At 40.8% G+C, this 144,179-nt stretch overlaps 1 protein-coding gene and 1 pseudogene across 2 annotated transcripts; one reads left to right on the forward strand and one right to left on the reverse strand.

The window, feature by feature from the left end:
* Nucleotides 1-8,025: 8,025 nt before the first annotated feature.
* On the reverse strand, nucleotides 8,026-95,778 carry BEND7 (BEN domain containing 7). Of its 2 annotated transcripts, XM_054593695.1 has the most exons (10): nucleotides 95,499-95,778; nucleotides 93,152-93,235; nucleotides 66,950-67,249; nucleotides 63,690-63,812; nucleotides 60,005-60,270; nucleotides 49,210-49,435; nucleotides 27,539-27,658; nucleotides 20,591-20,644; nucleotides 13,574-13,631; nucleotides 8,026-8,144 (listed from the first exon to the last, which is right to left on the reverse strand). In XM_054593695.1, the coding sequence occupies exons 3-10, from the start codon at nucleotides 67,236-67,238 to the stop codon at nucleotides 8,084-8,086; spliced, it is 1,197 nt and encodes a 398-aa protein (XP_054449670.1). In that variant the 5' UTR covers nucleotides 67,239-67,249; nucleotides 93,152-93,235; nucleotides 95,499-95,778; the 3' UTR covers nucleotides 8,026-8,083. The 2 variants fall into 2 exon arrangements, with proteins under 2 accessions (XP_054449670.1, XP_054449664.1); XM_054593689.1 differs by lacking the exons at nucleotides 8,026-8,144; nucleotides 13,574-13,631 and adding an exon at nucleotides 17,497-18,957 and having other exon boundaries at nucleotides 95,489-95,666.
* Nucleotides 95,779-143,851: 48,073 nt separating this feature from the next.
* Nucleotides 143,852-144,179, forward strand: part of LOC129084799 (pre-mRNA-splicing factor 18-like) — an 8,765-nt pseudogene continuing 8,437 nt past the window's right edge.

Consider the following 144,179-nt stretch of genomic DNA (forward strand, 5'->3'; position numbering starts at 1 on the left):
TTTGCATTGTTAATATTATAGAGAATATTTGTGTGTTTATACTTTATCTGTAGGGGGAAAAATCATAAAGAGGATTAAATTTGTTGAGAAAGAAAAAGTAAGTCTTGGGCCCCCTTCACACACGTGCTCTCTGTTCTAAGAAAGGATGTTAACAAGTTAGTGAGTATTAGAGAACACGCGGAGAAACCAGAACCCTCGTACGGTATTGGTGGGAATGTAAAATAGTGCTGACCTTTCGAAAAACTGCTTGGTGGTTCCTAAACAGAGAGTTACTATACAGCCCAGAAATTCACTCCTAGGTATATACCTGACAGAACTGGAAATGTGCATCCATACAAAACCTTGTACACAGATGTTCACTGCAGCATTATTCACAGTTGCCAAAAGATGGAAACAACTCATGTCTGTCAACTGACGAAAGTATAAATAAAACGTGGCGTATCCATGAAGTGAATTGTGACTTGGCAACAAGTGGCAATGAAGTGCTGATATGTGCTACAATGTGGATAAACCTTGTATACATTAGGCTAAGTGAAAGAAACCAGTGACAAAGGCCACACATGTATGATTCTGTGTATATAAAATGCCCAGAACAGACAAATCTGTCAGGACAGAAGGGAAGTTGTAGTTGCCTGGAGCTGGGAGTGGGAGCGGTAATGGGGAGCAGCTGCTGATGGACTCAGGGTTCTTTCTGGAATGATGAAAATTTCCTGGAATTAATGATGATGGTTGCACAGCTTTGTGAATATCCTAACAACCACTGAATGGTACACTTTAAGTGGTGAATTTTATGGTACATGAATTATATCTGGAAAAAAATCAGTAAATGCTTAATGCGGAGAATAAGAAGGCAACAAAATTGCATTTGTAGCATCGAGAGGTAAGCACTGCAAATGTCTTGATGTAGATCCCTCCAGACTCTTATGCAAATACATACATCTTTAAAAAATAAAATGGGATCATATAGAACATACTGTTTAGTGCAAGCTTTGTTTTATAGTACTCTGACTTTTACTTTCTATATTAAGAAATTGCCTCTCTACACATTGGTGACATCCAACTCTAAGTCTTCTCAAATGTCTTGCCTTTCCACATTTCTCTGCCAAGCTCTGTTCCTTCTCTTTCCAAAGATCTTCTCAGGAGGACTTTCATCTTAGATCACCAGAGGACTTTCGGTGCCTCCTGTCACAACTTGCCCTACGTTATATTTCATTCACAGTATGATTTCAATGGAATGATTCCTCAGTCTCTATCTTTACCTTAACTTCTATCCCATAGACTAGTCCTGGATCACCAAATGCCTCCTGGAAATTTTCACTTGGATATTCATCACTGACATTATCCTATGACTAAAACCAAACTCATACTTTTCAATGCCACAGAGGAGGGTGTGCAGAATTTTGAATCTTGAGATGGGAGTTCATGCCCACACTTACTTGGCCTTAGCCTTTCTGATTCAAGTCAAGCTCCTTGAAAAATCTCAGAGAGCTACTCAGGCTAACTGAGACAGAAAAGGCAGTGGCTCATGGAGTAGCTCACGTGAGTAGCTCAGCTCACACAGCAAGCAGGAAGGAAGGCTGGGGAACAAGATTCGGAAGAGGAGCCGTGCGTGTGGCAGTCTAGGGGCGACGCAGGGATTTCCACAGCCTGACCCGAGTGCAGGCTGGGCAGGATCTGCTGCTGCCTGAGGTGCTGGTGCCGCTCTTTGGAAGGAGATGGGCACTGTCCCACTAGCAATCCCCAAGCGTGAAAAGAGGAGTTGGCTATGGGGTAACACCAAAGAAAAACAGCACCTGTCCACTCCTCTGAGCCCTGGTATCCTTAAATCGAGAAAACAGTGATGGTAATTTTCTGACGCACTTTACGGGATTGCAAGGAAGACAGCTGGTATTTTGGATGATTCTTTGTAAATCATGAGCTGTTCCACAAGTGTATGTTATTTCTATTATAAAATAAGGTTTTTCTTTTCACCTCTGTTCTGTTCTTAACCATTTGTATCTCTGTTCCCCTCAGCACCCCCATATCACTTTAGTGCCCCCATGTCTCCTCAGTGCTTCGATATCCAAGCCAAACAGTCTTGTTCATTTTTCTTGAAACTTTTCCTACCAATGTTCCCTTCCCATCCCCACTGGCACCTTAGAAGTCAGCTCCAACAATGGAAACCAATCATTCTCAACCTTGATTACACAGTGGACTCACCTGGGCTGTACTGGGCTTCAGAAGGCATATAATACCTCTTGGAAGCTGTATTCTCACCAGGCTACTGAGGAGACCACAACAGTACGTGACCTACCAACTGGAACCTACAAAGAGTTCATTACCTGGAGTAAAAGCCTGGAAAAGGGGTTTTGTTTTTAAATAAGTTTGGAAAACATGGTATATAACATCTGCCACTTGGAGATTCACAGTTCAAGAGTTCCTGCAGGAAAGAGACCTGCGAAACCAGCCAACCAAAAATGTCTAAGACCTTGTGATATTGTGATTTATAATAAGAAATACAGGCATACCTTGTTTTATTGTGCTTTGCTTTATTGCACTTTGCATATATTGTGTTTTTACAAATTGACAGTAAGACCCTCCACCAGCAAAAAGGTTACGACTTGCTGAAAGCTCAGGTGATGGTTAGCACTTTTTAGCAACAAAATATTTTTGTAGAGCTTGATGAATTTTTACGTATGTTATATATTTTTAATTAAGGTATGTACTTAAACTTTTTTAAAAGATTTTATTTATTTATTTTTAGAGAGAAAGAAAGGGAGGGAGGAAGAGAGGGAGAGAAACATCAATGTATGAGAGATATATTGATTGGTTGCCTCTCTCACATTCCCAACTGGAGACCGAGCCTGCAACCCAGGTTTGAGGATTCAAAGGGAGCCTGCTAAGAATACAGCTTCCAAGAGGTATTATATGCCTTCTGAAGCCCAGAACAGCCCAGGTGAGTCCACTGTGTAATCAAGGTTGAGAATGATTGGTTTCCATTGTTGGAGCTGACTTCTAAGGTGCCAGTGGGGATGGGAAGGGAACATGTGTTCTGACCCAGGACTAAGGTATGTACTTTTTAAAGACATAGTGTTATTGCACACTTAATAGACTACAGTATAGTATAAATAATTTTCAAATGCACTGGGAAACCAAAAAATTCCTGTGACTTGCTTTATTGTGATATTCAATTTATTGCAGTCTTCTGAAACCAAACCCACAATCTCTCTGGGGTATGCCCATGTATATATTTGGTTTTTGTTCAGTTTCTGGCTCAGAACTCCCCAAACCCTTTGGAATTTCCCAAGTGTTGGGAATAACAAACCTGTTGTTTGTTATGTTAACGAGTTGGATTTTGGAAAGCACTTAAGGATGGGAGCCGGTAGCCAGGAGAATCAAACACTTGACTAGAGTGTTGGAACTTTCAGTCCCACCCCCTGACCTCTTAGGGGCCTGGAGAAGGCTGGGACTCCAGATACAGGCCGTTTTCCTTGCTCCTTATGACTGTTGGCCAGGCAGCCACCTGTTCTCTGAGATGGAGGGGCCGTATCTTGAGCTACGCCATACTCCCTAAGCCACATCATCAGTCTGTCACTCCCCTCCTCAAGTCCTTCTCAACATCCGTGTGCCCCTGGACCTTCCTTTGCTTCGTTGCCCCAGCGGTCTTGACCAGCAGCGCACCCTCCAGAATGGCCCTGAGTCCCGTGACCCTTATGCTCCAGGAGGTCAGGCTGCACCAGTTGAAAAAATCAAGACCACAAGATCCAAAAGACATTAAACAAATCAACAACTGTTTATGGGGCAGCTACTGTGCAGAAGGACTTGCACCAGGACTGAAAGAACCTACACATTGTCACTGTTTTCAAAGGGTCATTGAGGAGACAAGGTGAAAACCCTGACCTCTTAGGGGAGGGGAGAGGTTCTGGAGCTTAACTCAATCACCAATGGCCAATGATTTAATCATCGTGCCTATGTAAGGAAGACTCCACAAAACCCCAAAAGGACTGGGTTTGAAGAGTGAGCTGCTGGGCTGAGGAACCTGTGAAGATCGGGGAAGGTGGTGCACCTGGAGAGAAAATGGAAGCTCCTCATCCCTTCCCCATACCTTGCCCTAGGGCATCTCTTTTTTTGGGCTGTTTCTGATTTATAATCGGTAATCTAGTAAGTAGAACATTCCTCTGAGGTCTGTGAGCCACTCTAGCACATTAATTCAACTCACGGGAGGGTTGTGGGGGTGGGGTTTGGGGAATCTCTGACTTAGAACTGGTCAGTCAGAAGCACAGATGACAGCCTGGGCTTGCGATTGAGGTGAGGAGCGGGGGCCAGTCTTGTAGGACTGAGCCCTCCATCAGTGGAATCCGATGCTGTCTCCAGGTAGCCAGTGTTGCAATGGAGTTGAATGGTAGGAGACCCAGTCGGTGTCTGAGAATTGCTTGTTGGTTTGGGGAAACCCCTTCCCTGTGTTGGAATTGGTACCAAGCCCCATTTAGCCCCACAATATCTATTAACATTCTACCAAGAGAATATTCTGAGAAATATACTTACGCTTTGGGAAACCCTGGTCTATAGAATAAATTTCAGAATCTCATACTCCAATTTTCAAGGTTTTGACCATTTGGCTCCAAGCTTCACTTCATCTCCTCTCACATCTCTACACAGACCTACAACTTCGCCAAACTTCTGCCCTTTGAGATAGCAGACTTCTGAGATCTGCGTAGGTTGCCCATTCTCACGCTTAGCCTTCTCATACTGCCCGCTTGGCTGGAGTGACTGCTACCCCTCTTCTCTATCTGTGCATGTTCTCTTTATCCTCTAAGACTCAGCTTAAGTCCCTCCTCCTCCACAAAGCCTTCCAATGCAAGTCCATCCTCTGAACTCCTAATTTTGTTGCTTGTCTGGTTCATGTTTTTGGCCAGATGCCATGTGGCACCTTGTGCCCTCCTGTTGTGCAGAGGTCCCGGAGCCTGTGGTGCTGCCGTAACTGGTGGGTTTTCACCTTGTCTCCTCAATGACCCTTTGAAAACAGTGACAATGTGTAGGTTCTTTCAGTCCTGGTGCAAGTCCTTCTGCACAGTAGCTGCCCCATAAACAGTTGTTGATTTGTTTAATGTCTTTTGGATCTTGTGGTCTTGATTTTTTCAACTGGTGCAGCCTGACCTCCTGGAGCATAAGGGTCACGGGACTCAGGGCCATTCTGGAGGGTGCGCTGCTGGTCAAGACCGCTGGGGCAACGAAGCAAAGGAAGGTCCAGGGGCACACGGATGTTGAGAAGGACTTGAGGAGGGGAGTGACAGACTGATGATGTGGCTTAGGGAGTATGGCGTAGCTCAAGATACGGCCCCTCCACCTCAGAGAACAGGTGGCTACCTGGCCAACAGTCATAAGGAGCAAGGAAAACGGCCTGTATCTGGAGTCCCAGCCTTCTCCAGGCCCCTGTGTTTATCACAGCCCTGTAATGTTTCACACGCTACTGTGGCTCCCCCCCCACTGCCACTGCCACTACCCCCTGCCTAACCCTGTAGGTAGCACCAGGGCTGGAGGCTGCACGGTCGCTCTCGCACCGATCCACCACCATCGGTGCGCTCCCCTGCCATGTGAGTAAGGAACGTCATGTCCAGAGCACGTTCACTGTGTTGGTCCTCCAGGTGGTTTTTTTCGGAATATCGTGAACACAAGCGCAGTATAGTTCCCTGGTGTGGAGCTCCTGAGTTACAGTGTGTGAGAAAATTTGTGTCTGTCTCTGCCTCTGATTCCTCTCTGCCCTCTAGGGGCCTCATCCCAGCAGTCAAAAAAGAGGGGGCTGGGTCTCAACTTTTCCCCACAGCCAGCACCGACTGTCCATGTTTCCACACTTGCCCAGCTTCCACGAGTCACATCACCCAGTCCTTTCCACTCAGAATGTAAGGTGGAAGGGATGTTATCACAGGCAAAGCTTTGAGTCTGCTCTGATTCACTAAGGGAGAAAAATCACACATTTTTCTCATGAGTCATAAGTAACTCAGAATCCACTTCGGGGACCTGAGGTTGGGGCCCTGCCATGTCTCTCAAGTGTTCAAGGATTGTGGGTCTCAACCTTCACTGTGCATCGGGATGACAAGCAGAGCTTAAAAGACCTCCATCCCACCTCAGAGCTTAGGGGTCAGCAGGTCCAGGGCGGGGCAAAGTGTTTTGCATCTCTAATGAATTCCCAGGTGATGCTGATGTTGCCATTCTGGGGACCAGTGGTTTTGGCATCACCTCCTTTCAGCTCTTCAGCCCTGCTCCGCGCAGCAAATACTGCCCCACTGAAGGGGCAGGGTGGTTCTCCCTGAGTTCAGTGGTTTTCATCATTCTGGGGATAGTTTGACTTTATTTCAGTCTGCTTTAATTCTTTTTGTGGACTGATAGACAATGGAAAGTGAGAGGAAACCAGGGCTAAGATACCTGAGCTAAGTATATCTATCATTTAGAGCCAGTATTTAAACTCTGGTCATTCGGGTTGCAAAACTCCATCTTTTACACTCTGCTATGTTCTCTTGGAAACCTTTTAATAAAAACCTATTGTCAGGTGGAAGATACCAGCTACTTCCCAGCCTCTCTCTGGCAGTGATTGGGAATATTTCAAATGAGATGATTCAAATAAAACACTGACAAGGCCTGACATAGAACAAACACCCCACGCATTCACATGGAAGGACATCCCGTTGCACAGAGATTGGAGGAACAGGTTCTAGGTCAGGGTATCTGGGTTTGAGTCCTGGATCTGCCACTCATTAGCTACGTGACTCTGGGCAAGTTCATTAAACTCTGTGACTCAGTCTCCTCATCTGTCAAGTGGGGCTGATCATTGTACTTCCAGGCTTATAATGGGGTTCAACTGAGTCACTATCTGTACCATACCTATGACAGTCCCTGGCTCATAAGAGACGCTCAATAAATATGTGCTAGGCTTCCTGGCTCAACGCTTTTGTGCAAACTAAGTAGAAACAGCCTTGTAAGGTGAAGCCCTCATTGGGTTATTGTTCATGCTTCTCTCCACTAAATGTGAGAGCTGGGGTCACACTTCCTGAGTTCTACTCTTGCCTAAAAACTCCTCCTCAGTTATGTGAGCTGGAACAAGTTGCCTCCTTTTTTTGCATCTGTTAAATGGGGGCTACCTCTTAGGGTATTTTGAAGATTATATGAATTAAACTGTATGTTCAGGTATTGGACTATGCCTGGCACGCATGCATCCCACATGCATTAATGGGTATTCTCAGAGAGGTGGCGCGGCGGCACGTAGGCCGGACGACCGCAGACGTGTTTTTCGGAAGCACGTCACCTGGGAGGGCAGTGCAGCAATGCACCGGTGAGCACGCCTGTGAGGGAACGCACTGCCGTGGCCTGGCTGCTTCGGTTCTTGCACTCATTTGTTACAGCAACCCGCCCTGTGTTTTATGTTTCTTAGGCAGCCATTCTCTCCCTGTCCCAGAGGCCTGACAGAATTGTGTTTTGAACTGATGTGTCAAATACACTGATACCTCAGATGGGTTTCTTCTTGTCTTGCAAGTAATACATTTTTTATAAAGCAGCATCTCCAGTTTCCTTTCAGGCTACAAGGAGGATATCCTTTTTCTGTCAAGCTTCAGAATGATTTTTTTTTTTTTTTTGCTTCAAAGGAAAGCATTAATCTCCGGAGTACTGTAAATAGGTTCAAGGTGTATATTATTGGAGTAACAAGGATGTTTACATATTAGTGAAGTAACAAGGAGTTACATATTATTGGAGTAACAAGCTAAAGTTTTCACTGGCACTTAAGAAATATTTCAGAAGCCTGTATCAAAGAGTTTACATCGATATTTCAAGTATTCCTAACAGCATCCAAGTGGCGAGCATTACATGTATGCAAATGTGTAGACCACTGAGCTTTTTTCTTCCTTTACATTTATTTATTTTGAAAATTATGTTTATTTTAGAAAACTTACATGAATACTCTTTTAAAATCACATGTGTCCTGGCCAGGTGACTCAGTTGGTTGGAGCGTTGTCGCATACACCAAAAGTTTGTGAGTTTCATCCCTGGTCAGGGCACATACCTAAAGTTGTGGGTTCCATACCCAGTTGGGGAATGCTTGGGAGGCAATTGATCAGTGTTTCTTTCTTGCACTGATGTTTCCTCTTTCTCTCTCTCCCTTCCTTCCTCTCTCTCTAGAATCAATAAAAATATCCTTGGGTGGGGATTAAAAAAAATCACATGTAATTCATGCAATTCTACCATTCGGAGATAAAACAACATCTGTCTATTCTTTTTTTCTATGAATGCATATAAATATTTCTAAATATTGATAAGGCTGATGGTTAACACTCATTTATACCTTTTTAAAGCTGTTGGTGTCCGTTGGTATACATTTTTTGGACATGCTATTTGTTGGTGTTTGTAGTTACTCACAATTACAATTAAATCTAGCCTTATAAAAATAAATGTGTTTCTGAAATAAAAAAAATCTGATTGGGTTGAACATACTATTTAACAGTAAATATATCATGAACATTTCTCCATATCATTAAATATTTTTCTACATTATTAAAAATTTAAAAATAACTTCCTCATTACAAAAGCAGTAGCTGTTCATTACAGAAAAATTAATTTGGGTAAATAACAGGAACAAAATTTCACAGTACCCAGAAGTAGCTGACTCTCCAGAAGTAGCTATCATCAAAGATTTTGGTGTGTGTTCTCTTAGACTTTTTTCTATGAGTTTGTGTATTACAAAAAAGAAGATCCTGTAGTACTTACTATTCTGTGACCTGTTTTTTCCAATTAATTGACCGTGGATCTCTATGTACACCAATTAAAATACCTGCAGAGTTTTCCATTTCAAGGATGTATTTATATTTCCATTAAAAATATTATTGGATGTACACATTAATTTTTAAAAACAGTTTAATCTATGTTGTGACGGACATCCTATAGCTTAATCTTTGGGCAAATCTTTATTTCTTTCAGATAAATTCCTTCAAATAGAATTGCTGGGTCAAAGGTGTTAAATTTCATTTGTTTTGCCAACCTGCCCTCAGAAATATCGTTCTTTATCATGTCTATCAGTACTGTTCATCACAAGAAACCCTGCTACTACCTTTCTTTCAATTTTTGCCAACAACCAAAATATTTCATACTACTTTCAATGTTTATTGATTTGAGAGAGAGAGAGAGGAAGGGGAGAGAGAGAAACATTGGTTGGTTGCCTCTTACACACACCCTGGCTGGGGACCAAACCCACAACCCCGGCATGTTCCCTGATCAGGAATTGAACCCATGACCTTTTGGTTCATGGCATGATGCTCCAACCAACTGAGCCACACTGGCCAGGCCTAATACTGCTTTTTAACTTAGCATTTTGGTTTAATTTTAGCATTTTAATGTTTATTGGCCATTTGATTTATGAGTTGGATATGTACTAAGGCATATAGTTTCTTACAAACCATTTTTTCTACAAATATTTTTCTCATTTTGTCATTTGCTATTGAATTTTGTAAAATTTTTGAAGTAAAATGTAAAATTTTTAGTTAATAAAATGAATTTTTACTTGGTAATTTCTTCCAATGGCATTATATTTGGGAAATCCTTTATCTCTCAAACTTATTATAAATGTGAATTTAAACATTTCTAGTATTTTTATGACTTGTTTCACTTAAATCCTTTAAACATCTGGAATTAATTGCCACATATAGAGTAAGGTAGTAGGGTCTAACTATTATTTGTTAATAAACACATTATTGAGATATAATTCACATACTATATACCCTTTTAAACTGTACAATTCAGTGGATGTTAATAATATAGTCACAGAGTTGTGCAGCCATCACCACTATCTAATTTTAGGACATTTCATCATTTCAAAGAGAAACCATTAGCAGTCACTCCCCGTTGCTGCTTCCCTTCTCAGCCCTACGCAACTATATTATTACCTTCTTCTCCAGAGATTTGCCTATTCCAGACATTTCATATAAATTGGTTCATAGACTATGTGAACTTTGTGTCTAGTTTCTTTCATTTAGCATGTTTTCAAGGTTCATCCATGTTAGCATGTATCAGTATTTCATCCCTTTCTATTGCTGAATAATATTCTATTGCATGGCTGCACCACATGTGTTTACCCCTTCATCAGCTGATGGGTATTAAAGTTGTTTCTACTTTTTGGCTATTGTGAATAATGCTGCTCTGAACACTTGTGTACAAGTTTTTGTGTACAGATGCGTTTTCAATGCTCTTGGAGTGTAATTGCTGGGTCATACTGTAACTCTGTGTTTAACTTTTCAAGGAGCCATCAATCTTCTCCGAAGAGCCTGGGCCATAGTGCGTTCCCCCCAGCAATACTTCAGGCTCCAGTTTCTCCATGGCCTCACCAGTGCCCCTTATTGTCTCTCATTTTGACTATAGCCATCTTTATGGGTTTGAAATGATACCTCATTGTGATTTTGATTTGCATTTCTCTAATGACATATGATGTTGAGTATATTTTCATATGTTTATTAGCCTATTGGCCATTTTTATATCTTTGGAGAAAAGGCTGTTCCCATTTTTTGCTCATTTTTAAGTTGGGTTATTTGTTTGAGTTGCAAAAGTTCTTTAAATATTCTGGCTTTTCTCCTGCAATCAGTTTTTCAAATAAATCCAAACTAATTTTATCAATTTCTACTACCTCCTCCTTTTCACCTCCTAAATTGCTGGGCATTTCCCTACTGAAGTCATTTGTTGGGCCCCGGACAGTGTGGCTCGGTTGGTTGGAGCATCGTCTTATAGACCGAAAGGCTGCAGGTTATGTTCCCAGTCAGTGCACATACTTCGCTGTGGGTCCAGCCACTGGTCAGGGCATGTACGGGAGGCAACTAATCAATGTTTCCTCTCTCCCTTTCTTTCTCTCTCTAGAAGCAATGATAAAAAACCCCAAAAACCAAAAAACACCACCAGGTGAGGATAAAAAAATACAATAAAAAATGTCGCTTCTTGGTCTTTAAGAGTTTTGTTCATTTTCTAAAGAAGTGTGTTATAATGCAAGACTAGGCATGATCAAGGTGCATTTTGGCTCCTGTTTCTTTGCATGGTCAGTAGCCAGTGTCCGGGAGTCGGTCTGATATTTAAAATTCGTGCACTCTGCCAAAATTCATGCACTCACCCGGCGGTGAGCCAGTCCCACTGGGACAAAGTCAGGGGAAGACCGGCTGTGGTTATCACTCCCAGGGACCCCCAACATGGAGGCGGGTGGGACAGACACACTTGAATAGTTCATGACACAAACCATAGAAATAAACACAATTTCAATGAGGGCCCAGGCCATCCACAGCTGGAGGTCCATGTTACAGGGGGCATCGGGGACAGGTAGGAGGAGAAGGTGGCATTGCTTCTTTCACACCAGTGAAACATTTCTCCTAGGGCCAGTGCACTGTTACCGTGTTCATCACAAGATGGCGATGGGGTTAGCATGGGGGCTGTTAATGGAGTCACTTCTGATTTTCCCTGTCCAGTGGTTAGAAGTACATCACTTTTGGAGGATGCTTAATTCAGTAATATACAGAGTAGGTGCCATGTATTGTGATGTATTCTCTTTCTCCCTCCATTGCCAGAGTACAGCAGAAAGTAGTTTTTCTACCAGAATATGCAATTGGTCCTCCACTTCATTGAACCAATTTAGGATGCTCAATTTCCTTTGTAAAATTGATTTTTCTCTCCTTATTCACATTAAGGGCCCTCCACATTTTCAATCTGCTATGGCATCGTGGTGGAGAGTAGGCACAACTGAAAGTCAAGAGAGCTGGTTTTGGACCTGCTCCCCCATTTAAAACGCTCGCATCAGCTTCATTTTTGGAAAGTATTTTACAGGAATTATCTAAACTCAGTTTCAAAGGTTAGGTTTAAAATATCCCCCAACTCCTCAGCATTAACAGATTAAAAATGGTACCGCCCGTGCCCCCGCCCCCCATTTAAAAAGGCCCTTGAATATCCAGACTGTCTGGAACACCAGTATGTGTAAAACATATCACACTGTGGGTTTTCCTACCCGGCTCCATTTCTAAATCAATCTTTGGCTTTTTCATCGACTCTTTACATTCTTTTAATGTCACTGATAACAAAAATGGACATAAATAAATAATAAGCAAGTACACACATATATCTACATATTATATATATTTTAGGAGGGATGATCAGTTTTGTGATCTTGAGGTTACAAAATATAGAATTGATTTGTGTCAATTCAAAGTGTTACTCTAAATTATTAGTTATCAAATTATCATGGAGTACACCCAACACCTCTTTGGTGGGTTTACTGTCACAATTTTACCACCGTTCATGAAGAGTGGCGATACAGGGATGAAGGAAGTGCTCGTGATCGAAGGCTACAGGACAGGGAAGAAGGGACAGTGTGTAGTTACCCACACTCCCCATCTGTCCCAGTCCACTCTTGCTGGGGAAGAGGGAGAGTCCTGAAAATGGGTTTTCACCAGGGCCTGAAATCTTACTGGCCTTACAGCTAAGATCCCTGACATCATGAGGCTTAGATCCCAGAGGAAAGTGATGATAAAAAACATATAAATAAGCAAGACAATTTCAGAGAATGGCAAGGGACACTGTGGCTTGATGGTAGAGACTTGCAGTTACCTGTGAGCTGAGAGTCACACATTCCTCTATGAGGAAATTTCGTTGAGGCTTGAATTATGCAGAATGAGTAGTGCTTCAAATCTCGGTTGCCTCTAGTCTGGGACTGGGACAAAGCTCCCACGTTTAAGTGCCTATCTCTACTTCATGACACAATGTACCTTATACGATGGTGTTTCTTCAGGTTACATGGTGTGAATGGTCGTCAGAACAAGCTCTAGGATGGCTGTACCCAGCCCTTGGCACAGTGCCCGGCCTACCCTACGTGTTCAGCAAACACTTGTTGAGTGACTGAATGGAATGGCATCTGAACCCGAACTCAGGTGTCATCCTGCAAACCGCTCCTCCCAGTGTTCCCAGTCTTGGTGAGCCAAGTAAGACCCCTGTGATTCTCCAGGCAGAGACCAACCCTTCTGACACTTCCTGCCCCTTCCCTAAAGCTACATTCCTCTCCTTCACCTAAGATGGCCTGTCACCATGTCCTATTTGTTCTTTCTTTTGCTTGGACATTTGGGGTTTTGTCTTCTTGGGTCCTCTTGATCTCTTTCTAGCTATTCTAATAGCTTTTTTTAAAAAAAGATTTTTATTTATTTATTTTTAGAGAGAGGGGAAGGAAGGGAGAAACATCAATGTGTGGTTGCCTCTCATGCACCCCCCACTGGGGACCTGGCCCACAACCCAAGCATGTGCCCTAACTGGGAATTGAACCAGTGACCCTTTGGTTTGCAGGCCAGCACTCAATCCACTGAGTCACACCAGCCAAGGCTCCAATAGCTTCTTAATGGGGCTCCTTGCTTAAGCTTGCCCCTCTCCAGCTAATGTTCCACACTTTGGCCAGATGGAGCAATATAGCCTATGCAATCAAACCTCTTACTTAGGGTGTTCCCACGGTCCCCCATGACTTCCCAGCTTCTTGGGATGGTCCACAAGGCCTGGTGTGGTTGGGACCAGGCTAGCCTCCCCAGCCGTGGCTGGCTCTTACCGCTTTCTCTTGCATCCAAACCCCGGTAAGGACTGGAACCTCACTCGTAGGGCTGGGCCTGTAGGAGGGGAGATGAATGAGGCAGGTGTATGAGCTTTTACTCTAGGAGAAACGCTTCTGGCGGAGCGTCCTGTGGTGGAACTGGGTCCCCTCACACTGCATTGGAAAGCCCTTTAGGGCTGTTAGCCAGGCGACATGTAAAGTACAGATCCTCACCAGTGTGTGGGGACAAAGGCATCCCAGGGGCCTTGGGCCAAATAATGTGATGTGGGCCCCTTATGGATAATTTCATGGCACACAGGGCCACACGAAGCCTGAGGGGCACTGTGGCAGGAGAGGCAGGCTGGTGCCAGGCTCCCACCTTCCAACAGGTGCAGGTATGTGAAAGATTGGCTGTGGTTTTCATTTTCTTTCTTTGTAAGGAAGTCACCCTGTTGCCTTCTCTCCCGCAATCCGGCTGCTCTCTTACGAAGCTGTTACTCCCACCACCCCACGCCTCCCACCCCTCACAGCTATGAAATAGCTCAGCGCCTTCTGAAATGAGAGCCGTGGAACTAGACCCTGAGCAGCAGCCCCGGCGGAGCTGACCGCCTGGGGGTGCTGTGGGCTGGGAAAGCCTGTTGGATGGAGGAGGGGGCGGGGACCCAGTGAGGAGCAGGGTCCTCCTGTGTTCAGAGAGGAGAAGAAAGCAATTATGTTCTGGCAGGCATTCTGCCTTAGAGAAGATTGATCTGTCCTTCTGATGTGTTGTTTCCATAGAAGCAGGGCTTAACCTTTTAAGTGAAGATTATAAAGCTACCTAATTCATGTAAAATTAGGCTTCAAGCATATCAGTGCTTAATGCTTAAGTGTTTCTGGGGGACTTGCTGTGGCCATTGATTTGACTGCCAGGCAGAGCCAGTGACTTTCTACCACTGAAGATGCTCTTACTGGTTGCAATCGAGCTTATTTATTTTAAAAAATTTATTTCCTTCATAACGAGATAAAACTTCTTGGGTAAGATCACCAGTGTATTAATAAATACCTTTTAATTAATGACTAGCATGGACTCCTCTTCATAAACAAGGGAGGACTGGCACACAGGCATGAAACAGGCACTTTCAATTAAAGTAATTTATTGTATTCTTCCAGAATGGACAGAAAGAGCATCTTGGGGATTGATATCACAACACAATGTCATACACCATTTTCACAACTAGCCTTGTGTTGAATTTTTTTAAAGAACATAGTAATTTTAAAAAATCTAAATATTTACATATTAATAAAACATATATACAGAAGATTGAGACATTATTCATAGACATGGAATAATTTGTTTTTGCTAAGAAAGCCTATAGAAAGGATTTCTGAATAAAGTCTGAACAGTAGTCACAGGAAGTAAACACAAATACAATTTTCATTTGATTTCACAAAATACGACTTCCCTCTTACAGTTTTATGATATGTGTTTCCAATTTGGGGATCCAGTGCACATCCCTGCGGGGTGGACGGTCCCCACCCCTCCTCAAGTGGTGAGAGCTCCAAGCTGTCGCCCAGGCTTGGAAGGACGTGCTTTGAGCATTCGTGCTTTATGTTTAACAGATATCACAGTGGGAAGGTGAGGGTTTCTACCTTTATTAGCAACATATTCATTTTATTGTAACAGAGTTGAAAGGTCACTAATTAATCTGTTCAATTCCCTTGAGACATATTTTCTTCTGAGAGGCAGCAGACAAGTTTCAAAACGTAGGTTGCGGAAAAACAAAAACCCTGGTTCATAGTATCTCACCAGGCCCTCCATGAGCAGAGGGACTGGTTTCAGGGGAGGGATCACTAGCTGGCCTCAAATGTAAAAGGCCAACTAAGGGGTGATGGAAACAATCACTTTGAACCTCCCCGGGAGCTTCAAAAAGAAGATAAATAAAAGACACATGTATATGAGATGTAGCTGTCTAGCAGCTGCGTGGATTCCATAAGCCACACCTAGCACCAGCTTCCTGTCACCACTGGTTGATGAGCTGGTCTTCAGTGGAAAACTGATTCATCCCAGAGCTCCCTTCCTCCCTCAGGCTTAGCTGTTCAGTGTTCTGGGGCACAAGTACCTTGGACAGGGGAGTAAGGCATTTAGGCGCTGGGCCTGGCCTGGCCAGGCCACTGATGGATACCTAGCCCTGGGCAACCCTGAGCCTCACTCCTCAGCTGCCTCCTTTGCAAAATGAGTGGGTGGGACTAAGGGACATCTACCATAATTCTGAGCTCTAACGTTCTCTGATGCCGTAAGATAAGTGCTAGGGAAATGCATTAAACAGAAGCACAGAAATTTCCCCCCCTGGGGTTTGGTGTTTCTAGCTCAGGTTTCTTTCAAGCCAAATTTTGGCCTTTGGGTCAAGTGCCAAAGGTTCAAGGTATTTTGCTTTATGCAATAAATGGGGTATAAATGCAATGTTTCTAAATAAAATGGTATTTTCAAGTCATCGTCTTACTAGAGAAAGGAATCCAGACACAAATATTTCTGTAAAACAAATATCCACATGGCATATCTCTTTAAATGAATCCAGATTTTCATTTGTTGGTTTTATATAAAGTGGAATGTATGTGTACTAGGAACCAAATAAAATATATAACATTAATCAAATACATTTGTGTCTGGTTGTCACACAATGCCAAAACACAACCACTCACTCAGTTAAAACCGTCTGTCAAATAGTTGTTAGGTATCACATAGGTAACGGCTTACTTTGAGCGCCTCACCTTTCACTGGGTTATTTTGTCACTGTGTCAACACAACCTACATGAAAAGTTTTTCTCTCCTAAGAATTCATATATCATTTGCCAAAACATCTCAAAACATCTCCCAAAACGTCTTTAAAAAAATTTCATTGATTGATTTTAGAGAGAGAGAAAACCATCACTTTGTTGTTCCACTTATTTATGTACTCATTGTCTGATTCTTGTATGTACCCTGACTGGGGATCAAACCTGCATCCTTGGCAGATCAGGATGGTGCTCCAATCAATTGAGCTACCCAGCCAGGGCCTCTTTTTCATCTTTTAAGCTGATGAAGTTCTAATTAATTTTGGCCTTAACAACTGCTCCCTCAGTACTGGAAAGTGCCGTTCTCCTTTATGCTATATGCTTTATTGCTTATATCTAAGCAATTTATGTTAAAATAAATATGCTTCCAAACTCCATATATTCACATTGAAGTTATGGAAAAAAACAAAAGACAAAAAACAAACCAGAAAGAGAGCTGCTTCTTTTTAATGGACAATGAACTAACTGGATCAGATGTTGGACTTCAATGGTGATGAATCAAGTCTAAGAATGATTTTTTAAGATCTTATACCAAATGGGAGCCTGGCTTATCACAGATGACAAAGATAGTACATGAAAACTATTCAAAGAGGACAGGTAAACTGCACACACAGAACACTCCCACTTTGCAGTAAACTGAAATGCTAATGTGGATCTTTGAGGAAATTCAAAGGGAAGAGGTGCATATGCTAGTGAACACTGTCACTAAATGAAAGTCTAGGCAGTGAAATCTGGCTCTGTGTCTTCCGTGTTTTCTCTCCTGGTGTCAAATATATTACCTACAACAGAGATAAGAAAATGAAGGGCGGCCACTTCTCTAAAGGAGAGTTGTACACTTTCCTATGACATGGCTAGCGGTCGTTGGGATGCTTAACGTTGTTGGTGAGGGGCCTATGTTTCATGTTTAAATCGTGAATTTTTTAGCGAAGGCTTTAGTTTTGCTAAATGAACAATTTTAGCCATTAGAAATCTGTAATGATTATTTTTGCAAGAGAGCCCTCGAATGTGTGTCACTATTAGAGTATGTTTATATGCTGTCCAGTAACAGAAAATGGCTAAATATGATTTACCCGTAAAACAGAATATCATGCAGCTATTAAAATAATGTGCATGAAAATTTGTAATAAACTGGAAAATGCTTGTTAGGTTAAAAAAAAACAACTCAGGAAAACAAAATTTTATGTATTTGATCTCTGTTGGATAAATCAAATAAATATAGAGAAAAGTCTGGGGAAAGAAAACCCCAATGATTTTAATGATTGTCTCTGGGTGGTAAAATTAATTTACATTTTCTTCCTTATACTTTTCTTTATTAATTTTTATAATATGTAAAAGAATGCCACTTTACAACAAAGATTGCTAAGCCCAGATGAGCTCTGTACTCCTCTATTTCAAGTTCAGAAGCCTCTTTATGAAATTTCAGAAAGCACTGTTATGACTTCACCTTCCGCCACCACAAGTTGTTCCCAAATCCTGGATGTTTTTTGTCAGTATCAGAGCGCTCTGGCTTCTGCCTGTCTCACTGGCCATCGCTGTCTGGGGGTGGGCGTTTGTTCACTAGAACCTACCACGGTGCTGGTTCCTGGGAGCTGCTCGAAAATGCTCACTGACAGGGTCAAGGACAAGGAAATTAAGAAAATGTTTTCTCACCATAAAATCTGTATCCAATTTTGTTAAGACTAGACACAGAAGTTTGCTTAAATGTAATGGATTGAGACAAATGTCATTTGACTGCCAGACTCTACCTCTGACCTGCCTGATTCTGGTTCATAGAAACACTAAGGGTTTACCCCTCTCCCCGACCCTACTCAATACACATGAATTTGGAAGGGAAAAAGACCTAAAGTTAATCAAGGCATTGTTAAATCTTTCGAGAGGACCAACTGGTGCCAGCTCAGATACATGTGATACAGAAGGTCTGGCCTGTGAGTCTCCAACGCCAGGATGAAGCTCCTTGCACGAGAAAGGTGGAGTTAACCTCCCACACAGTCTCCTTGCAGTGCGCGCAAGGAGGGAGGGATCAGTAGTAGCCTTGAGTTCAGAGAAGCGACCAGATTGGGGTTTTACTTTGGTGACAATCAAGAGACAGGATACTCTAATCGAGATTTAATTTCATTCCTGCAAATTTGGGGCATGAATCTGGAAATTCTTTTCCCCTTTTCTAAATGATAAATGGTATTATTGATTACCCCGTTTAGTAATTTGTGTCAAATATCTATCAAGAGTCTAGTGAAAAGACCTGCAGGGCCATTCTACTCCTGTCTCCGTTATGGCCTCACAGCCTTGGGCCAACATTCGAGAAAGAATTCCATGAGTTTGAAACCGCAGTGGACTTCATGGGGACTTATGACGGACATTCTAGTTGTGGAGACTGTGAGACTGTGAGCTGGGATCCTAAAGGGATTAGTACATCCATCAACTCTTGGGATCTTTAAGGAACATGCAGAGAAAAGCTGGCTTTGGCTTAGGTGTAAGAAAGCTACGCGGTGTAAGGACCAGGAGTCGAGGGGCCTGGCCTCTTGGCAGGCCACCCACCAGCTGTGAGACCTTCAGAAAGTCATTTAGTGTTTCTGGGCCTCAGGCTTTTTTACCTGTAAAATAAAAGGACTGGATAAAAAGAAGGTTATGGGACTAGATGATCTCTAACGTTCCTTCATACTCAGATTCCTTGAAATCCTTTTCAGTTCCCTGAGGTTGTTCTACCATCCCATGTTCAACTTTCTCATCCTGAAACATCTCTTTGCCTCCACACACAGGTAGGAAAATGCAAAGGGCAATGCTTTTCCAGTAATAATTTTTAAAAGCCCACTGTGTCAGATGACAGCGAGGCCAGGCAGTGCAAATGCACTGGGGCAACAGGCTGGAGAGCAGTAACCCTGGAAAGCACAGCCAGAGCAGCATGGTATTCCTCCCAGGGGCCTCCTGAAGGGCACAATTTCATGATTATTAGTTGTACTTCATCTTTCTATTGGGAATGGGCTGGGGTGATAAGCACACAGCTAGTATGAGTTGTCCTGATATTCAGAGGACAGAATGGAAACAGCAGACATCATGCATTTCAAGTATGTGGACACACAGCCAAACGAGAAGAGAAATCCCTTTTATATCATGACTATATACCGTACACTTGATATAAGCAGATTCTTTTCTCGCTTGTCCATCAGTCTGTTGCTCAGCCACTCAATGACAGAAAGCACTGTATCATTTACATGGCTGAGCTTTCTTGCTGCTCTGAAGTTCACTAACATACATCTGTCCTACACCACAGAACTGTGTGTTGTTTGTCATCTCGGAGTAAGTGCCATCAGTGAACACACGACCCAGTAGCGTTCCTACACAGACTAGCTGCTCCATTTATATTTGCTGACTTCCATTTACAACTTAGCAGCCCAAATCTAGAGGAGAAAACACTGAGTTGAGCTTTTTCACCTAGCGGGTTTTTCGGGCATCTGGGTTTTGTGGGCAGAAAAATCTTCAGGTATTCTTGTTAGGGTAGTCAATAAAGAGTCCCGAGGCCAACTGAGGGAATGAACTGTTGGCCACATGGCTCAGTGATCAGAAACCTGCCCTTCTGGCTCTCAGGCACAAACCGATGCAGAGGCAGGAGGCGAGAGTCAGAAACATATCACTTGAGAGTAAAATAACATGAAATCGGACTGATTCTATGGCTTAACATTGTGGCAGATGCTTCAATGAAATGCTGCATTTGGGGGATCTGGTTCTAACATTAGTAATGTGCCACCCATGCCAGATGGCTTGGCTTAGTCAGTCACTCAGTTAAAACACAATATTCACTGGGTGCCCACCGTACGAAGGGGGATGGCTGACCACCTCTCAAAGCCCTGTGCGGCTGGCGGGAGAGGACAATGGACATGAATTTCATCATAGAATTGACAATCCCTGTTCTAAAAAGAAATGTCATATCATGTTAAAATATGTTTTAACGTACAAAGGTTTGGGGAGGCAAAATCTTGCGGCACTAAATTCTTAGGACTTGCTATTCTGAAGTTTATAAGAATATGAAACAGTGTGAGAAAAATGTAGCTTTTCACATTCAATGTGAAAAATATGTCTGAACAGAGGGCACTGAGCAGCTCTGATGACTAGAGTCTGTTACAGAAGCATTTGCTCAAGCATCTGCATCTCTAATGCTAACATTTTCAATGCAAATATTTTCCTGTGCTGCGTTTTCCAGCCAGTGATGAAAATGTAAATGTGTTTTACCTGTTGGTGGTAGAGAGATGCCGTCCAGTCTTTCATCACCGTCAGCTACCTCTGCTGGTTACAAACATAAAACACAAATCTCATTAATTTCAGGGAGCCCATCCATTTTACTGACTACAGTCGTACAATTAAAAAAACCCAGTGTATGTAAGAGTTTTCATCTTTCTCTTCCCTTTTCAGTCCAAGTCGGTTCACATTACAGATTTTAGTACCAATATTTAAATAAAATATTTTAAAGACGATGTAAAATCAATTTTCCTGTATTAAAATTTTTTATGTCTTATGGAAGTTGTTCTATCAATCATTGATGATTGCAGCGCATTTTGCTTATTTACATAGGCTTAAATATTCACCCAGAACTTGGGGTGAATTGTTTAAATCATGAAGGCATGGAAGTCGGTGAATTCCTGTAGTGGAATTTTGCTTGTCACCTCCAGAACCACTCCCAAGGGGTGGGCTTAGGACACCTTGAGAATAAATCTTTGGAGATGACTGGAAATTCAGATCCTTGCGCTGCCAGTGTAAGTTGACATCAATTCAGTCATAAAAAAAAAAATCAGAGGGAATAAGCATTTCTTTCAAAGATCTGTTACTTCTATGTTTTAAAATGTAATCCTTTGCTCATCTCTGATATGTTTCCATCAGGAACCTTCCGAGTTTTCCAAAGGTAGATCCTTCTGTCAAAGAAAACCTTCCACTAAATGCAGAAGAGAAGGTGCCTGCATGGCTCCTGAGAATAGGCCAGGTCAAAACATTTCATTATGGCCATCTGGGTAATCTCAGTGGTACTCTTGTCTCCCAGAGCTGGTGGCCCCACAGGCAGTTTCCTGCCCGAAGCTGCCACTTGGTCCTGCGTGTGGGCACGTGAGGCCAGTCAAATGAGGGCTGCCATTTGTATCACATGGTGATGCTAAGCTGGTGGGAAGCAATCAAAAACTATGTTCTTGTTTATATTGCTGTTGCTTTAAACACAATCAGGGCTCAAAGATTTCCATTTTAATTCACACTCTCACATCTTGTCCTCAGCCTTCTATATATACACTGACATCAGTGAGAGGCTCATTCTCTGCTGACCTGCTCAATCCACCACCGAGAGAAAACACTGAGAAGAGACAGTACAGTCAAGACCACTTTGGGTTGGAAAAGAACATAAACCACTAAAAATGATGTTGTAGATGAATATTTAGCAACAGAAACATTCAACTCAAGCAATAAGACAAATGGTAAGAATACAATTTTGCATATAGACTTATAGACAAAATACAGGACAAACTAAAATGTTAACAGTGTTTCTCTGGATGAAAGGCTTATAGGTATTTACATTTTTTTCTTGGGGTTTTAAAAATTATTCTGTATATTTAAAAAATAACACACGTGTTATTTTTATATTTAAAAGACAGTATTTTCTCCATATTGGTTTGAGTGGATTTGAATAGGTAGCTGAGCTACATGGTAATTCTTTCATTGTCTAGGATTTAAAAAATTCTACAGCAATGATAATAATAGCAATCCCACCGCCATTTATTAGATGCTTTCAATTTACTGGGCACTTCACATGCATTGTATCACCTAACTCTTAGAAAACCCCCCAAAGGCAGGTCTGTTATTATGTCCATTTTAACAACTGAGGAAACTTGAGACAGAGAAGCTAAGAAATTTACTTAAGTTGATACAGCTAGTAAAAGAGATTGCCAAGGGTTTGACTCAGGTTTACGCCTGGGCTCTTACCCTCTTAGCTATTAATCGGGTGAACATATATCACATTTGTCATGTACAATTGCTCTTCATTTAGTTATGGCAAAAATCGGTCCTGGATATAAGTTGATCTTGTTTGTAATTAAGTTACCCTCTCTTTAAAAAAGCAGGCCTAGGCAATTATGTGATTTTCAGTAAGAACAGAACATACGTAAACAAAAAGGTATATGAGTTGGTATATGCTCGCTGCACGAACAGGGTGCGGTGTCATGGAGGAGGAACATGACTGTTAGTTCAATTTCATTAAAATGTTGGTCTGTAATAATGAGGTCGCCATCTTTCTTCCCTGGTGACAGTCAACGTGTAAAATTTGGAAAAGATTGAGCAAGTCCAATAAAAATTTAATAGCAGTGACAGCTTTACTCTTAGATCTAACGCACACACAAAATTGTGATTTCAGCTCTGAGGAAATAATCTAATGAAAATGGTAGAAATCCACACCAGGAAAGGAATCATTCCAGTTATAGAAAAAAATTTTTTACATGTAATGAGAGCCCCAAATGAATTTCTATTTGGATTTGTACAGCCTTTCAGATCTGTGCGGGGCACTTCCTTTTCCTAGAGACAGTGCGGGCTTCCTTAAGCAATGAGTCATTAGTTTGCCCAAGTCGAGTCTGTATCTAACTCCAGGATGTGAGCCAAATATGATAAATAAGGTTGAAGTTGTGGAATATCTATGAGACATTGTTTGGGTTATTATTTAGAACCAAAAAGCAGGAGAGCACGCAGTGTTAATGGAGAGGCCTCCGTTCCTATCAGCATGACAATGGAAATGCAAGTGACTCTAGTTTCAATTTGCTGGGGCCCCGCTTTTGTGTTGCTTAGGGAGAATGAAATATAATGGAGGTGTGACAAAACTGGGAGACAAAACCTAAGAGGCAGGCCACTGCTGATGCGCTGTCATTCTGGTCTGGTCTGTATGTCAGGGTTGGTTTTGTAGGTGCCTTCCATTTTTCAGACACCAACAGAACCTGCTAGAAGGGCAGAAAAGTGCCGTGGTGCCGATCTCAAATATCTAGGCAGATAATCTAAACCCAGTCAAGGTTATAATACCCCAAACCAAACACAATAATAACTACGGAACAGGGCACACAATGTTCTGAGCACTTGAGAGGCGCCCACCGGAAGAGAAGGGTGTGCGAGCGGCCTACAGTTTGGGTCCCATTCTGTAGAAACAGGCATGGGTGTGTGGAAATGAGCATGTGCCCTGTGATTCACTAATGCACACTCTGAGTTGGTTAAGAGATGTGTTCACTGGCCAGTCTGTTTGTGGGAAAGAAACAGGAATGTGGAATAAGAGTCTCCACTGTATGCATGTGTGTCTGCTGGGGGCAAGTGGGGAAGGGAATGGGACCAGAACTCATTATAATTGGTCTTAGCATCTGAAATAGAAAAATAAAGGGTATGTTTATGGCTAAAGATTTAATATGTAGTATGGGGGAACAGAATTTAAACTGAACTTCCTATTTCAGTTACCTGGGCCATTGCCAGAAAGGCTGTTTCTGTATCTGAGAAGAGTCCTTTCCAACACACTCAGTAGGCACTGAACATTCTCCCCACCCTTTGTCTTCAATGCTGCAGGTCCTTTAGGGACTCAATCACCTCCAGCTAGAGACACATGTTCTGTGACACTGACTTCCCCACCTACATCAGTAATATCAGCGTTCTGGATTTATAGGTCTTTCCCGCCAAGCTCCCAAGGAGCTCCAAGTATTTCTCACATTTCCCATTTACTTCTACCAGCCCCTGTGGAACAGGAAGGGACTGGCATGCTTCTGTGGATTCTGAAGAGAGGAATTTGCTAGAAGTTGATGGCCCAGTTGGGACACTGTGTGAAGAACCAAAGGGTGGCTGCTTTTTGGGTTACTTTGGCCCTGGCTTTTCCTTTCGGCTGAGTATTAAATTTAGGTCTCTTTACTATGACAAACTTTAGATGCCTCTTAAACCTGAATATTTAGCATCCTTTTTATGGAGGGGGGGATCAACAATTTTCCCTTTCAAATCAATAGGTAAATGGAAGAACCTTGCCTGCCATACTGGGGAGCAGGTGTAAGTAGAAGGGATTTCACTTTGGGAGTGACAGAAAGTTAGCAGAAGTATTTCGCTCGCGTGGGAAAGGCCAGGTTTCATTAGCTGAGTTACGGAGAAGGGAAGTCTAGGGTCCCGGGCCATGGCCACGGCTCACCTGACAGCCACTGATGATGGGACAGTCCAAGTCAGGAGTGAGCATTTAGAATGAGAACAGTTCCAAGGATGGAAACTTGGGAACACTGAATGTAGGGCACAGGTGGAGAGAGAAGGGCAGCGAAGGGGGCTGAAGGCATTGCCAGAAAATTTGGAGGAGAAACAAAGAGAATGAAGTCAGAGAACCCACGGGAAGAGAGTTTCAAGGAGGATGAGATTCCACAGTAAAAAATCAACATGAAGTTCAAGTAGGAGTGTTAATATAAACAGAAAGCGAAATCTGATCTTTGGGATGTGAATGCAGCAAGAGCTCACATAGAGGGGTGAGGTCAGAGGGCAAAGTGCAATGGAGTTTAAAGTGAATGGGGATGAGGGAGGCACATAGGGATGCAAACCCTTTTGGAAGAATTTTGACCAACAATGTTAAGAGAAAGAGAAGGTAGTGATTTTAAGAAATGGCAAGGATAAAGGAGTTCTCTTGCATTCAGTTGGCAAAGGGGAGGAGGACAAGGTCATGGACATTTTTTGAGCATCATTATATGTCAGTCTCTGTTAGTGGCAATACTTACATTGTCTAATTCTAACTCTGAAAACACCCCTGAGGTAGCTGTTAGCCTCCTAATAAATGAAGAGTGCAAGGCTCAGAGACATTGAATGATTTGTCCAGAAGTCCCAGAAATTTGCAAATGACAACAAGCTAGGAATTCAGACCGGTTCTTTCCGCTATATCATGCTGTGTTTGTTTGTGATGATTTGTAACAAAGGAGAAGAAGGCAGTGAACACTGAGAGACCTGGGAGGGTGACCAGATCATTTATCCAAGCCTAAAATCCTTCACGAGTGAAAGGGGCATTATTAATTACTCTGGGAAATGGGGAAAACAGGCCTGCCCAGGCAGAGCAGGCTGGTGTTCCCCTGGCCTAGAATAGAGGTGCCCACAAGGTCATGACTTCCTCAGTGACCCCCAGTTCTGCCAGGCACAGCTGTGTATGATTCAGACATTCTCAGAGAGCATACATTAGCTTCATCTATAAAAACATCTGTGTCCAACATGTGTCTGGAGCCTCATAACAACTCTGAGGCAGGCTCTATTTTTATGTCCACTTCATGAGAAGGTCACTGAGGATTAGAAAGATGGGGTGATGTGCCCAAGGTCAAGAGCTGGTAAAGAATAGACATAACACTTGAAAACCAGATCTTCTGACTCCACTGTAATTTATTACCTGATGTGATAATACATTTTTTTACTACTTAAAAATATTATTAAAAGAGCATCAATTATGTATAAAAGAAAGCAAAAGGTCAAAAAAGATGAAGGCAAGATTTTTAACAAACAAAATCATCTGCAGCTAAATATTTTATTTTATTTGAACATGACCTTGGGACCAAGAGCTTTGTATAGGACTTCTATAATCTGTCATTGTTAGGTCAGAGGACGCTCAGGTAGAGCCTACAGAGATGACCCTACAGCTGAGTGTTTCAGTTAAGAGTCCTGATGGCCACTTTTAGAGAACAGAGCTGTAAGGTTTTCCACACTGCAAACCACTTGGGCCTTGGTGCCCATGAGTCTCGCTGTGGCAACAAGGGCATCCCCGGCCCGTGCCAGGGGGCCTCTCCCAGGCTGCCCTCTGTGCTCCTCCCCAGGCTCAGGCACAGTGACTACTGTGCACTCTGGGTTCCCATTAAGGGACCTGTTGGTGAAACAGCCTCAAGCTTCCATATGGCTGTTCTCATGGACCCCCCCATGACATCGACGCCTGGAACATTTCAGCAGCTAAGGTCAGTTTCCCAGACTCTCACCTCCAGCCACAGAAGCACAGAAGGCTCTGAGTCTGAGGCCAGGCATCCTAAGTCTGATCAGGATTAAAAAAAAAAAACCAAAAAACTAAAGGTTTCTGACCTCCTAGAGGTGACTATTTTATTATTTATCATTTTTTAATTTTAATTTTTTAAAAATCCTCACCCGAGGATATGTTTATCGATATTTAGAGAGAGAGGAAAGGCGGGGGGAGGGAGAGAGAGAGAGGCATCAATCAGTTGCTTCCTCTATGCTCCCTGACCGGGGATCAAACCCATAACCTAGGTATGGGCTCAGACTGGGGATCAAACTGGCAACCTATGGGTGCACTGGATAATGCTCCCACTGAGCCACCTGGCCAGGGCTGTTTAAATTTTGTATTTATTGATTTATATAGAGAGAGGAAGGGGCAGAGAGAGAGAAAAAAGAAACATTGATTTGTTCTTCCACTTATTTATGCCTTCATTGGTTGATTCTTTTATGTCCACTGACTAGGGATCAAAACTGGAACCTTGAAGTATCCGGATGATGCTCTAACCAACTGAGCTGCTTGGCCAGGGCTGAGATGATTATTTTACATGATGACAGGAAACTAACTCAAAGGGATTCCTCACTGATAAGTTGGCCCACTGTCATTTTGGGGAGCTTGAGACTTCAAATGACTAAATAGTCACAATTCAACTAGTGTTCATTTTTCCTGGAAGAAATCCCAGAATCACCAAGCCCTGATTAAAAGAACAATTTAAATCAATTTAAATAAATAAATATTTGACTTAAAATTTCTTTCTATTTCATGTGGTGTTTCAGGTAGGATGATTATTGTTATTTTTTTACACCTTAAACAAACAGTACTTTTTGTAAAGTCAGGCAGATGTAAACAAACAAAAAACAACAGGCAATGGAAGGAAATCACAAAAGAGAGACCTGCTTTCATCCCTAAGACATGTAAGCCTGCAGATGTGGTTAGCAATCTTTTTCCTTTGTACTATTCAAAGGAAATGGCCTGACATATTTTTACTATTTAATCTTCAGGTGAATTTCAGAATTCATTTGAAAAGAACTTTAAAATACAAAACCATAGCACGTTATATAGAGCATATCCTTCAGAAGACACGAGACAATGGAGCACCTTAGAGCAAAGCATTGTACTTTGCAGTGTCTGAGGATTCAATAAAGGGCTTCTGCAATTATTTTCCTGTCGCTTATTCATACCTGAGCCTCTTTTTAACCTTCTTCTGGCCAGCTTAATTTGATCCTGTAGAATCTGTACCCAGTCTCTCGGGCCAGGAAGTTTATCCACATGATTAGCAGTACAGTACTTTTCTGTGAAGACTGAAAGAAAATAGGAAATATTGTTAAATGCTTTAACAAATAGGCAGATGTGAAATAGGAATATATCCCAAGGAGAAAAAAAATATATTGCTAAAAGACAATGGTTCTGCAGTAGATATTTTCAATATCCATATTACATTCCTTTGGTGAAGGTGGAGCTTGGCATGGCCCTGACTATATAAAATGTACTGTGCTTCAATGAAGCCAGCTATAAATTTTTAGCAATTTCTGTGGGAGGTGCCCTTCCTACTTGCTCCATGTCCATGTCTATATGTCTTATTAGCACAGAAAAAGATGCTTCCTTTGGGTCCATGGGCCTCCTGACAAAATTCAGCAACTGTATTAAAATACTTCACTTTGTTATTAATTCAAAATCTAATGCAAAATTACACAAAAAGATGATGTTCTCTTGGTGACTCCTACTAATTCAATCAGTTTTCAAAATAAATCAAGATAGTTTTATCTTAATGGAAATTCCCATTCCATGTTGAGTAAACTTCTTGCAATACTCCATTGGCTTCTAGCAAAGAGCTACCTATTAAGCACAAAAGAAAGTATGGAGAGTCATAGAACAGGACAACAGGAAGGCCAAGCAATTATGTTACTAAAGCCACACAGTGTGTGACTGCACATACAGGTGCTGACGTTGACATTTCTGCTTCACATGCCACTCCTGATCGCTTTTCAACTTGCTCTTCATAAGGCCAAGACTAAGCATGTACTCACTTCGTACTGCCTTCTTGGTGTTTAAAAATATCTTTGGATTGGTAATCTTACTCCTAGAAATTTATCCTAGAGAAATAGTTTGAAAGAAGGAAAAACCCCACAAATGTAGAGAATCCAGTCATCTGAGTTAAGGCCATGTTGGTGAAGACGGAAGGGTGACTGGATCTGTATCTAGAATGGGCATTTCTGCTGAATCACATGACCTGGTAACTACAGAAGAAAGGGAAGGTGTGTGAGGGGAAAGGTGGATGTATTCAGCTTGGCTTGGGACATGCCAAGTTTGGCGTGTCTGTGGAGCACCCATATGGAAATGGCTAGCAGATATTTCCATATAGGAGCCTGCAGTTCAGAGAAGGGTCTGGGCTGATACCAGTTTGAGAGGCACAAACATATAACTGGTAGTTAAAATGACAGGGAAAGAAAAAAAAAGAAAAACAAGCAGGGAGAACAGAGTGTTGGGCCAAACACAGAGCCAGAGAGAACTCCAGTGGCTGAGTGGAGATTAAGGCACAGGAATCCATGAAGGAGCCCAGGACAGGCTACGGAGTGCGGAGATCCGCTGGCGCCTTGTGAAGGCCAGTGAGTGGTGCTGATAGCGGAGGGACCTGCAGTCTAAGTGCAGAAGAAGGGCCAGGAAAGGAGGTTTGGAAAGGGTTTACTGAAGGTCATCAAGGAGTGGTGGGGGTGGCCACAGATGACACTCTCAAAAAACTGGGTTCAGTGGGGAAAGGAAGAGAAGGACTGGGAGGGGAGGAGGGCTGAGGGACGGGAGACCTGAACGTGTTTACTGCCTGAGAAAAGCAGCCCTGTTGTGGGGAAGACAGGGTCCAGGAAAAAGGAGACAACCAAAGGAACCATCCCAGAAGAACTGCAAGGTGATGGGTCAGGATAGACATGGAGGGTTGCCCTCAAACAGGATGAACTTCTTCCTTCTGACCCCAGAGGCTGGTAAGACTGGGGCAGATCGAGAAGTGGTTCTAGGCTGGAGTAACCACTCCTGAGACCTCACTGAACTTAAGGTGAGGGGAATGGAGTGTATGGGAAAGTCTGGAATTGCCTCTGAGAAGAACGGAAGTAGGAAAGCCGCAGACTGAGGATGTGAGGACAGCCGACAGGAGCGTGGTACTGGCAACGATCTGCAGGGGCAGGCTGTTTTCTCCCATGGCACCCTGCAGCCCTTCCTGGGAGTGGAGACCCTGAATGGTAGGGCTGGTCTTGGGTTAGAATTTTTCTGGACACTTTTGACAGAGGGACAGGGATATGAAGTACTTGAAGATGTTGATGACGCCACCTGGAATGAATTACTTCAATTTTCCTCACTCCCCCTTCCCACCCAAATCTGAAAAGGAAGTGAAGCCAGGAAAAGGCTCATAAACTTGGAAATATACAGAGATCAGGGAATGGAATTATCAGCAGTGGCAAGGAGGTGCTGCAGAGTAAGTGCAGTTGAGAGTATAAACGCTGGAGTATAGATGGTGGCAGCGCTGCAGTTCTGGAAGGAAATGCTAAGGTGTGGTCAGGGGTGGGGCTGAAAAGTAGCTGAGGCCAATGTCACTGTGTTTGAGGTCCGGGTACTGTGTGGCTGAGGGGTCGGATGGATCTTTCATGTGGACAGTGAAGTTATCCAGGATGACTGCGCAATGAGGGAAGAGGAAGACGCGTAGCTGTAGTAAGAGCCTTAGTGGAAAGGACCCTTCCCAGCCCAACTGAGTAGAGGAGTGGTGGTTAGGAAGCAGAATTAAGGATCAGGGAAAATATCAACGATGTTGCCCAGTATATGACGTGGGCCGGGCGAATAAGGAGTCTCCACTTGGGAGACATGCAGAGGGAACAAGACCACCGGGGGTTGGGTGTGCTTTTGAATTCCCCACATTAGGCTTTAGACGCCTCAGGGTCTTCATTTATTTTGTCTCCCTCAAAGCACCTACAACAGTACTTCAAACTGATTGAGTTCTTAATAAACACTTGATGAATAAACAAACACACTTTCTAGTTTTGTTTCTAATGGAAGCAAATACAACAGCTCACAAATGTAGACTAATTCGGTGAGGAAAGCCTATCTGAATTAGTAGGAAGTCTTAATTAATAGAATATATGTAAGGAAACAAGGTTTTATTACATACGAATGCCCACAGTAACGTTTACTTATCAGAGAATTGCCAAGATCCTCAAAGTCCTGTTTTAATGAATATTTAAAAAACCCTATTAGTTTATATGAAAATGTGGGCCACCAAAAGGATTAACTATACCATCTTAGCAGGTAAACAGCTCCCTCCTTGTAATATTATTTATAAAATGAATTTCCATAGCAACCCTTCTTTTCTTAAGACTGTGAAATGCAGGTGTCCAAATTGGGACCCATTAGAAAGTAGTGTTTCCAAATTAACAAAGCGTATTTGGGCTATGCCCACATCAAAATGACTCCCAGCCACGAAAACCAGAGGGCAGGTTCTGGAATGTTTCTCCCACTCTGTGAAGAGCTTCTAAGCAGATCTCTCAAATACCATCTGAAGCTCAGGTATTCTGTCACTCACTAAAAAGGCAACAATTTCTGGTTATTTTTTTTCAGGTAAAACCTATCTAGTTTCAATAAAAAGAAGCCAGGGAAGTCTCTGTCTCCTGGGCCTCTCAGACCACTGAAGGCACAGTATTAAGCTTCTCAAAAAATATCGATACAAACAAATATTTCCACTGGGTCTATTCTGACTTTCTATTTCATGGACCACCTCCACACTCAAAAACAACTTTTACCTAGCTGTACCTACTGAAGATGAAATCTTATTCTGTTGCACACACAGATGAGACCTTAGGCCAAAATATTGTGATTGTATTGACCTGAAAACACTCAATATGCTGTGTGAATAGAGGTATCGCGTAAGCAGAATATATTTTTCCTCTCTGAATCTATGGCTAAAGGTCAAGCTATTATCCTGGTAACAGTTCCATTAGGAGTAATGATGTGAAAAGAGGTATTGCATTAATGCACTGGTTTCCTACTATGTTAATAGTGGGTCATTAAGAATCATAGTAGAACAATTTGCATTCATCCTTAGAATGTAATAGGTTTAAAAAGAAATTTTCTTCCTCTTCTATTTTACATATTAAGGGGAAGCAAGGGCTAATGTTAAGCAAGTCCTAGTAATCTAAACAAGTGGATCAAGGCCAACAATTAAACTAAATAAATGAGTTAAAAGTATCCACACTGCTTAACATAATTTGAAGTCCCAAAGCACAGAGTATGTTAAGCCACTGGAGAAGTGACAAATGTTCAATTTGATCTGTACATGAATAATCACTTTTTTTAGATGCTTGCATTCATTTGAGCCATGCCCTTTAATTGTATATAAATAATGAATAAGCTAGTGGTGGCTGAGCAGATCCTTCCTTCCCTAGGAATGTGGCATTTAAAATCATCATCAATGAACACAGCAGCGTGTGGCGGGCCTGAATGCAACATGCTGAGAATGGAGCAGATTGGCCAGGTTCCCCAAAGAGCTGTGTGTTCACACAGTAGTTCCAAGAGGACTCTTCATTTAGATTTTTCTGGCTCTCTAAGCTGGGAAAAGCAGAATGTGGTATGGATTTTTAAAGGGAGTCATTGGACCACACAGACACTTGAAGGGGCAGAAGTGGATAGCAGAACTTTGATTTCACTGTGAAATGCTCTAAGGTGGCGAAAACTCTGGCCAGCAGTGAGTGCCCATTTCTGATCTGATGCCTCAGTTCTAACTTTTGGTCAAACAGACAAATGAAAGTTGGGTCTATCAAGCAGAACTGAAATCTGCGTCCTCATTAGATTTGCCAAACTCCCAGAGCTTGAGGGGGCCAGGGAGGAGGGTGGGAAAGAGCCATCTGCAGTATGACTTGAGGCTGGCGGTGTGCAAAGGAGAGGGAGCCCTGGGACCGGCCCACAGGTGGAGGCCAGGTTCCTGCAGGCCGCTTCAATGATTCCATCTCCTCACACCTGAGGGCGCGGAAAGCCAGCACCCCTCCTACATCTCCCTCTTTCCTTTTAGTCTTTCAAAGCTGTTATTTGAAACTTACCATGAGCCAAGCACTTTATATCTATCTCATTTAAGCTTTGCAGTAATCTGATGAAGGAGGTATTGTGATCCCATGTGACAGATGACAAAATCAAAGTATGAGCAGGGTATATAACTGGGCAAGATGGCACAGCGAGTAGGGGTTATCTTCCATATAAATGAATTTTTAACCTTGAGTTGTAAATGAGCACACACTGATTTGGTAAAAGAAAAGTGGTTGAATTTTAAATATAAACAAGTCAATAGCTAAGGTAATACTTGCATGTGAAAGAGAGTTGTGAACGTTGGTCTTTCAACTACATGCAAACAGAAGCATGCAGGAGCGGAGAGCAGACGGCCATGTCCTGTGAGGTCACCCTTCCCCGCCTGGTAAGGGGTCTAGGCAGGATGGTATATAGGTAGTTTCGGCTTGAGAATGATGACTGTGGTCCACTTTCTTTTCCTTTTTTTTTTTTTAGAAAATTTATTTTTCCAAATACATTTTCCAATTTCTATATGGTTCTAAAACAGTAAATATTTCCTTTGATGATATCATGGTGCTTCCTACCCTAATTTCATGGAAAGAGCTGAAAATGATAAACTGTAGGCTTGATATCCACTCTAATCATTTATTAAAATGATCATAAACCTGGCCCTTAGGGCACTTGGAGAGAAAGGAAAAGAGCTAGAATAAGTCTGGTTACGATACAAGGCCTTAAGGTACTCCAGAGCTTGGTGCAATTGATACTGATCTAGAGACTGGTTCTCAGCTGTGCAGGTTCAGAAATCTGGTTTTATCAGACAACCAGGGGCTCAGGCCTAGAAACCAGCTCACAATAACTACCCCGACAAGAGACTGATAAACTGACAATGAATTAATGTGTAATGGGGTGACTATCTTTCTAGCATCTGAAACATGTGATGTCATCGCGCAGTATACCCACTTTTTGGAATCAACGGGCTGGAATGAAGAACTTAATAGAAAGTTGCTTGGTGAGAACCAGAGGTCGCAAATGGTGTGGGGCTGGCCAAGCTTGGGGATACCTATGGGAAACTGTCCTTCCTGTCCCCTGCTGCCACTGTGGGCAGGAACATGTCACACCAGTGACCTGCAAGCCACAGCTTGAGTGGGGCAAAGACAGGTAATTGAGCTAAGGAAAGCCAAGCCACAGGCTGCCCAAAAGGATTAGCAGGACCGTCTGGCATCCTCCTCAAAATAGCAAGCAGTGAGGGGATGAGCAAAGCTGTGGCACGATCACGTGAGCAGGCCCAGCACCTTGTGCAAACCAGGACTGCGAGGGGGCAGAGGCAAAAAGGAGGAGGCCTGCTGGCGAGGAGAGGAGCGTGAGGCAGATGTGCAGAGAGTAGTAGAGAGCCAGAGAGGCAGAGAGTGGCTGGTGAGGAGGCGATGGGAGCACAGGCAGGCTTGAGAGCAGCCTCCTTTGCTACTGTTCCACATGCAGCCTCACGGTACACATGTTTACTAAGGGAACAAGAGCATTTTACAGAGGTTGAGTACGGCCTGATTCTTTATCCACCAACAATGGTCTATCGGTGACCAACACACTCTAATGCCCTTGACCTCTAGTCCTGAACGGGTACCAACAAGTCCCTGTGCTTTCCTGTCGCCAGCCTCTGTGTACAAAGGTCTTCAGGGCACATGCTGAGACACGCAGTCACAAGTGATCTTTGGAGGTGCAATTATTTCAGTATATGCTTTATTTCACCTGTTTGTGTTGATTCTTATTAAAGCAATGACAGTGGATGTTTTCTGATCTCATACAGAAACAGGGGTGCTTCACACCTAGCACCTGAACCCTACTTTTTTATTATAAAAATAACAAGTATTCATTCAAGAAATATTTACCAAGCACCCAGAAGACTATGCTAGGTGCCAGTGAGCTGATGGTCCCTTGTCCTCAAAAGTCTTTGAGTGAAATAGAAGAAGGCAAATGAAGTCAAGAGGAGCACAGAGAGAAGTTGCTATTATGCAAGTGGGTTAGAGATGCCCGGAGGAGGAGCACTGAGCCCACTCCTGGTGGGGGTGGTATCTGGAAAAGCTGTTGGATAAAGTGGTGGCCAAACTGAAACCCAAGAAAGAGTAGAGGTTAGATGAAGAGTAAGGGAAGGAGGAGAGCGTTCCAGAGATGTGCATTTGCTCTAAGGAGAGGGTAGAGAGGCGGTCTCAATAACTGGGAAGCTCAGGTTTCTACGCCTGTAAAGGAAATGAGGAGGCCCTGGCCCTGTCCGGGGGAGGGGGCGGGGGTTTGAACCAAAGCCTCTGTATGAGGCTGAGAGCCTAGAGGGACTGCCCCTTAGTGCAAAGGGAACTTTCTATCCACTAGGGCAAGGAGCTCTGTCTAATCTTTGGAGGGGGGAAAAGAGTTTTCTTGGAAAATTCTAATACTTGGCCTGGACCTCTCATAGGCTTGGAATTCGAAATTATATTACCTGGATAAATGGGCATAAGCATTGCTGTAGATACCCCTGGCCTACAAACAAAAGGAAATGCAGAATTACTTCTACAATTTGGGCCCCAACAGATTCTCATGGTGAACAAAACAAACACAGGCCCACCACAGAGGGGCTCATGTGTGAAAATAGTGCAACCGGTAAGGAAAAAAATCCCCTGTAGCAAGACTCAGCTGACCCAAGAAGCACAGGATTAAATGACCAATAACTTAAGGCAATGGAGCTACAAAGTGCATATGTTTAAAATGATGAAAGATATTAAAGGACTTAAATCATTACGAAAACAATGAGGCTGATTTCAAAAATAACTTATTGAAATTAAAAATATGATAACTTATATTTAAAAATTCAAACGACAGGATAGTCAATAAACTAATATCACTGAATAGAAAAGAGAGCGAGCTGGATCTTGATACCCAGAATGTGGTACCAAGAGATGAAGACATGGAAAATACAACAAATAAAGAGACATGAAGAACAGCATATAAGTGTCCAGTTAACACTAACAGATGTTTGAGAGGGAGAGAAAGAATGAAGGAAAGGCAAAATTTGAAGAGACAATAGCTGAAAAATCACCAGAACTGGTAAGTCATGAACCCTTGGTTCCAAGAAGCACAACAGCCAAGCAGATTACTAAAAATAAAGTAATGGCTAAATTTAAATAAACTGGAGAATGACAGAGGCAGAAAGATCTTAAAGGCAACCAGATAGAAAAGACAGATGATCTACAAAAAGAACAAGAGACATAGCAGATTCACAACAGCAACGAAATCTAGAAGATAGTGTAATATTTTCAAATTGCTCTGAAAAAATTCCTCAGTCTAGAATAAATTACCCAACTAAACTCTACATCATTCAATAGTGAGGGTGAAAAAAAGAAATTTCCAGTACAAAAATGGAAAGAATATACCACAGAGACCCTCATTGAAAGAATTACTAAAAGTTGTATTGACAAAGAAAATACAAATCCTTGTATTTTCTTATTTGTCAGAAAAAGTGGGGGCCGAAGAGAGGAAGACATGACCTTAGATATTAAGAATTATTAGTGCCAAATTCATGAAAACTGTGTAGTATTGGCTTAGAGGGCGATAACAAGTGTCAACGTGTGAAACGGGAGCTCAATATGTGACAGAAGTGAAATTACAATTCATGTTAAAAAAAAAAAAAAAAAGGGATGTTGTTGTACAATGAGTGACCCCCATAGAGACATATAAATTAAATCTCTCCTTCACAGTTTAGGTAAAAGTAAATTCCAGGTGGGTGAATGATCTGAATATAAAATACAAAACTTTAAAATAGTTGGAAAAAATTAGGAACATAACCTCACATAATCAGAATATGGAGACTTTCTTAAAACAAGCATATAAAAAGCACAAAGCCTAAAACAATCTTTTAAATCTAAATTTTGGTGTGATAAAAGAGATCATATGCAAAGTTTCCACAAATTGAAAAATAAGATATCTGTAATTCATAGAACTGACAAAAGAACTTATATAAATCAGTAAGAAAACAACAACCTAATGAAAAACTTGGAAAAGGATGGAAATTCACAGAGGAAACTAACCAAATAGAAATAAATATGAAACGATTCTCAACTTCATTAATAATCAGGAAACCCACCACTGAGTTGCCATTTGCAACCAGTTAGACTGGCAAAAATTAAAGTTTGTTAACATCAGATGCGGGCAAGAAGGAGGAAAAACAGGATTTCTTATATATTGCTGGTGGACGATGAATGATAGTCGTCACTCTAGAGAGCCATTTGGCAATGCTTATTGAAGCTGAAGATGCTTGTATCTTGTGGCTCAATTCCACTCCCTAGTGTGTGCCCTAGAGATGCTGTCGCACACGAGCCCAGCGAACACGAGGATGACTGCGCGGCTGCCACAGGTACCTGTGAAAAGGATAAGCAACCTGACTGCCTCTTCATGGAAGACTGGAGGAAGAAGTTGCTTGCTTTATAGGAAAAAACCTTGATTAAAAGGACACAAAGTTGCAAAAGTATAGTATGAGGCTGTGCATGTAGATTTGTAAATTCACAAAATAACAGTAAATGTGATTTATATTTAGTGAAATAGAAAAATACAAATGAGAAAGATTCACACCGACTTCAGGTCACCCTGGAGCAGGAAGGAGAAAGAGAAAAAGAAAGGGAATGGACAGAGCGGGAACATTTTGAGTTTTACAAAACAAAACAAGGGAAGGTGGGTATGAAGTAAATGAAACATCTGTTTTAAATCCCAGTGGTAAGGTGGAAAGAAAATGTATTTTGAAAAATGACTTCAACACACTCAAAAACAAGAGGAATATAATTTCCACTTCTGACCTTAAGACCACTGCTAATGGGGACCAGCGTCCTTCTTCAATCAGTGTCTGAACAAATCAGAAAGTTTCTCCTAGGATGATGCTCTGAAAATGTCAATACTGACCAGATGTCAAGTATATGCCTCATGTACACTCTCTGCTGGAATAAGCACCGGAGAGCTATCTTTAAAAGAGAGCCGGGATTAACAGGGTGAAGACATGAGGCCATCATCCCTCAGGTCTCATCTGAAACGTGACCTTCTGAGTGAGGCAGGACCTCCCTCAGTTTGTTAACCAGTGTTTTTAAAATAATAACATCTACTGACCATCAGCCAGGGGTGTCCAACCTTTTGGCGACCCTGGGCCACACTGGAAGAAGAAAAGTTTTCCTGAGCCACATATTAAATACATTGTGATACGTAATCACAAAAAACAAATCTCATAATGTTTTAAGTAAATTTATGGTTTTATGTTGGGCTGCATTCATAGCCATCCTGGGACACTGCAGCCTGCGCACAGCAGGTTGGACACCTCTGGACCATCAGTTCAACAAGGGCTGAAATCACGGTGCTCTTGCTCATGGCTTGTGCATAACAGGCTGCAGAGATGTACGGTTCGTGAAAGAATAAACCTGAGGTACTCTTTTTCTCTGCTCTGTGACTTGACTTAAAAACAGAAGAATTTCTTCAGTCAATAGCCACATGTCTTGGAATATACTGAGCCCTGAAGTTCATTTCAAGTTTGATTTAACAATAAAATTTAGCAAAGTTCATCAACTAATGCACCTAAAACAAAATCTTTAAGGATAAGGAAATGCAGTCATACACACAATGATGTATTACTGATGAAATGAGAATATCGTACTACCAGAAGACTGCAGGGCAGCCAGTTGGCTGAGCAGAGTAAAAGCTGACTGCGATGACCATCAAATGCAAGTGCCGATCCCTGCATGGGGCTGTCACTTCCAGTGATGGTTGTACTGAGGAGGGCCCTGAAGATCCATAAAACTGATCCCCAGTCATATTTATTTCATTCTATAGGTTTACTTTTGAGAATCTGGACAAAAATTACTGAACTGCAGAATTTTTGATCTGGAAGAGAATTTAAAACTTAGCCAAGACACCTGTTTTTGCTTTTATTTTTTTCCAAGAGAAGGTAATGTTTCAAGATCTTAAATGGCAGAGTCAGGAGTAAATCCACGTCCCACAATCCTCCTTTCAGTGTCCCCAAACTGGCTGGGACTTTGAGGTTTGAACAATCTTGTTTAATCACAGCAATTCTCAAATATGTGAGGCCAGAGTTGCCTGGAGGGAAGGAACAACATCCTTTGTCATCCTTGGTTTTGTTGTTGTTGTTTTTTTTGGCTACAGTGGCATCTCTGTCTAAAATAAAGTGCCTTTAGTGATTTCTCAAATTAAATAAAGTTAATTTTAACTTGCTTCAATTTCAGAAGGCCCAGAGCAGAGCTTATTTATAATACAGCTATTAGGAAAATGATGGACACTCTCCTTTGGCTAGATGAGTTACAACATGCGTTTGTCTAACTGGTATATTTCAAAGGAATAAATTATATCTACTAAATATTAAGATCTGGGCAACAACAAGCATTGATATAATGATGCCTTTACTATTTACCCCCCTTTTGGCAAAGCAGCATGTATAAAAATCATAGATTTATAGAAATTCTATGTGGATGGCATCTTGGAAATAGTACAACTCATTTATTTTAGAGATCAGTAACTGAGGTTCAAGTGAAAGAAAATTTAAAAGATTGGGAATCAACTCAAATAGGCAAGTGACCTAAAACCATGTGCACATTAATGTTCCTCTTTGTCCAAGCGTTGTTTCACAGAACAGGTCTATGTTTTATCTAATCTTTATAGAAAGGAATGAGAAGGTACTGAGTTTTTCTGTTTTTAAAGGTAAGAGTTTCTGGGTATATAAACTTTCAAAGTCATTCTGTGAGGTGCGGAGGTCACCCACTAGCTGGAAGTCTGGAAGTAACGTCCAAAATCAGTTATGGCACGTTCGGGAAGTTCAGGTACCGTCCTACTCCTCACGACAACCCCAACTCAGGGCTGGGCAAGGTGGGATAAGAATGATGAGCTGGGAGAATAGGGGTAGGGATGGGGGTCTCGTCTATGAGGACCAGGTCATCAGGTCAATCTGCTGGCCGCAGCCTGGCCACCATCAGGGTGAACATGCTGGGTGTTAGCACAAGGCTGATGCCTTGGGGGTAGGATTTTATTGTCTGTTCTTTTTTAATAGTGGCAACTCCCTTCTGAGATCAGCTCTCGGAAAAAATGGGGCTCACATTTTGAGGCTTACTATAAAAAAGTTCTCAAACATTTTTTTAATACTCCCTCTTTGATGAATGTTTAAAAAAACATGGATGGGTGAGAACTGATGTATCAAGTCTTGAGCATGCTTATGGATTTTATTACTGGTTTTATTTAAATCAAAATTCCACAATGCAATTATCATACTTTAACTGTTTGAAGATTACTCTCTGGTATGATTAAATGAATGATAAACTATACCTTCTATATTGCATATTGTGTAGGTTAATCTTTAATAATTAATAACCAAAGCTTTCAGAGTCCCCACTGAATACAATATGTGGGATCGTCTGGATATTTTTAATTGTCAAGATCTGTACCATCCTTGAATGCTGTGCACCACTTGTCTGTTGCTATCGTCTCTTCAAATCTCTAAACTTTTATTCTGCCTTCCTGAATTTTAGCTGCCCTCTCTCAACTTGTCATGGAGAAGCTGCATGGCTATCTTGTTATTTATGATCTTCGTATGTCCATGTAGTGGAGTTGAGTTTTGATTTTTAAGAAACCATCTTTTTTCAGTAAAGATAAATTCACTGCCTGATTCCCTCATCCCTCTTTTCTTTCTTCCTGTATTTATTCATCATTTGTTCTGTGAGTGGCACTGTTTCATGTGCCAAGGAATATGCAAATCAAATATAGAACAGGGACTTTGCCCCATAGGAGCTTACAGTTTTGATGGAGGACAAGATGCCCAAACACAGCTCAGACAACTCTATATCTTGATTTGCCCAGGACAGTTTGAAATGCATGTTTTCCAAGTGAAATGATTAACAGCATCACTTTCACTCTCAAAAGTGTTCTAGTTTGGGAAACAAATGATACAGTCATCCTTGACATAAACCATGAATAGCAAAGCAAAACGTTAATCAAGATTTATTACTGCACTATATAAAGGTATTGTGTTACAGGAATTTGGAGAAGGGGGAAATCGATTCAGGCTAGGGCACCTAGAGAAAGCGTCACAGTAGAGGTGAAGAGACTTGGGCTGGACCATGAAGTATGAGTTGGATTTGTCTACAAAGAGCGATGAGCACTGTAGCCCTGGGGAACACAGCATAACTCCAAGTTCAAAATGAGTATGTGATGCTTGAGGAGTAGTGTTAACACCGGGCTGGTTCACCTGGTAGGAGCACTGGGAAATACAGTTGCAAAGAGAGAAATCAAGTAATGGAAAATCTGGAAAAGTCCACAGTTTGGACTTGATCTAATGGAAGAAGAGGAGTGAAGTAGGAAAATGTCACAAAATTTTGTTTTACGAATGTTCTTTGGCTCTTGGTATACAGTAAGAACTGGAAGGGGAAATTGAGGGGCAGGGAGGATATTTACAGTTTTTTATGGTGATGGATGTTAACTGTGGCGATCATTTTGCAAGACATACAAATCATGTTGTACACCTGAAACTAATATAATGTTATATGTCACTTATATCTCAAAAAAAAAAAAAAAAGAAAAGAAAAAGAAAGAGTGCTTTGCAGAACTTCAAGGACAAGGTGATACACAGCTGGACTAGGATGGTGTGAGAGAAGCTGCAGAGGAATGAATGAGCGCGGAAGGACACAGAGAATTGCCTGGTCGGGTAATTAAGCGGGATTAGTGGGAAAGGATAAAAAGGCATTGGTGCTAATCCTGAGCTTTCAAACTTGTGAGGTAGGAGAATGTTGCTGTCTTTCTAAAAAATAACGTGGCTGCACGGCTGTGTTAGTTTTAGAAGCTGCTGCCACCTTTCAAGTGATGCACCATGTGGATAAGAAGGACCACACTTGATTCTTTAGAAAAAGGCCAGAACAGGCCCCAAGCCCTGCAGTTAGTTAGAATGTTCGACATTTCTTAGTCCTGACCATCAACTGTCTCATTTGCTCCTGACTTCTGTCCACATTTCCAAGTAAGACTTGTCTCCACTTCGTTGCACCCAACGATTTGATTTAAAATAGTGCATATGCTGATAAAGATGTGTGGGGAAGGATCTACTTAAAATAACCAATATTGAATTTACTCTGTATCAAAGGGCAGGGCAGACGGGAGATGCTAAGGTTCGGAGTAATACCAGGAGCTGGCCATGGAGAGGTGTGAAAATCTAGCCAAGAGCCAGATGTAAGAAAGGGCCTGGGAACACAATCAATGCAACAGAAGATGTGACTGTAGGGATCAGTCAGTGGAAAGACTTGACTAATTCCAAGATGCAGCACCTCTCTCTTCTAGGTGCTTCTAAAAGGATAGATGCAGCCATGCTTGCTCTCATACAAAGACATCTTAAAGGCAGTCAAAATCCATGCATCTGTTACTTCAGTATTAAACAAAGCCCTATGGATTTTTAAGAGGTTTTCTTAATGGAAGCTGACATATACTCTTACTTTTTTGTGGGCTGACCATTAGCCCATAAGTACTACCATGACTATAAACATTCCCTGATCATTTGCATATGCACCTTTAGAGCACAAATACAAGCAAAGTTCAGTTCTTGAGTCTCTCAGATTTTTCATGCATACCTTGTGTGAAATAGTAACTGTTCATGGAATTGAAACAGTTACCAGATTATAGGAGAAAAGCTACAAGGAATGTAATTTGGCCAATTCTGGATGTACTATAAAATTCTGCTTCCCTGCAATGGAAAAGAAAATAGGAGAGGCGTGGCATTACCTTAAGAGGCTGGTGAGACTCTTAGATCAGCCAAACAATTCAGGGATTTAAAGGGAATGGAGACGGGCTGTGAGGAAACACTGCTTTCTATGGCCAGGGCCATGGCTAGTCCACACGGCGCCACTGTGCAAGTCGCCCGGTGCCCCCTCCTCAGGGCACTTGACTGCCATCTGCCAGAGAGCTGTCGTAATTAATACACAAACCAACAACGTCAACAATAGGAAGGGTGCCTGAAATGTTGTGCAATGCACAGTCGTGCTGTAGTGCCTCTATCTGTGCTACAGAAACTCTCTTTTTTGACAGGAAGCTGTTTTTGTCAGCCCTAATGTGATGTTAAAATGTAGGTTTTGTAAGAATTCAGAACCTGGGAGTTCGCTGAATCCTAGCAAGTTAATCCACAACTGGTTCCTGTCCATGATATGGTAGGCTAAAGAGAGATCACGAAAAGCCACAACCTCTTTTCTTATCAAATTTCTCCACATTTCCACTTGCTCGTTCTGTACCAAGAAGACAGATCTATAGTTTTGAGGAAGATAAGATTCCTTTTTTTGAGCTCAGGAAAAGCCACTGACAAAACAGGAACAGCCTGTCAACTGGCCGTGGGTCTGAGCCCAAGGGTTCTGATTCGTCAGGTCTGGGATGAGGCCTAAGAGTTCTCAGTAGCAATATGAAGCAGCATAGATCTGGTTGAAAATTCCTGGGTGTAAACTGTCCCGTTTCATTTGAGCCCGTTTCATTGGTACTTAGATCCACGAAGTTAAACACCCACAGGTAAACAGGTTGCTTAGGACTCAAGCTCCATCACTTAGAATAGACTTGAAACAATTCTGGAGGCAAAAGACGTTCATTCAAGGCTTTATAATTTAAGCTTCATTAAAATTATTCTGTGTTTTGGCTCTTTTCCATTTTCTTTGTATTTGATACACTGCTCATCCTTCAAGGTCTGGTTCAGATGTCTCCTATTCCTTCAGGTCTTCTGTTGGAGAGATTTACATCTGTGCTTTCCCCCTCCATTCGGTGATGGGCACCTGACATTTATTTTTTTATGCCTGGGAATATGCTTCTGTATCATGTCTCACTGTTCACATGTCTATAGAATGTACATCCTTAAGGTCAAGGGCCATGTCTTACTTATCTTTATGTTACCATTCCTGACTCACATCAGGTGGATCATGAACATTAGTGTTGTGAACAGAAATTTCAGGTCTGCTGATGATTTGTAAGTTTGCAACGTCAATGAAAATACTGCGAATGCTTTGGTATTCTCATGACTCATCCAGTATCGGAAGTGCAGCAAAGACCATGTCTTCTGTACCACACTGTTTGGTGAAGAAAGTTGGCCGATCAAGGGTTTCAAATACGCAATCAGAGAGACTGGCCAAGAGCTGGGCTAGAATGGAGACTACATTTTTTTCAAGGCAATAAGGATAAGGCAATAAGGATAAGGCCATAAGGAAGACCACGTGGCATTTGTTTGGTGATCCATGGAGTTGGATCCAACTCCAACTTATTCGAGTTGCAGTGATGTCTGGAGCGCCTTCCTTCCACCCTAGTGAACTAGGCAGTTATCCAGTCAGGGCCTGGTCAGGCCCTGCAGGCACGTCAGACACTAGGAGGACCCTTGTGTGACATGGCAGAGATTGTTTCAAGCCCCAGCAGTTCAAAGGACGTGGGCTGTGGACACATGCTATCTTCCTATGTGTTCCAGGAGAGGGGTAGGGCAGCCTTCAGAAAATAGGGTGCCCTTAAGGAACAGCGTAAGGGACAGCTGCGCAGGGGGGCTGCCGCACGCTGCCCATGCAGGTCATGACTCGTTAGAACGGGCTGTCAGCCTCAGGAGCTGGGGTGGCACTACTTCTTAAGGGTGGTCTGAACACAACCCGTGTCAGTCACCTGCAGTTACCTGTTCAAAAGCCAGACCTGTGGGACTACCCTGCAACTACGAAATCACTCTCTGAGGATGTGCCCCAAAAATCTGAATTTTGAACCAATACCTCAGGTAATTCTGATGCACGCGAGAATATAAGAGGCACTGTGGAAAAGGATGAATGCATAGTGCTCTTCTATATAGAATGGCCAAGATTCAACATTGCCTCTCTGTCACTGGGCCACCATAAAAAAATGGGAAGATAAAAATAAAAACCATTAAATTATAGTTACAAAGAGAGCTGAGAGACAAGCTATGTCTCTGATATCGATACAGTGGTTACATGTTATTTTGTTTTACATATTAAGCAGTTCTATCCTGTTTTAAGCTGATCTGATATGTAAAAACATGAACAGATAAGTTGACAATGATTATTCATCTTCCAAAAGGATTTTTGAATTAAAGCATTCATCAGTGGGTTCCAACTGCCAAACAATTAAATGAGAATCTACATCCTTTGAAAGACATGCGGTGTGACTTCCAAGCTCTTCCTCTGTGGTTCTATGTCCTGGAAGAGTCTCAGAAGCATCTCCTTCCCACGGAAGGGGTCACACTTCTGTTTTCCTTTCTAGCATGATGGGATCGAGTCTCATTGTCTTCAAGGGAAGATCCGCCCTTGAAGCTAGTAAATAAAATAAAGCATAGCTGTACTTTACCCCCATATTCACTTTGAATGTGCCCTGCACACACAACTGGCTGGTTGTTTAAGTAATTAGTATGATAGCCCTCTAGTGGAATTTATAAAGAATCCAAAATGCTGAATTTTAAAACAGAAATTTAAACTTGGGATACCTGCCTCTCTTTTTAAATATTCCTCATAAAAGGAATAAAGCATGCTAGAGAGTGGTTTTGCTATCAGAGCGGTCTGGGGTTAAATGTTGGCTCTACCACTTACTAGCTGTTTAAGTTAATTTAAGAAAGTTTAATTTCTCACAGCCTTAATTTCCTCTCCTGTAAGTGAAAATGAAATTAACATTGTAAGCATATTCAAATGCAAGCTGATGCTTCATTTCTCACAGACTTCTGAAAAAACCCAGAAGTTAACTATCAAGAAATAACAAATCATATGTAAATTACACCCCAACCAAATTCATCAAAGTCTCTGTGAGATAAGATAGGAAACAACTATTTACTTTTCTTGATTAAATCCAAGGAAATAAACAATGATAGGCAGTAAATAGAAAAGGCATTCTAAAATGACAAACATGGACCCCGCAAGTCTTGAGAGTTGATGAAAGGAGAGGTTTTGGTGGTCTGTTCAGCAGAGCCTATGGAAGGAGGTTTCAAATGTAGTCAGGGCTTTCTAATCTTGTAAGAAGCACAGTTCAGTTTTTGGAGTACCACCAGCGAAGAAGTGTTGCCTCCCAGGGCTGTTCTGACCCCTGATGTCTATCTTGGCAGACCACCAGACGGGCTGCTCCCCAGGAGAGCGGCAACGTGTCCTGAAAGCCTGTGTGGCCTAGAGTAAAATTAAGAGCAGCTGACCAGTTCTTTCACTTGACAAGCACATATAATTTCCTTTGAATGTAAAAGGGTTCAAGAATCTTGTGTTGTTTGACAATAATAAAACTTTCTCAGCTAACATCTATGAAGCTGAATTAAGAATCGTAACCCAAGTTCTAAATGTGGCTTTGCCATGTCTATATTTTCTGACAAGCATGCAGAGAGCCAATGATTCCATCACTACTTAGATGGCTCTTGCGCAGTCAAACTCATGGTCTCCTGGGATATGATATCAAGAATCAGATGGTTGTCAGCAGGTACAGCATGAAGTGAGTAGAGCATAACTGGGTGGTAACCTCCAGTGCATTAGGACTGTAAAGTCAATTCCAAATCAAACACAAGATGCTAAACTATCTTCAGCACTAAGACCTCATTCTCCTGTTAATAAGAGCATATGTTGCTTCTTCCCAGTTGAACTCAAAATGTTCAGGTATGTTTCTAATTAAGGATCCTTGGGCCCTACCTATAAATGAATTTTTAATGAATCACCAATAACTGTTAGCCACCATTAAACAGATGAGACTCTGAAAAATATGATCTCTACAAAGAGGATTATATTTTATTTTCAACGTACTATCATGGGGAATATTAATTATCACTACAGAGAGCTCTGTATTTATTGCCTAATAAACTATTTTTCAGTCCATTTTTTGTTCCTATTTATAAGCATTTTATAGGTTTTCCTTTACCACTTTCCCCATTGTTGTCTCAGCCAACCTACTGCAATCACTTTGAAACAAAATCCAGCCTCCACTGTTATTTTCACTTCTTACATTTTATAAAATCTACCAGGCTTCATATATTCCTAGGTTGTAGCACTTTCACATTAATACAGCATTGGTGCACTATCTCAAAGTACCGAGAAAAAAAGACTGAATGTTTAATATTTGTGAAATCTTTTGAAAGTATGTGGTAGACAGCAGTAGTAACAAGTAGCCTTGCCACTTTTAGGTAGAAAGAAACTGCTTTATTACTTTCCCAATTTGCTCAGATTCAAAAGACCTGGGTTAGGGAAGTAAATTTTTCTTTTTACCTTTACCAATCACAAGAAAAACTGAATATAGTTATTCTAAAAGACCTTCACTTAATAGCTACTTCCAAAAATCACTTAATATTGCAATATGTGGGTTAATAAACTTTTAAAGTATGATATACAGAGAAAAAAGTTTTAGGGAATTAAGAGAAGTGTAATCAATTATGGTTTCTCTCTTTTTTTTTTTCTTTCATGGCATTTAATTAACTGGTAGAAATCTATAATAATGTTTTGATGTTGGTTATTATGAATCAGTGTGTGAAGACATGAGGATGCATATTGAGTGTTGCCCAATAGGTCAAAAAATTAAGGCCAAAGTCAAGATGAAAAATAAAAATCTACGTATATTCAATCACCCAACATATATTTACGGAAACCCTACTCTGTATAAAACTTTCAGTGAAATGCAACAAATATTAAAAAATATTTAAGACAAAGCTTGTCCTCAAGGTGCTTACAAGAAATTATCAGAAAAAATCAGGTAAAAATGCTTGCTGACCAGTACAAAGAGAAAGTTCTTATAAGAAAGATAAACCTGATACCACATTCATACTTTAAATAAAGATTGTAGGAAAGTACACAGTAACCTCTGCAGAGTAAGATTAAGGAGGCTTTTCAGCTTTCTATACTTTTTTATGACTTGGAATTTTTACAAAGCATGTATTATTTTTGTAATCAGAAAAAAAAATAAAAAAATATGTCTATGAATAAAAACTGCAAGGAAACAAGTGAATATACATTATTTGTTGACTTAGGTTGTTGGTGGCTTATGGGTAGATATGTCTTGTTTCATAGTTATTTTGTTCTAAAATAATTTTAATGCAGATTTAATTCAGCAATATAACAAGTATAGAGAACCTTTAAATTCTTTGATTTGAATAATCTGTGTTACTATGTATTGGGAGCAGAAGCTTCATTGCCATACTTATTTCTAGCTAATGAATAGGGCTGTGAAGAATATTAAGGCATCTTCTCTATTTCTGTTTGTAATACACTTTTTCAGACTATTCTATGATCCAGTCTAGATCAAAAACAATGGAGTAAACCCATATTAGTCTACTTATAATGCTATATTTCATTACCACCTATTATCGGGGTAACTTTTCTATTATTATTAAATTGGAACATGGTCATTTATGGTTCCCCAATTTCTGAACACTTTCATAATCTTAATATACTGTCCAGAAAAAAAGAAAGTCAAAACTAATCCTGACTACCTTTCAGAGTGTTTAAAAGCTTCAGCAATGAAAAGCCTCATCATCCTTGACCTTCATGTTCCAGAAGCCCCCAGCCGTACTAAATCTAAATGGGACCTTCTTCACTTCAGCAAGTCCTAGTTACATCATTGACCATTTTTCAAATTCTGTAATCTTGTTTTTAGTGTCACTTCAGGCTGAATCATTCTTTTCAGAAATGATACCGATTGTGATATCTCTGTAGCTTTTCTTACTTAGCACAACTCAACTGTCACTTTTAAGTGAAAAATATTCTGTTGGAAAATGAAAATTTTTCTGCTAATGAATACTTCTGTCCACCTGGCCATGAACAAAGGGTGTCTGGAACTTGCTGACTCCATTTAAAAATTGTATTATTTTGTAAAGTTAATTGTGGGTTTCCAAGTATCCTTTAAGTGCTGTTAAATTAATTTACTCATTCTACAGAACAATGGGGCACAGGGGCAGTGATAGAAGGTCTCTGCATCCAGTCCTGGTCCACAAGGCAAAAATGCAGGAACTGAGGCAGGGATTCCAGTATTAAGGCATGACCCACAATTTCATTTTCATGGCAGTTGTGTTTGCATTTTAGAATTCATTTACAGTCTTTTAAAAATAACACTTACATATTCCTATTACCTATAACAACATTTACCAGAGACCTAAGTGAGAACATTTTAAAATTAAGAAATAGGTCTAGGATGTGGAGCTGGATGTAAATGAGTATCTACTTATACATGCACCTGCAGGGCTACTGTAATGCAGTAGAACTCAGACATATTTCACAGGTGGGAAGGAAGAGACCCGTGGTCTTTTCTGCATGTAACTGGCATGACTCCATGTCACAACACCAGGAGAGCAGAGGAGACCAGGAGTGTGTAGAGATGCACAGGGTTCGTTTCACAGTGGGTTCACTTACTTTTAGAAGCAGCGACCTTCTAAAAGCAACTTCTGACCTTTGGAGAGAACTGTTTTTCTTTATTTTCAAAAAAGCATCACAGCTTTATTCTTATTTACAATGAAAAGTCTAAGTTGAAATCATATTTGATGAAGTTCTCAGATAGAAATTATTGAGAGGAAAAATACCTTCATTTTAAAAATCAATTATGCAACAGCTTCTTTTAGGATCTACACAGATCAAATTAGCTCTTAAATTATGATTTTAATAAATGAACATCACCTTGATTTATCAAATTCTAGCGGTAATTGGGGTGGTGAGTTACAGAGCTCACACATAAAAGCCATGCCAGTGGGTAAACTGCCAATGGCTCATTAAATGAGCCTCTACTTAGTCTACGATAATTTCAGCTGCATCTTTATGGAATGAAGGAAAGCTCAACAAAGAACCCATAAAATGAAATGATGCAGACCAACCTTTTATTGCACCCACAATATTTTGGTCTAGTCCTTTCCGGTTGTCATTCAGTCCTCTTTTCCTCTTCCCATTGGGTAAGGAGTTAGCCAAAGTCTTGTCATCAAAAAATGCACACACCAGTTTTCTAAACAGAAGGCTTCCTGAGCGAGTGTAGTTTGACAATATAGAATCCAGCTGAGATTTAGGCATAAACACATCAAAGCCTTCAGCAAGTTGCACTTCTGGCTACCAAAAGAACATAAATATTTTATTAAAAGCAAGATTTGAAGCATTTGAATTTGGGCATATGTGCAACAAAAAAAGCATTACTAGCTATTGCAATGTCCACAGCCTGCAAACCATACAGTCTCAGTTTTGTGTGTATCTGCAACTTACAAAACCAATTACTAGTTATAATTCACAAAACAAATGCTCCAGTTTCAATGTTAGGTCTTGTCAAAAGCAATGGAAAGGAGTACACTGTAAAAGCATTCCTGTCATTAGAAATAGTCAAGGGAAAGTGGGATAATCACAAAATCATATAATCCTGGAGCTACAGGGGAACTGAGACTTCTGGGTAAAACACCCTAATTTTTTAAATGAAGGAATTTAGGCCCAAATGACTTAAAAATAATTTAAATGTACTCAGTGTGTTACAGTTGACAGATCACTTTCCCCTACATTAAACAATTTAATTTCATTTGCCTAAGGACGCAGATATGGGGCTCTCCCACAGGTCCCATGCACTTTGTACTGGACCACTGGTTTTTAGCTGCAGAACTGTATTATTTTTCTCCAATGAAAACCTATGTAAACTAATGTATGAAACAAATAATATAAATGATGGACAGGTGCCCCAGGCAGTTTAAACCCATGCCAACCCCTACTTTGGGTGGGAATCTGAAGCTACACTCCAGAAAACCAATGCACCAGTCACAGAGCTTCCCCGTCAGGGACTTTGTGGCTGGGACACTGGATCAGAAGACCTATAAGGTGCGTTTCAACTTGGACTCGACCGTATATGCTCAAACACTAATAATGATATTCTCTGTCATCACGCCATGGATGTTTATAACTCGACTCTTAATCTTTCCACCTATCTCACATCATTGCCTTTTCAAAGCCTGTCTTAACTCCTTCCTTTCCACAGAGGCAGTGGTGCGCTCTTTGTCACTGCTAATTATCAGACATGCTTATATGAGTGTATTTATTATATTGTATTAGAATCATTTATTAGATTGAGGCCCTGGAACTCCAACTTGGTATCTCTAGGGCCTGGCACGTAGCAGGCACTCAATAAACTCTTGTCCAATAGGTAAAAATTCATTAGTCATAATCTAAACTATCAAGTCATTCACTGTTGGTCACAACATGACTTAAAACGGTAACTTTAATATGAAGAAATGTCACTGGCAAGCTTTCATTAAACGAAGTTCAGAAGGAAACCTCACTTAAGTGAGATGTATTATAAAAGCTTATTCTCAGTTATCATATTTCTCACTTTGCAAACCTGGCACTACTTTAGATTTTTCTAAATCATATTAGAAATGTGAGGATTCAGGATTAGTTTTTTCTCCTGGAGAAGAAAATAGAAATTATTATTTTTGTCCTATTGCTTTTCAAAATGCCTAGCACTTTATGGTCAGAGTAAAGAGGGCTCAGAGAAGGGCTTAAATTATTCAGACAATGTGGGAAGGAGTTTGGGCCCTGCCCCTCCCAAATGGAATTCCCCCCTGGATTGTCCAGAAAGACATCTCATTTTCTCTGCTTCACTCTGCCATTCCACTTTTGGTCTCTGAATGCTTGGTAAATATCACTATGAAAACAGCGTTGTCAGACTGTTTCCCGACGTTTGCATCTTGCTTCTGGTAAAGGTCAGGAGAGGAGGCTGATGGGAGCTGGGGGCTGGACCCCAACTCCCAGAGCAAAAGCTGGCACCCTCCCCCAGGCACTCAGTGTATATCTGTTGAATGATTCAACATAGAAATATTAGGATTGAGAGAATTTTATCATCATGACGAGAGAATCTCATGACATTTCATTCATAACCAGAATTTTATTTTGCACATTCTATGCCTGAATTTAAATGTTTTATTCTAAATGAACTGATCGCAGATTTTTGCCAAGTGCTTCTAAATCATTTGAAAGTCAGAGAAAAAAGAATCCCTGTCTACTTTGTAGAAACTGCTACTCACAGCTATTTAAGAGCTTCCTTAAACAGAAGCTCTTAAATTTGCAAGAGAGGGAAGGGAAAGATACTGACTCGTCTTTCTCACACACCTCTAGAGTCATCACACAGGCCCTGAACACTCAGCCTCTTGACTCCTGAGAGTCCCAGAACCTCTCTTGGGACTCACCTTGTAGGACTTGGTCCTCTGGCCTGAACTAGCCCCCAGGCAGAACTAGCCACTGCCGTCTTCACGCACTTACAGTATTTTCTATGAGCTGCATTTACAGTCCTTGCCACACTGCATTCATCTGGTTGGGAGTTTGTGTTTCTCATCAGAATGTGCACTCTTCTGTATTCAGACTGCAAACTGCCAGTTAGTGCCCAACAGATATTTGTCAGAATACACAAGACGCTATGCAGCAATTCATTCAACATGACTAGTATTGATTTAGCAATTTTTTATCCCGGTATAAATGAAGCAGTGGGTTTCACAGTCTGAGCGCCGTGGTTCAGCATCCCGGTCATCTCATCACAGCACCTGTGCTGCCTCAGAGAGCAGAGCACCCAGGGAACACGAGCGGCCTGAATCAATGCACATTTACTGAGCACACTCTGTGTGTACGGAGTTCAAAGTCGGGCTCAGTACATGAGACATATATATAAATACCTGACATACAAAACGTAGAAAGTGATCAATGCTACATACAAGAGAGGTACCGGGCACGAAGCACCATTTGGCTGGGGAGGGGTGAAGGGATGCAGAAGGGAACGGGACAGCATTTCATCAGGGCCCTGGAGGGAGGACTTAGGAAGCAGAGACGCAGTTGCTGTTTCTGGCTTCTGCTGTGAGTCCCAAAACTAAACATCTAGAAGTTTCTGTGGAGCCAAGAGACTCCCTAAATGTGGATGACTTAGCACTGATTTCTGGGACACTGTCCCAAAACAGAAGTTGTTAATGCTTCCTGTTCCACTTTCTATTGCCAAAAAAATATGATTTTCAAGCATTCTTTCCAGATCAAGGAACACTAACTCGCCCAGTTATGAGCCCCTTACAAAGGAGTCAGTTTTATTAGTTGAGGCGGCCGCCAGTAGCGGCAAGAGCAGAGGTGACAAATCTTGCTCTTCATGTGCTTCCTTTCATGCAGATTTCTTAGCCTGTGGCGAATAGGTGCTAACACTCTATCTACAAGGTGCCAGAAAGCAAACCAATTTTTTAAAAAAAGGAAAAAAAGGATAGCTTTACTTTCTGAGACTTGAAGATAACAGGTTAATTAATCTCAAATTTTCACTTGGAACCTTCTTATTCCTTCCATTTTATAAACATAACTACCATGTAATGATCCACATCTTTGTACATATATTTAAAAACAGGATAAAACTCTTTAATTGTGTCTTTGAATCTCTTTTTCATTTACTGTCTCTAGTTTAAATGAGATCTCTCTGCTTACTAATCATGGCTATGATAGAAACCACCATTCCAATGGAATATCCTCTTAAAAACCAGATTTCCTTAGACAGAATCACTATTTGATACTCACATGAAGACAGAGAGCTAGCATACTAGTTTACAGATTCTACTGAATAATGAAGTAATAATATATTCAATAAATTCTATCAAATACTTGAGGTTTTTGAATGATGACATTCAAAGTAGGTGCAGAACTTATGACACTTAGAGTGATCATTGTAAGAGCCAAGAGTCTGAATTCCACTATGAATTGGGATTTTCATGTATGTCTTGTCTATTTTAGGGACCTCAGCCACTTAGCACAATGATGTATCAAATACTGACTTTCCTTATCCTGTGGCATTACGTCTTACACCGAGCGAAGTTCTGGAGGCAAAAACTCTTAAGGACTCTTAAAAAGTGTTCCTGGACCCAGGCTTGTGGATACTAATCATCTTGTCTCTCTTTCCATTTCAGTTGTGGTCTCCCACAGCTTTGCTTAGAAGTAAGTTTACCCTTGAATATTCCAAGTTTGAAACTGCATGGGTCAACTTGTGGATTTTTTTTCATAATTACCCCTACTGCTATGGTTGGAGGTCCGGGGATGTGAAGGGCTGAACGTATGTGCTGTTCTGTGCCACTTTACATAGCAGACCTGAGCATCTGTAGGTTTGGGTATCCACAGCGGGTCCTAGAACCAATCCCCATTAGGTACTGAGGGACAACTCTCTGGTTAAGTTCTTGAGGAGTCAAAAGTTTTATGTAGATTTTTGACTGTGTAGGGGTTGGCACTCCTATCTGGCATGTTTTTAAGGGTCAACTGTAGGTGGGGTCAAGACCTAGCTTGGGTAGAAGATCCTCTAACCAAGAAAGTTAAAAAATTTCTCCCCTAAGTCCCTGTGAGAATATCATGTGACTCCCCTGTATAATATAAAGAAAAATATGTAAAACAATTTGAAAGAGACAATACAAATTAATCCCAGAGGGAACAGTTCTGATACAAGCTTTTTATATAAGGTATTATTAATACTAAATTTTAGTAAGATGTAATAAACTCTATGTGGTCATAGATTGAAAGAGTAAAAAGAAGTGCATGAATATTTACACTGGGCACTAGCCCCAGATTTTCAATCGTAAATGAATAAATTAGACACAATACTTCGTATACTTGGCAGGCTAGCTAGTCGTTTCAAACTGGCTCAAGACTGAAACCTAGAAGAAATCTGTGGCTGAAGAGGCAGGATTTTGTTGTTGAATAAAACTAATTGTTTTTGGACTGAAAACATATAACAGAATTTATAAGAATGTTTAAAGGCTGTGAATTTAGTCTTTCTGTTCACAATACTGTCATATATACATTGAATCTTATTCTCATTTAGTATTTATTTAGCATTACATTAGGTATATTTCTAGGTAAATAAACTTTAGCTTATAAAAAAAATTTAAAAAACACAAATCCCCTATAATTGATTTGATTTTGCTTGCAAATGTGATCTGTTTCTGTTTGGGGGGGGAAAAAAAAAAAAGTCTGTTTCCTACAAGCCAGGTCTGCTCCAAGTGGATTTAGCAAGAACTACTATTACCACTTATTAATGCTCTTCCAAGATCATGGCCACAGGCAAGGTTTGCCTGTTCTAGTTGATCCAGCTAGCGCAGCTGTTACCAGCTCAAAATGGGTGTGATACAGGGAGATGGCAGAGAATCAGTGTTGATGGGACAGAGGGTCCACGCTGGATGTGCTACATCAAGACTCATATTGTAAGGTGGTTGCTCTGGGAGTGAGTTAAAAATGCTCAGGTAAAAGTTCTATCAAAAAGTATGTATAACCTATATACTAGCATATATTTAATTTTGAATAGGATAAAAATTACAATGTCATTAAAGAGCCAATTCTTTATAAATTTTTTTATTTGACAAAAATCTTGGTAGAATTAAGAATTTAATGTTAGAAAAGAAAATACAGTTGGGCTCCTTGAGAATTTCTTCATGCATGTGCATAATGAGACACTCCAAAACCTTTTAGAGATGTTTTTAGCTTTTTCCTTTCTCAGGTGGTAAATTAATGACTCTAGGACTACATCTTGATTTATGCTAAAGATATCTGAGCCAAGTGTTTAATACATACAACTTTAACCACTGCAATGTAGCTTCTTCCATCATAACTTCACTGTAACTGCTCCTTCAAGGAGATGTCCACCTTCGAGAGCCTGTCCGTGCCCCTCCAGGCTGAGGAGAGGTCTCTCTTTCCAGGCACCATGCTGCATTGACAGCTTATGCTAGAACTTAGGCCCTCTTATAATCTAATCGTTGTTTATATCTTCCTCATATGCTCCTTAAAGGGCAAGAACTATTTCATTCATTTCAGTATGCACTGGAAAACGGTCCTATAACTGATGGGATTTGCTACTTACTATATTCCACGCCCTAGTAACACACATTACATGGGTTTTCTAATTTAACTCTCAACCTATGAAGTGGCTACTGTTACTATCCCCAATTTTCAGATGTAAAAACTGAAGTTTAGAGATATTAAGTAACTTTTTCAGATTACCCAGGTAATAAGTGATGAGGTAAGGATTTGAACCCAGGCAGTCTAGGCTGGAACCTCCACTAACAAACACATACTGCCTTGATTCAATGTGTTAATGAATAAATTTAAAAATAGCTTGCTTGATTGATTTGCTTTACTAGTTCCCAGTGGATTACTTTATTGGGCTAAGAAGAAGTTAAGAAGACAGATTTTGAATGCAGAAGCTACTTATGTTGAAAGCACCAATGCGTTTTAAATTATTTAAGAATGACATAAAAGAAGCATTAACAAAAGTATCTTAAGTTGATGGATGTCTATAGATTTATCCTGATAACTTTTGTGTAATTTAGGATTACTGGACAATATTCATAGCCATTACAATACATAGAAAAGTGTTTTGTATGTTTTTAAAAACATTTAAAAATATTTTAAAACACTGATCTTAGCATTTCATGAGAGCCAAAAAACAAGCAAAACAAGAAGCAACAATTATGAAACAGGCCTAAGCCACATATAGCTGCTCTGAATAACACAAACCAAAATATCCAACTAAGCAGGAAAAAACAGTAACTGTAAAACATTAACAACTGTCTTGTCTGAGTACTAGTAGCGCATTGGGTTATGCACTCATGAAGAAAGGATTAAATATTTTACTTAAATCTAAAACGGGGTTTTCAGTTTCTGCCTTTGTGTCTATGCAATTTAGGTTTCAATTTTATTTAAGGTGCTAATAACTAAAAACGAGTCCAATAATCCTGCCCCGAAAGAGAAGCATTTCTGGCCGCTCTTATAAAAAACCGTTCCTGGTTCATGTATATTTTTTCATTTACATATACACATAAATTTACTTAACAAATATTTATATTCATCCCTGTAAAGGTACTTAGCTAGGACTGTTAAGGTTTAAAAAGAATCAGTATTTATTGAGTGCTTAAAATTTACTTAGGTACTATTCACAGTAGTTGGCATGGCTTTATTTAACTCTTCCAGCGGCCAACCCTGTAAGATCAGCTTGGTCACTGTCCCCGTTTTATGGAGAGAAAGCGGAGGAAGGCGGGGGCAGGAGCGCTTGCTCTGGGTTGTACACCTGAGCTTCTAGCCCAGGCAGCCTGACCTCAGACCGGTACACTTAACCAGTCCGTTCTGCTCCCCAGAAACTTCAGACAGAATGATCAGCCATAGCCTAACCTTTCAGTTCTCTTTCCTGTAACAAGCATCCCATAGGCAGTTCCTGAGTGTCGGGCGTGTACAAGAACGGTGCTGGCACAGCGCCGGAGCCTTGCAGTGAGAGAGGGCTCTCTGCTGACCTGAGTTTGAGAACCAGCTCCCCCGCTTCTGGCTGTGTGGACTTGTGCGTTAAGCCCTTTATGCCACCGTTTCCTTATTTATAAAATGACAATAATAATCATGCCTCAGAGTAAACATGAAATGTGATCAATTATTTAGCAAAGCATAGTCAACAAATATTACAAACAGTATAGAAAGTTCTAAAAGAACTGTTGAAATTATATGGGTGCTTTGGGGACAGTGGCAACAAGAAAAGAATGAGAAAATGGGAGTTAAGCTGAGGGGAGGGTTCTAAATTAAAGCCAAGTCTTAGACCCAAAGTTTCCTAAGTTTATTTTGTATATTAAACTCAATGCAAATGCACGTGTTTCATTGTTTGTAGACTAAGTTAACCTGTATTGAGTATCTTTTTTGTGCAAGGCGCTGCGATAGGATTTTCCCACATTCTTCATCATCTGGTGTTTACAAGACTCTGAGGCGTCCACGCTGCAGCTGGCCGTGATTAGAGCTCACTGTTGCTCCTCCTTTAAGCGTAGATAATGTTATCAGTGTTCTGCCTGCAACCAGCTCCAGCCCCACAGGGCGCTTATGTTTGTGTTTGTGCATAAATGAACAAATGTGTATTCGGGTGACTCTAAAAGCCACAGCATAAAAAAGATAACTTAAAACATTGTGACTTTTTAAGAATGTGTAGTATTTTTTACATTTAAAAAAGTAATAAAGCATAGGTTTTAAGTGTCATTTTTTTCATTGCTTCTAGTTCGAATCTTTCTCCTGTGCTCCAAATACCTATTCAACATTCTGAGGATACTAGACCCACTTTCACTTCCTCTCCAGAGTTGAAGGCTGCTTCTGCTCTTTTCCTTTCCTATCTCAGTTAAAGAAGTCAGGACCATCTAGCAACCAACCTAGTTTTTCAAGAAAGAAATTTGGGGGTCACTTCCTACTGAGTCACCAAGTCCTCTGCATGGGTACCTCCCAAATGTCTCTCATGTATAGACCCTCCCAACCTCTTGCCTGGCTGACTGTATCTTCCTTTGGTCTCTTTGGCTCTGTTATATTCTTCCACCTATCGTCCATAACATTGTTCCAGTTCCCATTCTAAAACACAGGTGTGATTATTTCTCTACCTGAAACTTGCAATGGTTCCCTAGTGCCCATGAGATAAAGGCCGGGGGCACTCGCAAGACAGTCTGTGTGGCTTTCACCAACTGGCCCCATCCCACTTCTCTATCATCATCTGCGGCCAGTGCTGGCCAGACAGCTGTTCTACCAACATTGGACCACTTGCCCAACCCTGCAACTTTGGACCTAATCACCCCAGTGCTGGGTACTGTTCAGAGTCCATCTTCAATTACATAATTCCCATCCAACCTGTTCTATAGAAAAATTCCTATAATATTATTATATATTATTTTCTTCTCTGGACTTCCACCAAATGTTAAAGGGCTCATGGCTAAGAAACAAGAAGACTAAAAGGCACCTAAGTTTGGATGCCTTAGCATCGATGGTCTGGTCACCTAAGGGAGTCAATGTCTTCCACCAGGGACATCGTAGCCCAGCCTCTGTAAGGCCAGTGAGCACTATCCACAGACAAAACATTTCCCCACTGACGGGATACACTGCACAGTCTCCTAGCTGCAGTGAGTTCCCATTCAATAGATGAACCAAGTAGCTTGTCAGTTGAATAATGTACAGATAATATCCATATATATTTTTTGCTTTTCTCTACAAGTATGTTATTCTTCCATCAAGGTAATAAGCACCAAACTGAGTTTTCATGGGCAATTATGAATGTGCATTATTAAATTTAATAGCACTTGTTAGCAAAAAATAATCATGAATAAAAAGCAAATTATATTTATTTTGTATATAAATAAAATTATAATACTGATATTGGTAAGATAAAAAAATTCTATTTCACTAATGTACATAAGGCCTTTATCAGCTACTCCTTAATTTATCTTTGAAGTACATTTGAAGCTTAAAAATTAAAGGAAGAATAAGTTCAGTTATTAGCATTAGATCAACCCATTTAAGAGATGTTTTATGCAACGCAAATGATCGCTCCTGATACATCAGTGCCTATCAAGAAGAATTATATTGAGAAATATTAAAGTATTAAGAAAATTGTTTCAGATTGAATGTACTTTGTATTATGGAATAATTTACCTATTTTTTCCAAATATGTGATCTACATGGCTTTTGAAACCAGAGCCTTAATATCAACAATATAATCTAATCAAAGGAGCAGACTGGTCCAAGGTAAAACGTTATCATCATTAATGACATTTTTAAAATTAAGCTTTAGTCTAGAAGAACTTCTTAACAATTACAGCATGTGTTCATAAATAAAAACTAAAACAAAAAACCTTTGACACTAGGGATTGAATAAAAGTTCAAATGATTTCCTAGTCTAAAAAAGTCACAAGATGACTACTTTTGTTGCCTCCCTTTATTAAAGACCCCAAGCGGATACATGCTAGCAAACTGTCTTCCTGTGCAATGTGAAAGGGAACGCTTTTTTTTTTTTTTTAAGCAATTTATTTCTTATTTAAAAGGTAGGGCCAAACTCCAATCCCATATAAGCCTATGGGGGTTCTCAGCGGGATTCTCATTCTATGCAATCTGATAATAATAAAGCACTTGTTCTTATTTAAGAACTTTCCCAATAAGTTGGGGTTCACAACATCAGGGTACTAAGATACTGTAAAGAGAGCACACAATTGCACATATAGCACACTATTAACAAAATCAGTGCATGGTCATTGAATATAAAATGGCAAGTCGTATCATCCAACATCTTGGACTTGAAACAACATTCTGGCTATGATATTAAAATAGAAAAATCTTTGCAGAGCGTTAACCTATCATTACACAGAGTAAATGACATGGCACTACAGCCTAATTAGCAGTATAGCTTGCATCTATAAAATAGAATTAGCACTACTGCTCTTTTTTTTATTATTAGTTTGTGCTTCCAGAAAGGTATGACTTTATCTGTAAGGTTCAGTTCATTTATGCTCATTTACAAAGAATTTAATTATGTTCTTTTAGCTCACTACACTGAGGAAATTGAAAATGGCCACTTCAAAATTAAAAATGTTAGAGAAATTAGTAAGTAGATTACTTACTCCATAACCTTTCTTCTTTTGGAGATACAGAATGGAAGCATGTTTAAATAAATAAAGCATAAGATTTTCAGAAGAGAAAATTGTAGGCAGGCAAATTATTCATCTTCCTTTCCTCTTTCCCACATGTATTCTGCAAGTTTTTCCAGTTCCCCTGGGCAGCATGAGTTAAGAGGAGAGTGTAGCAATATGATAAAATTCCTGACAGTTACATCAGTTTAGTGTCAGCAGCCAGAAAACATCAACTTACATCTGAGGAAGGTGATTCCAGAACGATGCCAAACCCCAGGACGCGGTTCTCTGCAGCGGAGGGGCGCTCAGCCGCCGGGAGGGCAGACTGCTCGGAGGCCGCAGCTGTCTTCTTCTCGGTCTCTAACACACTGGGTTTCTGTTTCACAGTAAGAGGTTCAACAGTCTTAGGGGGCACTTTTTTCTTTTTATTTCTCTTGCGCGAGACAGCAGTTCGCTGGGAGCATATAAGGGAAATTGGGGGTTGTTGTCTGTTTTGGGTTCCAACTGTGAACAATAAACAAAAATATGGTACAGGCACTTGTGTCCAACTTAGGAAAAACTTATCACTCGTCTCTCTGCACACTTCACAAGCTGAGACTGCCGTGGGGCTCTCTCAGGGATGAAGCACCCAGAATAAAATAAAGCACGCTCGGCCTGACTTTACCAAATGCAGGCTCTGGAGCATTTTCAAGTTCTATAGGCAGAAAAAACACCCAAGGGAGAGCTCTGCTGCAGATGCTGGTGAATAATCGATTGCACTGCTACTGCCAGGTTCAATGAAAGAAAAGGATGATGAGCTATGAGCATGATTTTACAAATCATGTGACATTTTTATATCAATGACAATGCTGAACTTAAATTGAGGTGCAGATGTCTATGCTTTTGGGTAAGCCGGTCTCAGGAATATTCCAATTGTCATTGGGGGTTCAACGGATTGGTTGCTAGCACTGAAATTGACAAAGACTGGACAAAGATGATCATTTGGGTAAGACTGAGCAAAGCAAATCCGTCTGGAATGACCAGCACGCAGGCACCAGTAAGCACGTGGGCAAGGCCTGCTAGTCACTTGTCCGGTCCAGCAACTCCTTCCTCATAAGCCAATACTGTCCACACATCAGCTGTCTCACAGCACTACACTGCTGGTTCAGACTAAGCCGCTTCTTCACACCTCGGTTTTATGTGGCTGAAAGGTAAAATAATATAGTTCTATACAAGTCGAGCAAGTGAGTAAATTCCAGGAAAGAGAAAAAGCACTGAATAAGAACTAAATACTAATACTGAAAATATACTTAAAGAAACAAGGATGGTAATTAAAATTTTCACAGGTGCACTTTGAAAAGTAATGTTTGTTAACCATTTCAGAATACTCTCATGGGAAGTTTAATAGGAAAATATGGCCTTGTTATTTAAATTTTCATGTGTTGATATGGCTTACTAAATGTGACTGTAGGATATGCTTGTTTTTCTATATTAACAAACATATAAATGTTAAATGAAAACATAACATCTTTAACTGCAAATACATATAGATCGCAAATAAAGAAGAGTCATACTCTCAACCTGATATACTTTCATCTCCAGGCTGGCAAGAAATTTATAACTAAGTGTTAGAGACAAACTATTGTACTTGCACTGCACATAAACTGAAAAGCTTTTAATCACCAGCGCAGGAATGCACCGAGCTCACTGGTTTCTGAGCTCACCTGGCTGTACATGGGAATCACCCTGGAGCTTGGAAAAAAGTGTCCGTGCTTCAGCCTCACCCTGAGCTAATTGAATCGGAATTCCCAGGGTTGGTGCCCAGACACTGAGATTTTTCTAAAGCTCCTCAAGTATTTCCAATATGTAGGCCAGAGTGGAGAACTTTTCTCTGTTCTCTCCAAATTTTCACCCAAGGCTGAGTCTCTGTCCCTAAAGTCAAGCGGATGATTGAAGCAATCGTCAAGTCTAGAACACATGCCTCTCCAAGCCTCACTATTCTAAATGAAAAGCGAAAATGTTTTCGGTTTCAAGAACACAAGGGACTGAGTTTTCTTCTCCTTTTTTGCAAGTCTAGACATAGCCAAAGTTTCTTGCATTCAGATCTTATCACTTGATCCTCCTCTTTTTCTTCTTAAAGATAAAACTTTCTAAATATATATAACTTAAATCTGAGCCTTAAAGGCAATAAACATTTGCCACACAACACAAATTCTTAAGTTTAAGAAAGTTAAAGAAGAGTAATTTATTCAGTTGATCCTTTCTGCCCTCCTACACCTTTGGACTCATGTACTGCCTGATTTGCAAAGGTTCAGAAATAAAACATGGCAACAAAGTGGCATTTATACTTAAAAGTTTCTAAAACGACCTTTTATAGTTGCCATTTCAGTAGTAAGGAGCTTAAGTAACAAAATAAATCATTACAATTTCCTATGCATATTTTCTTAGGTGCTAACAAATTCTTCCTCTGAAAATAGAATCTACACTCAGTGAAGTAACCTTTCTTTCTGAGTCCCTTAATATTTAGGAGATGTTAGCCTTTGCCGGGTTAGTAAGAACACAGGTTACCATGGTGGAACAAGATGAGGTAAATACTTACTGATTTGACCAAGATGCTTTCCCCCCCTTGCAATTAAACCGAATTCAGCACATAAAATTAGATGTTGCTGTTCAGAGAGCCTTTTGTTCACCTTACACTCATGTGATCTTGGTTGACTGAGATGTCTTAAGTGTTTAGCTTTTTAATATCAAAATCACATCATTAATATTAAAATTTTACTAGAAGTCACTAAAAGGCATCATGTACAATTTCCAAACACTGACCTTTGTGAGTATCTTTACAAGGGGAGGATAGGAATGCTAGTCATACAGGGCTGTGCTGCTTTAGGCCAAGGTCGAGGAGCAGTTTTCCCTGACAAGAGGAAAGGCTTAATAAAATGATTGCTTATTTTCTGTACTGGTGACAAAAGAGTTCCTTTCCCCCTCTAATCGTGAGGATTAGAAAACAGAGCTGCCATCAGTGAAGACCTAGACTACCAGACTTCTATGAAATGCTCCGTGGTCTTTATAACAACACTAACAAAATAGCTTACACTTGTGTCATGCTTTACTATCTCATTCTCTTTTGAAAACAACCCTGAGAGTGAGATATTACTACTCCACTAACAGAGGAGAAATCTGAGGCTCGGAGAAGTCATTCAGATAGAAGAGGAAAAACTCAACTCTGACCCCAAACTGCAAATTCACTGCTCTTCTGTTCTTCAACTTGTCTAACAGGAGTGAGGACAAAAAAAGGCATCATGTAAATAAAGACGACAAAACGTGTCTTTGAGCTTCTCTGTCCTGAATGTTAGGGAGAAAGGTCACCAGCAGAGAGTGCGGGCCAGCACCTCTTGTCAGCTTATGCTCTTCACCCCTGCGGCCCATGCTTCCTAAAGGGCTCCTCCACACCCGGTGGCTTCCCCGCTGCCACGCCAGCCCCAACAGGGACCTGAGCAGGAGTGAGGGCGGTCAAGATGCAGGCAGCCCCAAGCTGAGCACCTCAAGGGGCGAGATGAGGCAGCTTCATTTTCTTGCCTGTTTGGAACCTCTTTGTCGATGCACATTTGGACAATGAGCTGAAGAACTTTGCCCACCTTCCTGTGTAACTGTTTCAAAATATAATGAACTGACATCTGTGAGGTGTTAGGAGACCAGAGGGTGAGGTATACAGAGCACATGTACATTAGGTATAGGAATAGTATTATTAACAATAAAAAACCCGATAGATTTGCTAAAGGGAAAACGGGTTGAAGAAAAAGCAGAGAAAACGGATACTTGAAAAATCACAGCAAGACAGCACAGAGGGAAGAACTCAATAATAAAAGCACTATAAACATCCCAACTGAAGATTTCAGATATGTATTAAGAATCAGAGGACTCGATCTGAGGTGTAATCTTTGTACCTGCTTGAATTTGCATTAATTTCCGCATTGTCTTGAGCTCTTGGAGAATGGCCTGCAATGTTGATTGGCAGTTACAAGTACAGCAGTTTGATCCAGCTGACGAATTCCCCACTGGAAGTTCTCCTAAGCATGAAAAAATAGAATGACATACTCCAAACAATGCCAAAATTATGAAGAGGGACAAAAGATATCTTGACAGGACTCAATGCCTGTGCAATTATTATGAGACTGTGCCTAAGGAAAATGTACCCACTAATTTTGACAACTTAAATTTGGGAATCTGACTTTATCTAATTATCTAGGCTTCTGTATTTATTATAAGGTGTGTGCTATTTCACGGGGTGGTGGAGCCTGCAGGAAAGTCTGCACACAATGTACTATCACAGCAGGACTTCCTATTGTCACACCGGTTCATCTCAGATAACAATAGCCTGAAAATTCACTAGACACAAGCTCGCGCTATTTTGCACAAAAAAACCTAGCTCTCAGGACAGCCTTACAAAAAAAAACTGACAACTGCATGTGTTGTAAGAGTTCATATTAAGAATTAAATGTGTCTGTTAAAAAATAGTTTTAGTATTAAGCGTGGTATCTCAAAAATTTAGAACTGTCAACACATTAAAACTTTTAGCGTGCTCTCTGGGTGTGGTCTGGGGGGGTGGGGCGAGTGGGGGAGCAGGGTTTGGGAGGATACATTTGAATTTGATGCGTTAGAGGGTGTTGATGTGCTGGCTTTTCTCCAGTTTAATAAAGGTGGTCCTCCTATATCTTTTTTGCATCCCCAATTCTTACAGTTCCTTCATTTTAGTCTTTTTTTCACTGCTTAAATCCAATATATTTTCCTTAAAATAACTACCCTATTCTGTTTCCCTTATAAGCAAACAAACATCTTCCTACTGTCCTTAGAATAAAAGGGGACATTTGGAAAATCACTTTCAGTGGCGTCCCCTCTGGCATCAGTACCCAACCCCACTACAATAAAGTGGATTCTAGAAGAAAGACGCTGCTAACACTTAGGTTTTTTCATAGGTAGAAGAGGTAAGTTAAGGTTTGGTCCTGTTATGTCTTTCATTTTTACATTATATGTAATTTAAATCCTACCATATTCATTATTTGTGGATACTATAGAAATATTCATCACAGCAAAACCACGAAATACTTAGATAACAATGTTTGGGGTAGCACAATTATTTACACTGAGAGTTGTAGCAAACTGAGATGTTATACCACCTTAAAATTGCAAATAACTTCCATGCAAGACCAGTCACAGTTATATATAATAAATTTCTCTCAGAGAGATAAAACAAACACAAAAAAAGATCTATTTTCAAATGACTAGGAGGGAATTGATGTTTGTATCTTTTAACACAACATTTTCCAAAGTAAATGCACCTTCCTTGCTGTGTACTGGGAAACAGACCTCTGTTCACCCAGAACTCATTGATGCGGGGTTTACTAACTCCATCCATACCAGAGGGCAGCTTATTTCTCTTCACGTTTCTTCCATGGCTAAAGAATCGGAGGGGGAGGACTTACAGGATATTCCTAATCACTATTCTAAGTACTGTCTTTATTCTTTTTAGAGAAAAAAACCAACTCCTTTTAGCTTGTTATAAATCATTTTCTAATTTGAAAGAGAACTGACTTTTTATTTTTATGGAGGAGTCTTTCAAGAGCCATCTCCCTCTAAACTGGAAGGAGGCCAACCTGTGAATCTGATATTAACTTATGTAACAGTGAGAGAACGAGAAGACACCAGTACCTCTCCTGGGGTCCCTCACTGCCTCACCCAGTGTCTCAGCATGGCTTTTCATACGTCTGAACTGGTTACTGCAAACTGTGCTTAAAAAATAATAATCAAAACAATCCTCTTAACCTGGAAGGATAATAAATGGGATAAACCCTTTACTTTTCAAGGAAACTGAATTTTTACTTTTTTCTTGTGTGAACTATAGATCTGCACATCTATACATAACTTACAGAACAAGTAACATCCAATGTCACTGGATGAAAATCAACATGCCTGGGGGAAAAAAATCATCCATTTTTTCATTAAGATTCAAAAAACAAACTCCCATTTGATTTTTTTTTCTAAACAATTAGAAATTTCAATTAAGGAAATTTTACTTTAAAGGAATACATCTCAACCCTAATAAAGCAAGTTACAAAATATGGGTCATTTGGTTCAGTAGCTGGGCTGTGAGGTTAGCAGTTACTAGGATGCTAGGTTATCAGTCTTTCCTTGAACTATGACTCTTCTCATAACGAAGAAAAGCAATGGTGTAAGCAAGAGGATGTATTAATAATATACCACGTGACCAGGAATCTTCTTTTAATGACAGAGGGGAGGGAGCTCTTTCTGCCCTAGTGTTCAGTCTTTTGTGACAATTATCTGTATATCAGCGAACGATAGTTACAACTTTGGAAGAGCTAAAATCTCTAAGAAATCATCATTTCTACTCTAGAACCCCCGGTCTTTCCCACTTCTCAAGTCTGGTATTTTACAGTCTGCAACTTTTTCCTCTATGTCTTCCCTGTCTCTTAAAATAATTCAGCTAAGGCAGGTGATTAAGACAGGCCTTAATGTACAGCATTAGTGTCATTTTCTTATAACAATGATGAGAAAAAGAAATCAATTCCAAGCCAAGGCCACTGTGTGTCTGGACATGGCACGTCCTCCCTGGGTCTGCGTGGGTTTCTCCAGGGACCCCAGTCTCCTCCCACATCCCAAAGACGCGCCCCTGCAGGTCACTGCTGTGTCCCTGCTGCCCCAGTCTGCGTGAGTGCGGGGGCGCGGGGGGCCCTGTGACCGGACGGCATCCTGTCCGGGGTGGGTGTCTGCTTTGAACCCTGAGCTGCTGGGAGAGGCTCTGGACACCCATGATCCTGAATTGCAATCTTTGGGTTGGAAAATAAATCTCTTGTTTTTATTCATCTTTCTTAAAGATATAGGTTGCTCATGTTTACTTCAATGTGTAACATTAGAAGTGTGTTGGGTCTTTATTTAGAAGTTTGGTGATGCTTTTGTGACCAGAAACAGGCTGCAAGAACTTAACTCTTGTTTCTATCAATTAGCCTATGGTAAAACTGGTTTCGTTGTATGTCATTTTGCTTAGAGTCACAGTTTCCAAGGACCTACCTGACAACGTTAGGTGAGGACTTACTGAACATAGTGAACATTTCGGAATAAAGCAACATTTGGACAGGCCCCCCCCCCGCCCCCGAATAAGAGCATTCTAAATGTCTGATAACGACCATACCATTGGAGCTCCCAGCAGTGTGGGGCTGACTCTGGAAGGTTCTAGAGCGGGGGCCAGACTGCCCTGAGAACTGCCCGCTCTGGGCTGGGAACTCATTCCACGCACCCCGGGAAGAAGGGGGGAGGCTCTGTGGGGCCTCAGCAGAGTTCAGACGCTGAGGCCAGATAGCGTCTAAATCCTGGGGTTCTTCTTTTAATTTTTCACCTTCCTTGCCAACACGTTGATAGATCCTCCCAGCGCTATCATTCAGTAATCTTCTCATTCCTGTAATTTGTTTTTTAATTTCCATGCTTTCACCTCCTAATGGGAACAGGGCCAAAGAGAACACTGTAAATTAGCAAAAGAAACAACAATCCACTACCAAAAAATACCATCACCCCTTCTCTGAAAATGGCAAAGATTACTGATTCCAGGTGCAAGCTTCTAGATACTAAGCGATCCATGAAAATTAAAGACAAGGAAACTGGCTATGGTCTAAAGAAACCAATTATGTTCTTGGTGCATCTTAGTTTAATCTCTTCCTGGCCAAACTCTTTTATGAAAAACGAGTTTTCTGAGTGAGTTTCATCTGGGACATACTTCAAATTCCCTCCTTGGGAGTGCTTTCTAGGTGAGGGTGTCATAAGAAAATAGGCTGGGGCGGAAGACAGAGGATGAGACTCCCAGACTGAAATCCCTGCTCAGAGCAGCTGCAGCCAATCGCTTTCACAGTGAAGCCTGCAGGGCGACTCGCCCACCTCAGCAGTCAGGTGCAGATACCAAGAAGAACGTGTGGCACAGGCTGGCATGCAGAGCTTTCTGAGCACCAGCAGTGCGGTCCAATACCATACAATTGGTGCAGACATCACCCTCAGAGTTGAGCGTGCAGGAGCAAGGAAACATCAGGGCAAGGGCGGAAAGTCTTCTTTTTCTCAAACCAGCTCACAGGGGAGACGCCCTGGGACTGACTCAGCCCAATGACATCCACGGGCCCCGGGCTTCACAAGCACCAGAAGGGGACGTGCAGCCTTCCACCACCACCCTGCCCCCAGCTCCGTCCTCCTGACTGCCCCACCCTGGACCTGTCTGAACCAAATCCACTGCCACTTCCACTTGGTAACTACATGCAAAAGAGAACAGGTTGTTTCAAAGCCCACCTCACCTATGCACTGACTTTTTAAAAATTTTGTAGTAAAAATCGCATTACATAAAATGTACCATTTTAACCATTTTTAAGTACACAGGTAAGTTTCACATATATTCACATTATTGTGCAACAGATCTCCAGCAGTTTTAGACTACCTTTTTTTTTTTTTTTAAGATTTTTTTTTTGCCTTGGGGGGTTTTTTTTTTTTTTTAACAAAGGTATCTCTGCACTGCACTGGGGGTACTTAGTAAATATCATTTAAAGATGACTGTCAAATTATACAGATATAAAATATTTTCTATAAGTAAGACCAACAGAAGATGCTGATATCTATTAGGAGCTATTTCAAACACAACAACTTCTTAAACTATGCACCAGCCAATAGCTTCACAGAGGTTAAGAAAAGTGGATTTTTTCCTCCTCTGATCTGGGTGTTAAAATAAAAGTATTATACTCATTCAATCACTCTATTAAACGCTTGAAAATTAAACTAAGAGGAAAAAAAATGTCCACAGAAAGTATCTCTTAGGAAAAACAGCTCCTGCAAATAAACCCAGCACATTTAATATAATGATGTTTTAATGCACTTAGTATCGTGTACACCAGATCTCTCTGTAAAACTGGTAACTGCACAAAAAATTTAGGTATTTTGTGTTGTCTAGTTAGATATTTAGTTAGTTAATATATAAATACATTACTGACTACAAGGAAACTTTTATATACTGTTTTCAAATAAGTATCTTATACTTTTTAAATGGCAATGAAATATTAATTCTGCCTTTAATGTCTAATATGAGTGAATACAGATATGAAAGATTTCCAAATTTATAATTTTGTTGCTATATGCTTGAGAGGAAAAATATTTTAAATTGTAACAGAACCATTTTTACATCAAGCACCTGTGAAAATTACAATATAAAAACAATTAATATTCCAGGTTCTAGGAGAATGACCCAGCATAATTTCAATGATGCAGCCAGCAGAATTCACAGCCTCCCCGAGATGCCTAGAGCAGGGTGTGTGTGGAGGAGCTCCCAGAGGAATTTTGGAAGCTAAATCTACAGGCAAATGTGGTGTTACTTTCAGCACCAAACACATACTTTCCTGGCTAGTTAACAGTGCAGTTTGGGCAAGAAGAAGCTTCTTTCCTGTGGAGATCTTGTCCTTGATCTCGCTCAGGGAAGTCGTGCACCCATCAAAGGCTGCGGCACACTAATCTGAGCTGGTGCCCCCCTCCCTGGCAAGAGCCGCACCGGTGAGGCCACACTCTGCCTGGCTGAGTCAGTGCCAGTTTGCTTCTCCACACGAACCTGGGCACGTCTCAGCAAAAGGGGTACTCTCTTTTCAAAGGTTCCATCTCTGCTCTGGCGATTGAATGCTATGATAAAGTGCTGTCTTTTGGGGGCGGGCAGGAGAAGGTCCCAAGAATTCTGGAACTTTCTAACTGCAAACCTGCTTTGTCAGGACCTTAGTTTCCTAGTTCCAGAAGTTATACCTCTGAAAATCACAGGACCGAAAACACAGCTTGAGTTTTGCATACTTCGTACTTTCACGTGGAAGGCCAGAATCCTGGGCTGCAGGATGAGAGCAGGAAAGAGGGGAAAAGCGGAAAGGGAGATTCTGGTTGTCAGCTGCCCCTGTGATGTTTAAAAATATTTCTCCCAAAGTCAAAACAAAAAACAAACAACAAATGGGGACCTGGGGGACCACGGAGGAGGAGAGTGCTGTGAGGGAGGAGAGCAGAGGCCGAGGCACACCTGACCAACTGCACTCGGCAGAAACCCCACAGCCCATCTGATCGGGAGGACATTTTAAAGCACAGAAAATAGAGAACTGCGGAAGTCAATGAGAGGACAGCAAAGGGACTGTGGGGAAGCGTGAAGAAGGGCTGACTTGGGGGACAGCTTCTTGGAGGAGACAGGCTGGGTGACCCTATAGAACAAATGGACACGTACAAATGAATGGTCTCTGGTGTAATGGAATTGTCCTACCTTTAGCCAAAGAAGCAGGGAGCAGCCCTGAAAATACTGCTTGTGGAGCCCGATTACACATGCGGGTGATGAAGGGCTCGGTGCGCTCCGGCAGAGGGTGGGGAAGTGTTTCCTTGCACTTTTGGGACAGATGCAGCAGAGGTCAGAAAGGGGAACTGAAGACTAAAAGGAGGGATGACCCAAAAAGCCAGGTCAACACTCCTGGGATGGAGTGGGTGCTGACCGCCGGTGAGAAGGTGAGCCTCCAGTTCAGCCCCCACATACTGGTGTGGGGCATGGACGGGCCTGGTGGGTATTCCTGGCACCTGGACTTGCTTCTTAAATGTGCTAATTTGTTGCTTGATATGAGGCAAGTCACCTACTCTTCTCAGACTTCAGACCAGACCTGTGCTCTGCATCGCAGGGAGCACCATAGCCACTGGGGAGGGAGGCGGGGCCTGGTGCTTCTGGAAGTCACGTGTGTGCTCCTCAAAAAAAGTGGACATATTCTGTCCTCACCATGGAGCCCAAGTTGTGCATTTGTTTTTTAATGGAGGGAGCCAAATTCTTGATTTTAAAAAATGGTGCAAAGTATAAAAGAGATTGAGATTTGAAACACTGTTACCCTCTGTGTTTCCAGTTCTAATTAGGCTGTATCTTCTCCACAGATAAATGCCAGGAATAGGAAGCTCTTAGGGGCAATGGGCTATCTAAAGTAAGCCTGAGTACATAAGGAAATCTGTGCACTTTCTGATTTCTTTCCAAACCTCTCTATGTCTTCACTTAAACTCAATCTCAAGAGGCAGAATCTTTTTAGATAAAACAAACAAAAAGAAATCTTACTAAAATGGATCTACGCCTTGTGGTTCCCTCCAGGTAAAACAACCTTAACTGTTTAGTAACTATGCTCCTTGGACAAGATCTAAAAAAGATTGCAGGCTGAATTCCACCCTTCACTGAATTTCAAGACTTGACCAGATCACTTTCCTTCACACAAAGAATTTATATAATACACACGGAGTCTTGCAACAGAGAAATCATCACACAGGGTCTCCGCTTACTTGGCCAGAAGAGAAGGGTGAATTATACAGATGACTGATTAGTCATGGTCTTGGATTACAGAAGAAAAAAAAGGTAATGTACAAACAGCAAGAGGTTGTACAGGAATATGATATGTACATTTATGTATGTCTTCTTATGAAGGTTTATGAAAAACACATGAACTGCTGTTAATGTATAGTAGGTATTTGTAAACTTTTCTTAAATTAATGAAAGAAATGGCGATCAGAACCAAATGAACCCAGTAGAATTAAATGTTATAAATGAACAATATCTTAATAGAATAAAGTAAAAAAGTACCAGAAATAAATTGTTCAACAAACAATTATCAAGTGCCTCCTGACTTCTGGTCAGGATGGAGGCATAGGTAGACATGCTTTGCCTCCTTGCACAACCATAAGAATGATCACAACTAACCTCAAAACAAAAAACACCCAGAACTGCCAGAAAATCAAACTGTATGGAAGTCTGACAACCAAGGATTTAAAGAAGCCATATCCAATCCAGATGGGCAGGAAGGGCAGAGCCGTGGAGCCTGGGAGCCATGGCAGAGAGGATGTGGTGTAACAAACAGTGGCTGGCGGAATTGGCAGTCGCAAATTCATATGTGGTGGATAAAAATTGGGAAGGATACCTGGGGAGAGAGCAATCCCAGCCTCAGGCAAGACCATGCAGCCCAAGGTTCCAGTGCCAAGCAAATAAAGACTCAAACCTTCTGGCTGTAAAAACCAGTGGAGTTTCAGGTGGTGGAAGATACTGTCAGTCTCTCAGGAGAGTCCATTTAAAGGGTCCTCATAGTCTTAGAATATACATGAACCCACCCATTCTGGGAATCAACACCAGGGCAACATCTAGAGGGGCTCCACTCGCATACGGGAAGTGGGTGAAGTGATTCGAAGTGGGGCGAGTGTCGAGCAAGCCTTCAGCAGCCAGGCAGCAGCACTGTCTCCTCTATTACCCCTTCTCCCTGAGCCACAAAGCAGTGAAGGAGGTTGCCCCATCCTGTCAATTACCTAAGGCTCCGCCCCATACAACTCAACAGGTGCACTAAGACAGGCATTCAAAGTAGTTCTACCTAATACACAGAAACAAACACAGGGAGGCTGCCAAATTGAGGAAACAAAGAAAAATGGTCCGAATGAAAGAACGGAACAAAACCCCAGAAAAAAGACTAAACAAAACAGAGATATAGCCAACCTGTCAGATGCAGAGTTCAAAACACTGGTGATAAGGGTGCTAGGAGAACTCATTGAGCTCAGCAAAAGCATAAGGGAAGAACTAAAGGCTATATTAAGTGAAATAAAGAAAAATCCACAGGGAACCAACTGTGAAGGGAAGGAAGCCGCGGTTCAAATCAACAATTTGGAACATAAGTAATAAGCAGTCAACCAGAACAGAATGAAGGAACAAGAATTCAAAAAAAAAATGGAGGAAAGAATAAGAAGACTTCTCTAGAAGTGCCAACATCCAAATCATAGGGATGCCAGAAAAGGAAGAGCAAGAAGTTGAAAACTCATTTAGAAAAAATAATGAAAGAAAACTTCCCTAATTTGGCAAAGGAAATAGACATACAAGTCCAGGAAGCACAGAGTCCCAAACAAGTTGGGCCCAAAGAGGACCACACCAAGACACATCATAATTAAAATGCCAAAGGTTAAATCTTTAGAAAAGGAGAGAGTTTTAAAAGCAGCAAGACAAAAGAAGAGAGTTACCTACAAAGGAGTTCCCATAAGACTGTCAGCTGATTTCTCAAAAGAGACTTTGCAGGCAAGAAGGGACTGGCAAGAAATATTCAAAGAGATGAAAAGCAAGGACCTACAACCAAGATTACTCTATCCAGCAAAGCTATCATTTTGAATGGAAGGGCAGATAAAGTGCTCCCCAGACAAGATAAAACTAAAGGAGTTCATCATCACCAAGCACTTATTATATGAAATGTTAAAGGACTTATTTAAGAAAAAGAAGATCAAATCTATGAATATTAAAATGACAACAAAATCACAACTATCAACATCTGAATCTAAAAAACAAAAACAAAAACAAACTAAGCAAACAATCAGAACAGGAACAGAATCACAGATATGGAGATCATTTGGAGGGTTATCAGCTCAGAGGGTTATCTTCTGTGCTATGAGAAGACCTGGAGTTGGCATGCTGATTCCAAACCCATACTAACACACATGTGCTATCACGGACCCACAAGGCTGCCCTCACCAGTAACAACCATGTTTACAAGGGAAGGGAGAAAATGGGAGAAAAGGTACAGGGAGTAAGAAGCATAATTTGTAGGTACAAAATAGGGGGATGTTAACACTAGTATAGGAAATGGAGAAACCTAAGAACTTAAATGCACAACCCATGAACATGAACTAAGGGTGGGGGGGAGGTTTGCTGGAGGGAAGGGAGGTATGGGGCAGAGGGAGAAAAACTGGGACAACTCTAATAGCATAATCAATAAAATATACTTAAAAAAAGAAAAAAGGACCTCCTAGGCCCCAGGGACATAAAGATTATCTGGTCCAAATTAAAAGGCAAACCTCTCCAAATCTCTCAACATCTTTTACCCAAATCCCTTTTCAGTAATTCTGAAAAATGGTGCTGATTTTTCCCAGTCTAGTGATCCCTACCTCTTTTACCTGGTGGCCCAGCAAACTGCCCTACTAGTTGCAGATGACCCTGTTTCCTTGCTAGAGCTAACGGACCTTCCCTGTGGAGAATGCCCACCCCAGCAGCCCCCTGTTTGAAAGTTATTCACCTCCTATTCCCAGGGGGCTGGGGAGGGTGACTCCCCAAAACATCACTCGTCCCACCCCAGGAAGCTCACAGTTGTTTAAGTTGATGCCATAAAGCTGGACCACCTCCCATCCTTCTTCCTGAACAGCAGTTCTGCCTGCTGGGAATTTAAGATTCTTAAGGGGAACTGACAGGTGATGAAGTTGAAACTAATAGGAAGGTCATTTCATTAAGGGCCTTATCCGCCAGGCTAAGGAAGAGTAATTTCACCCTGGAGATATTGGGTTATTACTCTGGATAGTTTTAAATTCATTTTCTCTTTCAATACAAGGATAGTAAATAATCAGATCTATTCTTTAGAATAACAATTCTGGCAAAACTATGGTGAAAGTGATGTGGGAGAGAAAACCAGTTATTACTGTTTAAGGGTACAGGAATGATGGTCTGTACCAGGATTTGCGGGGTGGGAGTGGAGACAGAAACTCTTAAGAAATTTCATCACACAGACTTGGTAACAGTATGTGGGTTTGGAGGTGGGTAAGATGAAGAATCTATTCAAGCTAACTCTAAGGCTTTTAGCTTGGGTGACTGATGGATAGTAATAGGAGTCTGGAAATTTACAAAAAAAAGTTCCAGGGGAGTGGGGACATAATGAGCCTGGTTTTGACAAAGAAAATTTAGGTGATCAGCAGGCGATTGAAAATATAGCTGTGAGGTACAAAAATTTAGACGATAAGCAGGCAACTGAAAATACAGCTGTGAGGTACGTAAAGCTGATGATGAAGCAGAACTACAGAACCATTGTGTTAGGACTAGTCATACTACTACACCAGTAGTAGCTGGTCTCTGGACTGAGAGGCACTGGGGTTCACTAACAATTCAGTGGGTGAAAAGACACCTTATATGGAGATACCAGATCTCCTATTAATCCGGTAGGTAGAGAGCTCAAAAGTGCCCTTTCAACATTAAAAAATCTGTGGCCTCATTTGTTTCTAGGCTGGTAAAGAGAGTCAACCTACCCTTCCCGACTTCCTATCTCTGTGACAAGTAGCAAACACCACAGTCGGGATGGAGTCATCTCCAACTCCTTGCTCTCCCTGCCTCCAACATAGAATCCATCATCCAGGGTTGCTGCGCTTGGTAACTCACCTCAACAGAAGCACTGACAGAATCTTAAAACACTGAGGGCCAGTTCCTCCACTATACTCAGTACTGGTTGACTTTATTACAGTATCATGTCCAGTTGTGTGCTATTTTAAAGAGGCTGCTGAGACTCTTAAGGAGGTAATGAAAAAGTCAACAAAAAAGATTAAGGAAACAAGGAAAGAGTAAAGAGAATGGGTTGTTTCACTGAGAAACAAATGGCTACTGAATAATTGTCTTCAAGTATACTATGGGTTATTAAGGTTGGACACATCAGTAAGGAAAAAATGGATTGAAACGGTGTCTTCCAGGCAGGAGGATGGGCAACATATGGTCTTAAAGAGCTGACCCGTCCAATTCACAAATACTAGAAACCATGCAGAAGCATCGGAGAAAATGTGCACAAGAAGAGACGGTAAGAATGCTTTTTCTGATTAGGTTGATGAAAAAGTTCTGTAAGCAGATAGTGGTGATGGCTGCACGACCCTGTGAATATACTTAAAAAAAGAAAAGAATGCTTTAAAACTCCTTCCAATTTTCAAATACTGACATGTTAAGGTAAACAGAAAAAGTATGAGTGAGAAATACTAAGATGATCAGGATTTGCATGAAATAGTTCAAATATCTCCTCTCAAATACTAGAAGTTGGTGTGGAGCCCTGTCGTAGAGAACAATGAACTACAGCCTGTCACATGACCGCGGTGAGGGGAGGGCGGGGAGGCGAGGGACAAGGAGGCAGGGCCCTTTCTGCCTGCGCTGCAGCCCTCACCGCAAATCGCAACCAATGAGCCTGAAAGCAGAGGAATTTGAAGACTCTGTGCTATGAGAAGCCCTGGAGTGGGCATGCTGATTCCTAACCCATACTAGCACACACATGCTGTCACGGACCCATGAGGCCACCCTCACCAGGAACAGCCATGTTTACAAGGGACAAGGCAAGACTGGGATTCTAACCCAGGAAAAATGGTCTGCAAAGCGTTAGTTTGTAGAACAGAGCAATGGTTTCTCAGTGAGTCTTTTTTTCCAATGCAATCTTAAGTGGAACCCTAATAAATGAAGAGGAGCACAGTTCTGTGCAAGAGAGTGTGCTGGAACACACATTCCTGAATCAGTGCCTGCACCACGTTGAAGAATTCCAAGAGTGCTACATAACATAGTCTAAATGTCACTGAGAAGGAAAAGGGCAAAAAAGCGGCCATGGAATCATTAGTTGGTCGGATCAAATACTGTGATAAGGAGCATCTAAACTGCAAATTCATTGTCATGTGTTTGAGGACACTGTTAAACTGAAAATTACAGGTAGAAAATAATTAAGCAGCCCAACATATACATGGCATTTTCATTTAAAGGACAACCAAGTTCTTTTCAAATCTATTTACATAATACTCAGTTCATTCATTCATTCAAATAAATATTTATTGTATTACTACTAAATATGAAATATAGGTGACAAAAAAAAAAGAAAGAATTATAAGAAATAGTCTCTCCTCTTCAAGGTTTTGCAGTCTAACATGAGAGACAAATGAATGCACAAACAATTCTAAGAATTCAATGCCTCTCTCAGAATGTATGGGCAGGCTTACCCATTATCGGCCATCTGCTGCCAGGGCAGGAGGCTGGAGCTCTTTACTCAGGCTGAGGACATGGAGCTAGGCCAGGACAGGTACTAAAAGAGAATGCCGTGGATCTTAGCTGGAAAATGGGCCTTCAAAGCAAAAAGGGCTAAAAAACCTTAAGATGGGTATTAAGGGCCAAAGGAGGAGAGAAATATCAGGAAATGAATCATGGACAGGCAGTTGAAATGGAATGTCAAGCTGCTTCTCAAATGTTCTCCTTAAAGAATGTTTACAGACAAAGGAGAATACACATCCACGAGAAGTTTGCAGGCAATGTCCTAACAGGGGAACAATTTTCTTTGATATCTTTGTTTTATCTTAAAAAATAAATGCAAATATTATACTCTGCTCTCCACCCATGGAGGCGGGCAGATTCCTGTAGCCCATGGAAGAACACGGGACACCACAGCTACACACCTTCCAGTTTAAGATGCCTTGACCCCCAGAGGTGTGGGCTGGCCATCACAGAAAGTTTAAGTCAGGCTTTCAAATGTCCTCAGCTACACTTTCTAGGAATACAGTTGTAGTGCCCATGGCAGAACAGGCAAAACCAAGAGGATATATAATAAATGCCTCGGACATTGCATAAATTATAAGTGTTCTAGAAATGAAGGAGAGGAAGAGAGCATTTAAAGTGGGAGGATGAGAGCTGGCTTCAGGAAAATGATAAGATTTGACTGGGTCAGTTGAAGATGTTCAGCATTTCCATGGGTGCTTTTGGAAAAAGAAAATAGCACTGAGCAAAGCTTGAGGGCAGAGGAAAACAACGAAGGTGATAGTGAATCAACTCAGTTGGAATTAAGGCATTGAATGGGCAAAGTCAAAGAGAGAAGGACCTTGATGTTTTTACTTTATCCTGAAAATGACAGGAAATCAATGAAGGTTTTTCATAAGAGAATGGTAGGACAAAACTAGAATTACCCAACCAATTCAGTTTATCTACTTATCTCTCCTCCAAATGTTCTTATATCATGGACAACTAACTTTCATTTTATAATAAATATAACATGGCTGCCCTACCAAATGTTCCTTTTGTTAAATCCTCATCCAAGGACATGTTTTAATTGATTTTAGAGAGAGAAGGGTACAGGGGGAGAGAGAGAGAAGAAACATAGATGTGAGAGAGAAATATTGATCAGTTGACCCCCCATGCACCCTGAACATGTAACCTCATATGTACCCCAACTGGGAATAGAACCCACAACCTTTTTTGGTGTACGGGATGTTGTTCCCATCACCTGAGCCACTTGGTCAGTGCCCAATATTCCTTTAATGTGTAAATCCAGTCATAATTAAATGACTGGGTCAAAGCCACCGCTTCAAGTAATGTTCAGGACTAATCAAGCCAACGAGTTAAAATCCCAAATACAGGGATCTATAAATCACCGAAAAAGATGACAAATACTAATAACAGAAAGATAGGCAAAGGACATGAACATGTAATTCACAAGAGAGGTATGCTGTTTAAATCTCTTAGCCTCCCTAATTCTTAACATAATAAAAATCAAATATAATGTGAAATTCTTTGTCGACTAATTTGTCAAAGACCACAATTATTCATAAAGCCCATTTTTGGTGAAGGTGTAGAGGTACGGCTACTCTCATATGCTTTTGGTGGGGAAGCTTTTTGGAGAGAAATTTGGCAATTCCGCTTACAGAAATTGATCCTATGGAAATATCCAAACAAGTACCCATGACACATGTACAAAGATACTCACTGCAGAATCATTTTACTAGGGAAACATTGGGATAATCCAAACATTGCTCATTAGATCAATTATTTATGGTGTATTAGTATGATTAAATTATGGTATATCTTTACATATATATCTATAAAGAATGAGATAGGACCCTTTATTGTCATTTGCAAATATATGCAGGATAAACCGTGAACTTCATGACAGTTGAGATCATGATCATTTCACTATGGGATGACAAAGGCCTAACTGCCTGGCTCAAAGTAGGCACTCAACCTGTGTGTGATAAATGGAGATCAGTTAAATGAAAAAAGTTGCAAAATATGATAGATGATTCCATTTTCCTTTTTTTGTAACACATACACATACTTTTAGCACACACTCTTTTTAATAGTGGTTATCCCTGGAGAGTGTGATTGGCACCCGATCTTCTACTTTTCACCTTGTTTTCAAGTTTATAAATTCTAACTTTGAAAATGGTTTTTAAAGTGAATGTGTGTTACTTTTTTGTAAGAAAAAATAATCTAGGAGAATGATGTATACTTTTTCTTCTTTGGTATTCTGAAGCTGGGTCAAAGGCCACTGGCGTGGAAACTTTGGACATAAAAACATCTTCTAGTATATTACCCAGAGAAGATGAAGATGAACTCTGAAAATGAGGTGGCTAGAGATGGCAGCAAAACGAAGTGAGGAAAGGAGGGCTTTGGTTGCAGTATGTTTTGCAACTCCTGGTGTATATACCCTAAAGTTACTTCCTCTTGAAGCTCACTACAAGCCTTGCATTTTAAAAATGAATTTGGACAGATGTAGGGGAAAAGTGTTATAGACACCACTTAGGAATGCTTACTATGTACAATACCAGGTCCTCTGGCAAACACTCCGCCTATGCTGAATCCTGATAACAAGCTAAGAGGTTCGAATATTGATGAATACATTTTACTCAGGAGAGGACTTTGAGATTACAGGTTTAAACTAGATCCATCAGATTCCAAGGTCTAAGTGCTTTATTATCCTACTAAACTGCTCAAGGAACTAACTGAATGACAGGAAGGACTCCATTTGCAAAGCAATGGAGCTGTGTGGTATCCAGGATCCATTATGCGGTACCAGGCAATATGAACTAGTCTGCACCTTAAGCTCCTAGTTGTTTAACACATAATGGAAGCAATGAAGTGACTGAACTGAACTGAACTGAAGTATCTCCTTGGATTCCAACTTTGGATTCCAGCTGTCCTGTTTCAAACTATGAAGAATAGGACTCAGATGGTTCCTTTAAAATTGGAAATATGGATCGTGAGAATCCTGTTCGTTCTACAAAAGCCATATTAAACTTGGAAAAAGTGGAATGATAATTTATGTTCATGATTTTATGAAACATACAGCAAAAGCCTTCAAAGGTTGACAATACACATAGGAAAAATTAACAAACTGTAGATTTCAGGAGCTGCTTCCATATTCCTGTACAAGTGTAATAAAAATCTTGTCTTCATCCAATAAGAGATAAAATAAATGTTCATAATCTACTCTTTAGAAAGAGATAATCCTTTTTAATATAATTTGAAATGCTGATCCTCTGCTCTCCTGAACAGCAAACTTCTAAAGGAATACTAATACAGAAGTATAAATCTCTACTCCTTACTGCCTTGGACCAGTTAAGTAGGAACATGGTTAAATACTGGCTGTATTACATTTCTTCAATTGTTTAAAATTTTTAAATATCTCAATTTAATTAATACAAGTCCTGTTGTAGTGTTTCATCTTCAATGTAAATAATATTAATGATAAATCACATTCCCAGCACCTTTTCCTTCAAAGGATCTCAAGGGACTCTGTTAACTCTGGGCCCAAAGCCCTTAGGAGAGTGGTGGTCTCTCTAAGGGGAAACCAGTGGGAAATCTCCAAGGGAAAGGCAGTCATAGCTTCAGTCTGTGGCTTCCAAACTGTTTTGACCATGGTTCACATCAAGAAACACATTTTTCCCGCCCTGGCTGGGTGGCTTAATTGGTTGGACAGTGTCCCCTCCACCAAAAGATTGTGGTTCAAATCCCCAGTCAGGGTACCTACCTAGGTTCAGGGTTTGATCCCTGGTCAGGGACTGTACAGGGCACAACTGATCAACATTTCTCTCTCACGTCTATGTTTCTCTCTCTCCCTGCGCCCTCCCTCCCTCTCTTTCTCTCTCCCCAAAATCGGTAAGTATATCCTCAGGCAAGGATATAAAAACAATTTTTTAAAAAAGAAATACATTTTCCTGATGACCTAAACACACACGTTTGCCATGCATATAGCTGAAACAAATCTCATGAATTTATTTTTCCTGCATGGAATACATTCTGAAATTTTCTATTCTGTTCTATTTCACCATTATTTTTATTATTATTACTCCTGCTACTACGACTATTACTGTTGTGGTCAGTGTTGGTGACAATCCGCTTAATTGATTTCACGACCCACTTCTAGGTCACAACCACCAGGGTAAAAAGCACTTCCTTAAGTGTCAAAGTTTTTTAGGACTCTGCTTGCCATACTCTTTCCACCAATATTCTCTCCCAGCTCCAATGACTCTCTCACTGTATGAGGACTCCAGTCCTTACTCCACACTGGAGCTCCAGACCCATATACCAACTGCCTACCGGACAGCTCACTTGCACATTTCAAAGGCAACCTTAAAATCATGTCCAAAATGTATTTTATGACAACTCTTCACGAGCCTTAATAAATAGCACCTAGTCTGCTGTCCAAGCCAGAAACATGGGACTTACCTCTCTTCCTGTCTTCTCACAGACAATTAATCACTGAGTCCTGCTTATTTTAACTTCTAAATTACTCTGAATCCTTCCACTTCTCTACACCCCATTTCTATTATCACTTGATGGGGCTACTGCCAAAGGTCTTCAGTGTTGCTCCCCTCCAATCTATATGGCTCCTGAAGCCAGAGTGATCTTTCAAATATGCAAATCTCATCACAGGACTTAGGTCAGTAAAGTGCCAACAACCTCAGCATGGGGCCCATCTTCCCACCCGGCTTACCCGGGGCCCTCCACGTCTGGCCTCCCTTGCCTCTTTCTCCAGCCTTGGCTCTTGCCACATCCCTCCTTATTCCAAATTAGTGGCTCTCAGGTCTGGATGCACATTTGGATCACTGGGACAACTTTAAAAATTTAAAAATACCAGTGCCCAGGCCCTACTTCAGGACAAATCTGAAATCTATATAATGGACAACCAGGGGGCCCTCTGCTTTAGTTACAGTGAAGGTCTTGGAAGTGCTCTCACCCTCTGGATTCATACATCCCCAGCCCTGACCCCATTCTTGTCCTTTAGGACTCAGCATAAATGTCATCTTTTCAAGGGTCATAGTCATTAACCCCCAGGCCTGGGGAGGTCCTCCATGCCCTGTTCCCACAGAATCCTTCATTTCCTTTATCAAAACCTAGTAGGCTTTAAACCGGTCTAGCCTACCATTAATGGCTACTCAACCAATACCTACAAATGAATACAAGAATAAATAAATGCTACTATCAAATATGACAGGAAGCCACAGTTGAGGAAAACTGGAAAAAAACTGTTAAAAAAAGATGCGCAAGACGTAAACCAACACCTATGACATCTCTGAAAGAATTTCTCCTCATTTCAGTGGAGTGTGTGGTGGTGGCGAGCAGAGGCCACTTGATGCCTATAAGCAATCATGTCTTCTTATGAAAGCGTTCCCAGAGGCACACATCTCATTGTCACTGCCTTCCTAGTTCATCAAAGATGACAGGCAGGAAGTCGTTTCTCCCATTTGACAAGTGAGTAGACTAAGCTGCTTGCCCAAAACAGCCAAAGTAAACTGAAGAAGACACAAGAGATCTGGGCCACATATCTGCTGCTGTTCCAGGCACCAGGCTCCCTCTTCCAGAGTAAACAGTGGAACAGCAGACTGTCAAGAATGCTGAAGCTAACATTCCTGTAGTAACTCCTTCTGAACTGTATTTCATGCAGTACTTATTACGGTGCCCATTAAAGTCTTGCTAGTAATTGAAAAAATTATATATGTGCAATGAGAATGAGTTAACGTTAACAAAAGAACTTTAACTTTTGCATCTCCTGATTTTTTTACTTTTACCTTGTACCTTGACCTTGCGTTTTTGTGGGGTTCTTTACATTTTATATGTAGGTATAAAGTCATATTTGAGATATAATTCCATTAACCATACAAGCAACTTCATAGGCTATTATGTTGCATCAACTTTTTCTGTAGAAATAAATTGTTAAGGATATTATTCCTGGAACAGAATAAATTCTTGGAATTACTGAGTAACTTATGTGCGTACCACTGTTCCAAGAACACATTACTTATTTTATCATGACAAACTAAAGTTATTAATCTTCTGCCTTCCATTTCAACAATGAGAAATGCTGGGAGATGCACAAGCACCTGCATTACATTTCGGTTCAACTTTATATCATCCATAAACATCTCTGTTTGGACACCTCGTCCAAATAAATGCTCACAGAATACCCTATGTAGCATTCAATTTTATGAAACTATAAAAGTTCCTTGCTGTTAATTACAGAGACAAATGTCTCATCACACATTTGGTTACCAGATAGCATAATTAGTTTTCTCCATTAACCTTTCAGATATAAAATTTGATTTCCAAGTAAAAAAAAACATTGTAAAACCCTTGGAATTCAAATAGCACAGTATATCTGTACATGTTTGGAAAAAAATAGGCAATACTAAGAAAACGATTTTATGAATTATTATTTATAAGGATACTGATTGTCTGGAATACTGAAAGAAAATCTGTCTAAACTTATTAATGATTTTATAATATATAATCAAATATGCATGTAATATGCTGTTGTTTGTATAGAAAGGAGACACAGTAACCTGACCATGAATGGAATGTGCCCTTTGATCTCTCTCTTTGGGGTACGGTGATGGGCTCAGCTGAGCCATCACGGCCTCTCCTTTCTTCCCACGTCCTATGAGCATCTGTGAGACAACCCGAGAGGGAAGGGTCTCAGGTCAATGGCAATGCGATAGTTTTTTTCTACTCCAAGCTAAATGACCTCACAGCCTTGGCTTCTAAGGACGAGCTCTACCTCATATATGTAGGGATGTTTTTGATTGTCACGGTGACGAGATGGATGGGTGCTCCCAACATTTATGTATATTTACGCTGCCTATGTTCAGAGGCTTGAATCCAGACCTGCAACGTGCAGGAAAGTCCTGTACAAGACTGTCCCGACTCAGCATGCAATCCCACTCAGATCAGCTACCTGGTGGCAAGTTACATTTCAACATGTTTTAAATGGCAGTCATTCATTTATTCAAAATCACTATTGTGCGTCTACTCTGGGCCAAGTGTTATGCACTAGGAACACAGTAAACTCAAGGTCTTGTCCCGCAAGAATTCAAGCTGAGACCTGAGGGATATAAAGGATCACACAGACAAAGGTGGTAGAGGTCATTCTAGGCAGAGACCAGCACAGCAGACACCGAGGCCACAGCACTGCGATATTCCAGAGGCGTCTCCACATGCTGCAGTGAGTCTGCGAGACATTGGCAGGGCTAGTGTCCACACAGGGGCAGAGGGGTGCATCCTATTTCGGAGTTGGACTTTAGAAGGGGCCTGCCATTAACCTAATGAAAAAAAAATACATAATGAAAAATAAACATTCCCTTGTCAGTGCTGACATATTTTACTCCTGATTTGTGAGGTCCAGTTAGCTACTAGAAGGATGTATACATTGTCACCTTGAAAGCCAGGGGCAGGAGCTTAGAAGTGAAAGAGCTGAATAATAAAGTTTCAAAATGGCTGATTTTGCCACTTTATTTTGAATTTAAAATTGGGCTTCTCACTCATTCCCTGAGCATCTATTGATGTTTGTTCTGTGACCAGAATGGCGTGGGGTGGTGGAAACACTGAGATGATCTTTGGGGAGTTTCCAATCCAGTGGCAGAGATACAGGAGTAAACTTTGCTAGAGGCATGTTCAGGATGCTGAGGAAGGGCAGGGGAGAGGGGAATCAGAGAAGACTACCTGGAGGAAGTTACGTCAACTTAGAGTCTTTAGGGATAACAGAGAGCCACGCAAACAAGAGGGAGGAAGGTGTCAGCGTGGTATTCCAAGCAGAGGTGGCACGTGCAGCCACTGAAGTGAGAAAGTGACTGGCTTAAATAGACAGGAAGTAGGATCCATTGCAGGCAAGAAAAGTGGCTGGATGTAGCGAAAGCCCAGGAGGCAGGAAGGGAAGTGTCAGGAAGAAGCTCGAAGCAGACAGGTGGCAATGCATGCAAGGTCATGCTTACAAGCCTGAGTCGTAACCCGAAAGCCACAGACAATGAAGAAGCTCAGGCAGGCGAGCAACCTTCAGAGCTGTGCACAATGCTCCAAGAAGCTCAAAGGCAGCCTCTGGATAAAGTATTGCAGGTTCCCAGTCTGTCCCCTTCCCTAGCCCACCACCCAACCCCTGCTGCTGCTGTTACATTCCTTTCCAGGTAATCTTCTTTCCAATAATCTGTTAACTTAAAAGAATAACAGACTTGCTGTGTAAACTCGTAGATCTATTTTTAACCTCGAGAAGCAAAACACGCTGTTCCAAAATCTTTAGTTTATCTTATAGATGGCCATGTTATTCCCTTGCAAAAGTAAAAATCTATATTCCTATGGGAACCAGAGAAGCTATATTGTTAATATATTTCCTTAGATTCTGTCCTTTGTGGAGATTTTTTTTTTAAATGATTTGCTTACGATTCATGTAGGAAAAGCAAACTATCACACATGTCAGCGACAGGCTGGTGGCTGAACACACCGAGCCTTTATGAGAAACAGAAGGAGGTAGCTTTCCCTCAAGACCCGGGCCTTGGGACGCGGGCCTGGCTCGAACTGTATTTAGGGGCCGCTCCCTACTAAACGTGACTTCTTTCACAGCCTGCTGTTGTTTAATGCATTGCTTTGTTTTCTTAAATTAAGGTGGGTAAAGTTGCTTGACTAGATAATGCCAAAGTCAGTTTATAAACAGGCCAATATTACCTTAAGCACCTCAATGTTACAGCAGAATTCCGAACCAGCAGAACATATGTTATTTTTCAATTTTGTGTTTCAACATGTAGCTGGCTTTCAAAAAGATTTCAAGTTAAATCTCACAAATCAACACCAGAACCCCAAGTTTCTATGCTAGTTTAGTATATTTAAAATGCTTCTTTCAGTTAAATGAGGCATATTTTAGTTTGGCTCACTAAATGTCTCTAAAGTCTCAATATAGCAGTGTATTTTAAAACAAATCTTCAGAGCCCTATACAACAGTGTCCAATATGTTCATGCATTTAGTTAACAAATAGTTGAACTTTTTCTTGAGATACCTTCCAATTCAGAAGAGGAAGAAGGGGATAATAACGACAAGAATACAGCATTTTCTACTTTGAAAAACTCTTTTACCACATACAATTTTCTATATGTTACAGGAAACCTGATGAGGAGATAGGGCCAACGTTGCTCTTCTATCATAGAAGATAAAACCCTCAAGAGTTTTGTTCAAGGTGTTATTAACTGTTCACCTGAGATCCCAACCAAGGTTTTCTGACTTTAAACCTATTTCTTCTCTTGTTGGGAACCATCCCGCCTGGTTTCAGGGACTGTAGCCTTGCCAACAGGAGAGAGGGCCCCAAGGCTGGAGCTGAGCAAGGAGGCCTTGGGAAAATAGGCCACTGCGGAGACAAAACCTGTCCCTCTGGCAGGGGCTGTGCCCCTGCCTCCCTCACATCACCCTGCTTGGCCCCAGAGGGTGGCTGGTTAGTCAATGACGAGTAAAACTCCTCGATGGCAGGGGCAACCTAAGATAGACACAGTCGCATGAGGGCCATCAGGAAAGGACTTGCGGGGCACAGAGAAGGGGCAAAAGACCCTCACCCCTCGGCTTTGTCATGGCCGGAGTCCTCATTCTATCTGAAAGAAGTCTCCTTATCTCTTGGCTGCTCTGTCCCGCCTGTCCTCCCTACCACCCCCCACCCCCGGCTCAGGCTTGAAACAACGCTAGAGGCAGGTATAGCCCTAAACTGGATCAGGTGGTTCTTGGGGGCAATTGGGCCTGGAAAAGGAATGCATTAAATCCTGTGAAACCTGCTTTGCTAAGAATGCCTTTGAGTTAATGAGTGCTGGTGTTTGGGATCCGAGCATAGGATGAGTTTATTTTCCCAGGTTTTAGGGCCAAATGGGCATCACTCTGTCTACCAGACCCTGAGTCTGAAAGACTCTTGTAATCCCTTTACTGTTACCCTTAAACGGTATCTTCTTCCTTTAATCATTACTGTTTAACATTGATTGATGAGCTTCACGCGCATGCTACAGTATCCCTATGCAAGCTAAACTCTATAAAACCCCAAGGAGAAAGGTGCTCGGGGCTCTTCTCTTCTGAGAGATTAGCCAGCCTTTCGTCCTCAAGCAGATCTTGTGTTGGGCATTTTCATTTCATCTGCGAAGCTGGGGGACACCGCAGGATGGAGCTCCCCCTTCACTCTCTAGTATGCCTTAGAAACTGAAAAGCCTCCTGGGTAATATTTGAGTTGAGCTTTAAAGATTGATAGGAGAGACAGGAGTGTAGATATGGGGTACGACACGGGAAGGGGCTGAATACTGGTATGGAGAAACTTGGATGGTGAAAGAAACCAAGAGCAAGAAAGGTACTTCAGGAAAAGATGATGAGAGACCAGTCAGGAAGAAGCAAATGTTTTTAGTAAGGGGAGGAAGGAGATAAGGCTAGAAAGGTAAATTAGAAAAAGTCAGCTGACAGCAAAGGAGGAGGGACAGTGGGCTTCACTTCCTCAGAGGCTGCATGGCCAAGTACAAAGAATTTGGCAAGCCAAGACCAAATCCAGGTTCTTATCTGGGATCTATCTGACCTCAGGCAAACTGACATTTACAAAGGCCCATTTTTTTTTTCACCTAAAAATGGACATATCAATACCCTCTCAGAACTGGTGTAAGGGTTAAGTGCGATATAGTATGGGAAGTGCCCAGCATACAGTAGATATCAAACCTCATTTCTTTTCTTCCCAAATGGGTCCTGGGGCTGTCCCATGTCTAAGTTTGTGCTCGTCCTTCTCCTACCTATGGTGCCCCCTTCACATCTGGAAGTCCCACTCTGCTGGGGAGAGGATGCGGGTAACTGAGATCAGTCCATGTGGGTGGAATGGGAAGGGTGGGGACTGCCCTGAACTCTGACATAGTGAAGAGTGTGGAAATGGATGTAACTACTACTTACTGTGTGACCTCGGGCAAATCCCTTCCACCTCTGAGCCAAGCCTCCTCTTTGTGTAACAGATATAAACACCAACCTTATGATGCAGTAGTGATATTAACTAAGTGATGAAAACGTATGGGACAGGCTTGCAGTGTGTGTGTGTTTGCGTGAGGGAGAGAAAAAGAGAGAGAGCGTGCATTTTATTTTTATTAATTGATTAATATAAAAATTATGAATTAAAGGTTTTCTTATCTCTTGCATCCAGGAGTAAACCCATGAAATTCTCAGACAGTAATCCAAAACAATAGGTCCTATTCTTAAAAGAGCCATAGTGAAAAGGGACCAAAGCCAGTGTGTTTGTGTTCTTGAAGAACATCCAAGGGACTTTCAGGTTGTCTTATAATGAGGAGTATTACAACTCTACAACATTAGTCACAATATAAAACAACACTGAATACAAAAATCATTCTTGAAGCTATAAACGCCTTTTAAATAACTAAAATAAAAATTTTAAGTAGTTGCTTCACAGTACCAAATTTGTATGTCAAAACTAATTAAAATTCAGGGCTATCATGACTTCTCATTTACAAGGTAACTAGTTGGTAAATTAACAGATGGTGTAAAGATTACAACTTACGTCATTTTTTTAATGGAGAAAAAGTATGATAACCAGGGAACACAGAAAATTCCATGTATTTTACAATAAAATAACTGTTTATAACTCTATCCCTGAAATTATTTTTGAAGCCATGGTTTGGACCCATAGCATAACCACATATACTTTTAGCGCTGCGGGAAACCTTGGAAACAATATAGAGGGAGGTTTTTAAATTGTGATGAGGGTAACCTAAAAGATGAAGACCCGCAGAGGTGGGGAGGCAGAGGAACACGGGATGTGGAACAAGGTGCTCTGGGTCTCCTCAACCTGCCTCGAGCAGCCCCATCCCCTTTCGGCTGCTAGAAATAGTGGGGGTTCCCCATGGGAGTGCCCTGAGCAAAGCATTTCATGGGGCTAAGGGCATGGTCTGGAGACAGATCCTACCTAGTTTTTATTCTGATTCTGTCACTGAGTAACTTTGTGAACTCCTCGAATTCCTCATCCATAGACTAGGAATGATAATACCTTTCTTGGGACAATTAATGGAATAACATACACAGAGTCAGTAACATAGTGCCTGACACACAGCCAGCTGTCCATAAATGACACGTACTGTTATTGGCCATATTCCTAACCCCAGGCGCCATTCTTAGTGCTCTGTCCCCCTGCACTCCACCACCAAAAACGGGGAGAATGGACATGAAAAAGGTCAGGGACATGAGGACACAGTGGGGCCATGGTGCTGAGGGTAGAGCTTTAGAAAGGAGAAGCAGAGGTGAAACATTCTTGTTTCCAAGTAATGTGCCTTTGGGGGTTGGGGGTTTTCTTTTCCTCTCTCTTAGACCTTCATTTTATTTGAGGTTGCTTTTCACTCTTGGAACTCCAGCCACAGATACAGTGAAATATCAGAGCTTGGAAGGAGGCCCAGTTCCCAAGCCCTTTCAGGCCAAACAAGAACAGGCCACCGGACTCTAGGGGAAGAGCCCTCCCATCTCACACATGTAGCATCCACCTCTCAGGAAAAAGTATTACACTGTAGTTGGGGCCTAACTCCCTCACTTGGAAAAGCGGGAAGGAATTTTTCGAGCATATCATCTTGGAGGAGACTCTGGGGACCTTGGTGGGGGCAGCTGTCATCAGGAAAGAGATTCAAAAATTCAGAGAGAGCAACCCTGCTCAGTTTGCATGGCTACTACACCTGTGCTTCATTTTCTGAAAGTTGTATAGCTGTACCAAATATTAAAAAGAACCTCAGGGTCTGGCATATAGTTGGAGCTCAATAAATATTTGTTAAAAGAATACATAATTGACATTGAACACCTAGAAAATAGACATGTTTCAAATTCATATACTATAATAGTACATCTAAACCAACATCCAATGTATACAAAGAGATTTTATTAAGTGTTTGTGTTACTGTTCTGAATAAAAAATTAATTAGCTGCCTCATTAAAATACTTTCTAAAAGTGCCTTGTTACCAGTTAGGCATCCTTTGATGATCCTTGAATTTGCCTGGCTCAACTTTGTAGAGGGAACAGATCTTTGGACAGGAGATTTAAATTTACTCCGATTCTACCATTTATGAGCAAGTCACTTAACTCGGAGCTTGTTTCCTCCTGTGGGTAGTGGGATTGATAACACCCCCCTTAACTACCTCACAGGAATACTGTAAAACTCATAAGGTGACAGAGGTGAAAGCACGTTCTGATCTACAAAATGCAGCCGTCACTTAGAGTCTGATTACATCGACCCTCATCCGCTGCTGTGGCTCTCACCACCCCTCCCACCTCCAATCTTCTCCAACTGCCCATCTATCCAAGTGTTCCCCTAGTTCAAGGTCCAGCCTCTCAGAAGCTCTCCACCAGACCCTGAACTGGGGTCCTTCCTTCCATCTCTGCTTTTGCCCATTGCCCTAATGGTTCACGATTGTCATTTAATTATCGCTCACACAGAGAGGCAGTACAGTGGGGTGATCACAGCTCCGGCAGACCTGCAGGGGATCCCAGTTGTAGCACTTGCTATTTGAGACCTCTGGCAGGCTACCTAGCGTCTCTAAGTCTCAGCTACAAGACTGGGATGATAATGATTCTTACCCATTTGCTCCCACAGTAAATGAGATCATTCCCAAAAAGAACTCAACTCAAGACATCGCATACAGAATGTGCTCGAACACTTGTGGCTGTTACGACTGCTGAATCTTGTTCCTTCACTGTGTCCTGAATTTGTCCTATCTCAACTGGATTTTCATCTTTGAGACACTATTCTGTACATTTATGCCATTACCCTCCACCCCCTTCCATTCTAGAAAAGCCCTGTGGTCATAGTTATTTTTCCCACAAACATCTGTTGAATTGACTAAAAGGAATTAAGTTGCTTTTCTCTAAATAGTGCTGAAATCTTTACATTAGTCCATCAAGGCCAGCTTGACAGAGTCAATGTGCACAGGGTTAAAGTAACCTCTGCTGGTCCTATTATCACTAAAAATGTGTGACTCCCAGAGCACACAGCCAAGCTGTTCCCACTGTGGAGCTGTCCTCCCATGTTGGACGCCCTACATAGTCAACAGCCTAAAAATATTACAGAGACATAGATTTCCTGTGGGGACTTCTGCCAAATTCTGGAGCACTCTCTTTCCGTAAGACATGAACTTTAATCCTATAGGTGTCAAGGGTAACCCACGCGTGCACACAGAAAATACCACACAACAACAAGAGAGTCATATTTTAAGGCTGTCTTATAGGTGAAACAGTTCTTCAGGTGTTTTGCTAACAAACTTCCTTGGATGTCATAAACCTCACACCATTTTCTACGAAGTAATATTATGGACAGACACTGGAGACTTACATGATTTAAATCTACATTTTCAGAAGAGTAATTACAAACTAAAAAATGTCCATTTTATAACATCGTCAACAACAAAATTCTTAATTGTATATGGTATCCATAACTATTCGCAATTGCCCTAGAAATTGTGTTTGTGTAATTACTTGCTCTTCCACAGGAGATTGCAAAATAAAATGTTCTTCGGGAACCATATCATACCTTGCCCAGAATGAGCAAAATATTGAGAAGTCAGTGAGGCACACTTTCATGCTGTTCAGTCTTTTGTCTCTTAATGTCGAAGGCCTTCCTGCCCAATTTGGAAAGCTTATCCCAACCCTGGTCTTTCACTGATGTTCTCTCATTGTCCTGGACTTGAGCTAGGAAAAATAAAAGCAGCAATTTCTGCCCCTTCAAGAGTGTACATTTTACTGAATTTTGAGCAGTAGTATTTTCCCGTTCTCCCCCTTCCACTCTCTCCTACTCAGAAGTAACCTACTGTAAAGCATCCTAACTGCTTTCCAAGTACACAGCAGAAAGAGGGGGAAGCCTGCTTTACAGCGGAATACTAGACCAAAGACATGATGTTCTATTTTTATGACATATGTAAATTTTCTACTACTAATAGACAAATTCTTCATTTCAAATGGATAAATTGAGTGGTACCTAGATACTGAATTCCAACTGATCAAGTTTAAAGAACCGAAAACAGAGAATTCCAACTGATTAAGGAACTGGAAAGAGTACAATCCGAGAATATTCTCCTTCTCAGTCATAGCATTTCACTTGACTATTAACCTTTTGGTTTTTAGTTTTTAACAATAAACAGGTGAGAGCAGTGCTGGCCTTAGTAATATTCTCTCCCTCAATGGAAAGATCCATGTGTCTTCAATGATTGCTTGTTAATAAATGCTATGCTCCTCCTGTATACCTCTATTAATCTCTGTTTGACTTCTTAGTCATTTGCCACCCACATTTTCTCTTCCTCAAAGCAAAAAGAGAGACCCTGGTGACAGACCACTACATGCATCTGGCTTTCACAATGTTTTAATTTGTAGCACTACACACCTGTGCCTGAGCAGCAATCCACTTCCTTAAGCCCCGTCAACTCTCCCGAGGGATACGGCAATCCTGGCCCTTGCTTTTAATCACTCTTGCCCAGACTTTCTCCCTTTCTCTGCTTTGCTGTTGTCCCACACCCAGCCTTCCCCCGACTACCAGCGATGGAGAGGAGTCCAGGATGGGCAAGGTCATAGCCAAATGCCACCATTTACTCTCCAGTATGATTTTATGGGTCCTTCACTCCTAGAGGCAAAATCCTAATTTTGGGCTGAGGGTCTGCAGATGACGCAGCGCACATGCAAGGGACCAAAAACTACACAGAAAAAGAGTGGCAACATTTTGGGGCTACCTACTCATTCATCATGCAGCTACATCTGTCAGAAGGTCTCAAAGATGCTGCTGTTTGCTCTGTGTCCCCGAGCTGAGCTAGGAATGAGGACAGTGGGAGCAAAGCAGGGCTAGTCTCTGACCCCAAATGTTGGCGTGAAATGAACACAAAGCCAGGAAAACGAGGAGCTGAACTGTGATAACTGGTACTAACTATCAAGAGGGGGTTAGGCAGACAATCACACTTTTATTTTCCTTTGGCTTTTGGACTGTACGTTTAATTTAATTTTGTCATGGCAGGATTAGCAACCAGGCCACAAAGGTGAAGGGACATAATAATAAGACAGCGTATTAATCCTCTATCCCACCCAAGGCAGAGAGGTAAAACCAAACAAATAGCAGCTTCCTGGAAATTGAATTTCTGTTATCCAGATGTCAAAGATGTAATACCCCAATTACACAAACTATTGCCAGTGAAGCGTGCCAGCAAATATGCAATGTAAATGGGGTGAGCACTGAGCGACAAAACTGCACCGTCAGCATCTGGCTCTGGGAGTGAGTGATAATTAGCACTGTGTGTAGACACTAATAAACATTTATGTCTGAAATTACAACTTTTACCAATGTTAATAAGGAATATATTGTCAATCTGTAAAATAAAAGGCCTTGAAAAGAATGTCATACACTAAGCAATGGCAGATATTTCCCTCTCTGACACAACGGGACCCCTCCCGCCGCCCCCCTGCCCCTCCTCCCGCCCGGTCTAATTGTAAATGATCACATTGTTTTGCTGAGAAATTAACTGACATAGGAACCTACCTAAAAAAATGGGTTGTGTCTCTTTGGCCTCCCCATTGACATCGTTGCTGAATTCTGAGAGCTTATATACCTCATGGTGATAATCTGGGATGAGAAAACAACCAAAAATTAGAATTCTAATGACCTGTACTATATGAATAAACAATGAAGACTAGAGTCTAATTCTATACAGTGTGGATAACCTATACATTAATTATAAATAGAATTTTCCAGAACTTCATCAATCACAGAATTTGTAATTACTAATAACCCCTAAAACTTTGCTTTCTCTGAAGTACACACACTTGAAATCTTACTTTGACTTTAGAAACAGCTTTGCTTGACCACACGGTTTTCACAGTAAATTTGGCCCACAGATGCCAATTACTGGGCTTCGTTTCTTACAAATGACAAGGATACTTATAAGGAAAAGAAAACTTTGCCCAATCATAGGCCAAGGGAGGATTCCAAATATATCTCCACAACCCATTTTCATGAGCATATGATCAACAGCATGCTTTACAATTACCTGGTATGCTCAGTTTACCTAGAAAAACCCCCTCCTTTAAGCATCTTGTAGGCAGTAACACTGGAAAAATACTGACTTATTATTTCATATATAGTATGGTAAGTATGATAGGATAAGAAAGATTCTCATCTTTCACACAAGTGAGTCTTCTGCATTCAGCTACTGTACTTTAATATGCAATAGTTTATTTTCTAAAAAAGCACCTGCAGAGCAGAGAGAGAATCAGACCCATAATTTAGGGGGGGAAAAGAAGAAAAACTTGCTATGTCAGTCAAACTTCAAAATACAATATTTTACAAGCTTCTCTAAAGGGGCTACTGTACTTTGGCAATCTATTTCTAAAAAATAGGGTCACCTAGGTAAGAAAATAAAAGTTCCTTCTTTAACAGCTATTCCTTTTCTTTTCTTTCTTTTTCTGTGTGTGTGTGTGTGTGTGTGTGTGTGTGTGTGTGTGTGGCCTTGGACCTCACAAGACAAGATCTACAGAAGTATTCTCACTTTTAAGATAAAGTAGTAAGTTCCCTGAGGTCATAAGTAAGAAAGCAGCTTACATTCCTGAATGAATCAGGTAGACAAATAGGCCAGTCACACAGGGAGAGATTTCTGAAGTACAAATGACTGAGTAATCAACACTGCTGGGGGGAAAAATGTACATAGAAAGAGGAAAGAGCCAAATATTTTGAATTTTTAAAATTATTCCAGACTTCTTTCATTTTACAGTGTCAAACTAAAGCAGGGGAAACAGGAGCAGATCTTCAAACTGTTTCTAAGAAAACCATTTTCAGAACCAACTGAAAGCAGGCTTTATTGACTCTGAATCATAGTTAGCTTAGCTTAGCATGAAAATCTCTATTACTTGCAATTGCCCTCTAATTTTCATCAACTTATACGTGACTTCTCCAGGTTTTTAAAACAATTGCCTTGCTCTCTACACTGATGTCAAAGCAACCAAGGAAAAATGGACAGCTTCTGTGATTTGGTTTTGACCTCACGTTGATTCAAAGGTAAACTCAATATTAGGACTTGTGACACTGCCATGAAAAATAGTCACCTGCCTCTCATTTAAAGCGACACAATGCATTTCCATAGACATTTTGCATCTGTTCTTACCTTAAGTTCTGACCGTTTTTTTAAAAAGTCAAATCAGGAAAATAAAGACTCTAACAAGTAACTGAACACAAAATGTTCAACTGATGACACTACTCAACTTTCCCCTCCCTTGCAAGAATCAACCCAAGCCCAGAGACTCTGGTGTACACCTGTTAAATAGTCAGGAACTGGCTTTTTTTTTTTTAATGATACTAACTGAACTGATAAGTGATGTATTCTAAGATATCTCTGCAGACCAAATAACGCATCTAGAAAAGATTTCGGATATCAACAATTCTTATATGGGCTTGCAAGGCTCGTGAGCTTTACCGTTCTTAAAAGAGCCACCACCACCCTTTCCCCTTCTCTTTTGGGGGAAAAAAATCCCCAAGCCCACAAGCATTGGTGGGGATCCGTGTCCGCACGGCCTGATGGAAAGGCAGTTCTCCCCCAGCCCCCAACCTGGCCGCAGGAGTGGAATACCAAAGAGGGCTCTCGGCTCCCCAAGTGTCATTGTTTGCTAATTTCCTTAGTGCCCTCCGACTTGTTTACGCAGAATAACAACCTCCCGCCTCCCCCCGCACAACTTTGCTCGCCTCCCTGCGTGTGCGGACGCGGCCCCCCTCAGGAGGGAACTCGGGGTCCCGGAGCCCGGAACGGGGCGCGGGCCGCGCGCGGAGCTGTTTACGCGGCGCCACGTCCTTGCCCGCCGCCTGCACGCCCGGCCCGGCGCCGCTTACCTCCGCTCACCAGTTTGAAGCTCTGGGATTTCCTGCTCCTTTTCCTCTCGGAGAACTCCATGGTGCTGCAGGCAGGGCTGCGGCCACGGGCTGCCGAGGCGGCGGCAGTGGCGGCGGCTTGGGCTCGTGTCACCCGGCAGCGGGAGCGCCGGGACCAAGGTCCGTCTGTGGAATCCGCAGGGGGGAGGCCAAGGGAAGGGAAGAACCACCTCGAACCCTCTCGGGGGCTGCGGCGCGCCGAGCTCGGCAGGAGGCGCTTTCTCGGGAGAAGTTGCCCCCTCCTGGCCGCCACCCGGGTCCCCTCCACACGCCCCCCGACCCCGGCTCCTTCCCGGCTTCTGGGAAAACCCGGCCGGAGCCGAACTTTCCGTTCGGGAGCGAGTTGGGGGCGGGGAGGGCGGGCCGGGGTGGCGGGCGCCCCAGGATGTCGCCGCGGGCCGGCCTGGGCGCAGCTCGGGACGCGGCGGTAGTGGTGGCGGTAGCGGTGGTGGTGGCGGCGGCGAGCGCGGCCCCGGGGACGCGGCGGGCGGGCAGCGGGCGGGCTGAAGGCGGCGGCGGCGACAGGGTGCGAGCCGGGTCGGGGCGCTGACCGCCCCCGCGGGAGGAGGGGCGCCGGGAGGAGGCGGCGCCGCCGGGACCCCGGGGCCACCTGCTGGCGGAGCGCAGCCGCGGCCATCCCCGGGGGCCCGGGCCGCAGCCACCCACTAACCTGGCCGCGCGCGCCCCAAGGAGGAGCCGGAGGCCGCAGCGCCCTCATTCGGCCCGGCCGGCCTTCCACAGGGGGGTCTTTAGGCCGGCGCCTCGGGGGTCGAGGAGTCGGGGCGCTGCAGTTCGCCTGCCTCTAGCCACTCCCTGGTGCCGATCTTGTTATAAATAATCCTGGGTGTCAGAGACCCTCCTGGCGAGCCCCTCCTTGCCTTGAGATCCAGGATGTCCAAGGGCCCGACTCACTGGTTTTAGGCAAGTTTTAGAAAAACAAATGCCAAAAACTTACCCATCTGCGCTCTGCAAGGAAACGAAGAAAATTTTTAGAATTTATTGGTGAGAAGAGTACAGAAAGAGTGAACTTCAATTCTTTACAAGAAAGGATGTAGGAAGAGCCGGAGTTATATTTAAGGAGAGAACTTGGAATGCGGGACTTGGAGCGGGTGGAAGGATGAGGGGTGCAAAGTCTGTGGGTGTTTGATTGCTTTGACTCTTAGGGAAGAAATGGACAAGGCAGGTGCAGGGGAACTCTGCCACTTAATGTGATAGTGCCCAAACCATTGACATAAACAACACCCCATTTCTTTCTCACAGCATTTTTAAGGTGGGAATGGAAGAGAATTTTACACCACGTAGGAATGGCTGTACAGGATCTGATATGCCTTAAAGTACCTGGCCAAACTGATCATTTCTAGACCCATTTCTAAAGAGTAAAGAGGTAAACAACACACATTCAACAATGGTGCAAATTCAGGTGGCCCCAAAAGAGTAAATGGGAATAAGGGAAAGAGGTATGTTGATAAACATGGTAAGTTCTACTGTGAGTCACACTCAAGTAAGGACACAGCAACGCAGGGTCCACTCTTATTAAACAGGGATATTCAGGGAAGGACGGCTGGGAGGAAGGGGAAAGTTGGAGGCAACTAGCATAAACATACAACCCTGGGAAGCAAAACCAAGGAACAAGGTAGCCAACCAAGTAGTGGCAGGAGGGACTGGTACACATCCTGAGGTCTTAGGTATTATGCAGCAAGTGGGGAGGCAGTTATACCTAGCCCAGGCGGGAGGGAAACTGATCATTCATTTCATTAAAGCAAACCCTAACACAAGAGGTTCTTAACCTTTTTGGTCACTGTCTCCTTGGAGATTATATTCAAAGCTCAGGTCCCTTTCCCCAGAAAATATGTATAAGACAAATGCAATTTTGTGTAGATTTCTTGGAGTTCTTAGACCCCTTGGAGTTCTAAAAGGGGGCAGAAGGGATTAAAGTGACCAGAGGGATTAAATCAGTTACCCTATTTGGTTTTCTTCCATTTCCATGCTGCCCACCCTGACCCGCTTTCTTTCTTTAAAACCAGGCAGTTAAAAACTCAAAGAAGTTTTTTAATGTTTCTAAAGAAACATAGCATTTTGTTCCCCCGGCTAGGACCCTTTCCTTTTTTCTTTTTGTAATGTTTTAAAGAATGTTATTCCAAAAGACACAAGGCTGAGTACTATATTGACTGAAGAACATTTAGGATCATGCATGCCTTGGAGTGTAAATGAGATTTTATTATGCTTAAAATATGATGAAATGATTGAAAGTGCAATACCCAGAAGCAAATCCCCAGGGGAGATATTAATAACTTAACATTTTCATTTCAAGTAGAAATATGAATTCCACTTACTGAAGAAAATATTTTTGATATAGCTAAGAAAATATTTTAAATTACTAATGTTTTTAAGTAATAATCATTTTCCGTGAACCTTTTTTCTGGTTCTCTAAAGATGGCCTATAAGCCAGCTGGTCTCTAGAGGCCATAGGTCAGATGTGTTCTATTGACAATAGAGAAAATCAGAAGATATTTATTCTCTGTAGTGTGCAAATCACATTCCCTTTATATAACAAAAATGTATAATGTATTTATAATAAACATGTGTATATTAATTATGATATTAAGAGATTGCCTTAAGCGGTAGGTGTCGATATTAGTTGCTTAAGCTGCCATAACAAAACATAATAGACTGTGTGGGTTCAACAATAGAAATTTATTTTCTTATAGTTCTGAAAACTAGAAGTCCCAGGTCAAGCTCTGGCAGTATCAGCTTCTGCTGAGGGCTCCCTCCTTGGCTTGTAGACGGCCTCCTTCTGGTAGTGTCTTCACAAGGTAGAGAAAAAGGAAAAGAGAGGTATGATCTCTTTTTCTTTTTATAAAGACACTAATCCCATTATCAGTGTCCCATCCTCATGACCTCATCTCCTCCCGATGGCCCCATTTCTAAATACCATCAACATTGGGAATTAGGTCTTCAAAGTGAACTTTGGTTAGACACAATTCAGTTCATATCAGTACTGTTTTTGGTTAATTGAATATAGTTTTTGTGTTGGGGTGTCTTGGAAAGTCCTGTAGAAGATGCACTAAGGTTATTGCTCTGCCTCTATAGTTCAAAGCCCTCAAAAGTTTTAGAACTGCAGATTTACATGTTATTGAATACTCATGTCAGTATATATGTCAAATATTCTGTGACTTCATGTAAGGCATATTTCTTATCATATGATCATTCTAAAACTCAGCTTATTATAGGTGAAAATTAAATATAGGTTTTAATCTTGGATGGTGACAGGTAATTTGATCAGGAAACATTAAGTAATCTTAACTCTAATTCCTAAAGCTCCCTTTTTGAAAACTGTCTTGAAAGGAATAGCATTATGAAAATTTCCACCTTTATTTAGAGACCTGCTGTCCAATAGAAAAATATAATCCAAGCCATATGTGGAATTTAAAGTTTTCTATTAGCCACATTAAAAAAGGGTAAATATAAACAAGTTAAATTCATTTTAACAATATATCTTACTTAACCCAGTATATTAAATTATTACCATTTTGACATGTAATCAGTATAAAAATATTAATAAGATATTTTATATCCTTATTTCTATTACAACAGTTTGAAAATGGTGTATATTTTATATTTAGAGGATACATCAATTCAGATTGGTCATATTTCAAATGGCTCAATAGCCACATGTGGCTGGTGACTACCACATTGGACATCTCAGATTTAGAGAACTTCTGTGATTTGAATCATGCTGTGTATATAGATATGACTACAGTCAGATTATTGTTTAATTGTTTTTTCAGTAACTCTCAAAACCAAGATAAACTGTATGGTGTTATTGGGCTTGAGGCTGTTTATAAATCTTTGACTGGAGTTTCTGGAATTGAAAATCCTGTCACTAAGTAGATTCTAGTATCCTTCAGGAAGAGTTAATAAATATAAACATTAACTTGAAAGTTTTATGACAGTTGTCCATCATAAGCATCATGAAAAGAATAGGCAGCCCTAGTTTAGCCCCAATTTATCAATTTGTTGCTGGTCTAACTCAAATTTCCACTTTCATTTACTTTATGGGTTTTCATGATTGTATTTTAAAAGAAACAAAGTAGTATTTATGAGAACACCTAACTGAAAATGAGATCTTGGATGCTCCACAAATAACATTACCATATATTTGTATTTATAGTTTATAATTATATTTATAAGGGGCTAGTCTTTTCTTTTAAATATATATTTTATTGATTATGCTATTACAGTTGTCCCATGTTTTCCTCCCTTTTATTCCCCTCCACCCTGCACTGTCCTTCCCCCCACCCCGGCATTACCCCCCCGCCCCTTAGTTCATGTCCATGGGTCGTACATATAAGTTCTTGGGCTTCTCCGTTTCCTATACTATTCTTAATCTCCTGTCTATTTTGTACCTACTATTTATGCTGCTTATTCCCTGTACTCTTCCCCTCCCCCACCCCTCTGATCTCCATTTCTATGATTCTGTTCCTGTTCTAGTTGTTTACTTAGTTTGCTTTTGTTTTTGTTTTTGTTTTAGTTTCAGTCGTTGATAGTTGTGACTTTGTTGTCATTTTACTGTTCCTAGTTTTGATATTTTTCTTTTTCTTAGACAAGTCCCTTTAACAAGTCCCTTTAACATTTCATATAACAAGGCCTTGGTGATGATGAACTCCTTTAACTTGGCCTTATCTGGGAAGCACTTTATCTGCCCTTCCACTCTAAATGATAGCTTTGCTGGATAGAATAATCTTGGATGTAGGTCCTTGTCTTTCATGACTTTGAATACTTCTTTTGAGAAATCAGCTGATAGTCTTATGGGAACTCCTTTCTAGGTAACTCTCTGCTTTACTCTTGCTGCTTTTAAGATTCTCTTCTTATCTTTAATCTTGAGTAACATAATTATGATGTGCCTTGGTATGTGCTTCCTTGGGTCCAACTTCTTTGGGACTCTCTGAGATTCCTGGACTTCCTAGAAGTTTATTTCCTTTGCCAGATTGGGGAAATTCTCCTTCATTATGTTTTCAAATAAGTTTTCAATGCCTTGCTCTTCCTCTTCTCCTCCTAGGATCCCTATGATTCAGATGTTGGATCATTTAAAGTTGTCCCAGAGGTCCCTAAGCCTCTCCTCAGTTTTTGAATTCTTGTTTCTTCATTCTGCCCTGGTTGAATGTTTATTTCTTCCTTCTGCTCTAAATCATTGATTTGAGTCCCAGTTTCCTTCTCATTACTTTTGGTTCCCTGTATATTTTTCTTTATTTCAATTTGCTTAGCCTTCACTTTTTCCTCCATTTTGCAACCATACTCAACCAATTCAGTGAGCATCCAGATTACCAGTGTTTTGAACTGTGCATCTCATAGGTTAGCTATCTGTTCATTGCTTAGTTCTATTTTTGGAGCTTTGATCTGTCCTTTCATTTGGGCCATATTTCTTTGTCTCTGTGCGCCTGTTATGTTGCAAGGGGCAGAGCCGTAGGTATTTGCCAGAGCGGGGCAACCCAGGTTGCTGTGTTGTGATGCTGTGTGTCGGGGAGGGGGTCTGAAAAGGAACAATGCTGCTTGCTCAGCTCTGAGCTGTGTTTCAGTCACTTCCACCACTATCCACAGGCAAATCGGGTCCTTCTGGTGCTGATTCCCAGGTTTGTGGGTTTGTGTACGTTGTAAGACCTTGTGAGTCTCTCCAAAGGACTCTCCTATGAGGCTGGGAGTTTCTCCTGCCGCTGCAACCCCCATAGGTTTTTACCTCCAGAGGTTTTGAGGCTTTCTTTTCGTATGCTGGAACCCTGAATTGTGTGGTCTGTCTTGCCCCCCAGACATTCCTCTTCGTTTATCCACACACAAATGTGGGACCATCAGGTCCGCCAGCCACAGCCTCGCCCACCTGGTCGTCCAGCTGCCGCCTTGCCACCATGCATCCTCTCCGTCCTGGCTGCCCATCGTCACCCCTCCTACCGGTCTGGATGAATGTTTCTTCTTTAGCTCCTTGGTTGTTGAATTTCCATACAGTTCAATTTTCTGGCAGTTCTGGCTATTTTTTGTTTTTAAATTTGTTGTTGTTTTTCTTTTGGTTGTGGGAGGAAGCCTAAAGGGGCTGTTCTTAAAGGAGCACAAAGATATTTATACATTACATAATACACTTAATTACTATATAAGTTTGGTGACTATTAATATTCCAAATTTGTAAATGAGGAAAATCGGTTTTGTAAGACAATTTTTTAGTGAAACTCGAATGGCATTCTGGTTTCTTCAGTACCTTTAATATCATACAGTAAAATACTCTCTTGTCCTTTCTTTAAAATTTTAATGTTCTTTTTTATTAAGATCTAACATACACAGTAAAGAACAGAAATCTTAGGTGTTTAGCTCAATCATTTTCTTTTACTTATGTGCACATGCATGGAACCCTTTTTCCCCGTAAGAAAGGGAATATTTCCAACAGGCTATCCACCATAGCTTGGTTTTACCTATTCTTGAACTTCATACAAATGGAATTATACAGTATGTACTATTTTGTGTCAGGATTCTTTTGCTCAACATTATGTCTGTGAGACTCATTCATGTTGTTAGGTATAGTAGTAATTCATTTTTTCATCGTTGTATATTATTTTACTTTAGAAATAGACCGCAAGCTTTCATTCATTCTTTTGGTGGATATTCTTGTGCATTTTCGTTCATTTCTTTTGGTGGGCATAAGGACGCTTAATCTTGTGTATATATTCATGAGTGGAATTTCTGAGTTATAGCATATAAATGTGTTTGGCTTTAGTAGATACTGTGAAAGAGTTTTCTTAAGTAGTTATGCCAATTTACACTTCCACCCCCACCCCAAGTCTGGGATTCAGTCCTCTTCAGAGAAGCTGTGGCTACCAGAGGGACACGCGGCCTGCTGGTCGCAAAAGACTTTCCAGAAATGGGGCCAGAACTAGTCTACCGAAGCAAGAGTGAGTGAGGAGAATGAGGCCCAAGGTGCAGCTGGGAATCCAGGTTGGCCTCCCTGGGCTCCCACACGGAATAGAGACCCCATGGAGGGTCAGAACCTGTAAGGGAGGGTCTTTTGTGGGATGCAGCCTTGCAGCGTCCCTCTGGTGCCCTCTGTTGACATAGCCCAACATCCTGCCAGCTCCAGCTTACGAAGGGGAAAGAGGGACAGGTTTGGAGCTGAGAGACAATACATTGATAACTAACAGTTATTTTATTCCCTTATACTTTATGTTCTTCACCTGAAAACTGGGGATCATAACTGTACTTCTCACACGGAATTACAGTAAAAAGTGAATGAATGAATGAACGAATGAACAAATGAATGAATGAGTGCTTAGACTGGTGGCTACAATAGTCAGCTGTTCCAGTTGACTCTTATTTATTAACTCACACCAGGCCTGAGTTGCAAGCTGATAGCAACAGAAAATTGAGACACTGCTCTGCCCTCATGGAACTTCATCTTTAGCACCTTTAGTTAGAGGGTCAGATTTGAGATGCTTCCTAGTCTATATTTTAAGGGTTAATATTATGTCAAAGCCTGTCTTTAGAAATTTGAAGAACTTGGAACAGATTGATTGCTGTCAGAGGGGAGGGGAGAGCGGGCACTGGATGAGAGAAGGTGAGGGGATTGGCCAAAGAACCTGTATCCATAACCCATGGACACAGACAACCGTGTGGTCATGGCCGGGGGGGTGGGGTAGGGGGCTGGGTGGAGGTGGGCAAAGGGGGAAAAATGGGAACAACTGCAATAGTGTAAACAACAAAAATAAAGTTAAAAACAGTTCAGAAAAAGACATTTAAGGAGCTTGTAGTAGTATAACCATTTGTAGTGGGGGAGGTCTAGCTCTTTTTGGCAGAGAAGTATGTATGATATCTTTCTGTTTGGGTCTTTATTTATTTATTTATTTGTCTGTTTGAGTCTTTAAATAGAGAAATCAGAATAAGTTAATTCCTTCAGTGTTTATTAACTGCCTACTATGGGTCAAGCAGTGTCCTAGGTCCTGGGGATACCGAAATGAACAAGATGAAACAACATTTCTGTCCTTATGGAGCTTGGATGCTAGGTGGGGAACATAGACAATAAAGAAAATAAATGAAAATATGGTATAAATGATTAATACTATGGGGAAAATAAAACTTAGCATGAGAATAAACTTGATTCTTTTTCTCATCTCAGTACTTAAAAAGCATTGTGTGCCTGTGCACGCACGCCTGCGCACACGCATGTTGGTGCCAGTCCCATGTGTATTCCTGTGGGAATCAGAAACCAGAATCCCAGGAGAGCCTATGCTGGGAACGTTTTCCTTTTCAGATACAGATTTTGGTTAAATGTGAGTTAGGTTCTGCTTTTTAAAATCTTCCCTTTATACCATAGAGATGTTTGCTTCCTCAGTCCATTCAGATTCATTGTACCAAGCTGTACATATACTCAGGGGGTGATACAGCTCTTTCCAGATTGGCAATAGTCTTAATTCTCTCTCAAGTGTTAGATCGGTGGTGATTATGTCTGGTGAGTTGTTAAACCCAGTCCTTCTCGCCTGTATGTCTGAATATCAACATCTTAAGTCTGAGGAGGACCTCTGTGTTAAATTCTCTTTTTAAATTTTTTCCTCTTTTACATATTCATGGAACTGGCTGATCTCCAACCTATGACATAAAAGAAGTTTTAAACTAATCTCTTCCATTTAATTCCTTCATTCCAAAGACTTTAGAAACAGGTCTGAAAATTATAGGAACCACAAATTTAAAAAGTGTTAGTTTGATATGTCTGAAATTAAAGCTTTAATTTATTCACTACAGAATGTCTTCACACATCGCTGTTTTCTGTAATTTATACCATATACTGTCTACTCAAGTTAATGTGTGAAGCATGGTTAAATTATGCCTAAGAAGGAATGTGAAAACTACCTACAATATAGTGACAGGAAAGGGGTTAACCTGGATTAATGGGACAAAATTCAAATAAGAGAAATTGAAATAGAAGTTTCAGAAAAACTGTCAGGTATCTAAGATATGTCTAACTGGAATAAGCTCTTCAGGAAAGACTTTAAAACGTTTAGAGGAAGTGTACTGGAAAAGAATTAGACAAAGTTATAGAAAATATTTCCATAGAGAACACATACTGGTACCTGTGGCCTAAAATGTAGACTAGATAATCTAATAGGCTTTTATGTGTTTCATATCTTCAGTTTTCAATCTTCGCTTAATCATGTCAATGAAGGTTTGGGATAAAGATCAAATGCACAATTCTATAGAAAAATGATTTCATCAAAATGATTTCATTTGTTATTTTGGCTAATGTGTATTGCATGCTGACAGGACTTTCATTCATTTTTTCATGACTAATTTAATGTTGTTGAAGGGGGCCAAAGTGATAGCTTAGAGACTGCAGTCTGTTCATATTTCCCTGACCTGCACTTTAGCCTCATGTTAAAGAAGTCTGGGTGAGAACTGTAAAGGCAGGATGGGCTGTATGTCATTCAGTTTTCTTTAATTTTGGAGATTAATAATGCAATAGCATTTAATTTGGAGATTACATTCATTAATTCATCTAAACTCCTACCTATGTTCAAAGCACTTGCTTCTAGGTTGTAGACCCTGTAGGAAATACAGATCTCTGAGAGGCTGTCCCTACCTTCAATGACTGTACATTTTGGTTAGCTGCTAAAATGAGAAACAGCTGTTGTCTTCACATAGGCTGTCACTTTGAAAACACTAAATGAAAAAGGGGAAGTGGAATTCAGGTAGGTGAGTGTGTGAAGGTGGGGAGGGGGGTTGTTTAGGAGGAGGTTGCCAGTTTGGCTGAGTATAGGTTTATTTCCATCTACGATGTTCAGGGGACTTGTTTTTACTCTTGTATTAGTGTTTCCAGAGAAACAGAACCAATAGGAGAGATTTAGATATAGAGATATAGATAGATATAGGTATAGATATAGATAAAGAGATTTATTTGAGAAGTTGTCTCGTGTGATCCCAGAGGCTGAGAAGTCCACCGTCTCCATCTGCAAGCTGGAGAGCCAGGAAAGTTGGTGGTGTGATCCAGTCTGAATTGGAAGGCCTGAGAACCAAGGGAGATAATGGCATCAGTCCGAGTCCAAAGGCAGAAGACTGGGGTCCCAGCTCTAACAGGCAGATGGGAAGCAAAAGGGGTGAATTCCTCCTTCCTCTGCCGCTTTGTCCTGTTCAGGCCCTCAGTGGGTTGGACGATGCTAACCCACATTGGGGAGGGCCACCTACTGAGCCCACTGATCCACTGCTAATCTCATCTGGAAACACCATCACCGACACACCTGGAGATAACACGTAATCTCGGTGCCCCATAGCCAGTCAACTTGACACACCGGAACTTTGATGTCACATTTTAGTAGACTAGCATTCCTTCCAAACATAGAGTTCAAGGTGGGAAGTAATTTTCGGACTTCTTCAGAGGAGGCATAGGCAGGACAGCCTTACCTGTGACTGCCTGGGCCGTCACCCAAAGCCTCATCCCATCCCATTTCTCTGCCATGTTCTAAGTGCCTTTTCCTGTTTCCCTGCTCTGTTCTCAGGGCAGGTCTGCTTTCACTTGGGCTGAATTTCATCATGGACACAACCTTCTCGCAAATCCCCAAACCACTGGGGCAGCAAGGAATAGCTGTGGGCACAGGAGGCGGCTCAGCACTCCTCACCCTCATGGCATCTGCTGCCCTGGAACAGCACGCGCTCTGTCTGGGGCAACCAAACAGTCTCCTTTCATCTGCAGAATCCTTTGTTGTGGAACCTTTGCTCGAGAATGCTTCAATGAGACCTATAGCTTCTGGGGGTAATGTAGTGTTTAAAAATAGCAAAGGAAAAGAAAGAAATTGGATTTCTGCTATGAAATTTAGGTGATTTGGTGATTCATCTGGTTTCATAATTTGATTATTAGTAATGTATATAGTTACATTTATACACTGCTAATAATTTTTACTAATTTTACTGATATAGTTTATAATTACATAACAAGTAAAATGTAAATATATTCCAGATTTGCTTTTAGAATAATGAGTTAGTCCTCTAAAGTGACATGACACTGCAGTTGTTTCAATCTGAAGAATTATAGTAAGATTCCTGTTTTTCTTTTTTTTATGAGATTGAGGAGGATTGAAGATAAAAAAGTAAGAATTAGCACTTCAAATTTTCACTTTTCTACTTAATCTGTATTCATGTTTTTCAAGAAAAAAAATCGAGTTTTTAAATTAATTTATTTTAAAATTATAGTTGACAAAATATTATAATAGTATCAGGTGTGCAATATAGTGATTAGACATTTATATACCTTACAAAGTGATCATCACAGTAAGTCTAGTAACTGTCTGTCACTGTATATAGTTATTGCGATAGCATTGGCTATATTCCCTACGCTGCGCATTACACCCCTTGATTTTTTTTGGGTGGGCAGAGAGGAGACTACTTTGGTTGGTGCCTATCCTCACCCCTCTTTAAGTTTTCCAGGTAGTGTAGTTACATTTCACTGTAGTATCTTCAGTCTATATGTTTTTTTCAATTTGGTAATGCAGAATTCCTCTCGAGTTTTAAACACTCCTGTAAACATTTTGCTTTGAGATCCCTAACTCTCATTACAGGAACTGGAGCATACCTTGAGCACATCTAGAAAGGGTGTGCTGACAAGTAAATTTCCATATGGCTACAGAACCATATACTCTTTAAGGAGATGTTGACCTGGTCTCCGTCTATAGTAAACCAATAGAGCACTTTAGCTACTTAAGCATCTTAATGCTCCAGACTGCTTCTGTCTCATTTTGCTGTTTCAGAGGCTGATTTTTTGATTTTCTGGTGTTTCAGCTAAGTTGTTCGTGGCTAACTCCAGAGGCAGTATATATGTAAGAATTTCCACTTTTAGTAGTAAAGCCTAAGGTATTCCATTCCATTCCATTGTCAGCCAGTAGTGAAGCCTAAGGTATTGACTACTGGTTGATAATCCTCTCACTGATCGTCATATATTAGGGTTACTAGATCTAGGGGCAAAATATCAAACAGGAATACCCAGTTGAAATTGAATTTCATAGGAAGAATGAATGCTTTTTAAAAGAAAAGTATGAGTATATCCCATCGGCATTGGGGATATACTTATACTAGGAAATTATTAGTTCTTTATGTGAAATTCAAACTTGGGTGTCCTGTATTTTATTTGGCAACCTTATCATAAATGAGAATTTTTATTCCAGCAGCTTCCCCACCCTTTGATCACCCCCGGTTCAGAGTCCAGAGACAGAGGGCAGGGGTGGGGATACAGGAAGGGATGGTTGACTTCCATTGCCTGGTCCCTGGCAATTTCTGGAGCTTTTAACTCCCTTCTAGGTCTAGAAAACTGGTATTTAGATATCAGGTAAAAGGAGGGGCACCCCAGGAATAAGATAGCTCCTTGTGGGACTTTACACGTCCATTTAAATCAGGACCAGTTTACCCAGACCCCAGCAGGGCTGCAGCAATATACCGGTATATCAGTGACATGTGGTTCCTGAGCTCTTCATCTGGACTTTATAGCTGGGCCACATTGTACCTCATGGCATCCTAAAAGTATATCTGGTTAAGATTACCCATCACACTACTGCTGCTTAGTGTAATGTATTTCTGCTTGTAAAGTGTTGGTGACAAGGAAAAAAAAATGAATATTTGAGGGTGCATAGCCTGTCCTTCTCCTCATCTTGAGCAGGAGAGTGGCATCTTTACCTGCCCTGTGTCTCTGGTCCCAGGATTGCACGGGATCGGGTTAATGGGAGAGGGAAGGAAGGAGATGCAGCCAAGGTCAGTCTGATTGATCTCAGAAAGAGACTAGATGACAAAAGAAGGGATTCGGAAGGGGAGGGAGGAGGGCAGCAAAAGAACAAGGTGGTGTGTGGCTGGAAGGGGCCGTACTAGGGGGTTGGAGGAATATGAGGAAAACGGAAAGGACCCAGAAGCAGCATTCCTGCCGTGCCCAGTGCGATATCGGAGAGAAGAAAGAAAAAGATTTTAAGAAGTTTTGCTGTAGCTTGATCTGTCCCCATTGTGACATTTTCGGAGACACTGTAGTTCATATTTGTATTTATCTAATGACTTTTTTGTTGTCACAGTGATGTTTCCTCTGAATGTGAATTATCCTTAGGTACATCTACATACAGCTTAGCTTATGACATCTACACAAAGGAAGGAAGGAGGAAGAGCACGGCAATAAGGATCCGTTAAATTCTGACCAAATGCTGGGCAACAAAACTGTAAAACAAGTGTAAAACTAATGTTATATTCTGTCATTATAACATTTCACAGGAGGAGCACAAACAGTTATTTGCAACAGGAGCATTAAAAAAATCAACACTATTCATGTCTCTATGACATTATGGATTTTCGCTTTCTCTTCCCTCATATAGTTAAATGACCAGGGGTGGGCAAAAGTATGTTTACGGTTGTGAGCATGCAAAACAGTGTTTATTCTTGTATTATTATTATTTATTTATTATTGTATTATTTATTTGTATTACCTCTATGACCCTACTTTTTACCACCCCTGTATGTGTGACACGGAGTGTGACATGGAGTGTGACCATGAGATAAATATATTTTTGCCAGTGCAACATGGAACCTGTACTTCAAATTAAAGGGATTTTTTTTCTTCCAAAGTTGTCACCATGGATGCTAAAACCCTTGCATCTGTGCATCATTGCATTGCATTTGAACGTTGCACTGTTCAACAACATTGGGATCTCCTATTTTGTAATTGCCTTCAGAGTTTATGTCAAACTATTTCTGTTATCCCCAGTAATGGAAAATCTTCACCCTTAAAAATGCATTTGACTTTTGGAAACGGCCAATTATAACTTGGAACATACTTTGGTGGATAAAGTATGTAATCATAGTAGGTAATACTTTTGGATAAAAATAAGACAGGAAAACTAATGAAACTTTTTATATAGCTCATCAACGGAAGATAATTATAAAAAATGAGTCATTTGAAGTGATTTTTTAAAAAGACTTTATTTATTTTTAGACAGAGGAGATGGGAGGGAGAAAGAGAGGAGAGAAACATCAATGTGTGGTTGCCTCTTGCATGCCCCCTACTGGGGACCTGGCCTGCCCTGACCCAGGCATGTGCCCTGACTGGGAATTAAACTGGCAACCCTTTGGTTTGCAAGCCAGCGCTCAATCCACTGAGCCACAGCGCCAGGGCAATGATTTTTGAACAATGGGTTGAATTGAATGAAACTATGGACTTCTAAGAAACTAGTTCAAAATAACCATTTGTTTAGAACTGTATTTATTTACTGGTTAATTCAATCAACAGGCTCTGAGGACCCATCCAATCTTAGACATCGGCTCTGAAAATACCAAGATGAAAAAGCTTAGTTCTTGTACTCAAAGAACTTCTATTTCCATTGAAAAATTGATACATACATACACAAGTAGAGTATACATATTTTATCTGAAGCCTTTGATGGGTTTTGGAATTCATAATATTTCACATTTTTTTGCAAGGTCGTGTGATAGAATTACAGTTTTTATGGTCATAGAATCATTACCCACAAAATCCAGTGCCTTAAAATAACAAAAACATTAATTTTTCTCATAAGTCTGCATTTTGGGCAGGGCCTGGTGGCACCAGCTTGTCCACTCAGCCAGCAGCTGGAGCGCTAGATACTGAGCGCACGCATCACCTGACAACATCACTCAGCTTTACGTCAGGCAGTTGGTGCAGGCTGATGGTTGATGCTGGCAGGTGGTTGAGACCTTAGCTGGGGTCGTGGGCCACAGCACCTACAAGTGGCCTCACCATGTGACTGGGCTTCCTCACAACATGGTGGCTGGGTTTCCAGGGCAAGCATTTTGAGAGAGAGAGAGAAAAACAGGCATATTACCTTTTATGGCTTTGCCTTGAAAGTCATCAAAAGGTCATTAAAAACCAGTGTCATTTCACTACTTTTATTCATCAAGGCATTTATAAAATCACTCTAGTTTCAAGAGGGAAATAGACCTTACCTCATAATAGAAGTTCTGGAATTTGTGGGGCTAAAAATAGTGCAGTAGGCATTTTTGAAATGGGCCACAGGTACATATACTACATTTAACATAATACCACCAGTGGGTTGTGAGGCTTCACTGTGTAATGAAACCCATTAATATTTCTCCAACAAAATTAATTAGCATTCACACAAAGTGGAATAAATTCAAATTATAATAGTTCAATTCTGTTTTTGCTACCAAATGAGTTTCCAAAAATATTTTAGTTTTCATAGACTTTTCTGGAATTCAGACATCCGTTAAGAAATTTTTGGTGTGTAATATAAGTTGTGCTGATCAAGGCTTTAAGTACCCAACACATACCTGGAAGGAGAGATGGTAGACGGACTAGAGGAGTAAGGAATCTTCACAGAGAAGGTAGTTGCAAAAGGGGTAAATGAGGAAGGACATTCCAAGCCATAGAAACTGTGTGCCATGGAGTGGAGAGCTGAGAGAACATGGAGTATATGGAGAAAAGCAAGAGTTTCAGAATATCTGGAGTTTTACATGAGAGTGTCAGGGGCCAGCTCATGAAGAGCCTTGGATACCACATTATGAAATTTAGATTGGATTCTGTAAAGACAATATGAATCCAATTTATGATTTTAAGCAGAAGAGGGATGTGATCATATTTGCCCTTGAGAACAATTATTTTGGTGACAGTACATCAAGGGGAAGAGAATGGGGTTCACTTCGGAAGCTCTTCAACAGGCAGCTAGAGTTGATGATTGCCTGAAATAAGGGTGAGGAAAGACTGTTGCATTTAGCTGCCATTTCTTTTTGTGCTATAGATTAGAGTAAATCAAGGAAAGCATAATGTGGGGAATGGAATTGACTTGTCAGATTGACTCTTTTCTAATTTCAATTTTTTATTCGAGTAGTGCATGTATCTTCTTTACAATGTAAAACAGAACAAGGTGAATAAACACCACATCTTATTAGCCCGTCTTGCTCCCTAAAGGCTCCCCCTTTCACCTCTTTAAATGGTTTCTTCTGACACCTCCACGATGTAAATAATATACTGTGTTTGTTACAAGTAACAGAAAAACCAATTGAGAAAAGACTTACATAGTAGCATTTACCCTCAACGTTAACAAGAAGTTCAGATTGGAGAGGCTTCAGACACCTTGTTTGCCTCCATCTCAGGAGGCCTCTCTCATGGTCACAAGATTCGTGCTCTGGTTCCAAGAGTCACATGAAAAAAAAAAAATCTAGTGGAAGAAGAGGGGACTATTCTTCTAAGTCTTTGTTTATTTAGCTTATCAGGAAATAAATCTCCAGAAGCTCTTCAGCTCCCTTCCCTTCCTGTGCTCTTGGCTAATTCGGGTCACATGCCTGGTGTTGGATTATTCATTGTCAACTTGGCATTGCCACCACCCCTCCTAAGGTCTCCTTGGCTTTGAAGAGGAAAAGCCAGGAGCTACATTTGCTAGAATCTCCTTTATCGCGTGGTTCCAGGCTAGAGTGTGATGAGGGGCACCCTTGAGCCAGTGTGATGGAGAGATCTTTACTCTCCAGTCAGATGGAGCCAGAATTGTGAGTGGATACAACACTCCCCGGGAACTTCAAGGCCAGCTTTGAGAACAACCTGGTTTGAGTGCTTCAAGTTGAGAAGGTCAGCAGTGATTTCTCTGACCATTGCTCATTTAGGCCTTTTCTCTGGTTAAGCCACCAATTCCCTATTTTAAAACCCTTTATATCCTGACTAGAAAGAGTAGCTTCTGGTTCCCTGATAGATAACCTTTCCTAGACATACCACTGGTGCAAAGGAAATGAATTACAACACTGATATGGACTGATCAGAATTTATGCCCACGATTTATAGGAGGAGATGGACATTTGAACAAAATTCCTGTTCTACTACTACCATCAGTAACAACAACAACAACAACAACAAAGTGGAATGGAGAAGGGGGCATGATTTCAGTATGGAGCAAAATGCTGGGAAATTTGACTTCTGGTAACAGTGGTATAACTTAGTTGGACTAACCTTCCCACAGATATTAGTGATAAAGTATGTATGAAAATATTGTAAACTGACTCTTTGAACACATTGGACAGAGACTAAACGCACACAGAAATCAGAGGAGAGGCTACACTTAAAAGACTGTAACTACACTATTGTGATTTTGGGGTTTGCAGTTTTTGTCCAGAGATGCTCACCAATCTACGAGGTGGCTCAGGATGAAGTTTCAGCCTTACTGGATGGTGGTGTCAAGAGTACAGAATCCAGAGCTGAAAGAGAAGCTGGGAAGCAAGGAGGGGGTCCTAGAAGGGAGGGAGATATAGAGGTGGTTAGTCCCCAAATCTGCCTATAAACCCTGCTCAAATTCTGGTCTAACCACTGAAATAGGCATCAGTGAGGTAGACCACAACTGCCCAGTGGAAAAGTGGGAACTAGAAACTGAAAGAATTGAGCAGAGGCTTCAGCTATATCTCATGGAAAGGGAAGCAGCAGGTGGAGATGAGGGAGAAAATACAAAAGATATGTACTTACCATTATTTAAATACAACTGCTTTACTTTATATTTTTTAATATATAGCCCCAGTTAACATGCCTGTTTAAACATTGTCCTATGCAAAGAATGTAAAAAAATTTTTTTGCATGAATCCAAGTAGATTACTGTAAAATAATATTTGTTTTTAATGTTGCTTAAAAATCAATTCCTCCTCAAAAAAATATTAGCAAATCAAACCCAATAATGTATAAAAAATTATACAGCACAACCAAATAAGATTTATTGCAGTTATGCAAGGCTGGTTCAACATTTAAAATCAATTAATGTAATCCATCATTTCAGGAGGCTAAAGAAGAAAAGATCTTAGGAATAGATGCAAAAATAGTATTTTTAGAAAATCCAGCACTCATTTATGATAAAATCTCATAACAAAATAGGAATAGAGGGGAACTTCTTCAAATTGATAGAGAATACAGTAGTTCCCCACCTCATTTGCAGTTTCTTTTCACAATTTCCCTTTCCTTGGTTTCAGTTACCTGTGCTCAACCATGTTATGAAAACATTAAATGGAAAATTCCATCCTCTGGCCAGGTAGCTCAGTTGGTTGGAGCATTGTCCCGCATACCAAAGTCCTGCAGGTTCAATTCCAGTCAGGGCACATACGTAGGTTGTGGGTTCCATCAGCAACCCCTGACAGGAGCACATATGGGAGGCAACTGTTGCTCTCTCACATCAATGTTTCTCTCTCAAATCAATAAACATATTCTTAAGTGAAGATTAAATAAATAAATGAACAGAGGACATAATTCAATGGTGTTTTTAAGAAAAGGGAATTCCAGAAATAAACAATTCCTAAGTTTTAAATTGGGCACTCTGAGTGTATTCTGAGTGTGTGATGAAATCTTCACTCTCCCACTCCGTCCCATCCAGGACATGAGTCGTCCCTTTGTACAGCATCTCTACACTATATACACTGTCACTTGGCAGCCATCGTGACTATCAGATTGACTGTTGCAGGACTGCAGTGCCTGTGTTTAAGTTACCCTTATTTTATCTAATAATGGCCACGATGACTTTTATTACAGTGTATGTTATCATTCCATTGTATTACTATTGTTTGTCTCTTTACCTAATTTATAAATTAAACTTTATCATAGGTATGTATGTATAGGAAAGAACATAGTATGTGTAAGGTTTGGTCCTATCCATGGTTTCACGTATATGGGAGTCTTGGAACATATCTCCCATGGATAAGGGGGGGTGACTATCTACAAAAAAAGTCTTCAGCCAACATCATACTTAATGGTGAGAAACTAGATACTTTCACACTTGACTGGGACTAAGCAAGGATGTCCATTCTCACCACTCCTATCCAGCATCGCCTCTGAAAGTCCTAGCTAATGCAAAAAGATAAAAAAAGGAAAAATGGGAATACAGGTTGAGGAGGGAGAAATAAAGCTGCCTTTGTTTCAGATGACATGATTGTCTATGCAAAAAATCCCAAGGAATCAACAACAAAAACTCCTAGAACTAATAAATAATCATTGGAAGGTTGCAGGATACTAGGTTAATATACAAAAATCAATCGCTTTCTTGTATAACAACAACAAACAGTGAGATTTGAAGTTAAAAATACAATACCATTATATTCACACCCAAAATGAAATACTTGGGTATAAATGTAAGAAAAAAATGTAAAAGATCTAAACAAGGAAAATGACAAACTCTGAGTAAAGATATCAATGAACATCTAAATAAATGGACAGATATCCCATGCATATGTATAAGAAGACTCCATATTGTCAAGAAGTCAGTTCTTCCAAGCATGAGCTATAAATTCAGTGCCATCCTAATCCAAGGATAAAAAGACAGGAAATAAATCCACACAAATATAGTTAAATGGTATTTGGTAAATGAACAAAGGCAACTCAATGGAGAAGGGATAGTCTTTTCAACAAATGGTGCTGGAACAACTGGACATCCATGTGCAAAAATATGAATCTATACACCTTTCACATAAAGTAACTCAAAATGAATCATAGGCTTAAATGTACAAAACAGAACTCCTAGAAGATAAATTAGAAGAAAATTGAAATGACTGGTTTTGATGACTTCTCAGATAAAACACCAAAAGCATGATCCATGAAAGAAAAAAATCAATAAATAGGACTTCATTAAAATTAAAAGACTTCTGCAAAAGACATCATTCAAAGAATGAATAAAGCTACAAATTGGGAGGAAGTCTTTGCAAAACATATTTGATAAAAGACTAGCACCCATGATATATAAAGAACTCTTAAAACTCAACAATAAGAAAGCAAGTCAATTTTTTTAAGGGCAAAAGATCTGAACACATCTCACCACAGAAGATACACAAATGGCAAATAATTATAAGAAAAGGTGCTAAATATCATATGTCTTTAAGGACTTGCAAATTAAAACAAGACACCACTACACATACATTAGAATGTCTAAAATTCAAAACACTGACAACACCAAATGCTAGAGAGGATGTGGAACAACAGGAACTCTTTCATTTTTGGTGGTAATACCAAAAAATACAAGCACTTTGGAAGGCACTTTAACAGGTCTTTTTTTTTTTTAAGTAAATATACTCTTACCTTAAGACTCAGCAATTATGCTTCTTGATGTTTGGCCAAATGAGTTGAAAATGTCCACAGAAACCCGCACACATGTTTATAGCAGTTTTTTAAAAAATTTTTGTTGATCCATTACAGTTGTCCCCATTTTTCAGCACCCAAGATGTCCTTCAGTAGGTGAACAGATAAACAGCCTGGGTACATTCATGCAATGAAACAGTACTCAGCAATGGAAAGAAATGAGCTATGGAGCCATGAAAAGACATCGAAGAAGATTAACTGCATATTGCTAAGTGAAAGAAGCAAACTTGAAAGGGCTATATTCTGTACATTTTAAACTAACATTCTGGGAAAGACAAAACTATGGAGACAATAATAAGATCAGTGGTTTCCAGAGGTCAGGGAGAGGGAGGGATGAAGAGGTAGAGCACAAGGGATCCTTAAGACAGTAAACTATCCTGTATGATACTGTAATGGTGCACACATGTCAATACACTTATCGAAACACATAGAATGTACAACACAATGAGTGAATCCTTAAGGTAAACTTTGGACTTTAGATAATCAGTAGTGGCTAATCAATTATAACAAATGCACCAAGATGTTAATAGTAGGAAAAACCCAGTGCAGGGAGTGAAGGGGTATGTGGGAACTCCATACTTTTGCTCATTTTTCTATATACCTAAAACTGCTCTAAAAATAGTCTATTAATTTAAAAGATAAAGAAAAAATTAAGAGAGGAAATGTGAAAAGTAAATTTCATGAGTAAGGAGCTGTAACAATAGAAATGTTGGTATCTTGACCAGGGTGGTAGTTACACAGGTGCATATATTACTCAGAGCTCATTTAATTATACACTTAAGAAACCTATAGATTTAACTGCATGTGAATTTTGTCTCAATAAAAAATCAACTCTGTATTATCATCTGTGCTTAAGTTGACAATAGTCAACTAAATATATGATGCAGTGTGAAAAAGTGTAGAGGAAGCGGGACGCAGCTATAGTTAAGTGGTTTTGACCTTGAAGAAATGCTGCAGTGTTCTAGAGTGTCATGAATGATGGAGAATGGCTCTCTCAAATGTAGACCCTTGTAGTGCTGGACTTCAAATTAACTAATATGCAGAGGAAAAACTCTTGATCCAGGTTTCATTTCTCTAACTGGCAGTTTTTGACTCCTCATTATGTCTTTTCTTTGCCTTTAGTCAAAAGGCAAATGCCACTGCTGATTGGAGCCCACATGTAGAAAAAAATCTTGGTTGAGAAGCACTGTTGTGAGCTTATACCTGAAAGAAGTGGGAAGTCTGGATAGGCAGAGACTGGAATTCATAGAGCAGAGTAGCCATAGTCCCCAGGTGAGTAATAGTGATCGCCAAAGAGGCAGAGCTAACCTTACTCAGTGAGTGAAGGTTTTATTCAAAAGCCATAAGAAATAAGTCCTTAAGTTCTTAGATATAACAATATGATACTTGGGTTTGGTCACAGTTTGGGAAGAATTGGGAGGAGATACACTTGTTCTTATCTGTCTCCCATGCTCAGTTCAGTGACCTTAATTTGTTCCACTGTGATGCTTAATTTTATGTGACACATAAAGTTATATAAAATTGAACAGATATATAATAATATATAAATAGTGCAATATGTAATAAATATAATTATATAAAATTATAATTAGTACAAAATGTGACTTGGGTAGGCTATGGTACCCAGTTGTTTGGTCAAAACCAGTCTCGATGTTGTTTTTTCAATGTGACTAACACTTAAATCAGTAACTCCATGTGAAGCAGATTACCCTCCATAATTTGAGGGGCCTCCGTCCTATCAGATAAAGGCCTTAAGAGAAAATGATGAAGGTTCCCCAAAGAGCAAGGAATTCTACCTCCAGGCTGCCTTGGGAGTCAAGACTGCAGTAGGAACTCTTTCCTGGGTCCAGCCTCTTGATCTGTCCTGCAGATTTTGGACTTGCCAGCTCCCACAGCTTCTTGAACCAGTTCAAATTCCTTAAAATAAATCTCTTTCTCCCCCTTTTTCCCCCCCCATATAAAACCACACATCTACACATCTCTGTAAAGTTCTGTATATTCCCATATATCTATATAGTCTATTGGTTTTATTTATCTTGAGAACCCTGGCTCTCTGGCTAATACAATGGTTTAAAGTTTACTACCTGTTCTGAATCTCTCTTGCCCCACTTTTGCCCTTGACCTAAATCAGCTTTCAACTAATTCTCAGTTTGTTGAGAAACAGGTATTTTACATTAATGTGTTGTTTTTGTGCAATTGATAGGGCATTGTATATTTTTTTCACAGAACAGCATCTTCAAACCAAAAGAATGGAGTGCTGAAAGGCAGGGGGACTGTACCATACACAAGCATGTGATTACACGTATATACATAGATAGGCGTTTCACTTACTTTGTCTTTGTTGGAGGATCTTTCTGGATGTCAGTCTCTACTACCTACAGATAGTGGGCGCCTACATCAGCAGGCTGTCTTTGCAATCTCTGAGTAAGAAGTTTTCTCAGTCCATGGGTAATAGATTAAGAACCCATGTCCATGAGTTCCAGAAGTACTGCTCTCAACCAGACACCTACTGAGGGGGTCCTCTCAAAATCTGATTGCTTACAAGCCTACCTGCTGCAACCTTCCCTACTGCTCCCCACAAAGACCTAGTTTATACAACTGAGATTTTGCCCTGGTTCCTTTCTAGCAATGTGGCAGTTCTGGAACCATGCCACAAACCTAGATCTATCCAGCTGGGCTCTGGTCTGCTGTCTAGTTTTTGCTGACTCCTGTGCCCCAATGTATCTGCCACTGCTCACTCCACACTCAGTCTAGTTCAACATGGATTAACCTCTCTCGGACTCTTGATTCCTGGTTCTGCTTGACTGTGTTACCACTACACAGGAACCATCAGTGCTGTACCCTCACTGCACGAGATCTCCTGGGTGGGTCCAACTTGAAATGGCCCAATTTTTTCTTGCTCCAGTGGGTACTATGGCATGTATCTTGAGGCCAACATTCCTGAGTTGGTGTATCCTAAATCTAGTCCCACCAGCTCCAGTTTGTTTTGTGGTTCCTGCTGCTTAGTGTTTGGGGGCCCAACCTGTGTCACATTTTGGTCTGTAAGGGTTTTAAGAGTAGTTAAATCATATTACTTGGAAGACAAGCAGATAAGCATAATTTAAGAGAGTGATGATGAAAGTGGCATTTTAGGATGACTAATCTCTTAGTGTTATGCAGGATAAAAGCAGGGGAGACTGGCCAGCATGTTGATCCATTAATTGAGGTACGTGGTGCTTAATATCTGGCTTAGAGTGGCAGTGAACATAAAAGTAATGAATCTGAAACATTTTATGCAAATAATGCCTTATTTGCATAAAGATGTTCACTGCAGAGTAATTTATAATACCAAAAACTTGCAATGACCTAAATATCCAACAGCAAGGGAATGATTTAAATAAATGTTGGTTATAGCCCACTTAATGGAATATTATGTAACTAAGCTATTATAAAGACAATCAAAATGGGAAAGTGCCTATATAATATTAAGGAAAAAAGCAGGATACAAAATAATATGCACACAATTATAAAGTCTATAGATGTTTACATAAAATATAAGCATAAATTGTATCGAATGGAAACTGTGATAGAGTTGAAATTGTCTGGTTTTTATATTCTCCATTTTCCAACTACTATAATTTCGTTTTATTGGTTTTAAACATTCTGTAATTCTAAATTCCTATTTAGACTAATTCCTCCTCTGATTTAAATTATTATTTCAATAAATTAATTGGTATTCTGATGTCTCCTAGATCCTGGAATGAGCCTTGAGTGAATATAAATCTAGCCATAATGTTGAGAAAGGCATTGTTTACCCACCAGTAGCAGGTTTGGTCCTGATGAAAAGTAAAAACAAACACCAAAACCTCTATTTCCAGGCACCCCAAGGAAGACCTACTTATTGAAAATCTTTGGATTTGGTATATTCATTTCTAGCATAGCTGGGCTTCATGCCCTTCTAGACCACTAGGTGCCCATAATTTGTAGTAGTCACTTTCCCTTCCCTTTTGGCCATGATGGGAAATAATTTGCAATTAACAAGACCTAACCATTGGCCTCCAGCTGTACTTCTTTGTCTCTCAGTACTGTTCTTTAGATCTACCTTAACACAATACTAACATAGTTGATGAGATCATGGACTTTGAAATAAGGCAGACCTGGGTTCAGATTGTGTCCTCTGCTCATAACTGTGTGTGGGTAGGGAAAGTTACTTAATCATGGCCTGTTTCTGCTCAGCAGGTGATATTATTTACCTTGTGGGATTGGAGGGTGGTTCTAACAAGGCCCAGGAAGAGCTATTGATAGAGATTTCATTCAACCCCACCAAGTTACTGTTTAGGGAGAAGGACACTGGCCTTTGAGTAGATCCTGTACTGCACATTAGGAGGAGTTTAAGGCAGGGATGTGCTCAATGTCTGGTGACCAATGGGCTCTGAAATATTGTCTGCATTAATGACTCCCCTGGGACAGATTGAAAGTCACCATCACCCAGCCCCCAGATAATCTTATGCAGCTACAGCATTTATTAAGAACAGCGATATTCACAGTAGGCTGGGAATGTCACACTCTTTGTCCACCCTAATGACAGCAAAGATGAACAGATAAGTGAGTACTCCAGAAATAAACCCTGAATTTATGTATAATAGCTCTTTGAATTCATCTCCCCTGAATACTCCCTTTTGTGGCAATTCTGGCTTTACCACCACCTCTTTGTGGAATCATCTAGAGCCTCTGTGAACCCAGCTATGGGTCAAATCGATGTAGGAACTCTGACTGCTCAGAAACACCTACAGCACAACCTCTAGCACCACAAAGGACATTACAATACAAGGTCAAGTACCATCATCAAGTACCAACTAGCAAGGGAAATGATTCATATTGGAATCTCCTGACTCTCTTTTTACCACTCTTCCCATCTGTCCTTGCCCACTGTAAGGACAAAGTTCACAGCTCTCATTGCCTTCCATATTCAATTCCCCCTGTACATGCTGTTTCACCTCAAATTTCAGCACCTTTCCTTTACTGTACACTCTAAAGACTTCCCCAGCAATCTTATGTGAGGTACCAAATTAAAAAAAACTATTGAGGTTGATGTAGCCACAATCTCCAAGACAAGTTCCAACTCTGATCCAATGGGAGGGGCACACACTTAAGGGTCCTTAAGTGGCAATCATGTAGACCCCAAAGGGCAATCCACCTTCCATCAAGAAAACCCAGATGGGCAGTGCCATTTTTAGTTTATGGAGGCAATCCCATGCTGTTTTCCACAGTTGCTGCATCAGTCTGCATTCCCACCACAGTGCACTAGTTCTCTTTTCTCCACATCCTCACCAGCACTTGTTGTTTGTTGGTTGACTGATGATAGCCATTCTGGCAAGTGTGAGGTGATATCTCATTGTGGTTTTAATTTTTATCTCTCTGATGTTTCGTGATGTTGAGCATCTTTTCATATGTCTACTGGCCATCAGTATGTCCTCTTTGAAGAAGTGTCTATTCAGGTCCTTCGCCCATTTTTTAATTGGATTGTTTGTCTTCCTGGTCTTGGGTTGTATAAGTTATTTATATATTTTGGAAATTACACCCTTACTAGATGTATCATTGGCAAATATTTTCTCCCTTACGGTGGGTCCCCTTGTCATTTTGTTGATGGCTGTGCAGAAGCTTTGCTTTTTAATTTGATATAGTCCCATTTGTTTATTTTTTTCCCTTTGTTTCCCTTGCCCTAGGAGTTACATTGGCAAAAATATTGCTATGTGAGATATCTGAAATTTTACTGCCTGTTTCCTTCTAGCATTTTTATGGTTTCTTGACTTACATTTAAGTCCTTTATCCTTTGACCCAGGAATTCCACTTCTAGGAATATACCCTAAGAATCCTGAAACATCAATTTTAAAAAAATGCACCCTATGTTCATAGGAGTATTATTTACAATAACCAGGTTCTGGAAACATCCCACGTGCCCATCAATAGTACATTTACATAATGGAATACTGCACAGCAGTATAAAAGAAGGAACTCCTACCTTCTGCAACAGCATGGATGGACCTGGAGATTATTATGCTAAGTGAAATAGCCAGTCAGTGAAAGACAAATAGCATATGATCTCACATATATGTGGAATCTAATAAACAAAATAAACTAATGAACAAAATAGAAACAGAGGCATAGCCCTATTTCTGGTGTGGCTCAGTTGATTAGGCATCGGCTGCAAAGCAAAAGGTCACTGGTTCGATTCCCAGTCAGGGCACATGCCTGGGTTGCAGGTTTGGTCCCTGGTTGAGGTGCAACTGAGAGGCAACTGATCGATGTTTCTCTCCTTTTCTTTCTCCCTCCTTTCCCCTCTCTCTAAAAATGAATAAATAAAATCTTTGGGAAAAAAAGAAACAGAGGTATAGATACATGGAGCAGGCGGACAGCTGTCAGAGGGGAAGGGAGGGGTACTGGATGAAAGGAAGTGAAGGGATTAGTCAAAGAACATGTATGCATGATCCATGGACACAGACAATGGTGTGGTGATGGTCTGAGGAGGGTGTGGGGGCTGGGTGGAGGTAGGTAAAGGAGAAAAAAAATGGTGACAACTATAATAGCGTAAACAATAAAAAGTATCAGAAAAAAAAGAAAACCCACATGGGCAATTTTGGACCTATCTGGTCCGATATTGGAATTTTGATCCAATATTTGGATGAAGGAGATTAACTTGAACCTTTGTCCTTAAACTGGCCAGCTCCCCCAGCAGTGAGTCCAAGGCTTAATGCAAGTGATCGGCTCTGATACGTTGTGCACAGCCTGGAATTACAAATGTTTATTTCATGATTGTACTCTGCTGCATGAAAATATTTCGGGTCCCTTTGACTCTAGCCATGCTAATAGGAACCACATAAAAGAAACTAACATATATAGCTTCATAGCAATTTTCACCTCCTTTACCCCACAAAGTCCCAGTCTGGTAACACTCAGAAGAAATATCTAGAGAGAGCAGAATCAAAAAGTATTTAAGTATGAACACTCTAAGACTGAGAGGATACAGCAAAAAAGAAGCATGGAATCCCATTAAAATTAGGAAGCTGTAAATATATGTTTATATAATTGTCTTGCTAATAGACTAAATTCTTACCTATGTTTCTTTTCTATTTGTCCCTGACTCTAACTTGTCTGCAGCTTGGTGGGATCCTTGAACATGCTGGCTATATTCTTGGCTTACCTCTTCCACTTGGCACTTTAACAAAGGCCCATATTCTCTTTCCCTCCCAGCCCCTACCCTAGCTATCCAAATGGGGTGATCAGGTCCTCCTCCCCCAACTGCCGTCCTGTGCTCTGTTTCAAGGTCTAGATCTCTTAGAACACTTCACCAACACTGACTGGAAACGATGCTCCTGATCATCCCAGCTCCCTCCCATTGACAACTGATTTCTTTGCATAAGGCTAATACCCTCTATGGGGAATTTACAAGAAAGGTGGTTAAGTGTTAGTAGAAAGGAATGAGGCACAGAAATAATAGGAAGAACCATGGAGGGAGAAGCAGCATTGTCAAGTCATTCCAGTCATATTCTGGAGATAAAGCACTTGAGAGAATAAGATTGATTGGTATATAGAATTTTAGGGAACAAAAATGAAGCGTGGGTAGAGGCGAAAATAGGAAAAGAATATTTGTGTAATAGTCAGAGGGGAGGTCATGACAGGAGTGAAGGCTGGGAAGATGGAATGCAGGGCCATTCCAAGGTGAGTATATAAGGTGAGCAACTAAAACAGTTAACAAAGGACTGACATTAAAGGGCACTGTCATAGTTCTTGCCTTTAAGAAAGGTATATTCTGAAAGATGGTTTAAATAATTACTTAAATAGCTGCACAATAAGACTATTGACCACAACAAGAAAATTGCAAATGAAATGTGGTGGGGATAAAAAAATGGGGAGGAGGGTGCCACTATAGTCAACACTTGGTGCTTTGCCTTATATGGAGTATGTAGACTCAACAAAACCCTTCCAGGAGTGATGACGATGACATTATCAGAAGTGTATTGTCAGATTTCTGGTCAAGATGGTGGCATAGGCAGACATGGCTCTCTTCTTCATAAAACCACATCAAAACTACAACTAAAATATAAAACAACCATCACTCAGAACCATCAGAAATTGAACTGAATGGAAGTCTGACAACTATGGAATTAAAGAAACCACATCCATCGAGACTGGTAGGAGAGGCACAGACGTGGAACAGGTTGGTCTCTAACCCATGTGTGGTGGATAAAAACTCAGGAGGGATATCTCAGGAGCAAGCAGGCGCAGCCCCACACCAGGCCCCCAAGCCCAGGGTTCCAATGCCAGGAAGATAAGTTCCCACATCTTCTGGCTGCAAAAACCAGTGGGAATTTAGTCAGTGAAAGAAACTGATGGAGTTCCACATGTGGACTCATCTACTCAGACTCACTCCCTCTGAGTTCCAGTGCTGGGGTGGCAGCTTGAAGGGCACCAGTGGCATACTGGGAGAGGCCGAAGTGTCTGGCATTGGGAACAGCAGAGACCATTGTCCCTTTCCTGAGCCCTCCCCCCGCAAAGTCATAAAGCCAGAATGCTGGTGCCATATTTGAGAGTCCATCAGCCTGGCTAACAGTTTGACCCACCTTGGAAATCCCCAGAGACTCCACCCCACCCAACTTACCAGCACACCCAAATTGCTTTTCCATATAAATGGCTGGTCTTGACTCATGCTCCACAACTTCCTAAATCCTATCAAGCAAGCAACAGCTGAACTCAGTGAGCTCCAGGTCTGGCACTAGCAGCAGCCAGATTAGTTTCACAGCTTTGCTTCTCCTGGGAATCCCAAGCCCAGCACAAGTAGCAGCCATCTCAGATTGCTTTATAACTCAGGAAGGGCAGTCCTGGGCAAAACACAGATGGGGACTGACCTTGACCGGCACCACCTGGAAAACTCTAGGGCCAGCACACCCAGTGGACAGCTGCAGACCATGTCAGAGCACTGCCACCCTGTCCCTGCCCAGCTGATCCTCCACGTAGGGCAGAGGTTTGTGGTAAGTGGTCATAGCCAATTCTTGCAACTGACTGGCCTGGGTAAATCCCTCCCATTGATCTGCCAACAACAACTCAGGCTCAGCTAAAAGAGGAGAGCATACTAAGCCCACATGAAGGGCTCACCTTGAATGCCCAGCTTCGTTGATAGGGGAGGCTGTGCCACCGGACCCTGCAGGACACCTATTACATTAGGCAACACTACCAAGACACGGAGTCAGAGCAGCTCTACCTAATACATAGAAACAAACACAGGGAGGCTGCCAAAATGAAGAGACAAAGAAACATGGCCCAAATAAAACAACAGATCAAAATTCTAGAGAAAGAGCTAAACAGAATGGAGATAAGCAATCGATCAGATGCAGAGTTCAAAACACTCGTTATGAGGTGCTCAAGGAACTTAGTGAGGACTTCATGTTTTATAATGGATTTTGACATTTAAAAAAATAAATAAAATCAATCTGCATTAAAAACAAAAAAGAAAGAAAGAAGGATTGCCTACCTTTTGCGACAACATGGATGAAACTGGAGAATACTATGCTAAGTGAAATAAGCCAGTCAGTGAAAGACAAATACCATGTGATATCACCTATAAGTGGAATCTATTCAACAAAATAAACTAACAAACAATATAAACCACAGGCATGGAAATGTGGAGCCGACTGAAAGTGACCAGAGGGGATGGGGAAGGAGGACAATGGTGGAAAGAAGGAGAAGAGATTAGACAAAGAACATGTATGAATGATCCATGGACATGGACAAAAAGTAGGAATTGACTGAGGGAACAGGGAATGGGGTGGGATGGGTGGAGGAAGGCAAAGGGGGAAAAATTGAGACAACCATAATAGAATAAACATGATTTAATAATAAAAAGAACAAAGAAATGAAGGATACACTAATTGAAATAAAGAACAATTTACAAGGGAAACAACAGTAGAGTGGATGAAGCTGAGAATCAAATCAATGATTTGGAACATAAGGAAGCAAAAAAGAATGAATCAGAACAACAAGAAGAAAAAAGAATTTTAAAAAATGTGGGTAGTATTAAGCAGCCTCTGGACAACTTCAAGCAGTCCAGCATTCACATCATAGGGTTGCCAGAAGGAGAAGAGAAAGAGCAAGAAATTGAAAACTCATTTGAAAAAATAATGAAAGAAAACTTCCCTAATTTGGTGAAGGAAATAGACGTGCAAGCCCAGGAATGCAGAGAGTCCCAATCAAGTTGGGCCCAAAGAGGACCACACCAAGACTCATCATAATTAAAATGCCAAAGTTTAAAGGTAACGAGAGAATCTTATAAACAGGAAGAGAAAAGCAGTGAGTTACCTACAAGGAGTTCCCATAAGACTGTCAGCTGATTTCTCAAAAGAAACTTTGCAGGCAGGAAGTATTCAAAGTGATGAAAAGCAAGGACCTACATCAAAAATTACTCTATCCAGCAAAGCTATCATTTAGAATGGAAGGGCAGATAAAGTGCTTCCTGGACAAGGTAGAGCTAAAGGAATTCACCATTACTGAGCCATTATTACATGAAATGTTAAAGGGACTTATTTAAGAAAAAGAAGAAAATCAAAACTATGAACCTTAAAATGACAACAAATTCAGAAATATCAACAACTGAATCTAAAAAATAAAAACAAACTAAACAACCAGGACAGGAACAGAATCATAGGTATGGGTATCATTTGGAGGGTTATCGGCTGGTAGGGGGAAGGGGGAGATAGGGAGAAATGGTCCAGGGATCAAGAAGCATAATTGGTAGGAACAAAATAGATGGGGATGTTAAGAATAGTATATGAAATGGAGAAGTCAAAGAACTTACATGCAGGACCCATGGACATGAACTAAGGGGGTGGGGGGATTGCTGGAGGGAAAGGGGTACCAGGCAAGGGGAGAAAAAGGGGAAAAAATTGGGACAACAGTAACAACATAATCAATAAAATATACTTTAAAAAAGTGTATTGTAGCACATGTGCAATTTTCACATTACATAGCTGATGTTTTATTCTCTGTTAATGATTCTCAACATTGGATGCACATTAGAATAATTTGGGATGCTTTTAGAATGACTAGACTCCAAATTCAGAGATTCTGGTGCAATTGGTCTGGAATAGCACCTGGGCATTAGTATTTTTGTAAAGCTCACTAATAACTCTAGTGAGCAGCCAGGTTTGAGAAACCTCTGGTGTGTACATAAGTTTTCCCTCTTAAAAGGTTAAGGGCCTTAGAATTGAAGAAGAGAAAAGAAAATTTGGGAGTAGGAGGTACAGATTATAGATCTTAACCCTAGTGCTCACTAATAATCTTGGATGATTTCCTCTTATCAGTACAATCGAAAATGGTACATAAACTCAGAGTAATATATTATTTCTGTCCCTTATTTCTCATAGGCACTCTGAGACTTACATTTGGGAATTCTTTTGTAGAAAGTTACTATGTAAATACATTTAATCACTAAAAATCTTCAAGCAAAAGATAATCATGTTATTCTTTAACTTGAAATTTTTTAATTTTAAAATATTGGGATATAATTACCCTGGCTGGTATGGCTCAGTACATTGAGTGCCACCTTGCAAACCAAAGGGTCACCGGTTCCACTCCCAGTCAGGGCACATGCCTGGTTTGCAGGGCAGGTCCCAAGGAGGGGGCACATGAGAGACAACCACATACTTACGTTTTTGTCCTTCTCTTTCTCCCTTCTGCTGTCTCTAAAAATAAATAAATAAACTCTTTAAAAAGTTGGGATATAATTGACAGATGAGATATTAGTTTCAGGTATACCATGTTATTTTTTATAACAAAAACCTGTTATAATTTAGTTTACTGACAAAATAAATGTATACATTTTGACCTACTTCATCTCATTTGTTTCTCTCAAAATCTCTGCTAGTTGAGTATTATCCGTATGCTCAACATCACTAATCATCAGAGCAATGCAAATTAAACCCACAGTGAGCTATCGCCTCACACCTGTCAGAATGGCTATCATCAATAAATCAGCAAACAACAAACAAGTGTTGCTGAGGATGTGGAGAAAAGTGAACCCTAATGCACTCTTGGTGAGATTGCAAATTGGTGCAGCCACTGTGGAAAACAGTATAGAGGTTCCTCAAAAAATTAAAAGTAGAACTACCACATGTCCCAGCGATTCCACTTCTGGGTATTTAACTGAAGAAATCCAAAGCACTAATTTCAAAAGGCAAATGCACCTCTGTGTTCATTACAGCATTATTTACAATAGCCAAGATATGGAAGCAGCCCAAGTGGCCACTAATAAATGAGTAGATAAAAAGTGGTGGTACTTGCCTTGGCTGGGTTCAATCCCTGGTCAGAATCAACCAATGAATGTATAAGTAAGTGGAACAACAAATGGATGTTTCTCTCTCTTGCTCTCTCAAATCAATATTTAAAAAAATAGAAAAAAGTGACGGTACATATAGACAATGGAATATTACCTTGACCATAAAAAAATGAAATCTTACTATTTGCAACAACACAGATGGTCCTGGAGGGTATTATGCTAAGTGAAATAAGTCAGATAAAGATAGACAATTAAGTCAGAGAAAGGCGAAAAAAAATTTTTTCTTATATGTGGAATCTAAAGAACAAAATAAATGGCCCTGGCTGGTGAGGCTCAGTGGATTGAGTGCCAACCTGTGAACCAAAGGGTCACCAGTTTCATTCCAAGACACAGTACACGCCTGGGTCATGGGCCAAGTCCCCCAATACGGGGTGCATGAGAGACAACCACATATTGTGCTTCTCTTTCTCCTTTTCCCTCTCTAAAAATAAATAAATAAAATCTTAAAGAACAAAATAAACAAACAGAAACAGAGTCATAGATACAGATGGGAAGTTAGTTAGGGAGCATGGTATAAAAGGTAAAGGGATTAAGATGTATAAATGGGTAGTTACAAAATAGTCATGGGAATGAATGTAAAGTACAGCATAGGGAATATAATCAATAATATTGTAATTATTATACATGGTGGCAGTTGGGTACTAGGCTTATTGGGGGGCTCACTTCACAAATTATATAAATGCCTAACCACTATGCTGTATACCTGAAACTATTATAAAATAATATTGAATGCTAACTGTAATTGAAATATAAAAATTAAAAATAAATAAAAAAGTATTATCTTTATTTTGCAAGTGACTGGCCTACAATCACAGCACCTTAACAAAGTCATTTTCTACTTCTCTTTTTTCATTCCTGTGTGTTTTTCTAGATCATTGTTGACATGGTAGCATTAGGTATCTTCTATGACAAATGAATAGTATTGGGTTTAATATAAAGAGGCAAGACTCTGGCCCTATTTTCAACTAATTGTTTAACTGGCAGGATGATGGAACAGACACAAAATACACTGAAGAAAGTAAGAGTTAGAAGGAATTTGCATTTGTCGCTGGCCATTTCTAGCAGATTAGAAAGACTTAAAGAATAGTGATTAAATACAATACACCACTCAGCTCCTGGCATCATAACTGCTAAATAAATGTTTTTTGAAGGAATGAATGGATGCATGGATGAATTGAAAAATATTTATGGAAATGATCATAATGATACATAAAATTATTGCATACTTACCATATGCCAGGCACTGTTTTTGTAGTTCTTTTTATATGTGTTATCTCTTTTTGATCAACATACTCACTCTGTTAGGTAGGTATTATACCCCCCATTTCACAGATGAAGAACTGACATCCAGAAACGTTAAGTAATTATAGTACTGAGGCCCTGTCCTCCCGTTCAGTAACAGCACTGTGACACGTTCCTTAGTTACCTAATTTCATAATGTAATTAATCAACCATACTGCTCCTTGAGCAAGCCAAGCCTAGTCCAGTATGTCTCTGCTTCTAGTGCCACCTGCTGGGGATGGGACCTGCTTTTGTTACCTTTCCCTACCACTATCTCTCCCAGCAATTTCTATGACTGACTCCTCTCCTCATCTCAAAGTCTGTGGCACCACTTGCCAGGGTACCTTCTCAGCCTCAACTAAGGGCAGGGATAGGTGGGCACAAGGCTGTTAATTTATAAAATTAATTTGAAGACCCTGGCCTAGGCACGGATTCTGGTCTGGATTCTGCCTTAGTTCTTATCTCTGCTCCCTTATCCACAGCAAAATCCCAGCCAGCCTGTGTCCAGCCGTTCTACAGTTTATTGACTCTGTAGAAATGTAGACTCAGAATTCTGCCATCAATTGTAAGATGCAATATTTTAAACAAAAATTGCATAGTGGTATCGATTGAAAGATGCATCTCTGTTCCAAAGTTAAATGTGAAAAAAAAAACACCTTAAAATAATGAAATATAGCCCATAAACATGTTTGATAGATTTTTCTGACACTTAGGGGCTGCTCTGAGTCAGCTTTTCTCATTATCATCACTATTACCGACTTGCAATGTCTTGTCCTTCCTTTGGGTGCTATGAACTGTAGTAGCTGCTGTCACAAACAGGGCCCTCCAGAAACTAGTGGTTTTGGGTGTGGTTGTTAGCACAGAAGAAGAGGGTAGGGGGTGCCAAGGGATGAATGTGGTTAGAGGAGTAAGGAATATGCCACATGAGAGGAAGTTTAGGGGGGGTCTGGAAATGCCTTTTTTCTACTCTATTCCATGCCTGGTATATGCCCATCCTGTGTGAGCTCTGGGCATTGCATGGCCCACTGCTTTATGGTGTTTCTTAACGCAGTCTGGGGAATTTCATCCAAACATATGCAGGTTAGGATTCGGCCAATGATTTGAAAGGACGCCTTGGAAGATCTCTCCAGATTTCCCCTTGAACATCTCTCTCCTTATTCATATTCTGCCCCACACATGCAGCTTCCTCAGTCTCCCAGAACTGTAATCTCCTTTCCATCAATTTACTGGGCTTTGGGTGGGTTTCCTGCCCCTGGGCTATATCCCAAAAACCGCCTCCAGGCAGTAATCCAGGGCAGGTGCTCACCTCGTTTATGTCCTTTCACCTGCAAGTCATAACCCAGTACTGCCTGTTGCCCTATGTCAAAAAAAATTGTTTCATTATTTTGCCTGTTTTTCTAGTTGTTGATGGTAGGACAGAAGTTCCTACCACAAGCACTCCTTCAGGCAGAAGCAACAATCCACTATACTTTTTCGCCTTTTCCTAACTATTACTGGAAATGTATATTTCCTTGTCATCTTTAAGGTCATTTTCTCCTCTTGCAAAAGCCCCCTCCATAAAAATTATAAGTGAAATCTGGAATTTATATTTTACTTTTGGGAAAGTTACCAAAGGTACAAAAGCAAAGGTGAGTTTGCTGATGCACTGGCATGAATCAAAGCAGTGGCACTGAGCTGGACCAGCAGCCAGAGTCTTACTTTCCAAGCACTCACACACACAAAAGAGCCCATGTCACTTAAAAATTGTTCTTAATGAGTAAAAGTTATTTTTTATTAATTTTTGGACGGGGGAGAAAGAGAGAGAGAGACAGTGGGAATGGGGGGCTGGCGGGGAGAGAGAGAGAGAGAAATTTGTTGTTCCAATTATTTATGCATTGGTTGATGCTTGTATGTGCCCTGACCGGGGATCAAACCTGCAACCATGGCATATTGGGATGATGCTGTAACCAACTGAGCAACCTGGCCAGGGCTCCTGAGTAATAATTACTAATTCTATCAAATCTTAAGACTTGAGTAGGCGCCTTTTTAATATTCGGTGAAGTGAAACAGGAAGTGAACACAAAGCCCTTGTGCCGCACACTGAAGTGTGATGCTTAGCTTTAGGAAAAGCACTGAATGACTGAATTGCAAATTAAAGTTGTTCTTTTTGTTTTTTTTTAATGGGACACTACTTTTACTTAAAGAATCACCAAGAGTTAAATTATGGGTCATTTAGACTTGGGTATTTGGCAGATGCATTCTTGCAAGTGAATAGAGTGAGTCTGTCACTTAAAGAAAATGAGTGGCCATATTTGTTGTTAGTAATAAAGTATGAGTTTTCAGTCAAAATTAGCATTTTACAATTAGCAAGTTGTATCCTCCCAATTGTATCCAGCTTATTATCCTCCTAATAATTGAAAGGCTTTTCTGATGAGATGGAGGGAGTGATATTAATAGTGAATATGATATTTAAAATACTGTGTAATAAAGTGTGTCAACATTTGGAAGATCTGTATAAACCAGTGAATTGATATTTTTCAAATGACTAATGCATGATGTTACAGCATCATGCAAGAGTAAAAAACCCATTCAAAGTTCAAAAGAGACCAATGGGTTTTTAATGTGACAGTATGAAAAGTTTATGGATATGGTTTCAGAGTCCATAGTGCAACTAAGTTTTAGAAAACTACCACTTGCGTTTGGATATAGTATCAAAGAAGAATGTCCACCATTACCTGATTAAGATACTCTTCTTTTTTTCAACAACCTATCTATGTGGAGCTAAGTTTCCTTCATATAGGTCAAACAAAATAATATATTGAATGTAGAGGCAAATATGAGAATCCAGATTTCTTTTCTGTAGGTTAGACATTAGACAGGTTGCAAAAACATAAAAGAATGCCACTCTTCTGTCTAAATTTTAGGAAAACACCATTTTTCACAATCTTGTATTATTTTTATTAATATGCAATATGTTATTGTTATTTTTAAATGGATTAATCATTTAAAAATTTTCTGTTTTCATTTCTGGTATGGTAATTTTTTTTAGTACAGTAAATATTGATATCACCTACATAAATAAAACTGTTCTGAGTCCTCGAGCATTTTTAAGAATAGAACGGGGTTCTGAGGCCAGAAAGTTGGATTTATCTGTTTTTTAAAGATGCCATAAATCTCAGCAGTAAGAACATCTAGCCCTGGCCTGTGTGGCTTGGTTGATTGGAGCATTGTCCTGTAGTCCAAATGGTCACGGGTTCGATTCCCCGATCAGGGCACACACCAAGGTTGCAGGTTTGATCCCCTGCCAGGGTGTGCGCGAAGGCAACCAGTTGACATTTCTCTCACATCGATGTTTCCCTCTCTCTAAAAACAAGGAAAAAATGTCCTCAGGTAAGGATAAAAAGAACAATAATCTGGATCTGGTGCCCTTTAAATTGAGGAACCTACAATCACCTCCTCTTTCTCTCTGATATAATTGCTTAATTCAGTTTCTTACTTCTTGTTGAACAATTTTGGGAGCTGAAGGTATTGTTAGGAAATCATCATATCTCTTGTGTTTCTGAATTTATTGCTATTGATTTGTAGGCGGTATATCTCATATTTCCTTCAGTATTTTTTTCATGAAGATTTCCTTCCTTCCTTCCTTCCTTCCTTCCTTCCTTCCTTCCTTCCTTCCTTCCTTCCTTCCTTCCTTCCTTAAGAGAAGGGAAGGGAGGAAGAAAGAAAGGGAGAGAAACATCAATGTGTGGTTGACTCTCGCACTCCCCCTATTGGGGCCCTGGCCTGCAACCCAGGCATGTGGCCTAGACTGGGAGTCAAACTGGCCACCCTTTGGTTTTTAGGCTGTTGCTTGATCCACTGAACCACACCAGCCAGGGCCCTTCAGTACTTTTTTAATCTTGTTTATTTCTCCTTTCTTATTCCTTATCTTGATTTTTTTTCCTCCGGAATTCACTCTTTATTATATTCATTTTATACATACCACTAATCAAATAGTATAACAGCTCTGGGACAAAGAAAATCAGAGGGGACAGCATAGTTGACAAGAAATGTCAAGTAAGAAGGAAAGGGGACTGTTGGGCTGTAAGGGTTGTTTCCCTCATTTGATCACTTTGGAAAGTTCAAGAGAAAAAGACGTCAGTGGGGACTGCCAATTGGTCTCAGCCTGGGCTTCACAAGGCCACTGATACTAATAGATTCACCAGGATCCAAGTCCTGCCTCTCCACTTTCAGCATCCTTCTATTCAATTTTGCTTGTGTAACCAGGCTTGGATCAACTCTGGCTAACCATATTCACAAACATGGCTGATGTGAAAGCTAGAATTGCAGTTGGATAGCTCTCTAACAGATGAACCAGAGTACCTATATCTACTGGTCAAAGCATTTCTTTTCTTCACATGCAAATGCTTGTGGTTTCCTAGGGACTGCTCTCGGAGATGCATTTGTAAGGAGATGAGGAAGGCAGATTTAGCTGAGGGGGAAACTGGACCGCAATGAGGTTGCAACTGATGCTTCTGTGATCCCATGGGGAGCTAGGAGTCCAGAATGGCCCCTTAGAGTTGTCCTAAGCTGAAGCAATGGAGCCGGGCTTTGGAATCTCCATGTCTCTCAGTCACTAGTTGCAGGCTCCCCCTGGGAGGGGCTGTCACCTTGACTGAGGCAGGTCCCTGCAGCCTGGGGCTATGTCCAGTGAGGGAACGCCTGTGGGCTCCCTATCCCCAGAACATGGGGATTGGGTGCCATGGCCGTGAAGAGAGTGTCTGGGCAGAATACCATAGCACTCACTACACATATAGGGGTTGTTAAGATGCATCCTGAATTCAGAAATATTAAAATGTGGGGTGGGGAGGGGGAAAGGTACACCGTAAAAAGGTAGAGATATCCATGGATCATTCATATATATGTTTTTTGGCTAATCCCTTCACTTTTTTCAACCTGTCCCCATCCCCCCGCCCCGACCGCTGTCAGACTGTTCCATGTTTCTATGCCTCTGGTTCTATTTTGCTCATTAGCTTATTTTATTCCTTAGATTCCAGTTACAAGTGAGATCACATGGTATTTTTCTTTCACCGACTGGCTTATTTCACTTAGCATAATAATCTGCAGTTCCATCCATGTTGTTGCAAAAGCTAAGGGTTCCTTCTTTTTCACAGCTGAGTAGTATTCCATTGTGTAAATGTGCCACAATTTTCGATCCACTTATCTACTGATGGTCACTTAGGCTGTTTCCAAATCATGACTATGGTAAATAGCACTGCCGTAAAAATAGGGGGACATATATTCTTTGGAATTGGTGTTTTAGGATTCTTGGGATATATTCCAAGAAGTGGAATCACTGGGTCAAAAGGCAGTTCCATTTTTATCTACTTGAGAGAACTTCATACTGTTTTCCACAGTGGCTGCACCAATCTGTGTTCCCACCAACAGTGCACTAGTTCCCTTTTCTCCACATCCTCACCAGCACTTGTTGTTTGTTGATTTATTAATGATAGCCATTTTGACAGTATGAGGTGATATCTCATTGTGATTTTAATTTTCATCTCTCTGATGGCTAGTGATGTTGAGCATGTTTTCATATGTCAGTCTGTATGTCTTCCTTGGAAAAGTATTCATCAGGTCCTTTGCCCATTTTTTAATTGCATTGTTTGTCTTCCTGGTTTTGAGTTATATAAGTTCTTTATATATTTTGGAGATTAAATCCTTGTCTGATGTATCATTGGGGGGAGGGAGGGGAGAAAATAGGGACAACTGTAAGAGCATAAACAATAAAATATTTTTTTTTTAAAAAAGGGTAGAAATAGCCCTGGCTGGTGTGGCTTGGTTGGTGTCGTCCTGTACCCTGAAAGGTTGCCGCTTCGATACCTGATCAGGGTAGATACCTAGGTTGTGGGTTTGATCTCTGGTTGCAGTGCAAATGAGAGGCAGCTGATCAATGTCTCTCTTTGTCTCTGTTTCTCTTTCTCCCCCATTTCCCCCTCTCTAAAAATCAATGAACATATCCTCGAATGAGATTTTTATTTTAAGGTAGAAATATACTGTGAAGATTCAGTAGTGGTTTTTGGTATAGAAATGCAGACTAGACTCCAGGAAGAATCAGAGTAGAGAACTGGAAATCCAGAGGGCTTTAGGGGTTATTCTCCATTGTCTGTCATTCATGATTCTTGTAATCCTGTTTTATTCCTTTCTTGATATTCCAACATTCTTTGCTAAACAGTATTTAGCAAAGCCAACACTGAAGGTGGATAATAGTCAGTGCTGTGCCAGTAAAGGTTTACAAACTGGCTCTCTGGAGGAAAAGATATGTGTGCATATATTCACATGATTTTTCCTGATGTAAAGGATATGGATGACACAATCTATAAATAGTGATGATAGAATATCTTTGTTGTAAATCCATGCTATCAATTGATTCTCACAGAATGCTTTGCAGAACTAATTTTTGCAGAACTCATATCCCTATCCAATCTATGGTTACAACTGATGAATGAGTCCAGCTCTAACATGAACACTGGTTGATATTATGTAAATTAATATATAAAACAAAAGGGAAACAATGAAGATGCATGTTCAAATTTCTCTCACTTGTCAATGATGTGAGAAACTTCTTTACTGAATCAGATAATAGTTTTTCAGTCCTGGAAGAATATCTCCTTAAGTCTTTGTCCTCTACTATGTAACAGGTGCAGACAACAGCACTTGTACATTTAATTTGTATCAGTGATTCTCAAGTGGAGGGAGATTTTGCTCCTTAGGGGACATTTGGCAAGTCCAGAAACATTTTTGTCAGAACTGTAGAAGGGGTGTTACTGGCATCTAATGGGTAGAGTCGGAGACATCTCTCCCCGCAAAAGAATGATCTAGCACAAGTGTGAGAAACCGTGGTCTGTATTACTAACATTTTCTCTTATAACTTTTTAGAGTTTAGACAATCAACAAAACAATAAATCAAGTCTGGATTTGCAGGATTTGCCAGTTTCTGTGGCACAAATATTCCCGTCATGGCTGATTTCCAGTTGCCAGTATGACATCCTCAAATGTGGAGTCTATAGAATATGCAGTAGCCACATTATATAGTATTCCCATTACAAAGACACATAAGTCATAGCTATCTCCAAGAGCATAAATAATAGTAAAATGTAGTAATTAGTAATAGGTTATGTATATTTATTATCTTTGTTTATAATATAATGTGTTGAATTGTAAATAAACATTTAATAATGGCTATGCTTAACAGCTGACTCACAAAGTTCTTAAAAATTTAGCAGTGGGCTCTTGCAGGTCAGAGTGAAATTCTCTGGATCCAGCATGCCACTAACATGCTCTTCACTACTCTCAAATACACACTTTCTGCATATGGGAAAGATTGACCAATTCCAATGTCAGCTTTCTAGGGAACTCTTGTTGTCCCAGATTGGGTTGGTACCTGCCCGTGGTATAACCACACAAAGCAGGCATGTGAATGTGGCTGGATCCAAAGGGAGCCTGCCCCCTCTCCATTCAGAAATCAATAGAAGTGTCACTGGGAGTGGGCGGGCACCCAGAGAGGACCCATGACACTGCTGCAGACATGTGCCTTGTCCTCTGCTCCTGTTCATCAAGACTCCATGCAGACTGAGTTTCTGACTCACTCATTTTTTTTTTCTCCCAGAGAGATTTCAAAACAGTGTACTAGATCTGTGGTTCTCAAAGTGTGGCCACTGATCAACAGCAGCCACCTCACTTGGGAACTTGCACAAAAAGCAGATTCTTGGGCCCCACCCCCAAACTCTTGACTGAGATAGGTACTCTGGGGATCAGGACCAGCAGTCTGGGTTGCAAAAGGTCCTTCTGGTTACTCTGAAGGTCGAGACCACTGTATTTGATTTATTGGGTTTTTTCCCAAAAAGAAAAGAAACCAAAAAAAAAAAAAAAAACAACCAAGTTACATTCTTTCCTTTAGGATAGCAACAAAACAAGCCCAGGCTATCTTGATTAAATCTGGTATTTTCTCCAGTCTCCAGAAATGACAAATAATCTCTTAGGGTGAGTTACTCCAACAGGAATAATCTCATCAATCATATATTGATTCTTACTATTTCTTCTTTTAGAGAATGACTGGTCTTTAATTTCTGTGACTGCTTTATTATAGCCCATACATGCTATTAAATCATTTTTATCTTACCTAATTTACCTTTTCAGGATCTATTTCTTGATTCCCAAGTTACCTGGTAATACTCTAAAGGATAAGACTGTTTTTTTATATTGGATTTAGGCCACAGAATCTAAGGTAATTTAGAGCGCATAGAAAATATTTAAATGTTGATTGAATAATTATAAAGATTTTTAAAAATATTCTTTAATCCTTTGTTTTCTCTTGCTGGAATTATTTATAAGTTATTATACACAATTTCTAAAGTAATTATGCTAAAAATTTATGAAGAATTTCAGTAACAACTTAATAAAACAGAAAATGACTGCTACCTGGATATTTTTCCAAATTATATAATTCGTACTAAATTATGGTATACAGAAGAAAAATTACCAGTGGTACTATTGACAGATAAAAACTTGGTATTTTGATATGTTTCCTTCTAATAATTTTTCTAAGTTTATATGCTTTTCTTATCAAGAGAGACGTGCACTATATTTCTAGTTTCATTAATTCTAATTTTTAACTGAATATTATATCATAAGCACTCATATCGTTGAACATTTTTGAAACATGGTTTTTAATGTTTCATATTATTCAGTTGTATGTATGAACTTATTTAACCATTTTCCCATTTTAGGGCATCTGGGTTGTTTGCAATATTTCACTTTAAATTCTATTGTGATGGAATAAGATGCATATTTTAAAAACGAACACATTCTCCCTTAGAGTCAGGATTGATTGGCTCTCTTGAGTTTTTCTAAAGTCTCCTGGGCATCTTTTTTCCCTTCTTTATTGAAAAGTTACTTAATCAGTTTGCTTGTTTAAGCACTCACCTCTCTTACTTCTTCCATCTCAAGCCTCAGTCAAGATTGAATGCACACATTTACATGAACATCAAAATCAATGACAGTTTGAAATTCAATAGGAACCTGCTTAAGGTAGTTAGTATTTTCTCTGGTTTATGCTAATTTTCTCCCATCTGGCCAGTTGTACCTTTGCATTCTCTGTAATTTTTCCTTATTGTTACTATGCTTTGTGTCAACTTTTCAGGTTTTTGTGTTGTAATCTCTAATTCCTAAATCAGGAACATCCTAATAAATTATTATTTGTCTATTGAATTATAAGTGACTGAGGAAACAGATATCCATGTAAGAATGTAGCCATGTTTCTTAATTTGAGGACTCTTCCTTTGTAAAATATCTTAAACTTTCATAAGCCCCAAAGCTAGTTTATTTCTGGCAAAAGTCAGATATGTTTTAGAGGCAACAAAACCAACACACACATATATATATACAATAAAAAAACTTCTTAAATGGAACTGAATAATGACATCTTTTATTTTGATAAACCATCTTACCCATTATCAATTGACTGAATTGAATGATATTTCTTTCATTTTGAGTGGGAAAAACAACTATTATGTCAAATATTGTTCAGTGATGACTTAAGTAGATTTTTTTTTAAAAAATGATTTGATGGAATAGAAATAAAAATAAATGCATTGTAAACAGGTTTTAGGATCTTTTTAAAATTAAAATCTCTGATGTAATATTTCTCCTTAGTTTATTTTTCTTCCTGGTTAGACTAAAAAAAAACCCAAAACGTTAGAGTACATCTCCAATCATGTAACTGAAAATCTTGATTGCTGAACGCATGACCAAAAAGATTGTCTCAGCTTGGAGTTAATGTTCAATTATCACTAAGATATGTAAGCAATCTAGAACTGAGAGAGGAAAAACAAATTTACTTCTGAAAAAGACTTAAATGGGTGTAGCTGCTTAAATTTACAGGGAATTCAACAGGCTAGCAATAAACACTGCCCTTTTACTTTATATTAATAAGATGGTAGTATTGTTCATGTTTGTCTTACTCTCTAATACATTAATTTTGGTAAGCAGGTAACTTCAGAAAGTCTGATACGAACTTCTGGTAGAATAAGTAAGGATCTGGCCTTACTTAACATAATTGAGGCATTTTGCAAGGAGGTTTTGGACCTGAACTAGACTGGCAGGTACAAGCAGATATAATAACATCATTAAAAATGGAGCATGTTGACTCCTGGCCAAGATGGTGGCATAGGTAGATACACTTTGCCTCCTTGCACAACCGAAAGGAGGACAGCAACAAATTTAAAAACAAAAAACAACCAGAACTGCCAGAGAAGGGAATGTATGGAAGTTTTACAACCAAAGAGTTAAAGAAGAAACATTCGTCCAGACCAGTAGGAGTGGCGCAGACAGGCAGCCGGGGCAGAGAGGACACGCAGCGAAGTGGTGGCTGGTGGACCTGGCAGTCCCACAGTGGCGTGTGGATAAACTGGGAGGAAAAACGGGAGAGTGAGGCAGACTGCGCAACTCAGGGTTCCAGTGCAGGAAAAGAAAGTCTCAAAACCTGGGGCTGTAAAAACCCGTGTGGGTTGTGGTGGCAGGAGAAACTCCCAGCCTCTCAGGAGAGTTCGTTGGAGACACACAAAGGGTCCCAGAATGTACACAAACCCACCCACCTGGGAATCAGCACCTGAAGGGCCCAATTTGCTGGTGGACAGTGGGGGGAGTGACTGAAAGTGGGGTGAAAGCCGAGAAAGCAGCTTTGTTCGCTCTCTGACCCCTCCCTCACATACAGTGCCACAGTGCAACAAAGTGGGTTGCCCTGCCCTGGTGCATACCTAAGGCTCTGCCCCTTCCAACATAACAGGAGTGCTGAGACAAAGAAATAAGGCCCAAAGGAAAGAACAGATCAAAACTCCAGAAGAAAATACAACTAAGCGATGAAGAGCTAGCCAGCCTATGAGATGCACAGTTCAAAAAATTGGTAATCAGGAGGCTCACAGAAATGGTTTAGTATGGTCACAAAAGAGAGAAAAAAGTGAAGACTATACAAATTGAAATAAAGAAAAATATACAGGAAACCAACAGTGAAGGGAAGGTAACCAGGACCCAAATCAATAATTTAGAGCAGAATGAAGAAATAAACATTCAACAAGGACAGAATGAAGAAACAAGAATTAAAAAAAAAAAATGAGGAGAGGCTTAGGAACCTCTGGGACAACTAAAGCTTTCCAACATCTGAATCACAGGGGTGCCAGAAGGAGAAAAGGAAGAGCAAGAAATTGAAAACTTATTTGAAAACATAATGAAGGAGAACTTCCCCAATCTGGCAAAGGAAATAGACTTCCAGGAAGTCCAGGAAGCTGAGAGTCCCCAAGAAGTTGGACCCAAGGAAGCACATACCAAGGCACATAATTACATTACTGAAGATTAAAGAAGAGAATCTTAAAAGCAGCAAGAGTAAAGGAGACAGTTACCTAGAAAGGAGTTCCCGTAAGACCATCAGCTGATTTCTCAAACGAAACCATGCAGGCAAGAAGGGGCTGGAAAGAAATATTCAAAGTCATGAAAGACAAGGACCTGCATCCAGGATTATTCTATCCAGCAAAGCTAGCATTTAGAATGGAAGGGCAGACAAAGTGCTTCCCAGATAAGGTCAAATTAAAGGAGTTCATCATGACCCAATCCTTAGTACATGAAAGGCTAAAGGGACCTATCTAAGAAGAAGATCAAAAGTATGAACAGTAAAATGACAACAGACTCACAACAATCCACAACTGAACCTAAAAAACAAAAACAAAAACTAAGCAAACAACTAGAACAGGAACAGAATCACAGAAATGGAGATCCCATGGAGAGTTCTCAGTGGGGAGGAGGAGGGGGAATAGGGAAAAAAGTACAGGGAATAAGAAGCATGGTAGGTGAAAAAATAGACGGGGGAGGTTAAGGACAGCATAGTAAATGGAGAAGCCAAAGAACGTATATGCACAACCCAGGGACACGAACTAAAGAGGGGCATGCTCATGGGAAGGGGGTACAGAGAAGGAGGGGAATAAAGGGGAGGAAAAAAATGGGACAACTGTAATAGTATAATCAGTAAAATATCCTTTAGCCTTAGCTGGCATGGCTCAGTGGGTTGAGTGCCCGCCTGTGAACAAAAGGGTCCTGGTCCCATTCCCAGTCAGGGCACGTGCCTGGGTTTCAGGCCAGGTCCCCCGTAGGGGGCGCGTGAGAGGCCACCACATATTGATGTTTCTCTTGGTCTTTCTTCCTCCTGTCCCCTCTGTCTAAAAATTAAAAAAAAAAAAAAATCTTTTAAAAATAAAAAAATAAAATACCCTTAAAAATGGAGGACGCCGACCTCCACACAATGCAGAGGACTCCTGTTTCAGCCCACTTCACTGGCAGTAGCGGAAGCACAGGCACACTGCTGGAGGGCGGCGCCAGGAGCCGCCAGTCCACAGCGCCCTCGAGGACCGCAGGCGCGCCGCAGCGCTCTCTTTCCTCTCTCGCACCTCAGCTTGCGCGGGAAGCGGCCCCTGTCAGTGTGTCCGCCAGTATTTGGGTTCGCGTTTTGTAGCGGGTTCGCGGGCCCAGTGCGGGTGAGTCCTGGCCGGAGGAGCCGGAGAGGGAAACTGGAGCTTAAAGCCAGGCGACGTGGATATTCTCCAGTCGGAGAGCCTCCGGAAGCGGCAGCTGGCGGAGGACCGGAACCTGCTGCTCGTGAGGGGCCTTGGGGTCGTGCGCGCAGGGGTGTGTAGGGGTCGTCGAGAGGGGAGGCTGGGAGCGAGAGGACTCGCACGGAGAGGACTCCGGCGGATGTGGGGCTTAGCGAGAGCCGCCCCCAACACTGCCCTAGAGCGGCCCCTACAGGTCCGCCCTTACCAGTTTACTCGGGAGCCTTAGGGACGAAAGTGGGGAGGTGCAGGAAAACCCAAGAGTTTGGCAAAATTTTCCCCAGCTGCCCGTTATTCCCTCGCAGGTGCCCTAACTGCCCCTTATGCTCCCTCCCATCACTCGGAATTCTGCCCCCGTTCTTCTGGTTTTTAACGTCTGTGGTTTACTAAGGGTTTGTGCCCAACTGAAGCATAAAAGAAGGGTAGACTCAGTTTTTAAAAGACTTTGGTTCCTTCTTACTGGTAAAACCGGTTTTTATTACATTTTCTTCCCTTCCCGCCCTTCTCCCCACCTCCCGTACACGTAGAAAAACCTGTTGGTCAGCTCTTCCTGGACATGAAGGCTAAAACTGTGTTGAAGAAACAATGGAGAAAGAGGAGAAAGAATGAACGTGATTTAGGATCTGCGTTATTAAGTTGGTCCTGACACCAGAAGTTATCAAGGTAAGATGTCAAAACAAAGCTAGAAGAATATCACTGTACCACATCCACTAGAATAATGAGGAGTTTGGCCCACTGCATTATTATAGGCAAAATTGAGAGAATTTTCTGTAATGTTTTTAAAAAGCACATATCCTAAGCATACAGTTCAGTGCATTTTGACAAATACATACCAGCATGTAACCACTATCTTTGTGAAGATACGGAATATTTTCATCAACCAAGAAAGTTGCCCAGGCAATCCCGTATTTTTCCTTCTCTACTCCTGGGGAACTACCTTTTAAATTCTATTACCATAGGTTAATTTTACTTGTTCTATTTTTTTTATAGATGAAGTCATATAGAGTAGGTGTCTGGCTGCTTTTGATCAGCATATTTTTAAGATTTATTCATGTTCTTGTGGTTATCAGTAGTTTGTTTCTTTTCATTGCCAATGATATTCAGTCATATACCACCGTATGTTTTCAACTTTGGGCTGTTATGACTAAAACTGCTGGGAACATTCTTACACAAATCTTGTTTTGAACCTATGTTATTTCTCTTGGGTAAATACTTGGAAGTGGAATTGCTGAATAGTAAGAGTGAAGGTATGCTTAACTTTTAAAGAAATGCCAGGTATTTCCAAATGCGATTGGCATTTGTTATTGTTAGTCTTAAATTTTAACCGTTTTCTTGTATGTGTAATGGTATCTCATTGTGGTTCTATTCACATTTCCATGATCACTAAAGATTATGAGCATCTTTTCATGGACTTATTGGTTATATTCCTTTTTGTGCAGTGTGTGTTAGTCTTTTGTTCATGTTTTAATTGGATTGTTTGTCTTTATTTTTGAATTGTAGGAGTTCTTCATATATTCTGGATATAAGTCCTTTGCGAGATACAGATAGATATTTTGTGACTATTTTCTCCTAGTCTGTGACTTACCTATTCTTTCATTGGTGTCTTTTGAGGGGGAGAGTTTTAAATTTTGATGAGGTCTACTTTATCAGCATTTGGTTTAGTGGTTATCACTTTTGTTTTTTCGCTTAAGAAGCCTTTGCCTATCCCAAGGTCTTGAAGAGATACTCTTCTGGGTATCCTTCTAAAACCTTAATAGTTATAGCTTTTACATTTAGAGCTCTGATATAGTTTTATGGCTCAGCATATGGTCTGTTTTGGTCAATATCCCATGGGATCTTGAAAAGAGTATGTTTTATGCTTTGGAAATTACAATAGTGTTGTTAAGATATGCTGGGGCCTTATTATCTTCTCTACTTGCTCTATCAATTACTTAGACATGGGTATCGTTATCGATGACTATGTAATAAACCACCCAAAACTTAGTAGCTTAAAACAATTTACTATTTAAAAATATTTTTTGGTTACCTACTAGTATAACAAACCATTCTGAAACCTACTGACTTAAGGTAATTATTATTTCTCACAGTTCTGTGGTTTGATTGAGCTGAGCTGGACAGTGTTTGACTTGGGATCTTGCAGGTGATGGCAGTCAGGTGAATAGCTAAGGTCATCTGAAGGCCACACTGGACCAGTCTTCTGACTTAGCATAATACCTTGAAGGTTCATCCATGTTGTAGCATATGTTAGAATTCCCTTCCTTTTTA

The sequence above is a fragment of the Pteronotus mesoamericanus genome, unplaced genomic scaffold, assembly GCF_021234165.1.
Source record: "Pteronotus mesoamericanus isolate MK-2021 breed Mesoamerican mustached bat unplaced genomic scaffold, CSHL_Meso_final contig_130, whole genome shotgun sequence".
Taxonomy (NCBI): Eukaryota; Metazoa; Chordata; class Mammalia; order Chiroptera; family Mormoopidae; genus Pteronotus; species Pteronotus mesoamericanus.

Coding starts and splice junctions, on each gene's coding strand:
- BEND7 (XM_054593689.1), bottom strand. CDS start 95,549: ATGGAGTTCTCCGAGAGGAAAAGGAGCAGGAAATCCCAGAGCTTCAAA. Junction 60,271..63,689: donor ATTAATGCAAATTCAAGCAG/GTACAAAGATTA, acceptor TATTGTTCACAG/TTGGAACCCAAAACAGACAA. Junction 20,645..27,538: donor AAGGTTAAAAAGAGGCTCAG/GTATGAATAAGC, acceptor GTTTGTAACCAG/CAGAGGTAGCTGACGGTGAT.